Here is a 144179-nt window from a genome sequence, read left to right as displayed (position 1 = left end):
TTCTATAGGATCGAGTTTGAGTTCCGCGGTGCGGTCGTGAAAAAAGGCTGCGATATATGAATGGGTGCGTTCTCCTACCCCTAGGCTGGAGAGGGTGTCAAGGATTGAGTCATGTTGTATATTATCAAATGTTTTAGTGAGGTCCAGAGCCAGTGCTCTCGTGCGGTTTCGATGCTACAGATTTGAAGCATGATGTCTTGTGTGGATAAGTGGCTTCTGAATCCCAGCATCGTGTGTGGGAAGAGATTGCGAGTATACACCTAGTTGTGCAATCTGTTAAGGATTACATGCTAGAAAAGGTTGCCCATGCATGATGTAAGAGAGATTGGTCGGAGGTTGGTTATGTCTAGTGGTTTGCCTGGTTTGGACATGAAGGTGACTCACGCTTGTCCATCCCGGGGGGAGAGTACCTGCCTTCCGGGGCTTGTTGAACAAGTCTGTCACGGCTTGGACCGAATGGTCACCGAGGTTGCGCAGAGCTTTGTTTATTATCCCATCTACTCCCGGGGCGGACATAGTGCGGAGTTTATGCATCGCTGCTGTAACCTCCCATGTCGCTATGTCTGCATCGAGATCGGGATTGGGCTTGCCTGTTTGCCCGTGTATGAAGGGAGTATAGTTCGGGGCGTGGTCGTGAGGTATTAAGCTTTTAGGGTTTGTACTAAAATGCTATCATCCATCTTTAGGCTGTGGATGAGGCGAGTTACGTTACGGTGTTGTGAGCCTTTTTTGTGGTTATGTTCTAGAAGGCACCTGAGTAGCTTTCACTTGTGTCGAAGTTCGAGGTTGCCTTCCATGCGGTCGCACACCTGTCCCCACTGTTGTCTGGTTAGTTGCGCTGCATGTGACTCTATGTCCTTAATCAAGGCTCAAAATCCTTCTTTTCAGGGATCGGTTATGCTTGTTTTTGAGCCATCGCTTTTGCAAGCTGTTGTGTGCCTCCCACATATGTAGAAGGCGTCTATCGGTGACGTCCGACTCTTTGGTGTTCGGGACCTCCGACGTAGCCGTGGCTATGTCGTGGGTTAGGTCCTTGACTCAATTTATGAGGTTATCTACTTGAGTGGGGCATCCTTTCGGATGTTTCAGAGCTTGTCCCGGTTTGTTATCTTAAGGCGCTTTTTGAAATATGGCGTGATTGATCTTAGCGAGAAGGAAGTTTGGGTAATGTAGTGGTCGCTGCCTAATGATGTCTGCGTGTTCGACCACTGGCATTGTATGAGATTTTTTGTTTGTGTAAGATCAGATGTAATGTTTCGCTGCACACTGTTGCCAATACGCGCGCTGTAACCCAAAACCAACTGTATAAGGACCTGCTTGATGTAATGATGCCTGTGCCGTTATATCGATCATTACACTGTGGAGGGAAAGGTAATGATGTCCTAAAAAGAGTGAAAAAGATGCCAGCATGGTCATCAGCAAAAGGTTTTCTTTCTATTACACAGTGGTACATTACCTGTTAAACCGTGGTAGAGGGAAAAAGGTATCTGTTCCGTGGTCGGTGGACTGCTTGATTTGTCATAAGCCAGAAATCACAGAGCATATTTTTATTGACTGCTGTGATGCAGTCTTTCTGTGGGATATCTTGCAGAAGACTTTCAAAAAGACTTGCCAATTACACCCTGTGGTATACGGTTCCTGCCGGTCCATGATCAAGGGGGTGTGCCATGTGACTTATTCATGTTGCTTTGCCTTCATAGTGTATAAAAGCGATAGTGGCTGTGAGACACGCGGACGTGGATGCTCGTTCAGCGAGGGAGTATTTGTTTGAGAGTGTCAACAACCTGACCGCCTTCTATAATATCTAAACTGAGAAACTGAGAACTGGCCAACCTAAAGCGCCCCAGGTCGTGAAACGCTCTTCATAATTCCGCTTGTCTACTGTGAGGATGATAGCGGAATTCCGCGAGTGACAGATACTGCGTTTGGCGTGCCATTTGAAAGTAGCAAAGACTAAAATAATTAGGACACTCAATTAGGGTGACTTCAAGAATGTGACGTCCCCAATCGGCCGTCAGCTATGAGCACCAAGCGTTAACGAGTGCGCTCCAACGCCGCCGGACGGTGCCTCTTGCCTTCCGTGAATGACAGAAGCTGCGCCTTTCTTTTTGTGTAAACGAATTATAAAACGCCAGTGAACTTAGACGCGCTCCACATGCAAGCCAGGAAGAGTTTAGCTGCTCGCGAACGGCGCAGACGACTGAAGACATTAACTTCTTCAGATATCGAGGTCGCCGCTTTTGGCTACGCATATTCAGGTGTAGCAGAGCTAAGCCATGTTTAATTTTTCCACCATTTTCTTTTATTGCGAAGACAATACTACTTTCACATTTCAGCCCTTCGCGTAGCGAGGCGGTAGCTACCATTGACCTTTAGCGTGACCTTTGGCGCGCCGCCAAGCAGAGCTGCGCAAAAACAGGGGCCCCAACTCGCGCCGTCAACTCGCGAGGCGGTAGCTGCCAACCTCGGCCTAACTCCCGCTCCTACCGCAGCTACCGCCGGGGGTGCAACGTTGGATAATATAGGAGGTGGCCTAGCAGCAGGTGGAACCAACGCAGTCCCCAGGGATGCTTTTATTTCTGCTGGCGTAAAGAATGCCGTTGCAGCCGGTGCTGGAGCGGCAGTTGTACATTCTGCCTTAACCTCACCTACAACCAAGTATATCGTTGCAGCCACGACACTCCTTGCCTCGCTACTAGTTATACATAGAATAACCAGGTAGCACCCCGCAATAAACAACAGTTGAACCATATGCCGTGGCCAGAGTGAATCACTGCATAACCATAAGCATAACCACAAACACCACAACCAGCTACACCACCAGCTGAACCTGGGCGTAGCCATGGTTATTGCTTTCGCAATTTCCAGGCTCAACCAAGCTAGGCCACTACCAATTTTTCTTTCTTTCTGCTCTATTTTTCTTTCTGTCAACACGACGCCGCGGAGGTGGCTGAGCTACAGAGCCATGCAGTAACAGGCTCATGCATTTTCTTTTCCTTCTTCTTACAGTCGCAGCAACAACAGTGACTACGCTTTTTCGACAGAAGATTCGTTTCGCGTGAAAGTGCACCTGGTGCACCTACATTGCTGTTGATGCTGCTGTAGCAATAATGAAAAGAAAATGCACGGGCTTTGTACTGGCTCTGTAGCTGAACCACCTCCGCTGCCTCATGCGGACAGAAGAGAAAAGAGAGAATAAAGAAAACGAATAGAGAGAGAGAAAGACGCGCGTCGCAACAGCCGTCGTCCACCGCCAAACCGGAGGGGGGGGGGTGCAATGTCGACCTACAACTTATAAAAGTTCGGTGGCAGGCTATCCCGTGCCGCCAGTGGCGTTGACCGACCAGTCATAGCCCGCATGGCCAGGAACAGCCACCCCAGTATGAGTGTCAGCTACATTGATGCCGGTTTTTTCTTCGCGTTTTGCGGCATTTTATTGCCACGCCCGACATTTCTTTCCGGATTTAGACATCTCAGCGAACGGAGCAGTAGAGTCAATGGGACGTTTAATTCTTCCGTTGGTGCCTGCAGATGTGCAGGCGAAGGGCGGATTCGATTTCATGGTTATCATTCACAGCACCGTTTCTGACAGGGCATTTACGTGACTTTATGTGGCTGTTGTAATAGCGGGGGGGGGGGGGAGGGGTTGTCTACACTAGACCGGCTGCAACGATGGGACGTTGTGCGGACAGAGCAGTGCCCCAACTGCCCACTAGAAGAATCTAATCGTCACATCGCTCATCAATACGTCGTGCTCGTGACTTTTGAAGGGCACTTCATACCGGTTTCAGAAGTCTTGTCATCAATCGATTTCAGATAAATTGTAGATATCCTCGCGGTCGCTTTGCACCATTGCTGATTGTAGCTGGCGCTTTTGCGGTATGGCTCAATTGTTGTGAGGCTCTCGCCTCAAGCCAGCGCCGTCGTGCGCTTTTCCCGGTCCTAGCGCGTCTGCGAAAAGAGATAGTAAACTTTCGGGCTGAGAAACTTTTCTACCTTGGGGAGCGCGAGTTCCTTCACCAGTGGCCTTGCCCTTTTGTTTTAGGGCCGGATGGACGTGTCCGGGTGGTTTTCAGTCCACCTTGGTACTTGTAATATAATGTAAATACCTTTGTTATTTCCCAGCTGTATACACCCCAAACACATAGGTAATACACACTGAGCATGCGATTGCTGTATATGTTTGTACCTATGTTTATTTGTCAAAGTATTGTACACTGTGTATACTTTGATTTACATGGCCTTTCAAAGTTTTATATATCATCATTACTAGCAGCCATTTTTTTTCCGGAATGTAAATAGAAAATTTCGATGTATTTCCTCGACATGAGGTATTTTATGTGCACTGTCTCCTATTCTTAACCGTGTACGTTTTCAGTTTTGGTCCTTTGTCCACACGCATGTAAATGTATAATATCTAATAAAACATTTTCTAAACACATTGATATTTTGCAGCTAACAAAAAAAAATGACCTATTGTGTGTCAGTGTGCCATTTTATAACAAAGTGAATGTACATGGTGTGCCAACAGAAATGCCCCTGCAGCTGTGAAACGCCTTCACAGAAGTGCATCGTAGTTTTTACAGTAGCTCAAATATATAGGATGTTTCTTTGAGAAAGCCCGACATTTTTAGAGAAAGGTAACTGGCTTTAAATTTATTTTACCTATGTGGTTAAATTGTGGGCTGCGACGAACACTAGGCAAAAGGCAAACTGCTTGAGTCAGTTCGCTAATTAAATATTACATTAATAAACTTTGCAATTCTCATTTTAGGGAATACCAGAAGTGAACGTAGTCCTGCAAATACTGCAGATGTGAGAAAACATTCTTCAAAAAAAGAAATATGGCCTAGGCTAAAAGGCCCTAAAATCCCACTCTGATAGACAGTTTCACAGACTGCACAAAGCTTGTGATTTAGACCGCTTCAACCAGAGATTTCGTCAGTTTGCTTCTGTCCCCGAGAGCCATACGCGCGCACGCCGAACGCGCCACCGGCGCTGTGTTAATAGGTGAAACCACCTATAAGGGTAATATTTGAGGGCCTTGTAACGCCTGCTGCAAATGTTTAATGAAAATCTTTTCTCGCGGCCATACAAGCTGCAATTGGGCGAATACAAGTACTATCTAAAACTTATCAGGGGCACATAAGTTCCGCCTTAAAGAGTATGACACGATAGCGCAGGCCACCACGCTGCATATAAAGCCCCGCTTGAACAAAGCCAAATGAACGTGCCTGCGTGGCCTCACGCCACCGCTTGCATTCACCTTACCCCATAAGTGGCATCGTTAATGCAAAGGTCCAGGCATGCTGATTCTAGCTAATATCAGCGTTTCATATGAAAAGAAAAGCCAGAGTTGGCAGCTCCTGCCAAACGTAATGTGAGGCAACCATATACGTGTTATTAGTGCCCGACCATGTCGGCGGTTACATACCACGCAGCGCAATATTCGTGATTTGTCGTTCATAACGCCAACTCCGGCGCCGGATTCTCAGTGGAATAGACACAGACACCACATTTTTCTTATTCAAAATAACTGTATAACTAACTTTCTAGCAACCTTCCATGTTCTCTGTTATGAAAATTCTCGGAGTAAGCAGAAAAACATATCGAATGCTTCGCCATATGAGAAAGCCCGGCTGTTCTTGACCCTTGTGTGCACTATCAAAATGTACGGAAAATTATATTTGTTGAACATTAGTAGTTCTCTAAATCTGGCGGTTTTTCGATTTTATTTATTTCAAACAAATAGCTCATCACAGCAGCGCTCTTGCTGACAACTACGGAATGCAGAAAGAAGCTGATATAGCACTCAGCCTGGCAATTCCATCTCCCGTATGAGCTGAAAAAGTGCAGAACTACTCTACATGCATGAACAAAAATATTTATGAGAACAAGAAACCGGCACGACCTGAAATATTCGAACGGGAAAGTTTGTTTCGAAATCAGCATCGCTTGGTGTAGGCACGCTGGGCAATATGTGTTTTTCCTTACACCTAACATCGTTGCCGACCTTAGCACTCCCTTTGTTTACAAACTGCTAGAGCGCTTGTCTGTGTATCCAAACTGCCGCATCTGCCTCCTTGAATGTCAAGCAGCCTGCTTGGTGGACGTTGAATAATACGTGGTGTAGTGAAGCTCTCGATTCAAAAACTTTATTTATTTATTCAAGTTACCCCTGAAGGCCCTCCATAGCGGAGGGGGGGGGGATACAATTGTAAAAAACACTATGCAATTAGCAAAAATTACAGTAAGAAACATTCAATATACCATCAAAAGAGGAAAGAAATACAACAGCAAAATATTCTACACATTTCCGTCACAGCGAAGTAGCTCTTGGAATTTTTTTATGTTAGTTTCATTAGCGATGTGCTATGGCAAGTTATTCCATTCAATTATAGTGCGTAGGTATAAATAATTGGCATTAGATGATAAATGACACTTTGCGTGTTTAACTTTGAAGGCATGACCAAGTCATGGAAAAATGACATCAGGTGACAGAAACAAATGACCGTGCAGTAGTGGATGGTCATAAAGCTTATGAAAAAGTGTTAACCGAGCGTGTTTACGACGACATGATAAGTCTTCCAGTTCAGCTCGTTGTTTTAATGCTCTGGCGCTAGTGAAGGGGGAGTAGTCTGTAAAAATAAAACGCACAGCACGGTTCTGCAAGTATTCGATGTTGGTGATAACATAGGCTTGATCAAGGTCCCAAATAACCGCGGCATATTCAATGTACCTGAAATTTAAAATAGACAATGTGATGATGCGAAGGAGGCGATCATAATTCGGCCCTATCTTGTACAACATCACGTGTTTCGCTATATCGTGCGTTCGAATCCAAAAACATCCTTCTGAGATTGGAGATTTACTGAATTAAGCTGCTGCTTCTGTTATTGCTCCCTTGACGTCACTTCATAAACATAAGTGTGTAAATATATACCCTCGGAGAACACTGTCGAATTCTCATCAACAGCACCGCGTGTGCCACTGGATGTCCTGTTCTCTACAGAATCCCTACAGAATTCACTATGCTCTAGGAGCAATACTGTGAACGAGATAGCACTATGCAAACCACGGCGGCAGGCGACAGAGCGAACGATAGCGAAGATGTGCATTCGTTCCGGGTTTTTCTGCACTCGGGCTGAGTACACTGTCAAATAATGAGCACTGTATTCTTTTCGAGCTTTGGGGTAGATTTCTGCACTGTAAACGTACGGAATGCTATAGTATTGGCAAAAGGCGCATTACCATCTCAATAGCAATAATATGATATAGCTATTAATCGGAGAAGACATTTAACCGCGGCACTAATGGTCGGCGTGGTAAGCAATCAGATGGGATTGCAACCTCCAATAAATTCCTTGCAAATAGGAGAGTTTCGCATGTTTTCGAGTGGGAATCTGCTTACACCGCATACCCTAGGTGTTCCGCATATTTATTAATGAAATGTATGCCAGGCCATGAGCATTGTACCATTCATCTGACAGGGTGTTCAGAACTCCCTGATAGGCTTAATAGCGCGCAAGCCTTCTGCGTTCGCAAAACCTGCCCGCAAAACCTTTCATCAAAATGTGTCGACGGATATGATATAATTGTCTGGTCCTCATATCGATTCAGTAGTCATTAATCGCAGTGATTGTCGACATACAATATAGTTATAAAATGATAAAAATAATGATTACTTTCTTTCTTACTTTTGTCTTTATTGTAAACAATGCGATACAAATTCACACAGGAGGCCATACCAAAAGGCTCGAAATGAGCCTGACTAGGTTATGCCACTCTGTTAGCGTTGGCACCACATTATAGTTAATAATATAGATAATTATTATTAGACAGTGATCAAATATTTAGTGATAACCTACTTATAAGATGTGATAGGTGGCTAGTAAAACGTTTCTAAATGCAGTTTCTGCAGTGACTTCTAAGCTTTTCATCTAGAGCGTAATAAAGATTTCATTCGAACTAATGGTAAATCAGCAATTAAAGTTATGCACCAGCAGCCAACATCCTCCGTAATAAATGTTTCATTCGACCTAATGTTTAGTCAACAAATAAATTTATATAGCAGCAAACGTCCTCCATCTGAAGAGGGAGAGGGAGGAGGTGGTGAAGGGTGGTAGTTTCCGGACCTACGGGGCTGGGACAGTAGGCCAACGCCGCTTGCGGCGGGGGCTAGCCAGCCACCGAGTTTTATCTGTTGTAGATCGTCATTGCATCCGCCACTGCTTCGGTGGTGGACGACGGCTGTCGCGGCGCGCGTCTTTCTCTCCCTCTTCGTTTCCTTTCTTCTCTATTTTCTCTTCTGTCCGCACGAGGCAGCGAAGGTGGCTCAGATACAGAGCTAGTAGCAGGCCCGTGCAGATTCTTTTCCTTCTTCCTACAGCCACAACAACAACCATCTGAACAGGAGGAGGTGGCGAAGGGTGGCTCTTCTTGCGCCTACGGGGCTGGGACTGGTAGGTCAACGCCGCTTTCGGCGGCGGCTAGCCTGCCACCGAATGTTTATCTGTTGTAGGCCGTCATCGCACCCGCCACCGCTTAGGGGGTGGAAGACGGCCGTTGAGGCGCGCGTCTTTCTCTCCCTCTTCCATTCCTTTCTTCTCTACTTTCCCTCTTCTGTCCGCAAGAGGCAGCGGAGGGGGCTCAGCTACAGAGCCAGTAGCAGGCCCGTGCATTTTCTTTTCCTTCTTCCTACAGCCACAACAACAGCAACAACATCTGAACATGTAACCTGTCTAGCCTACAAAACGGGATGGTAAGTACGTAGATGAATTCTGCAGACCGCCGCGAGATTGTTCTGACTGTTGGTGCCTGCTGGTGGCGGGTTGCGGCAAGGAACCTGAGTCAGTTCTGGTCTTCTGTTGCGTGCGTGCGTCGGTCTTCTCGCGCTGAGCAGGGTGTCTTTCCCTTATACCCAAGCTCCGTCACTTTTACGCGAGAGCTTATACAAGTCATTTGGTCGAGAAGCCATCGGCGTGGTAGTGGTAGAAGTAATCGGCACGGCGTGTCGGAAATAATAGGGAGCTGAAGAAATCCTGCTAATTTGTGTTTATAGTGATTAAAGATTGATTGATGTGTGATAGGGAATGAAGAGTTAGTGAAATTCTTGTAATTAATTTATTACTTGGAAAAAAACAATTATATAAGGAAAATGAAAACGGAATCACAAAGGAGGGACTCAGAGATGTCAAAAGGCTTAGAACGGTAAGTCATTGCTTGAAGACACCATTTAAGAAATTGTAGAATGTGAAAGCTGGTAATTGTTTGCCATATTTGAAAGGAAATGAAATTAGTTCAAATTGATCAGACTTCTCAGAACGCAAAGCCAATATCGCGTGATGCTATATATATGGTTATAAAAATTAAAAGAAAAAAAAATGAAAATGAAAGAACATTGTCCGTGTGTGTGAAACTACGTCGCGTCATAACCTTAGCGGTGGAGCTTAAGCCTCCTCCCAATTTTTTTTTTCGATCATGGAGCAGCCGAGCTGCGGGAACAAAATGCAACGTTTCTAAGATAAATTTTGAGCCCAGTGTTTTGGGCAGAACGTGGACGGTAGAGTAGAATGGAAATATGCTTCAAAGCGTGCCGCGACGCTCGTTATTAGCAAACGACGCCATGGCCTAGAAATTTGTCGAATTCTCCGTTAGCGTATCAAATACATCAAAAACAAGAGAGGAACCCGCTGAAAGGCAACGCATGGAACCGAAGAAATCGGAGAGCGTCGAACTTTATGTGAAGTGTAAAAAGAAGGTAGCATGCGCTCCTCGTCGACTATACGTGCTGAGGCCGGCAATATGATAGTGGCTAAAGGGGAATCTTATTGTAGCTCACCAAATGCAGTGATCTTAGCATTCGCTAGGTTTTTCTAAGAACCTGCACTTTCCTACAAGCGTTGGGGCTTTCACCGACTCTTAAGTGGACGCACTCGAGAGTGTGGTCTTTCTCCAGTAAAACCACCAAAGAGATCTGCAGCCAGCTGTAGTTCATTACAGCACATGCTGCGTCAGTGGTAGACATGACCAGATCTGATTTATGTCGCAACGGTGCTTTTGGGATGCCATATGCATCTGCCTTGCTGCTTCTCCGGAGGCTGCGAAGGTCGACGAAATTGATGACAAAATGAAGGTGGGAGTAATGATAACGGGCAGAGTTTTTATTGCGAAAGCAATATACTCCCATTTTCAGCCCTTCGCGTAGCCACGGTCGGTAGGCACGTTTAACTTTTAATGACCCCAGATTGCTGTGACGCCATACGAGCTGCGATAGATGGGCCACCAAGTCGAGTCGTTGGGTGGCGGCGGTCGGTAGGCACGGCGTGCTGCAGCTGGAGTCGCGATGCTACCGAGTGGAGGCGCTGCTGTCACTCTTCTCTGGCACGTGTAAAAAGTGATAAGCGAGTTTTAGTTGGAGCCTTCTCAGGGATGAAAATGAGCGCAGTGATGAAAGAGAGTAAAAATAGGCTGTTGAAAAATTCCGCAGAGTGCAGTAGCTGATAGTAGCCGTGGGGCTGGACGATGTCCTAAATGGTGACGCCGCAGGAGTGGTGGAAAATTTAGCTAAGGGAGTAGACCATATCAAGACGATAACACAGCAAGCGCAGATAGTTGTATGCACAGTACCGGAGATGCTAGGAACGAACGGAAAGCTTCAGAAGGACCTGGTGACAGTTAATCAGGACATTAGAAAGTTAGGCCTGGAGGCGCGTTTTTTAGTTGTTCAGGTAAACAGGGAGGTTCATAGAACAGGTTTTGGCAGGGTTTCTCAGCGAGATGACATCCATTTAACAGAAGGGTGGGAGCTGCGATCAGCTGGCGCCTGGCAGGCAGGGCTGAAGCTTTTTTAGGGGGTCCGCGAGGGCTTCGTGTGTAGGGGCATTTATAAGTGAAGCAGAAGAAAGCGTAATAAGGGCGGCTGCGCCCCAAAAAATGGCAAGGAGGAGGTCGAGAAAGGAAAGTGCAAAAAGGTATTTCACACTAGGATCACCTACATAAACATGCAAGGAAGTAGCAAAAGAGCGAAATAGCTAGAGATAGAATAGCAGATGAAGGATGACAAAAAAGGTGTGCAAGGGATCTAGAAGATCCGCCGTTTATAGAAGGCTACGTTTGGGAAGGGTGCAACAGGACGAGAACGGAAAAAAAGGGTGGAGGGGTAGGTGTGTTGATACACCGAGCAACAAATTGGCAAAGAATTAAATCATCTTGCAAAGAACATATCTGGGTATAAGGAACAATTACCGACATAAGGACATGGCTAGGTGTAGTTTATTTAGGAGCAGGACACCAATGCAGGCAAGAAAACAAGGATCTCTTTGAATGTCTCAGTGACGATATAAGCCAGTTTGGAAACGGGGCCAATATTATTCTACTGGGGGACATGAACGGCCACATCGAAGATCTGGGTGGATACACGAATTGTAACGGGAAGTTAATGCTAGATTTCTGTGAGCGACACGATCTAGTTATAGTAAATAGAGAAACAAAATGTGAAGGCCAAATCACGTGGGAATTCCGCAACAGGCGGAAGACCATTGACTATTGTCTAATGTCGCAGGAAATTTATAGCAAGGTCAGAAAAATGGAAATAGACGAAGAAGGGGAGTGTAGTCCAGGAAGTGATCGTAAACGTATTAGTCTGCAGATGGCGTCCTTGATAAAAAGAGAAATGGAACTTAGACAAAAAGTAAACACAAAATTAAACGACGACCAAATAGCGCAGATAGCAGCAGACATAGAGGAAGCAATAGGGAAAAGCCCCATGGAAGACTGGGATTATGAACAGGTAGAACTACTCATAAGGAGGAAAATTCAGGAGGTTAAAGTAGCAAAGCGCTGGAATTGAAAGAGGAAGCCACGGAGCTGGTGGAATAAGCAAATCAGGGAAGCCATCGAACAACGACGGGCAGCTTCAAAGGAACACCGAGAGGCAAGGAAAGCACAGGTATCTCAAGAGGAAATAGACCAAAAATGGGAATAATATCTGCAAAAGAAACTTGATGTACAGGCCCTCGTCCAAAGTAAAATAAAGCCGTCCACCGATCGCTCCATGGCTATGCATACACGATGTCACTAGAGGCGGATCAAGAAAATTCTGGACCCATACAAGCTGGCTAGATAAAATGAATCAAAGAGAGCAGGACCAGATTCAAGATACCGAGGGAAATTGTTTAAAGGGAGACAACGCAAAAAGCGAGCACTTAGAATAATCTCGTTTTCCGACTACTCCAGACCCTGCAATTGAGCCGCCATTTATTAAACTACGCGTGCTGCCTTTTGACCTGCTTTTTCAGATAAACACTGCTGAATGCATACAAAAAATAATAAGTCACAACCTCCCCTTTGATATATATATATATATATATATATATATATATATATATATATATATATATATATATATATATATATATATATATATATATATATATATATATATATATATATATATATATATATATATATATATATATATATATATATATATATATTTAACATCCCGTCAAGTGCAACCCGAGGCCACACTTACGGAAATTTTAATTTACCCATAAAAAGAAACGTTTATGGTGAGCGTATGCTGCAGTTTACGGGCGTTAAAATCTCGTATTCTCTACCCTATGACATAAAGCTTGCCAAGAACTTTTCCACTGCAATAAAAGATCACTACATTAAAATGAATGAAACACTTTGAGTCCAAACTTGCATTTGCGTACTGTAGCTTTACATTGTTCAACTAGTATTACCCATGTAACCCTACATATACCTGTATTTTATCTGATGCGATATTTCTTTGCGACATTTGACATTATGTATTGTTATAGTGTGGTGACATTATGCATTCTTCTTTAGTTGCTTTAATTCTTGTATAAGTTCTACGCACTTTTGTTTGATTTGCGATGTTTTAGTTTATGTTTTCTTCTCTTCATTGTTAGTTTTGCGAATGAATAAGCGATAACTAACTTTATTCACGTTTATTGCAGAGTTCCTTCTTCTGATGTCTCTAACTTTGACGAATGGGAGCCTGCAACTTGTGTACTTTTTCCATTGGACCCTTTACTAGCCGCTGGCGATTGATCCAATCAGTTTCTGCCTATCTTCCTGTAGCGCACCAAACAACCATAAAAAAACTACATCACATCAGTTGCAGCCGAGTCATTTAAGAGTGACGATAGGGTCATCATCATCATCAGCCTGACTATACCCGCTGCAGGGCGGAGGCCTCTCCCATATTTCTCCACTTAACCCGGTTCTATGCTAGCTGCATTCACTTGACCCCGCGGACTTCTTAACCTCATCCGCCCACATAACTTTCTGCCGCCTCCTGCTATATTTTCCTTCTCTTGGAATCCAGTTTGTTACCCTAAGCGACCATCGGTTATCCTCTCTTCGCAGTACATGTCCTACCCGTGCCCATTTCTTCTTCTTAATTTCCACTAGAATGTCGGTAACTTCAGTTATTTCTCTGACCCACTCTGCACGCTTCCTATCTAAGAAGAAATTGGGCATAGGCAAAAACCAGATGTATGCGATAAGGGACAAGGCGGGCAACGTCACCACAAATATGGACAAGATAGTCAAAGTAGCCGAGAAGTTCTATACAGATCTCTACAGCAGCCAAAGTAGTCAGGACAGTAACGAGATTGGAGCCAGGGAAAAACAGTCAGACGTTCCACCAGTGACAAAGGACGAGGTCAAGAAAGCATTAGAAACTATGAAAAGGGGGAAATCAGCTGGAGAGGATCACTACAGGTATGCTAAAAGAGGGGGGGGGGATATCGTGCTAGAAAAACTGGCCACCCTGTATACACAGTGCCTGGTGTCATCGATGGTACCAGAACCATGGAATAACGCAAACATTATCCTCATTCATAAGAGAGAGGACTCTAAGGACCCTAAAAATTACAGACCAATCACCTTACTGTCTGTTACGTATAAGGTATTTACTAAGGTAATCGCTAATAGAATCAGGACAACCTCAGGCTGCAATCAAGCAAAGGATCAAGCAGGTTTTCGGAAACAGTACTCTACTATCGATCATATCCACACCATCAATCAGGTGATAGAAAAATGCTCGGAATATAACCAGCCCTTATACATAGCATTCATTGATTACGAAAAAGCATTTGACTCAGTTGAAACATCGTAGGTGATGCAGGCATTCCGAAATCAGGGAGAGACGAGCCGTACGTGAAAGTGCTGGAAGCTATATATAGTGGCTGCACAGCAACCATAGTTCTGCATAAAGAAAGTAACAAAATTCTCATAAAGAAAGGTGTTAGGCAAGGAGACGCGATCTCCCCAGTACTATTCACAGCTTGCTTAGAGGAAGTATTCAGAGATTTGGAATGGGAGCAGTTAAGGATAAGGGTAGATGGAGAATACCTAAGTAATCTGCGATTTGCTGATGACATTGCCTTGCTAAGCAACTCGGGGGATGAACTGCAAATAATGATTGATGACCTAGACAGAAAAAGTAGAAAGGTAGGCTTGAAAATCAATATGTAGAAGACTAGGGTAATGTTCAACAGCCTCGGGAAGGAACAGCAGTTTACATTAGGTAGTGAAGTACTGGAAGTAGTAGGCGATTATGGCTACTTAGGACAGGTAGTAACCGCAGATCCGGACCATGTAAAGGAAATAATAAGAAGAATAAGATTGGGATGGAGCGCATTTGGCAAGGATTCGTAGATTATGACTAGCAGCTTACCGGTATCTCTCAAGAGGAAAGTATACAACAGTTGCAACTTAGCTGTACTCACCTATGGGGCTGAAACGTGGAGGCTAACCAAGAGAGTTCTACTTAGGTTGAAGACAAACCAGAGGGCTATGGAACGAAAAATGGTAGGGGTAACATTAAGAGATAGGACGATAGGGTAATCTCCGCAAATCAGGAAGCAACACAAGATAACAGAATGCAAAGCAGCTTAGAACTGACCAATCTAAACTGGAAAAAGGCAGAAGAGACGATCCTAAAATCACATCTACAGGAATATATGGAACTCCAATCAAGCTAATTAATGAACTTGGTCCAAGAAGTAAGGAAACATTGTTAAAAGCTTTGGAAATAGTCAAAACGAATAAGCAAATTCCGGACAACTGGCGGAAGAGTAAAATTAATTTAATTTATAAAGAGAAAGGAGAAACGATGCGCATAAACTCCTACAGGTTGATTACCATAGCATCTGTTATATACAAGCTGGACATGCAGGCGGTGAAATTAAAGATGCAAGCATGGGTAGAAATTAACAAGAGGCTCGGCGAACTTCAGAAGAGCTTTAGGAATGGTAGGCGCTTAGATGATAGCCTGTTCGTGCTTACCCAATGCATCGAAATATGTAGAGTGGAAAATAGACCTTAGTATTTGGCCTTCCTGAATTTAAACGGGGCTTACGATAACGTAAACAGGGAACTCCTGTGGAACGCCCGTGACCGACGTCACCTACGAAGTTGAATCAGTGGTTCCGAAGTCCCCATCCACAGCTCCAACCTCCGAAATAGTGCATGTGTCCCGTCTAAAGCCCTATTATCAACGTTCTATTTCGCTAACATAGACCGCACCGGGATTGTGCTTTTCCCGCGGGGTGGTAGTGTTACTTAGCTGTATTCGCTGTTCGTAATGAGGATGAAGAAGTGCAACAGACTCGCAGAAAGCGACGACGCTGAGTGTTGTGAATTCGGTGCCCTCATCAACGATAGTTGTGCGGACAGCTTTGGGACTGTAAATCTTCCACGTAACAATATTAAAAGAAGGTATCGGTCATGAGATAACAGAGTTCCTACTGGAAATATACCGGAATAACAAAGTATGAACTACATGGAAAGGGATAAGAAGTACGGAAGCTGTCAAGGTATGCAAAGAATTAAGACGAGGTAGTCCTCTATCACCGCTCCTGTTCATGCTTTATACGATAAATATGAAACAGAGGATTCAAGAAAGTAACCTAGGTTGTAACCTAAGTAACCTGTCATGTAGATTAGGCGGAATGGCGGCAGAGCAGTGCCTTCCCGGTTTAATGTATGCACACGATGTTGTGCTGCTAGCAGAAAGTCAGGAAGAATTGAAAACTCTATTTAAATATTGCGGAGACGAAGGGGACGCTCTAGGCTTCAGTTTTAGCGCAGTCAAGTTGGGTCTGATAATTTTCAGTAGCTCAACTGATCAGGGTCTTAAAATTCAAGGCCATGGAATACTGAGAGTGGCAGAATATAAATATCTCGGGGTATGGGTAAACGAATGATTGGCATACATTGGCAATCACTTGAGGCAAAAGGACGAAGAAATGCCGGGATAATGAAGCATAGGGCATTTTAGGGATACAATAGGTATGGGGTTTTTAGGGTTATTTGGAAAGGAATTATAGTGCCCGTTCTTACTTTCGGAAATGCGGTTTTGTGCCTAAAATCAGACGTACAAATGACATTAGAAATAAATCAGAGAGCCGTCAGACGATTAGCAATGGGTGCCCACGTCAAAACAACAAATGAGGCGGTACAGAGAGATATGGGCTGGACATCTTTCGAAGTACGAGAAGCTCAGAGTAAAATATTATCGAAGAAACGCCTAAGGAAATTGGACAGTAACAGATGGGTAGCTAAAGTATTTAAATACTTATACCTAAAAAGCGTTGACTCACAATGGAGGAAAAGTACTAGGAAACTAACCAGTAAGTATGCTGGTCACAAGGACGACGAAATAAAGAGGGTACTGAAAGGTACTAGAAAGGTACTGACAAACGTTTTCAATGTGCGGAACAAGTGCTTCCTAGCATTCGTCCATAATAAAACTAATCGAAAAAATACAGCGATTTATTAATAATTTTTAAAACAGCATTTTTTTTACATTCGCGGGCTGCGCTATTTCCGCGTGGCGCCGAGATTTGGAACTATTCTGCCGTGATTGCCTACGTCACAAGATCCGAGAGTGACAGGCCACGACAGGCTGCTATTGGCTGCAGCCGCGACGGCTACTACGTCACGGACACACTTCCGGTAGCTGCGAAAGTCGTCTGCTCGAGTGCTGCATGCATGCACTTCATGCGTGAACCCGAGCTTGGCACCTCGATTCGCGGCGTTAACTGAAAAGGTGGTGGCGTCCGACTGAAAGTGTGCGTCGGTGCAGGAGCGCGAAAAGAGCACCAGCTGGCCAGATTCAACACCGTACCGATTATAGGCAGCATCAACCTTCATGTACCGACCGATGGCGCAGAAGCGTACTGCAGTCCCGTGTCCCGTCTCGTCTTTGCCGCATCGACCATTTGTGCGGCGTGTTGATAAATAAATGGACAGTGCGTCAAAAAAGGTCAGTCCTCAGCTTCATCGCGAAGGTACACAAATTCGCACCGCTTAAGTGCAGCATCGGACGCCGTCAGAGTACCGCAGAGATGCCGTCCGCGGGTGAAATGTGGGATTGACGAGCAATGTTTCGCGGCTTTAAAAAAAGAAACCTGGGCACAAGGACGACTTCCAGTAACATTGGACTTCAGTGTTTGGCATAAGGAAGGCAACAAATTTTGAAACATGATACCAAAGCCTGTAATGGCTTTATGTTTTGAAACCAGTACGCAATATTCGCTGCTGGATACCTAGGCATGTATTGGCGCGTATAACAGTTGCAAGCTAAGGCACGAGAACTATAACTTCCGGCCACCAACTTCAATAACTTCTCTGTAATAGTTGTACACATTGTGTTTCGAAAAATAGAGCCGGCACCAATTGGAACTAAATAAATAAGAGCGAACAGCTGGCCTCGGTTTTTAACGAGGAGTATTTATTGTAAAGCACCACAAAGTTTAAGGTTAAATTGGCCTTCATAAAATGATGCTGTGCGCGCCTGCGCACGTTTACGAGCGCCATGCTCTTGTCTTGTCGTCGATGGCGCGGTGTTGTGGTGTGCCTGTTGTAGGCTGGGGGGAGAGGTGGTGAAGGGTGGAAGTTCCTAGCCCTACGGGGCTGGGACGTAGGCCAACGCCGCTTATGGCGGGGTCTAGCCAGCCAGTAATTTGTATCTGTTGTAGGCCGTCATTGCACCCGCCACCGCTTCGGTGGTGGTGTACGATGGCTGTTGTTGCGGCGCGCTTCTTTCTCTCCCTCTTCTTTTGTTGTCTATTTTCTCTTCTATCTACACGAGGCATCGGAGGTGGCTCAGCTACAGAGCCAGTAGCAGGCCCGTGCATTTTTGTTTCCTTCTTGCCCCAGCCACAACAACAACAACAAATATGTTCGCTCCTGCCCGTGGACGGGTACACTACGAGCAGCCACGCTCCGCGCCGCCAACCTCGTAAGTACACCCACGGCCAAATTGAGGAAGAGTGCGCGCGCTCTCCGTCAAGACCGGCCTTGGCACCCTATCTTATTCCAACAGCATGCGCTGAGTACTAAGGTGTCTTAAGGCGAAAGCTTTTTATGGCTCATAACTCGCCAGCGTGTCTGTCCGTACGTCCGCGATAAGTATCCCACTCTTCGCGAGATTCCGCGTGATACCGCGCAATTGCATCTGTAAATCGTACTGATGATGTCACCTGAAAAATAAAAATCCTGTTTCCACCGGTTCTTGTTGTGGCTGTAGGAAAAAGGAAAAGAAAATGCACGGGCCTGCTACTGGCTCTGTAGCTGAGCCACCTAACTAAATGATTTATTTATAGGAAGGGAAAGGTGCGGTAAATGTCTCACTTGTTTTCTGTGGACACCGCAACCGCGCCATAAGGGAAGGGAGGCAGATGGGAGTGAAAGTGGAAAGAGAGAAAGAGGAGCCGTAGTGGAGGGCTAGGTCTAGCCTGCACATTCGGTGGCAGGCTAGCCCTAGCCGCGGTCATCTATCTGCCCCATTCCCCTGCGTCCATCGGGAAGCGCTAAGGTCGAAATCGTGAAACGCACATCATAATTCTCCTTGTCTACCACCAGAATGATAGTACCGGGAGTCTGCGAATGATAGATACTGCGCATTTCTTTTCCTGTAAACCAATTATAAAAACGGGGAAATTTGATGCGTTCAACGAAACGCGGTTGTGTGCGACAAGGGGCGCGCAATTTACAGTGTGCAGCAGCACCGCTCAGGCCTTCGCATTTCTGCCCTACAGGTTCTGCAGCGCTCTCGGAATTTTTTGTCTATCAAAACTTACTAAAAAGAGTGCTGCGTGAAAGTGCGTTGGCAGCCCAAAACGTAAGTCTTTGTACCAGGATTGCTACAGCATCCAGGGCAGCAGAATCAGGCGCTGTGTACGCGTAGTGCACCACTGTTGACGCTGCACAGAAAAGGGCAATGGACGAGTGCAGGGCGTTCAGTTCACCACGCCGTCATGTCACTGCGCATCCAAACGGGCCTTTTTAGGGCCGCCCCAATGTTTCCTCAGGAAATCGTGCAATTTACCACATCAAATTGAACGATTGGTAAAAGCTATTTTTCGTCTCAGGGGCTCAAACACTCACAAGTGAACAGAGCCGATATAAAAGCAACAAACGAGAGTCGAGAACAAGCAAGGATAAGCCTGCAGTTGCGCGCTGCCAAAATCAGCTCTTCATAATTAGTGTTCACCAAAATTTCATTACCGTAAAAGCAACGGATGGCTAGAAGTAGTTTGGCTGATCGCATTTCAGAATGTCTGAAGTGTTAGCAGGCTTCGCTTTAAAATGCGCGCGCTCCACCGATTTCCTCTAGGTGTGTGTTCTAGGTGTGTCCTCTAGGTGTGCAAGGTGTTTCATCTAAGGTTTTATATTATACTGAAGCATAGACGTGATGGCTGTTTCCTTCGGCATCCGAATACAGGTAAGATATTTAAGCTAGCTAAATGGCTAACTAGCACTGAAAAGCTTTTTAAATATTATTCTTTGGTGTTTTATCGTCAGCATTCTTGAAGGCCACCATAATCAAAACGCACGCCACAATTTAGACTTTTGAAACAGCCGTTGTCGTCACCACTCCAGACTGACGAATTTTGAGACCGTGAGGCGGCGAGATTGAATATCACTGGCCAGTGTGTGGAGCAGCCGATACAATAATCTCACTTTCGAAAATATAAAAACCGGTACGAATATTACTTGCGGTTGCCATCAGCTTAAGAAATTAAAGGCATAAAATAATAGGTCAAAAGTTTCCTTTTCATATTAGTTCTTCAGCCTGGTGGTTAACACAACTAAAAGAAAGCTCTCGTCTATCTCAGAAATCCTTTTTCCTAAATATCGAGAAAGGTATTGGTGAACGCCTAGTATAGGCAGGAATTGATGCACCGGTGTGATGTAACCTCATGAAGACGACAATGTGCACTGAACAACGCGACATTGCATTGCAGTGGTAACTCGATGAAGACGGCGATGTTTGCTGCACAGCGGGAGACTGTGTTGGAGGCTTACGCGAGGCGTGATTGACTCCGGAGCTAGTGTAGTGTCTCTATTTAAAACGTCACCTCCTGGGCCTCCACAGTGCAGCGTTCTGTACAGACGGGCTGGCATTAAAAACATCAAATGAATCTTTGTACAATTTCCTTTTGTTAACGAAAGACAAGTACTCCATAGGAAGTCGCGCTGTTACTGTGCAGTATGGCACAACATCATGCAAAATACCAGTGACTCTACAATTCACTGCATCACTGATGGTAACAATGAAATCAGGCAAAGCTTTTCCCAGGCGGTCATGAAACATTGCACGGTAAAAAACATCACCTTTGGTCTCGTAAGAAAAGAAGCGTGACACAATGTGTCTAACAAATTTGACAGTCAAAGTCCACCATCGTGTACAGATGTAAATAGATTTGTGCGACTAACCCTTTCCTAGCTGAACCCCAAATAAACATCGCAAAGGCTCTGTGCGTTTTTTGCACATTCGTACGTATGTACGTTTTAAAAAGAGACAAAAGGATGCCTGTAACAGCTTCTGTAAGAACCTTTGTCTTCAAGCTTCATACTAACACCCTTCCATTCGAAACATGGCGCCAGAAAAAGGAATTTTAGATCGCAGCTCTTTGGCGTCCGTTCCTGGGTTTCGCGTCGGCGTCGTCGTCGGCCTCGTAACCAGCTCCGCCCCCTTTCATCCCCCCAGCGCTAGCAGCGACCGACTGATACCGCTGGATGCCGCTGACGCCGCTAGAGAGTCAAGATAACGTGACTGCATAGAACACCGTCGCCACCATGCAGAAAGAGGAGGGGAGGGTCCCCCCCCCCTGTTCCTGTGTGGCGGATAGGGTGCTCTTCAGTTGCCGACGCGCCGGTTATTTCACGTAGGCCCCGGCCCGTCGACGAATACGTGACCACCTTCCCACGGCTAGACCTGGTTCTTGGCGCTGCGGAAGCGAGGGTATCATATTGTTTTCGTCGGCATCGGCGGCGTTGTCCCTGAGACCAACTCCGCAGCTGGGGTTGACTCACTATCGGCGTCAGCAGCATCAGTCAGTCGCTGCTATCTCTTCCCTCTTCCCTTTATCGCGTTGTCCGCTTGCTGCGCGCGCTTCTGCCCCCATCGTTTGCCGCTGGGTGTACACGCCACCCCCCTCCCCCCTCTTCCTGCGTGTCTCCGGTTGTCAAAGCGCCGGCTCGAACTTAATTCCTTTCTTCGCTCCTCCTCCAATGCAACCCCTGTGCGGTGGCAATCAGAGAGCCAGATCGGTGGCGGTGGATCTGTATATGTGCACCGCTCGAGCCGAAATTGCCGCTGCCGTTCGCCACTGCGAAATTATCTGCCAGTTCTTTCTGAGCCATGAGCGAGACAACCGGTGGAAGTCTTCCGACTGCTGCTGCTGCTGCTGCTGCTGCTGCTGCTGCTGCTAAACGAGCTGCCAGAGCAGAGGCCCAGCGCCGTCGCCGCCAGAGTCCAGAGCAGTAAGTGAGGCTTAAGCAGAAGCTCATCGCCGCTGTCGAGAAGACCCTGCCGTTCGCACCGCCGAAGCGGAGGCTCATCGCCACCGTCGAGAGCAACCAGGTGTAAGCGAGGCTGAAGCAGAAGCTCATCGCCGCCGCCGAGAAGAGAGTCTTTGTTAAAGGAATACGTGTGAAAAATAAAAAAACAAATTCTGTGATAGAGCATACATGTGTTGCTCGATTTCTTTGCCTCAATCTATCGAAAAGGTGAAACAGCTTATTTGCTTCGCTCAAATTTTGCACTAGGAAGTAACGTAATCGTCGGTAATTTTTTTTTGTACCCTGGACAGTTAGCTGCCTTCTGTGCAAAGAAAAATATACATACTATTTAACATGTGCTTATTTAATCCTGGGAGCCGATCGTTTCCAGGGTCATTTTACAACGAACGCTTAAAAAGGAACTACCAATTACCCCTACAGAAATAAGGTTTTTAACTGTAAGAGAACGAAGATGACACACCGCATAATATTGTTACGGGGTAGTTCAGCTTGGAGCAAAGGGTGGACACGCAAGACGAGGCTTTCAAACAGACGTTTTCTGCAGGCACCAGCCGACTCTGTTGAACGTCTTCTCTAAAAACACACGAGAGTCTTCTTCTTTCTTTATGCGTATGCACCGCCTAATGTGACACTACCCGGCCGGCTGAAAAGCCCCTTCCCGGTGCGTACTAGCGTCCAAACCAGGGTCTGTGTAGTACGGCTTTAGGCGTGCAACATGGACCGTCTCGATGCGTGGTGTAGAGGTATGGCGTGCGGGATGCAAGGGCGCAATTTCGTATGTCACTGGTGTCATTTGTCGTAAAATATGGTAGGGTCCTGTATAACGGTGCAAAGGTTTTTCCGAGAGGCCAACGGGGCGAGCTGGGTCCAAAGCAACACGAGAGAGCCGCAAGAATACTGGGTCTTGCGATGACAGGAATCATAGCGACGTTTCTGGGAGTGCTGGGAGGCTGCGAGTCGGCTGCGAGCAACAACGCGGGCAGCACCAGCTCGGGCTATGGCGTCACGAGCATGAGCAGGCAGTGGCGGCTGAAGGGAGCAGGCTGTCAAACGGAAGCAGAGGTTCACGGCCGTATTAAAGATAGAAGGGGGAGTAGCAGGTAGTGACGTGACGCGACGAATTTTATGCGAATGTCACAAACGGCAGTGTTATGTCCCAGTCACGGTAGTCATCAGAAACGTACGTAGACAACATGTCAGTCAGAGTCCGGTTAAGGCTTTCGGTAAGCCCGTTCGTCTGTGGATGGTAGGCAGTCTTGAAAGAATGACGAACGTTACACAACCGTAGGATCTCGTCGAATATACGAGCCAGAAAGCAACGGCCACGGTCGGTGAGCTGTTGGCGGGGAGCTCCATGGACGAGTATAACGTCGTTGAGGAGGAAAGCATCGACATCAGTTGCACAACTGGTTGGTATTGCTGGTGTGACCGCGTAGCGTGTGGTGTAATCAGTGGCCACCGCAATCCATTTGTTCCCCGATGCGGACAGTGGAAAAGACCCTAGAAGATCCAGACCCACCCGAGAAAATGGGTCTATGGGGATGTCGATTGGCTGCAGAAGTCCAGCTGGTGATGGCTTTTTCCGGCGTTGACAGTGGTCACAAGCAGCTACGTAGCGGCGGACTGCGCGATATAGGCCTGGCCAAAAGAACCGACGGCGCACACTGTCGTATGTGCGAGAGACGCCTAGACGACCCGCTGTAGGAACGTCGTGAAGTTGTTGAAGGACGACTGAGCGTAGGTGCTGAGCGACTACTAGTAGAAGGTCGGGGCCATCAGGTCGCATATTGTGCCGGTATAAGGTGCCATCGTGGAGCACAAACAAACGAAGGGAAAGGTCATGGCGGTCGGCGCTGAGGCGATTGATAATTTCGCGAAGCTTAGGGTCCTGGCGTTGCTCACGGCGAGTGTTGGAAAAATCAGAAATAGAGAGCACGCAAGCGTCATTGTCGCATTCAGGTTGACTTGACGGGTCGACTGGATGACAGGACAGGCAATCGGCGTCTTGATGCAATTGGCCAGACTTATAAACTACTGAAAAATTGTCTCCTGAAGGCGCAAGGCCCAACATCCAAGGCGGCCAGTAGGGTCTTTGAGTGTAGAAAGCCAACACAGTGCGTGGTGGTCAGTGGCTACTGTGAATGGCCGTCCATACAAGTAAGGGCGGAACTTTGTAGTGGCGCAAACTAGGGCTAAGCACTCACGTTCAGTGATGGAATAATTCTGTTCGGCCGCAGAGAGGCGTCGGCTGGCATAGGCGATGACGCGAGGTAAACCGAGTTGTTGTTGTGCGAGAACGGCGCCAATTCCATGGCCACTTGCGTCGGTACGTACTTCTGTGGGCGCTGACGGATTGAAGTGAGCTAACACTGGCGGACCGGTGAGGTGGGCAATAAGAGCGACGAAGGCGGCCGATTGTTCGTGGCCCCAGGAAAAGGAGACTTCTGTTTACAGAAGCTGCGTGAGCGGACGGGCTATTTCTGCGAAGTTTTGTACAAATCGCCGGAAATATGAGTGAAGTCCGAGGAAGCTACGCACGTCGCTGCTAGATTTTGGTATAGCGAAATCCCTTACAGCACGAATTTTGTCGGGGTCCGGCTGGATGCCATGGGTGTTGACTAAATGTCCTAGGACCTTGAGTTCCCGGCGACCAAAGGTACACTTCTTGGAGTTCAACTGAAGGCCAGCTCGTCGGAAGACGCCAAGAACAGCCGAAACACAATGGAGGTGGCCTTCAAAGGTTGATGAAAATACCATGACGTCATCGAGGTAGCACAGAAATGTGGTCCATTTGAGCCCGCGTAATTGAGAGTCCATCATACGCTCGAATGTCGCAGGGGCATTACAAAAGCCGAAAGGCATCACCTTGAATTGGTAGAGGCCATCAAGGGGTTACAAAAGCCGTCTTTTCACGACCTCTTTCGTCAACAGAGATCTGCCAATATCTAGAACGGAGGTCGATGGAGGAGAAGTAGTTGGTACCATGCATGCAGTCGAGAGCGTTCCTTGGAAGAGGGTGCACGTCTTTCTTTGCTATCTTGTTTAGGTGTCGATAATCAACGCAAAACCTCCAGCTGTAGTCTTTATTTTTGATGAGTACTACCGGAGACGCCCAGGGGCTGCTCGACGGCTCAATAATGTTGCTTGCCAACATTTTCTCTATTTCCTGGGTTTGGAAAGAGTAACTCTGTAAGGCCGTCGATGAATAGGTCGAGCATCTCCAGTATCAATACAATGTGTGACGACGGACGTTTGGCCCAGGGATCCATGACCGAAATAAAAAATGTCGCTGTATGACCGCAGAAGGCCGGCAAGAGCACTGGCATATTCGGGACGCAGGTCAGAGGTAACCATGGCTGAGATGCGGTCCTCCGGACTATGTGACGGGACAGGTTGTGCAGGTACTTCGGCGTGACGGTCGGACAGCACTGCAGAAATACTAAAGCTGGACAAAGGCGGCAGCTCGGCAAGGAAAATGCCCTCTGGGAGAACTTGCGAAGACATGCTGAAGTTGAGTACGGGAATGTAGGTGAGGTTATTCTCGACGTGTACAATGTTATGAGGTGGGACGATGTTGCGCTGTAGAGTGACGTCGCTGATGGGGTTGACAACTTAGTCGCCGTCAGGGAGGGAGAGAAAAGGTGACATGGGGCACATATACTGCCACCTCGGGAGGTAGGCGAGTAAATGTACTGGAGCGGAGGCGAGCCTGGGAGTGGTCAGCACTGGGGTCGTGAACACAATAGGGCAGGGCTAGGCGCAAAAGTCCGGAGGAACAGTCAATGAGAGTGGAATGGGCTGCTAAAAAGTCTAGGCCTAAAATCACATCTTGAGGACAAGTAGTAAGGACGGCGAAGAGCACAGGGACGTGGTGGCCGGCGATGCTAAAGCGCGCAGTGCACATTCCGATGATGGCAGCAGTGTTTCCATCAGCAACACGAACTGTAGAGATATTCGCGGGCGTAAGAACTTTTTTGATGCGCTGGCGGAACGACGAACTAAGAACTGAAATATGGGCTCCAGTGTCAATGAGAGCGGGCACAGGAACTCGATCTACGAAGACATTGATCAGGTTGTGGCGTGGTGCGATGGTCGAAACACAATTGACTGTCCGAGTTGGTAACGCAGCGTCCCGTCCGGGCGCTGCGTTGCCAGTTTCCCGAGTAGGGGTCTTGGTACTTTGGGGACAAGCTGCGGCGACGAGTAGGTGATCGGGAATGGTGGGCTTGAGGGGATGGGGTACGAAGATGTGCTGGGTTGACAGAAACGCGTCGTGTTGCATAATAGTTATGGCGGACAAGGCTGTAATAGGGGCGAGAGCGGGGAGTCGGACGGCTGCGGCAATAGCGGGACGTATGGCCAGCTCGAAAGCAGACGAAGTAAATAGGCCTATCATCAGATGTGCGCCACTCCGCTGGATTGCGGGTAGAGTAGCGCGGTGTGTAGGGCGGGGTTGTGGCAGCAGTGGCAACCACTGGGATTGGCTGTGGTGCAGGGGGTGGTGTGGTAGAATTTGAAACGAGGCCCCCATTAGCGAATTCTTGGCGGACAACAGCCTGTATTATAGCTATTGTTGCCTGTGCAGGAGGTGACAAAGTGTAACAGGAGTCAAGGCCTCGATTTCCCTGCGGACGATGGTAGTGAGGTTATTCTGACTTGAAGGCTGCTGTAACGTGGGCACGTCGTCACATGAGGATGTAGTCCGCCGTGTTGGGAAGACGCTGAAACCGATGGAAAATGCGGCGCTGCTTCGCCTGTTCGAAACGGCGACAGACTTGCAGGATTGAGTCCACCGTAGAGCAGTCTTTGCAAAGAAGTATATTGAATGCGTCATCAGCGATACCCTTAAGTATATGGCCCACTTTATCACCTTCGGTCATGGAGGTATTCACCTTTCGACAAAGGGCGAGAACGTCCTGTATGTAGGCCAGGTATGACTCGGTTGACGATTGAGCACGAGTAGCCAGGTATTTTTTGGCTGCTAGAGCTCACCCAATTGGTTTGCCGAATAAGTCCTGGAGTTTTTGTTTGCAGATGTCCCACGTAGGCATCTCCTGTTCGTGGTTGGTAAAATAGGTCTTCGCCGTTCCCGCTAGATAGAAGATTATGTTTGCAAGCATTATGCTAGCATCCCACCGGTTATTCTTGCTGCACCTTTCATATTCGTCGAGCCAATCTTCAGCATCCTTGTTGTCTTCGCCGTTAAAGATAGGCGGATGACGGATTTTGGTTAAAACTATGGGGGTAGCTGGAGTTTCCGTAGCGGGTGATGCGTCCTGGGATGCAATGCTTACTGTGGTAGTCGGTGGGGTGAGCTCGGGGAGATGGCGTCCACTGCGCAAATCCAGGTTTCTGGCGCGAAAGTACGAGGAGCTGTGGCGAGGGGAATCGAAAGTACCTCCACTAAGGTATACGGGGTAGTTCAGCTTGGAGCAGAGGGCGGACACGGAAGACAAGGCTTTCAAACAGACGCTTTCTGCAGGCACCAGCCGACTCGTTGAACGTCGTCTTCTCTAAAAACTCACGAGAGTCTTCTTCTTCTTTCCTTACGCGTATGCACCGCCTAATGTGACAATATGTTCATTCTCCTAGACCTCCACAGTTTGTGACAAAGATGGCAGTGAGTCATGCCGACATCATTGTTCGTTCTGTTCGTGAAAATTCTTTTGAGAGTGTAACATGTCTTGCAGAGGTGCATCTCGCAGAAACGGAGCAACCGCAATGGACGGCGGTTCTTGTATATTCAGTTAGATTGAAAAAAATTTAACCCCGCCAGGCTTGCCTGTACTGGCGGGTTTCAGCAGTGTCTGTAATGTTTGAATTGTTGTCTGAGAAGGCAATAAAGAAACAAAAGGTGGCGTTAGAGTAGTGCTCTCCAGCCTGGGCCCGGGAAGCTAATGTGTTGGTTCCGGAGCAGGTTCACAATCCATTGGCGACAATGGTTTTCTTCATTGACGCAGACCCTCTCCCCAAATCTCGTTCGCACCACGCATGAGCCAAGAAATGATTTTGCATTGAAACACTGCTTGCTTCATTTTTTTTATGTCACGCTGCGAACACTAGCGTGCTTTCCTTTCCCGTTTGTTTTTACTGCTTTTAGACTGGTGCTTGCTGATGGTACCTCTTTTAATTCTTTTCATAACGTTCTTTTATATTTATGCGGATCTTCATTTTGAACTCTTATACACTATTTATTTTATAATATTCAGGATTGCCTGTTTTCCACATGTCCTCTCATATATTGCACAGGCCAGGCTACCAGCAAAGAAAGCCACTTAGCAAAGAACAAAACATATAGGAGACAGGAATGAAAGAGTATAAAATAGAATAGAACAGCTGTCGATGTCATACACAGTGGAAAAGAACCTACGTAACAAGGCATCAGCCCTAAGCCTCTCAAAAATCTGAGCGTCCTGAGCCGATGGTACTATAAGCTAGCTCCAAGCGCTTAGCTAGCATATGTGCTCTCCTAATCCGCAACGGCGTGTCGGAGATGACAGGCCGGTTTCTGAAAATTTGTAATTACGAAAATGAATTATAAAAATACTTCTTTTCAGCACGATCCTTGTTGAAGAATTTTGTGATTTTTGTGCTTTTGTGTGTTTAGCAGATACTGAATAGCGAGGTAGTTTTGACGTGCATGCCAGTCCAACGACCTTTTCAAAGTAAGAAAGCATTACGCGTGGGATGAAGGTAAGGATGGTTCGACGACGTCTGTCGGGAGCCTCCAGATTAATGTGTGCATAAGGTGAATGCAGAAAATCTACCAGTGGCTCTTGTCATTATAACTGAGCTTGTCATGGCAATCTAAAAATGAATAAGACTGACGGAAGGAATTTCTAGTGACCTAAACAATTTTATTAATGATGTTTAAGAAAATGATATGACATTATGATTAAGCAGGACTTTTTAAAAACTGATGTTTATCAAATATCGCTCGGCAAAATTAAAGATGATTAAGAATGACTCAAAAACAAAAAGGTGACTAAAATGAATGAGCAGAATTAAAGGTATACCTTAGAATCCCTCTGAAAGTTAGCGGAAAATGCTTCCTTGAGATGGCACTGCTTCTATACAATTATGCGAGTCGCAACAGATCAGTGTAAAAGTGCTGAAAGTTTGTTTTACGTGCTTCTCGTTGCTGCACAGTTCGAATCGGAAAAGATTTTCCATTTTCATCGCGTCATATTAAGTGTCCGTGAATCATACATTCTTACTTGATATTGAATTTAAAAAATGACTTTGCCCTGTACTTTTATGGTTTACTTCGGTTCGAACCAAATATATACACCAAGGTATTTTTGCTCTTTCGTACTACGTTTAGAAAAACTAACCCTTGAAGTATCCGTACACGTCCTCCACTTCTGTTCTGTCTCTGTTTGAAATTAACCATGGAAAAAAGAAAAGGCTGTTTGTGAGCGTCTTAGTCATCGGATTTTTCTTCGCTTTGATAAAGGACAGCAAAGGTCAGAAGAATGACCAGCTTGTCATGGAACGCTTCTGGTGCTTATTTCAAGCAATGCCGCTGCAGGGGTAGAGAACAGTGTTGAGACGCTGGTTTTTTTCACTCGAGACATTGTGTGTCAAATATTTCAGGTGACGATCAAAAAGCACTTGTCACTCACTTTCGCTCAGTTTACTAAGCCATTGCCATGGCCTTCTATAAATATCTTATACTTGAAAAAGATTTTACTTTCTCCTCAACTTACACGACGATTTAAGGGGACCATGCTAAAATTATTAGAAAGCGTGCACGAAGAATATATATTCCATTAGACGTCTCTACAGAAGAGACATTTGTAAGCTAGCTACATTTGCATTCAAGATTTCGTCGTCGACTAAAAACGGTGCTCATCCTCTCCGCCATATAAACAGCACAAGCCGATGCGCAAGAAAAAAAAATATAAACAGCTTGCGCCAGCACCTATTTTAACGCATCAGTGAGCTCTCGAGGCAGTACTGACACCAGCGTAATGGGATGTGGCTGAACGCCTTGACCGTCCGTGCTAATGCCAGCCTGCGATACTATCTGCTTCAGAGAGAAATCCAATATTGACCGCAGGTGTGTCACCCTCGCCATTGTGGTCTTCGTTTCCCCGTTCCGTTTTACCGAGCTGTGACCCGCCACTATAAACATCTCTGATTTTATTCGCCGAAAAACCTCACTTAATTAATTGCTTGGACATTGCAGTTTCAAGAGCTTTAATTCACTCTGAGGCAAGAGTTTAGGAATTACCAGAACGATGCGAATGGCTTGTGTCATCACCCTTTGCAGCCGTTTCACACTGATGGCAGCTACTTTCCGTGCCCTAAATCAGCTTGATTTCTTCATTTCACAATTTTGCCGACAAACAGTGACTAGCAGCATGACTATAGAATATACCAGTTGAGCCTGTTGTTTACAACACAACGTGGAATTGAATGACAGTATGAAATATTTCACAGGCCTATACAAATAAGGAAGGACGGTATGAGCAGTTGATGCTGGTTTCTCTTTTTGGCAGCACAGGTCTTGAGAAACCCTGTCTCTGACGCAGATTTAAAACTCTCGGAAGAGTTGCTGAAATGATATTTGTTAGAACTAACGCTTAACATTATACATACCTATTGATATGGAATAAAAATACTCATTAAAAGCTTAATGCGTAAATAGTTGTACATTGCAATTATCAAGTTAAACGCATTTTAAAATAATTTACTTACCCATTTACATATAGCCCAGACACATAATAAATGAAGACAGTCCCAAGGATGAACCTTGGGAGTCTCCATGGCATATTTTCTGTAATCTTCAATACTTACCATCTGTTTTTACTGGCTTCAAGTAGTTTGTGAAATAACCTCTTAGCCTTTATTTCCAGAAACTATATAATCAAGCCCAAACAATAAATGATTTCTATTTTGTTTTGTGAAACACCTTAGTGAAGCCAAGCAATACCGTCAATACAATTCCATGTTGATCCTTTTTATACAATATTAAAAGGGTGATACATTGAAACTGAAATGGCACTGCAGCCTGTCTTAAATGCCAATAAGTTCCGCTAATATATCGAGTGTCTTTTTTATTAGAAAATTTGTCATCACAGCATGCATATATATTTCGTTGTGCGTGAGTGCACAGAGGGAATTGCACAACACCTACACATACTAGTATCTTCGTAAGTATGCTTAATGTAAAATAAGAGCATACGCGTAAGTACAGGCAGGATACGATTATCGCACAGCTATGACCCTCCTTTCTTGAACACGTTTCACTTCACACTCATAGTAATACAGAACGTCTTAACGCCCGACCAGGTGGGACAGGGTGGTGCTGATGAACACTGAAATTTGGCCGAGACGTATAGCGCCACTAGCCAGGAAAGAAGATCAGACGGTCGCTATTGTGCATTACTTGTGAAAGCATGGGGCACGATTGGGGCGTCATTGCTGCAAAATACGTGCCAAACAAACCTTTCCATTATACTTTACTTGCCGAGCCAGCACGTCCAACAGCCTCCTTTTCAAGCCGTTTTATGCAGTTCTTCTGTTTTCTGAACGCGTCGCTGCCGCCTTGTTGCATTCCAAAGTTCTTGACTTCTGCGTAACCACGTCGACAAAGAGTCTTCATTGTTCAAACAGTCCATTACAGTGTCGTTTTGTTCCTCTTCCTCTCAACTTTGAGAGAAGAGGTGACAGCAGCGCCTCTACTTGGTAGGAGCTCGGCTCCAGCTGCAGCGCGCCATGCCTACCGACCGCCGCGACCACCCGACGACTCGACTTGGTAGCCCATCTCTCGCAGTTGGTATGACGTCACAGCCATCACATGACTACGCCGAGGCTACGCGAAGGGCTGGAAATTGGAGTAGTTTTGCTTTCGCAATAAAAATGTAAAATATCAATGAGTTTTCAAATTGGCTAAACATTCTCCCAGTTGTAGTTATACATCCATACGTGCCGTATGGAATGATACGGGCACTTGCACAATTTTATCAGGGCAGGGCCCTTGATCACACTGAGGGGAAAACGAATTTAAATAGTGAGTTGCAACTGAGCAAGATGAATTTAAATGAATTTTTAAACAAGTTTCTTTGGGACCAAACCGTGAAGGTTTGATTGTGTCAACGCGGTACAGCATGATGATAATTCAGGTGAGATCCTATCGCACAACACATTAACTTTTATTGCTTTGAGATGAATGTACAGATGCTTCTTGAGAATGTTAAATGTTTCTCCTTAGTAGATCAAAAAATGTAAATGTTTTGGCAAGAACTAAATATTGAGTACAAGAACGGGGAGGATAAACATTTATTTCATGGCTTCGAAGATCACTGTAGTGGTAGCAAAAAAGCAAGATGCGACTACTGGGGGTATGCATATAACAGCTTAAGCTTGCTGCTAAAAACAGGTAATATTCATTTTTCGTTCATGGCCTCGCCTGTAGAAATGTGGCCTATTTGAATTTCCCTGGCTTCAACCAGAGCCGTGCAGCATTACTGTCAAGCAACACAAACAGCCTGAAATCTCCAAAAAGCCATGTTATACAAGCCTAAAATCAGTGGAGTGCTTCCAGGTACTCCACAATATGTTTGTCAAGTGACAATTCATGCAGTTGCGTTAACATGTACCTAATTGACAATATTGGACTGAAAGAAAGGTTAGTGATCCTCACGACTCCAGAAAACAGCACCTTACAGCATGTTATATGTGTCCTCTCACAGCAATGTACTGCTGTTTCCCTGTTGAACTGACTGGCCTGTTTCTATAATGCCCTTTAAATGAAGCTGTCACTGTATACACACATTGCAAGGACCCCTTTGTAGTGCAAATTCCACAGAGATTGTCTCCACATGCAGCACTGCACAAGTATGAAGTGAGACTACAGTACAAAGCTGCATACGTGAAGAAAGCAGAATTGCAATAAGAATAGTGCTTTGCCAACAGATCTCCTAATTAAATTTGTGATAGAGAAAAGAACCCGACAATATGGTCATCTACACTGCTCAAAGGGGAAACAGCATTGTCTGTTAGTTTACAAGGTATGAATATCACTGCTACTTTTTTAATGTCGCGACCACCCACTGAAAGTTAAACGCATATCATGCCACACTTCTTTTGCAAACTCTTTCATACCTCGTGCTATCGTCAAGGTTATTTGTTATTTTGTTTTGTTTCAGCGGTCATATTAAGCCTCTAATGCACTTTCTGTTCTCTTTTTGTGTGAATTATAATGTATATAACAGGTTGTGTTTCTACTTGAGTTTTGTTCTGTATTTATGTTTTGCACCTTGGTGCTTACACATTCTTGATTTGTATTCTTATGTGTCAATGCTTCCCCCTATGTAAAACGCTCGACTAAGGGCCCCTTAGGGGTTTTTGAATAAATAAGTAAATAAATAAATAAATGCTGTACTTATCACTGTTGCATTAAAGCAGCAACTTTCCCCCTCCCCCCACCCTTCGGCTACTTGGGGACTATGCAGTAAACCAGACAGGTTCTGCCAAGTGTGAACCTGCATGTACTAGTGTCTATTCAGTTTTAAGGGAAACGAAAAGCAAGGCGCACAAGCAGCAGTAGTGCTGGCCAATGTTATTTGAAACAGCCCAAAGGCCTGTAGAGGGAATGAAATGAAACGACAAGTACAAAAGTAACAATGGCAGAGAAGGAAATGAACACACTACAGCACAGGCTGGAACGCATCCACAAAGCTTCACATGAATTTGTGCATGAGCCTTGAAACTCCTTAAAAGAAGTTTCGAAACACAGGTGAAAGAACAAGAACAGTAGAATACAATCAGGAATGCATATAAAAACCTACACGCATCGAGAACGTGACAGAGTGACGCATCATACAGCATGACTCTATACGCGAGCGGAATCTGGTGGGGTGATCTAAACCCAGAGCTGTTGAGCCAGGCGCAAACTAGAACCTTCCAGTGGCAGTGAAGTGAGAGCACTATTACGCATTCAAGAAATGGTAACCCAGCATAAGATGACCAATAAACCGCACTAGAGCACGATCACAGGAAAACAAGAGGGATTGTTTACTGTAATCGTGTCATTGCGCCGTTCCGTTCGTCAGTATGAACCAACTAGCCCTACTGCAAGTACTTCTACAACCATAAGATGGTCAACACGTGTAGCATCCAGCGGTATGTTCACATTGCAAGGAAGGTGCTACTTTAGTTGCTAAATTGCACACAAGGATTAGTTGCAAATGGATATTGCATATGCATGCGTCCTCTGGCTGCAGTTATGCAAAACCTCACTGGCCTATACATTTACATTCAATGCTCTGTAGAGACCGACTCCCTTACGAAGGATCCTGCAGTGGTTGGCCAAAGCACGAAATGTGTTCTTTAGGATTCACCTGCAGTTTGGTGATATTATAAAATAACCCAGATGCCTCCAGGTGCCTATAAATACACAAATTCCAGTGAGAATGAGCAGTTAAAAACACAAAGCTACAAGAGATAGATATTTAAGCATAGGTGGCATTGAGAAAAAAAGCACTGCCAGTTTCAGTTTATTAAGGGAATAACTAAAAAATAGGCGTAAGTACAAAATGCAACCGTAATTTCGAACGGTTCAATGGTAGACATCGCTAGCATTTTTTTTAATCAGTCTCAAACAGGTCAGGTGATTGTAAACAGTCATAAGCCTTTTTCTTGAATTGAAAAGATTATCCAGCGGCTCATTATATGCAATAATAATGTTGACCTAGTAAACTTCTTGCAGTTCAATGCTGCTTTATTTGCCTCTCCGTCTTATTGTAGCAATCGTTACTTCTTATACCAGCCACCGAGTAAAAAACGCCGGGGCTTGCAAGCCTCCCATGGCATGGACTCCTAACATCCACACACGCTTGCTTTCTTCCATTTCCTTTCTATTCGACAGTTCACAGTTTCAAGCAGTTTTCTTTCTCAGAGGACGTTTAATACTCGGTGGTGGTAGTGGTTGATTTATTTTTTTTAAATAATCAAGAAGAAGGAAAAGAGTATTGCCGGCCGCGGCAACTGCTATCTAAAAAACTGAAGCACCTGAGCTGCGGCCGGCGGGAAGGAAAAGGGGATAGGGAGAAGATAGCGAGGGGAAGTAGAGAGGGGAGTGATAGCAAGAAAGTACAGGGGGAGCTTTGTACATTATTTACAAAGTAAAGATGGTCAACGAGTTCGCATCGCTCGCGCGCAAGTGTCCGAGCACTGTCCACAAATACCTGCGCGCGAGCGGCCACTGCAATTGTTTGCAATATATATCTGTATACATATACAATACCATTGATGTATATACATAGTCGCGCGCACATAGCGTCCTGTCGCAGACAGACCGCGCGCGTGACACAATGCACTAGCTGCCGGGGTGGGGCGCCCGGCAGCATACGTCCAAAGTAGCACACACGGAGCGTGCAGGTCACGCACGCACTACCTGGCGAAGAGCAAGCGAGGCTTCAAGCCCGCCCGCTCGATGAACGCACAGAGGCTCACCATTGTCCTGTCACGGGGGTGCGCACTTTCTCGCGGCCATAGGAGCGTCTCGATGCTGTCCGAGATGATTCCGAGCGCTCTATAAGCCGCGCGCATCTCGCAACGTGGCTCTGCGGATGCGGTACAGCGAAGCAGCATGTGCTCCAATGTCTCCACTGCACCGCGGTCACCACACACGTCGCTCGATGAAAGTCCGTGGCGCACCCGTCTTACCCCGGCCCACACGCAGCCGACGAGCACTCGTATGAACATTGCACGCTGTAGGCGTGACAATGAGCGCGCGCCGACAGTAGGGATGCGCTCTCCTCGCGCGATGCGTGGGTCCGGGTGTTGCTGACGGAGGTGGTCATAGACTACCGCACACACGTCCTCCAAAGCGAGAAGTTCGTCGCTGGGAGGGAGTTGATGTGCGGCGGTGACGAGTTCATCGGCTTGCTCATTGCCGTTTATGCCACAGTGGCCGGGCACCCACTGCGCGCGAATGCTGCACTTTCGCTCTGCGAGGTGCTCGAGGCGCTCGCGTATCGCGCACAGCAGCGGTGTGCCACGGCCGGGAGTCTGCAGGCGGCTGAGAGCGGCGCGGGAGTCAGACGGCAGTGCACACCTGGGTGGTGGTGGAGCAATGGTGAGCAATAGGTCCAGGCCCAGGCGAAGACCCAGTAGTTCCGCCGTGGTCGAAGAGCCCAGGTGTCTCACTCTTTGCTGGCAGTGCAACTGCAGGGCAGAGATGGTGGCCGCTGCGGCGAGCGAGCAGCTTTCTCTCGCCACGGAGCCGTCAGTGAAAACAAGCAGGTGGTCGCTTAGTTGCTCGTGTATGACGGCTCTGGCTAGCTGTTGCACCGCACAGAGTGGTGTGCTGCGTTTTCCCGCGATGCCGATGATCTCGCGCTGTACCTCCGTCGTGAGGGGCCAGGGGGAGCAGCGGCTGTAGGGGGGCGTGGCATGCGTCAGCTGAATCGCGCCCATTCTAGAGCGTAGGAAATTCCTAAGGCGCTGCAGGAGTTCGCCGCCGTCTGGAGCGCGGTGAAAGCGGTCGATGTGGTGCAGCGCTCGCTGTGTGGCCTGTAGCTGCAGTGGCCACGCGACTGCCTCGGCGAATGCCGCATCGCAATGAGAGTTACCCGGCAGGTCAAGGCAGGTCCTCAGCGCTTTGCGATGCTGCACCTCCAGTGCCCTCCACGAAGGTTTGCGCACCGTCACGAGTGGCAGTGCGTAGAGAATCGCTCCCACGGCTGCTGCTTTGAAGAGGCGCAGCGCAGCCTTCTGGGATATCCCCTGGCCCCGGGCAGTGAGCTTGCGCACGGCGGCGGTGGTCCTCTTCATCTGCTGGCATGCCCTGGTCGCCGCGGGGCGGAAGGAAAGGCGCTGGTCGATATCTAGGCCCAGGTACAGCACGGAGCTTTTCCACGGCAGAGGCATCCCAGCCAACGTTAGCGTTGAAAGGCGGGCGCCCCTGCGAGCGCCGCAGGCCATGGCCGCGGACTTGCCCGGGCAGAGCGCCAGACCGAGATCCCGCAACCGGGCGTCTATCGCGCAAAGGGCTCCCTGAAGGCACTCTCTGACGCGGGAAGCCTCGCTCGGCGGCCCCAGGCCCCACAGTGCGATGTCGTCCGCGTACATGGAGATGTACACACGGTGCCGGTTGACTGCGGGAAGACAGCCCGGCACCGCCGACATCGCCACATTGAATAGAAACGGCGACAACACCGATCTTTGCGGAACGCCTAGATCCACCGGACGGGGTCGCGAGACAGCCCCTCCTATACACACGCGAACATTGCGCGTTGAGGAAGCCTTGCACATAGCGCGACAAGCGCCCGTTCACGCCTGCCTCTTCCAGCCTCGCGAGGATCACCGCACGGTGGACGTTGTCAAACGCACTCGACACGTCGAGCAGCAACAGCAGTGCGACCTGCCGCGCTGCTACGGCGTGCTCGAGCGCAGAAACCACGTCTGCGATTGAGTCCGCCGTGCAGCGCATCCTTCGAATGCCTGTCTGACGCTCATCGAACAAGTCCACCCCCGCGGCCCGCGTGTGTAACCGCTGAAGCGCCATATGCTCCATCACCCTACAGGCCGCCGCCGTCAGCGCCACAGGGCGATATCCGCTGAGCTCCGTAGGTGAGCGACCTGGCTTCGGTAGCGGGCAGACGACCGCTGTGCGCCACTCCTCCGGTAGCTCCCCGCGTTCCCACACCAGGTTCAGTTGCCGCAGGACTTGACGTTGCTCCGCGTCCAGGTTGCGCAGCATCTGGTATGTCCCCCCGTCGGGCCCGGGCGCTGAGCGGCGGGTGCAGCGGCGCAGGGCGTCATTCAGTTCCACCGCTGTGAAGAGCGCGTTGCACGGGCCGTCGTCCGGGGCGGAGGAAAGGACATTGGCATCGGGACTCGGGCTGGGTGTAGGCGCTGCGATGGCAGCGGTACTCACGGGGCGTTGCGGCGCAAACCGGTCAGCGAACCGCTCAGCTAGCTGTTGGGTTGTTTGGCCGCTTGAGACGGCGAGAGCGGCGAGGGGCTGAGGGTTCGCCTGAGGTGTAGTGATGCGCCGCAGGGTGGTGAAGAGCCGCCGGGAGCTGCGATCCTTCTCCATTGTATTGCACAGAGAAGCCCACTGCCGGCGGTAGAACTTGTTAGCGTGCCGCCTTGCTGCCGCGTCCAGCCAATTGTAAACCATCCAGCCTTCCGGTCTGTCCGTCCGTCGCGCCCTGTGTTTTGCCGTGCCTTTCTTGTCACGCAGACCGAGCAGTTTCTTGTCGGGTGTTGGCTGACCAGCTCGCACTTCTGCGTAACACGTGGCTGCGAGAGCGCTCCGGACGAGACTGGTGAAGAAATCGGCACCGGATGCAGCGGCGGCATCTACCTCGCGGCGAAAGCGGCCCCAGTATACTATTGAGTACATAAGCATGGGGCGCGCTTCTTTAGCAGTGGGCTCTATGGTGATGGAGAAGTGGTCCGAGCCCCAAAGAGAGGGTGCACATGCCAGGTCGCCTCGATGCCGCTGGACGCGAACGCTATGTCGATGCAGGAGCCGGGCGAACCGCGTCGTCGGAAGGTGGGCTGGCCAGTGTTCAGGGCGGCGAGTCCCAGCTGTGTTGCCGTGTTGTGCAAGTCGTCACCGCGCCGATCATTGCGCGCACTTCCCCACGCACAATGATGAGCATTGAAGTCCCCAACGATTAGTTGGCGTGGGGCACAACACGATGACACTCCACGGAAACACAACACGTTCCAGGCCACAGCTGGGCGCACATAAACACTTGCCACTGATGCGTCAACACTTCCGACGCGCACTGTCACTGCCACTGCCACGCACTCCTGGGCGTTGCTCGTCGCCGCCGCTGTGTCGACGAGAGCGTGAGGAACGTCGCGCCGCACATAACGGGATTGCCGTACAGTCACTTCCTCACAATTTGTTGGTGAATGGTAGCCAACGTATCCGAGCAGCCGCATTTCGGGCTCCCCTTCCCATAGACGGACGTACATCGCCTGTAGCGCGATTACCTCTGGTTGCTTTGATGCTATGCGCGAGTCGGGATATCGCGCCGCGAGGGAAAGCACGTTCCACTGCAGGACTGAGGGAATGCGGGGGGCTGCCCGGCGACTAGCCATGGTGTTGACTGTTTAGTGTAGGAGGGCCTGTCGCTTCCTCGCAGATGCGGCGACCCTCAGGTGCGCAATTAGGGCATCACGCGCATCCGGAGGGCCGCCAAAGGAGGTGTGGAAGCGGGCCTTGCGTGGGTAAGGGGCTGCTGCTGTTGCTGCTGCTGGGGCCGCCGTCGCTGTTGCTGCTGCTGGGGCCGCCGTCGCTGCTGCTGCTGCTGCTGCTCCTACTGCTGCTGAGGCTCGCAACATGCGCGTAGCTGCGCTTGCTTCCTTGTTGCAGGGCTGGCGAGACCGTTTGTTCCAGAACAACAGCGCGCACGGCCCGCCGCGAGAGAGGCACTTCTGACGTATCCAATATAGTAGCGACATGCCTCTCTCGCTGCCAGTGAGGACATACCGGGTCTGTGGCCGCATGGCGGCCGCCGCAGTTTGAGCAGCGTGGTTTCCCACTAGTGCACGCGCCGATGTCGCGTGGTCCACCGCAGCGGGTACAGCGCGCGGCAGCTGAGCAGGCCTCGGTGGCATGTCCCAGGCTGGAGCAGCGGCAACACTGCAGTTGCCGCAGGCGGCAGGGACGGACGGGGAGACGCCGCCTGTATATCGATACATGTGACGGCGGCGTCGGCGCCGCAAACCGGAGAAGCAGCGTGCTTCCAGACAGCGACGCCAACGTCACAGCCACTGTCGACTCCGTAGCGGCAAGCAGCTGATGTGCCGAGCGGCGCGCGTCAACGCCGAATACGAGTCCGATGGACTGATTGCGAGGGGCTGGTTTCTTAGCGCGCACTGCCAGGCCACGGATCACAGTTGTGGCGAGCAGCGAGCCAAATGTGATCTCACACCCAACGTCCACTGCTACCACGTTCCGGCGCGTGTTAACGCGAACCGCCAGTACACCCGGGCGTGGGCTCAGCTCCCCAGCAATTCCCCATCCCTGTTCCTTTGTGATGGCAGCGCCGGGGTCCGCCGGCCGGAACAGCACTGTCCAGTGAAGCCCCTCGTGAGATGGCATAGCAACAGCAGCTTTCTGGAGGGCAGCCCTGCGTCTCGTTGGGCTCGGGTTGAAACCTGGCGCCAGGGAATCAGGCCGGTGGCCTCCAGTGAGCACGCGGATGCCATCGAGGGGGTGGCTCTCTTTACTGTCAAGCGGGCGTACGAACGGACGGCCGTTCGTCTGGTCCCGCGTTGGGCTCAAGCTCTGGCTGCAGCACACTCACGGGCGCCGTCCGTTGGCGCCTGCTGCTCCTCGCCTGCGTCCTCGCCATCAGCTGATCATCCATAGTGCTGGTTCTCCTTCCTTCGAGCGCGGAGGGAAGACGGCAGGCAGTTGTGAGAGGGGAGGCACTCGATCCATCTCACCAAAAGCGGTGACACATCGCAAGACCCGTCGCGGCGGGCGCTGTGCGAGCGAAATCCACCTTGGTGTATTTTCGCCTGCTTTCACAGCCCGCGGCGGCGGGTTTCTTGGGAGGGCTTCATAGCCGGGGCCCTCGGGAGGTGATTATCCCAGGTCAAGGCCAGGGGTGTGCGAGACGATCGGGCGCGAGGTGGGAGCCCAACACGAGGTGCCGAAGCGCGCGGCCAGTCCAGTCCGAAGTCGAGGGAGCATGAAAAACACGCTCTGCTCCGTCGGAGGTCGGCGAGAGTCTCCACGTTTAATACTCAGATACTATTTTTTACTTGATACCACAAAGCGCCGTTTTGTTATGACTCTTTTGGAGAACTGGACTGTGCGTTACATGCAACTATAACTCTCTTCTTTGAATTCTATTGAGGATGTATGTATTCACTCCACGATGAACTTGATGTATCGGCTTGCAGTATATTTATGTAAACAAAGCAAAGGACTCGGGTAGATAAGTACACAAGTCATAGAGGTATAGTTTGTTTCACACTCACAGTCAAATTAAAATTTCATTGTCTGCATACTGGCCTGGCAACTAAATTACATGCCATTACACTTGGTCACTGTTTCACAATTAGCCCCTAGTCAGTTTACCACTAGATGTGGAAGGCCTTAGCTGGAAGGCCATGCAGTGTCGTAAGTTTTGAGTGCTTACTCTTAGCTGGATTGTTTTTAATTATGAAAAACACTGAAATAAAACTACATCAGTAGAATAAGAACTCATTCCACACAGAACATAAAATATCTACATAGTTGTACTTAGAATAGTCAATGCATATCATGCAATGTTTCGAAAATTTCATGGACTCTTCCTCGGAAGCAGCCCAGTTGTGCCACACTTCTTGTTTATTTGTGCTAAACACTAATAGTACAAATATTTCACTTAAAATTTGGCTAGTAGAGGCTGTCTCAATTGGTGACAATTCTTTTGAGTACATGACGCAGCTGAGCAGCTTGAGCTGTGTTGGATACTAACATTCAATCGCCAGATTTCATTTGCAACTTTTAGTCTTTGAAATGATAAAAGCAGTGCACGCACATGAAACCTAGGAAGACCAAGTAGCATAGGCAGAGAAAAGAAAGTTTAAACTGCACTTGGCATGAAGGCACTCATTAATACATAGAGAAAGTGAGTACTATGTACTGGGGGCAGGCAGATTGTAGTTTTTACAACCCAACTGATTATGAATAGCACAGTATTGTTTGCAGCTGAATCAACCATGAAAAGTACGGAAAACCAAACTGAATACAAATAAAATATTTGAGCAGCTATCTTAAATATCTTTGGTGAAGTAAACGTATTCAATTTTACTGATATCTTGAGCATACACTATTAAATCATTTGCTATGGTGTTCACTTTTGGAGATTTGTTACTGTTAAGAACCTCGACACATTTTCTCCGTGCAAATGCGTCCGATATGCAACACCGCTGCTTGTAGGTGGCAGCCAGAAATGAGGATTACGTGGCGAAATGTACGCTACTATGAGACTGCTACCACCGGGGAGAACCGCACTGCCAATAGTACTTCAGTACATGTTACAAATGGTGCGCATGTTTGCTTATGCTTTGTAGTCTATTTCGTCACAGTAAAACAGACTTGTTATATAATGCGTTTAGACTTTAATGTCGGGTGAAAACATTAAATGACCCGCTCCTGCGTCTTTGCCGCGAGTGCTATCTCAAAGTGAACTCGCGAACACAGGCAGGGGAGATATGAATATATACACTTTCACTTTCAATGTATACATCCAGGAGCACTTGAAAACTTCTTGCCGGCTTCTCCTCAGTGCTAACGCAAGCACAAAGTAGACGCCGAAAGCAGACGCTGGTGGCGCGTACGTAGTACGTATGCTAGGCGATTGCACTACCGGCGACTTAATCGCTCTACTAATGGTCAATTTATACTGCTTGTGTTGTATATGCAGTTGCTCAAGAACTCTAAAGCTGGGGTACAAATTATTTTGATAACCGATGAGAGCCACGTGCAGAGCAAAAACTTCCTCAAACCGGTTCCGCAGCCGCCATATGCAGTTTCGACGTTCGATGCAGCGCACGCCAGGCGTGCCAATCAGAACGTTGTGTTATCTTGTATTTATATTGACCTCTGCTCTGTACCTATGTTTGTTTGCGCTCCCCCGTTATGTAATACCAAAACAGGGGCCCTTAAGGGTTAATAAATGATGAAAATGATGATGAGTCGTCCGCTTCCGTTGCATGCACCAAAAGCGACTCTATGCTCCCCCCGTTCCCGAACTCATCCGTACAGCGGCAAACGTACAGCGGCCTTTAACTGGCGCTCTGCTTCAACAGCGTTCCCTCTCTATTCTCCCCCCCTATGATCTCACCTCTGATTGTTCGGACGCAGAGCAATGTATTGCACATTTGGTGGCGAGGTGTTGGGCTCCACTTGCCTTGAATTTGGACAGTTGTCGCCGAACAAACTGAATTATGGGAAGAGCGGCCGGTTGCTGCAGGACAGAGTGTGTGCGCGTGTTTACAAGCCGCCATCCCTTTCGGAGAAGTGTTTCGGTCGCGCGCACGAGTTGCCGGCGACGGTCCGTTGCCCCTTTTGTTGCGGTCCAGACGCCGCCTGCGCAACACCCTGCGGTCAGAAGCGGCAGGCGCCACTTTTGCGGTTGCGCAATTCTTTAAATTGTATGCCGCAGGGTTTATTTTTCTACGTATCTCCTCTGAAAGGTTACCTATGTGTTTTCTCTTTATTTCTGTCCTAATCCATTAAGAACATAAAGTACTAGACTGCTAAAAGAGTATATAGCGAAGTATACACTTCATTAAAGGAAACATTTTTTATTTTTCATTTCGATCTTTCTCAAGAGTGAATCTTCTTGGATCGTGTTGCCGTTTTTAAGCGTTTGGACACAGACCCCACCTGGGTAGGAAAACAAAACGTGAGAGACAGACGAAAGAGACAGATGCAGTAGGGAAGGATGATGTCCAGGTGTGCCATCCCAAGCGCAGCTCTGAGCTCGACAGGCCTGTCGAATTGCGCTGACAAAAAAAAAAAAAGGGGGGGGGGATGGAGGTGGATAAGGAAGGGTGTTAGCTTAGAAAAAAGTCGGAAGCAAGCGAAAGAAAACAGAAAGGGGGGAGGGCGGTAGGAGGTAAGTGGCCTTGACAAGACAAGAACAGGCAAACACTTCGGCATTCAAAAAAGGTGATGACCTCAGGCGACTTGGCTAGGTGTGCTTTGTGCATTACAGTTGGAATTTTCCTGTGTTCGTGACATCGGAAGAGAGGACAGGGCGCTGTGGTTTTCGTTTAAGCCCTGTTGTAGAGTATTAAATTTAAAAATGAAATATTTTTTTTTTATTTCCAAATACTGCAGACAGCAGCGCTGCCCAAGCAGGAGAGGGGTTCTCGTTGTTCGCGCTCACGAGTCTTTTTGAAGCCACTCTGTAATATTGTGACCTTAAGATTATCGAACTCATGTCCTTCCTTGCGAAGGTGCTTCGAAAGGGGGAGGTTGGGAAGGGTTTGAGCGTGCGAGCGGTGGTTATTAAATCTCAATCGGAAGGAATTATCTGTTTGGCCAATGTACTGCATACCAAAGTCACCACACTCGAGCATGTAAACAACGTTGCTAGAATCGCAATTTAAATCTCATCGTATAAAATATTTGAAATTTGAATGGGTGCTTTTAGCCAGTGCTGTGGACTGCATGTGTTTACAGATTTGACATCGGCTTTTTCCGCATGATGTGCAACCCAAAGGTCTCGGTTTATTGACAGTTGAGTGGACAACGTGGTTTTGTAAATTCTTTGGTCTTCTGTATGTTACCTGAGGAGCCGTCGAGAATATTTTGGAGAGTCGTTGACTTTGTTCTATGATGTTGAAATGTTTTTTAAGGATTTTGTTAATATTCGGGATATTGTCTGCGAAGGTTAGAATGAGATTACAGTGTTGTGGTGTTGGCTGTGATTCCGCAAGGATGTGATGACGATTACTTATTTCAGCACTTTTTATGGCATCTTCGATGATAGAGGGCGGGTATTGTTGTTTCTCTAGAGTTACTCGCATGCGATTAGCATATTCTTGAAAATCTACTGATTTTGAGCAAATGCGTTTGAATTTGATAGCCGGCGAGTATGGGATTGAAGTCTTGCATTGGCGTGAATGGCAGCTTTTGAAGTGAAGGTATTGTTGTCTGTCTGTGGGTTTTTTGTAAACGCTAGTGATTAATGCGCCCCCTTCAACTCGAACCAGAACATCTAGAAAGTTGATTTTACTAGTTGAGTAGGTGTGTGTGAATCGAGATGTTAGGGTGTATGTTGTTGAAGGAGGCGATAAACTTAACGAGTTCGTCCTCTTTTTCGGTCCAAATCATGAATATGTCATCCAGAAAGCGTTTGTAAAAAATTGGTTTGATTGCACATGAGGACAGAAAGTCGGACTCAATTTTGCTCATAAATATGTTTGCGTAATTTGGAGTCATTTTGGTGCCCATATCTGTACCACTAGTTTGAAGGTAGAATGAGTTGTTGAATTCAAAAGTGTTAAGTTTAAGGACCAGATTGGCTAGTGTCTCGATGGTACTTGGACTAGGAGAGTCTAAAATTTTACATTTCTCGTATGCTCCGATCATGGTCTGGATTCCGTCGTCATGTGGGATGTTAGTGTAAAGTGACACCACGTCAAGGGTGACTAGGAAAACGCCATGAGGGAAGGTAACATTGGATAATTCTCCCAGGAAATGATTGGTGTCGCGTATGTAAGATGGATGTTTCGGAAGTATGTTTTTGATTAGGGAATCGATATAATCTGAAATTGGCTCTGTGAGTGTGCGGATACCGGAAACAATAGGTCGCCCTGGACAATTCTCTTTGTGTATTTTCGGGAGCATGTAGAAGCGCCCCGCTGAGGCATTTTTTGGCGTCAGTGCTTTACTTACACGTAGGGGTAATTCACCTTCATCGGTTAGTTTAGTAAGAGTCTTTCCTATGATGCTCCGGTGTTCAGCGGTGGGGTCCGATGAGAGTTTCTTATAGAATTTTGGGTTATTGAGTTGACGGTTGCCCTCCTGAATGTAATTGTCTTTGTCTAAAATGACTGTACCTCCACCTTTGTCGGCGGGCTTAATAACAATGTCAGTTCGTTTGCCGAGTGAGCCTAATGCATTACGTTCTTTCCTTGTAAGGTTAGCTGGGCCAGATCTGCGTGTCCCAAAGGCCTGAAGAACATCCCCTTGTACTGCTTTTATATACATGTCCAGATATTTCTCCCTACCGGGTTTGGGCGTCCACGGTTCCTGAGGTTGAGGGAAGTGCGGATTACTCGAGTTTGGCCTATCGAAAAAATATTCACGTAGTCTAAGATTTCGAGAAAAGTTATCCAGATCTTGGAATAATTGAAATATATATATATATATATATATATATATATATATATATATATATATATATATATATATATATATATATATATATATATATATATATATATATATATATGCTTAATTGATCTGCTTGTAGCTTACGGGGGTCTCGGTTCTGGCAGTCTTGAAGCCATAGGTAGCGTAAGAGGGTTCTAGCATAGCTTTCGCCCTCGCTATTGATCACGTTCTACGTGACGCTGGCGGTAACAAAAAGGACGTTCTACGTCCGCCGCTATGGCTGAGGGTGGCGCTGGTGAACACTCTCAAGGTTCGTATACAGACAACATAAATACCCAAGAAAGTAGGAGAGGGGACAGCGGCCAATGTAGCTCAGTTGGAAGAGCACCGGACGCGTTATTCGGAGGTCGTGGGTTCGGTTCCCACCATCGGCACGTTGTTTTTTCTTCTACTTTGTGTTTAATTATCTTTCTCCTAAACACTGCATTACTAATTTCTGTGATTATCCAAGTAAACAATTAAGAAAAAAAAAGAAAAGACATAAAGTACCATCCCCAACGCTTTCCTTGGCCTCGCCGACTGTTGGCTTCTTTCCTTCATGTATTATAACGAGCACCCTCATTTCCCCTTAATTGATCAGCTTGTAGCTTACGGGGGTCTCGGTTCTGGCAGTCTTGAAGCCATAGGTAGCGTAAGAGGATTCTAGCACAGCTTTCGCCCTCGCTCTTGATCACGTTCTACGTGACGCTGGCGGTAACAAAAAGGACGTTCTACGTCCGCCGCTATGGCTGAGGGTGGCGCTGGTGAACACTCTCAAGGTTCGTATACAGACAACATAAATACCCAAGAAAGTAGCAGAGGGGACAGCGGCCGATGTAGCTCAGTTGCAAGAGCACCGGACGCGTTATTCGGAGGTCGTGGGTTCGGTTCCCACCATCGGCACGTTGTTTTTGTTCTACTTTGTGTTTAATTATCTTTCTCCTAAACACTGCATTACTAATTTCTGTGATTATCCAAGTGAACAATTAGGAAAAAAAAAAGAAAAGACATAAAGTACCATCCCCAATGCTTTCCTTGGCCTCGCCGACTGTTGGGTTCTTTCCTTCATGTATTATAACGAGCACCCTCATTTCCCCTTAATTGATCAGCTTGTAGCTTACGGGGGTCTCGGTTCTGACAGTCTTGAAGCCATAGGTAGCGTAAGAGAGTTCTAGCACAGCTTTCGCCCTCGCTCTTGATCACGTTCTACGTGACGCTGGCGGTAACAAAAAGGACGTTCTACGTCCGCCGCTATGGCTGAGGGTGGCGCTGGTGTACACTCTCAAGGTTCGTATACAGACAACATAAATACCCAAGAAAGTAGCAGAGGGGACAGCGGCCGATGTAGCTCAGTTGGAAGAGCACCGGACGCGTTATTCGGAGGTCGTGGGTTCGGTTCCCACCATCGGCACGTTGTTTTTGTTCTACTTTGTGTTTAATTATCTTTCTCCTAAACACTGCATTACTAATTTCTGTGATTATCCAAGTAAACAATTAAGAAAAAAAAAAGAAAAGACATAAAGTACCATCCCCAACGCTTTCCTTGGCCTCGCCGACTGTTGGCTTCTTTCCTTCATGTATTATAACGAGCACCCTCATTTCCCCTTAATTGATCTGCTTGTAGCTTACGGGGGTCTCGGTTCTGGCAGTCTTGAAGCCATAGGTAGCGTAAGAGGGTTCTAGCACAGCTTTCGCCCTCGCTCTTGATCACGTTCTACGTGACGCTGGCGGTAACAAAAAGGACGTTCTACGTCCGCCGCTATGGCTGAGGGTGGCGCTGGTGAACACTCTCAAGGTTCGTATACAGACAACATAAATACCCAAGAAAGTAGCAGAGGGGACAGCGGCCGATGTAGCTCAGTTGGAAGAGCACCGGACGCGTTGTTCGGAGGTCGTGGGTTCGGTTCCCACCATCGGCACGTTGTTTTTTTCTACTTTGTGTTTAATTATCTTTCTCCTAAACACTACATTACTAATTTCTGTGATTATCCAAGTGAACAATTAGGAAAAAAAAAAGAAAAGACATAAAGTACCATCCCCAACGCTTTCCTTGGCCTCGCCGACTGTTGGGTTCTTTCCTTCATGTATTATAACGAGCACCCTCATTTCCCCTTAATTGATCAGCTTGTAGCTTACGGGGGTCTCGGTTCTGGCAGTCTTGAAGCCATAGGTAGCGTAAGAGGATTCTAGCACAGCTTTCGCCCTCGCTCTTGATCACGTTCTACGTGACGCTGGCGGTAACAAAAAGGACGTTCTACGTCCGCCGCTATGGTTGAGGGTGGCGCTGGTGAACACTCTCAAGGTTCGTATACAGACAACATAAATACTCAAGAAAGTAGCAGGGGGGACAGCGGCCGATGTAGCTCAGTTGGAAGAGCACCGGACGCGTTATTCGGAGGTCGTGGGTTCGGTTCCCACCATCGGCACGTTGTTTTTTTTCTACTTTGTGTTTAATTATCTTTCTCCTAAACACTGCATTACTAATTTCTGTGATTATCCAAGTAAAGAATTAAGAAAAAAAAAGAAAAGACATAAAGTACCATCCCCAACGCTTTCCTTGGCCTCGCCGACTGTTGGCTTCTTTCCTTCATGTATTATAACGCGCACCCTCATTTCCCCTTAATTGATCTGCTTGTAGCTTACGGGGGTCTCGGTTCTGGCAGTCTTGAAGCCATAGGTAGCGTAAGAGGGTTCTAACACAGCTTTCGCCCTCGCTCTTGATCACGTTCTACGTGACGCTGGCGGTAACAAAAAGGACGTTCTACGTCCGCCGCTATGGCTGAGGGTGGCGCTGGTGAACACTCTCAAGGTTCGTATACAGACAACATAAATACCCAAGAAAGTAGCAGAGGGGACAGCGGCCGATGTAGCTCAGTTGCAAGAGCACCGGACGCGTTATTCGGAGGTCGTGGGTTCGGTTCCCACCATCGGCACGTTGTTTTTGTTCTACTTTGTGTTTAATTATCTTTCTCCTAAACACTGCATTACTAATTTCTGTGATTATCCAAGTGAACAATTAGGAAAAAAAAAGAAAAGACATAAAGTACCATCCCCAATGCTTTCCTTGGCCTCGCCGACTGTTGGGTTCTTTCCTTCATGTATTATAACGAGCACCCTCATTTCCCCTTAATTGATCAGCTTGTAGCTTACGGGGGTCTCGGTTCTGACAGTCTTGAAGCCATAGGTAGCGTAAGAGAGTTCTAGCACAGCTTTCGCCCTCGCTCTTGATCACGTTCTACGTGACGCTGGCGGTAACAAAAAGGACGTTCTACGTCCGCCGCTATGGCTGAGGGTGGCGCTGGTGTACACTCTCAAGGTTCGTATACAGACAACATAAATACCCAAGAAAGTAGCAGAGGGGACAGCGGCCGATGTAGCTCAGTTGGAAGAGCACCGGACGCGTTATTCGGAGGTCGTGGGTTCGGTTCCCACCATCGGCACGTTGTTTTTGTTCTACTTTGTGTTTAATTATCTTTCTCCTAAACACTGCATTACTAATTTCTGTGATTATCCAAGTAAACAATTAAGAAAAAAAAAAGAAAAGACATAAAGTACCATCCCCAACGCTTTCCTTGGCCTCGCCGACTGTTGGCTTCTTTCCTTCATGTATTATAACGAGCACCCTCAATTCCCCTTAATTGATCTGCTTGTAGCTTACGGGGGTCTCGGTTCTGGCAGTCTTGAAGCCATAGGTAGCGTAAGAGGGTTCTAGCACAGCTTTCGCCCTCGCTCTTGATCACGTTCTACGTGACGCTGGCGGTAACAAAAAGGACGTTCTACGTCCGCCGCTATGGCTGAGGGTGGCGCTGGTGAACACTCTCAAGGTTCGTATACAGACAACATAAATACCCAAGAAAGTAGCAGAGGGGACAGCGGCCGATGTAGCTCAGTTGGAAGAGCACCGGACGCGTTGTTCGGAGGTCGTGGGTTCGGTTCCCACCATCGGCACGTTGTTTTTTTCTACTTTGTGTTTAATTATCTTTCTCCTAAACACTGCATTACTAATTTCTGTGATTATCCAAGTGAACAATTAGGAAAAAAAAAAGAAAAGACATAAAGTACCATCCCCAACGCTTTCCTTGGCCTCGCCGACTGTTGGGTTCTTTCCTTCATGTATTATAACGAGCACCCTCATTTCCCCTTAATTGATCAGCTTGTAGCTTACGGGGGTCTCGGTTCTGGCAGTCTTGAAGCCATAGGTAGCGTAAGAGGATTCTAGCACAGCTTTCGCCCTCGCTCTTGATCACGTTCTACGTGACGCTGGCGGTAACAAAAAGGACGTTCTACGTCCGCCGCTATGGTTGAGGGTGGCGCTGGTGAACACTCTCAAGGTTCGTATACAGACAACATAAATACTCAAGAAAGTAGCAGGGGGGACAGCGGCCGATGTAGCTCAGTTGGAAGAGCACCGGACGCGTTATTCGGAGGTCGTGGGTTCGGTTTCCACCATCGGCACGTTGTTTTTTTTTCTACTTTGTGTTTAATTATCTTTCTCCTAAACACTGCATTACTAATTTCTGTGATTATCCAAGTAAAGAATTAAGAAAAAAAAAGAAAAGACATAAAGTACCATCCCCAACGCTTTCCTTGGCCTCGCCGACTGTTGGCTTCTTTCCTTCATGTATTATAACGCGCACCCTCATTTCCCCTTAATTGATCTGCTTGTAGCTTACGGGGGTCTCGGTTCTGGCAGTCTTGAAGCCATAGGTAGCGTAAGAGGGTTCTAACACAGCTTTCGCCCTCGCTCTTGATCACGTTCTACGTGACGCTGGCGGTAACAAAAAGGACGTTCTACGTCCGCCGCTATGGCTGAGGGTGGCGCTGGTGAACACTCTCAAGGTTCGTATACAGACAACATAAATACCCAAGAAAGTAGCAGAGGGGACAGCGGCTGATGTAGCTCAGTTGGAAGAGCACCGGACGCGTTATTCGGAGGTCGTGGGTTCGGTTCCCACCATCGGCACGTTGTTTTTTTCTTCTACTTTGTGTTTAATTATCTTTCTCCTAAACACTGCATTACTAATTTCTGTGATTATCCAAGTAAACAATTAAGAAAAAAAAAAGAAAAGACATAAAGTACCATCCCCAACGCTTTCCTTGGCCTCGCCGACTGTTGGCTTCTTTCCTTCATATATATATATATATATATATATATATATATATTCTTTTCGAAACATGCGTTCCAATTATGTACGTAATCGTTTAGAGCTGATTTCCTTTTCTTTTCTCTCTAATCTTTTCCTTGAATCCTTTGTTTTTCTTCTCAGGTACACTTTATTTCTCTCTTTTGTTTCTGGCTGCCTTATTATTTGTTACGCATTTTTGACCTGTTTCCTGTTGTGGCGTGCACGCTGCTGCTGCCAACCAGTCCATCCTTGACTCTACAAGCACCAGTGGATTTCCGTTAGATCCGTACTGTACTTGAGACTGGGGATGAGGGACTCCTCGGAGTCTCCTGCCGACCCCCAACCACGCTCTGTACAGAGGAGGAAGATTGCTCTTCCTTTCAGCCTGTCTGATTCGGACACGCACTTGCATGGAGGCGCCTATGGCGGTAGTGAGCAGGTCACTTATGCCTACTGGTTCATGCTGAAGTGTCCATTTGTATCTCGTCGTGGCGTGCCCTTCGATGCCGCCAACTCTCCATCTTGGTTTTTACAAGCACCAGCGCACGACCTGCTGATCCTGTGCTTGAGCCTGACGGTGGTCGGGGCGAGGGTCTCGTCGGAGGGTCCTGAAGACCCCCTACCACGCTCTGCCTAGGGGAGGGCTCCGTGCTCCTGTGTTAAGCAGAGTGCTTAAGGCATGCCTTTCAGTTTTCCTGGATGTGCCCGTGACTGCAGGCGCTCTTGCCTAGAGAGCCAGGTCCGTATGGGGAGCATGCATACTGCTATGAAATGAGTGGAGTTATTTTTTTTTCTTATTCCTCTGTGATATGTGACACTTTACTTATTTTGCCTTTTCTGCTGCGGTTGTCACACGAGTCCGGCATAGTGGTGCAGTAGTTCTTTTTTTATGTATCTTCCTCCATCGTTTCTCTTACCCGTGCATTTTGCGGTTAATATAATCTGGTTTAGTGACGAACGTCTTTTCGCATCAGACTAGATTTAATAGTTTTTTTTTCTCTCTTAATGTTTTGTCTAGGTTTTGTAATTCTTTCTCATCCCCTACCTCTTGTCTGTGGTGTCGGCACTTAACGTTTTTCTTTTGCTTGATTCTTCTGTTCCTAAAGTCAGTATTTTTTCTCTCTTTAATTTGTGGACCCACGATTAATATGCCGTAGGAGGCTGCAATTCTCTATTGTTCACCCGATTTTTATTTCTTTGTTTGGGACTGTCCTGTTTACTTTTCTACCCCAGTCTCTCTTTTTTTATGCTTTGGGTTTCGTCCGTCTGCCTCTTTCTCTCCGTATTGTTATTTGTCATTTTGTGTGACGGTGATTTTGCTGCTGTTCTCTTCTTTTCTGGTTCTGGTTCCTGTTTTGTTTTATTTACAGGTCTGGATGCTCCCTTCTGGGTTTTTCCTTTTATTCTTCTTAAACCAGCGTGTACCACCTTGCGAATGGACCTTGTTTGTTTTTTTTTTGTTTTTTAATACCTTCTATTCATTAAATTTTTTTTTATCTCGAGCTTCTGCTCTTTTTTATTTATTTTTAATTGGTTTTAAGCCTGGCAAAGCTTTTGCTGGTCCGGGCTCCCTCATTTTTTTTTTTTGCTCAGTTTGTTCGAGCGGACGAATAAAATGGTAAAATGGTCGCGCAATCGCCGGCGCCCGCTTCGGTCAGGCGACACTGCTCGTGGACCTCTGCCTTGGTAAACGGCGGCTGCGTCAAAAGAAGTGGGGCGACAGAACCGGGGATCCGCAGGTTCATAAAACAACAATCGGTGGAGACGCGGCCGCTTGGACGCTCAAGCTCGCGCAAGGCTGACAGCGGAAGAGCATAGATCATATTCGTCGGCACCGAAGAATTCCCATTCCAAGGAGGGATGATACATCAATCGACCAGCGCCGTGGTGGGAGGACAAGCGAGAGTGTGAAAGCACCGCCGTATCGTGGACGGGTTTTCGTCAACGAATGTGATTGATTCATTAGGAAACAGCAATATTTCTCCTCGCAGTTCGGAATACTTGAAATGTGACCTCAAGGAATTCTTGAATCATCTTGATCCGCAATCTTGATCCTGACGCGTAAATATGTAAATAAATTGTGTCTATCTAGTCTAACTGCAGTGAACCGGCTGCATTTTATTTTGAACTTCATCAGGGAACCGAGAAACTTCGGAGACCATCACGAAGTACGAACCATTCACATCCTAATTGAGTTTAATATCAAAGCAAAGCCCAGCATAACAAAGTGCAAAATGCATAGAAGGTATAGCAAGAAAAACGGTGCTATGCACCTACTTCGCATTTGATTAACTAATAAAATCGTGCGTAATTTTTTCTTTGCAGTGCACACCTTAGCAATTAACGCGAATGCGTACATCGACCCACGCACCGCGCCGAAAACAACCTTCGCTCGTCATAATCTCGTTGCCCACGTGTCGCTAACCCGAAAACACCAGTTTTTCCAACTCAATCCAATTGATTTCGCACACGCATCAGTCGGCATTCCTTTGTGGTGTACACGCTCGGACACTAGTTCGCACGAAAAAAGAGCCCTCGTTATGTCTGGATGCGACGGACGCATGCATTAGCTGCGACTCATCTACGTTCAGGAATAATAACTAAGTACGATTGTCTCTTCACTTGCTTCTTATTCGTTGTGCGCTTTCAATGCTCACTATGGTCTGTAGTCAAATCTGGTACACCATTCGTTGAGCTCTCTTGAGACTGCCAGTCAGGTAGCTGCTAAACCAAGCTCCAGTTACTTTGGGTGAGTTTCAGACTTTGCGGCTATAAAAGACAAGGGAAGGAGTTTGCCGCATTATGTTGCTGTAGGTGTTTACAGAATAACTGTGTTGCTTTTTACCTTTGAATGAATAAGCGAGTTGAACATAATCGATTGCGGTGAGGCAATTTTCTGATTTAGACTAGCCTGCGCCGCTTCACCCTGCAAAAGTATTGAGATGTGAAAGCCGATTTAGAAAGCTATAAAACCTAACCTATCAACCTACCGCTCAGTAGGTTTATAATTGCTGGTAAAAAGAATAATTTTCTACTTAGCGGCGCAGCGCTAGTTATTTAGTAATAAATATTGAGTATGTATATTTAGTTCTTTTCCTCAAATGCCCTGAGCAAAGCACTTTTCATAAAGAAAGGGACACATGAGTGGCATGAATACGGCTTCGATCGAATTTTTGAAAATAACGGGGCTCATATGTTGTACAGAGTTGAGGGGAATTAGGATCAAGAAATTTTCGATTTTTCATGAGCCTAGGTAACGTGACTTTGACATACGTAAGCAAAAAAAAACCTATTATTTAAATAACAACATTTTGATGAGGCGGTCAGCATAATGGTTCTCGCTTTAATTTTTGACAAGTTATACTGGTGAGTATCATATTCTGCAGACACGTATTTTAATTAAGGACGGCCGACGTTAGATAAGCTAATAATTTCATGCATACCATAGAAAATCTCACATTACGTCGGGCAACAATAAGGGTCCTGTTAGCTTCATCATGAACACTCATGATATGAAACGACAATGTGAGATTGTGCGCCACAGTTTTTGTCACATACTTACAGGAAGAAACGGATGATACTGCCGTACGACGCCAGCTTTCTCGAATACTCTTTAAGTGAGGTACGACTTTGCGATATTGTACAATACAGGATGCGCATGTTGATGGGGATGGTCTAAGCTTCCGATGCTTCACGAAACTTTGCTTTTAAAAGGCTTGATGCGCTTACATTGAGACTGACATAAGAGAGCAGTAGAGTTGAGCCTTTGAAAATAACTGCGAGGTAGCTGCAGAATATTATAATATGATTTTATGAACATATTGATAGAAGCAGTCGCGTCCTCAGATGTGTGGAAAGATTCAGTCCTGATGTTTGTTTTTCATTCACAATGAGAATTCAGAATGCAGACTGCAGGATGAAGCCAGTGGGGATCGTGTTTGGAAAACAAAAACAAAAGATCCCCGGGTGGTCCAAATTACTCCATAGCCCTTCACTATGGCTCCTCTTTCTCTCTTTACACTTTAACTTCCACCTTCCTTCCTTCCCTTACGGCGCGGTTCAAGTGTCCACAGACACAAGTGTGGCAGATACAGCGCTTTCCCTTCCTGTGAACCAACCAACCAACCAACCAACCAACCAACCAACCAACCAACCAACCAACCAACCAACCAACCAACCAACCAACCAACCAACCAACCAACCAACCAACCAACCAACCAACCAACCAACCAACCAACCAACCAACCAACCAACCAACCAACCAACCAACCAACCAACCAACCAACCAACCAACCAACCAACCAACCAACCAACCAACCAACCAACCAAACAACCGACCGACCGACCGACCGACCGACCGACCGACCGACCGACCGACCGACCGACCGACCGACCGACCGACCGACCGACCGACCGACCGACCGACCGACCGACCGACCGACCGACCGACCGACCGACCGACCGACCGACCGACCGACCGACCGACCGACCGACCGACCGACCGACCGACCGACCGACCGACCGACCGACCGACCGACCGACCGACCGACCGACCGACCGACCGACCGACCGACCGACCGACCGACCGACCGACCGACCGACCGACCGACCGACCGACCGACCGACCGACCGACCGACCGACCGACCGACCGACCGACCGACCGACCGACCGACCGACCGACCGACCGACCGACCAACCAACCAACCAACCAACCAACCAACCAACCAACCAACCAACCAACCAACCAACCAACCAACCAACCAACCAACCAACCAACCAACCAAATCAACCAAACCTGTTGAAAGAAAGAGAGAGAAATGAGATTTAAAGGAAAACAGAGAATTTAGCCAGCATTTTAAATACGTTGATATGCAACTCTGCGTAAGAAAGGGAATTATGGAGGGAAACACAGAATGAGAGAGGAGTGGAAGTAAGCAAAATAAAAACGAGGAGGTAGGATGCGGCCATTGGAATCAAACTAGGATGCATTGACAATTAACTTAATAACATGAAGTGATGAGATCACGTTCGAACAAATAGGCTCATAAGGTTCACAGCGTGGAGAATCCGTGAGGATGACATGCAAGGTGAAAAAAGAGTTTGTAGAGACGCCGAATGTCTTAAATACGAAAACAGAAAGCTCATTGCATGTCTATGCTGCCTAGGCCACTTTATTGTTAAAGGCACTGGAGAGAGGTTCACCATGCAGCGTTCTTTTTAAGCGCGCTCGTCAGCATCTGCAGAGCACTCAAGAAAGATGTGTTGAAGAGTTTCGATCAAGCTGCAGTTGTCACAGTGCTGATTGCTACTTTGACCAAAACGGTATCGCAAGCCGTTTGTAAATGCAGAGGTCAGGCCAAGTCGGTTATAATGATGATCTGAGGGTAATTGAATGTTATTGCGCCAGTTATACAATATGTGACAAAAATGACATTCGAAAAGTTTCCCACTGAGTTTGCTAAATATTTTATAACGCGAGAAAACTTCTTTGGAAGGATTTTGTGATTGCACGGGATGCAGAGATATCTAACATGTTTTGGGAATACTCACCGACCATTGCTTGCACCCGATTTTATTGCGGGTAAATTATTGGTAAATGATATCATAGTCGGCATTGTTAGATATTGGATGCGAAATAACAAAAATATGTTCCAAGAACTGAATATTAGAGGTAGTACTGACAGAAATATAATACTGTGTACTGGAAAGATCAAATTCAAGAGCATTGTGCTTAGGGTAACACAAGTAATCACACTAGACAAAAAACAAATCTGCAAATGCTTCCTTTCTTGATTTGAAACGTATTTTAAAAGAATATGAAAGTATATTATTCAGCGATTGGGCTTTATTCATTTAGTCACGGAATGACTTTACAACTTATTGTTATGATATATGTTTTTTACCTTTTCGTCTAATAGAAAGCAATGTGTCTGCGTTGACAAATAGTTTTTGAACACTAAGCATTTGTTAGCTCAGAAAATGATATTAAATGGCATTTTATTATTGCGTAATTAGGGTGTAGGCGCGTAGTTTGACCTTTCATACAGTTACTTTTAGAAGGATTTTCTAAAATCAAGAAAAAAAACATTGGTAGATCTGTTTTGGTCAAGGTTAAAACTGAGGTCGTTCAATATGAGCTCCAAACGGGAGTCGCGGGTAAGCTTCTCATGAAGCCTAGGTTATTAGGGTGAAAAAAGCGAAGATTGGACTAGAAAATAAATTGGACAAATTGCAGCCCCACTACAGGTCCCATACAACTGACGGACTGAATAGGAAGCTACACTTTCACTACGGTCGCACTCAGGCATCCAATCGAGGAACTGCTGTATGTCCCTTTACGCGCCCTCTTTGATCTTTAAAAGCATGCAGTGGAAACATAGCTGCAAGTTGGCCGCAATTTTGTTTGGATTTCGCAGCGGCATTGAACATACTAGCGGAGAAGGTCACTGACTGAGATCAGCACACTGTCGCTGCAGCCGGACAACAGACTTATTTAACTGCCACTCTATCCTGGAATGCACAGCATTTTGGTTTTATTAACTGTTATCTGTGCGCGCTTGCTCAGGGCACACCGCTATAGCACTGATTCTTTCAGTTATATCTATTTAACCAATCTTTGCTTAAATCCTCATCCTGAAAAAATTTTGCTTCAAACTGAAGGTGAACTGAAACGTGACGTGCGTTCGGACATATTTCGCGCTTGATCAAGTAACAAATCGGGCAGCGATTTTTGCTGATCACGCTTGCACATGCTCCGCGAAGGTGCCTTATGACAATTTCTGCTCATTTTCTAGTGTAGCTTATCTTTCGTATTCATTGCTTGATTTCAATACTTCGAAAGACCTTATCAAATATATTTATTTACTACATAATTTGAACGAATCCAGTGGTACAATGCATTATTGATGTATTCGAAATACCATCTTAATCGTATTGAACTGAAGCCAATAAATTGAAGAAAAATAATTAGAAAAAAAGAACTCAAAGCGAGCAGAAAAATTTGTTTTTAAATTGTTTTTCTTTGGGTTTAAACTTTAGCCTCCAATCAACCTTGCACCATTCCGGTCACAATCTTTGATGTGGAATACTCATTACCATCGGCTGGATTCGTGAAGGAAGCAGAGGTTCAAGTTTTAACCGTTTACGCAAGTTGCAGGCATTTTGTTTGAAGTCAGGGCGCAGTGTAGCATTGGCGTTGCTTTTGAATCTTTGCTGATTTTTTGGTGTTTGGTTTTCTTGCCGCCTCTCCCACCCCACTTGGTGGGATCATTATTAATTTATTGTATTGTGTAAATCGGAGATCAACCACTCAGCTCTAAATTTAAAGTTGCCCCTTGGATTTTTCGTCAATGCAATTTTATTAACTACTACTTGACTATACATAAAGTACGCAGTTCACGACAGATTACGTCTCCATGTCTGATACCCATTCTGGTAGGTTGTTTCTCAGTGTCGTGTGGAAGTAGGATAAACGAGGCCTTTATGAAATCAGTGCAGCTTTAATATTTTGTTTATGATACCGCGTATCCTTCGAAATTGTGCAAAGGCAGCGTTGAGCGTCGAAATGAACAAAGAAAGATACGATGGCAGTCGTAAGCAGGAGCGGCTCTGAGTCCAAATGGGGCAAAGTGTCGACGGAAAGATTGTTCCTGTCCCGGGGCGAATTTTGCAACTAATGGAAAGAGATTAGCAGTAGGCTGCGCTTCTGCGCTGGGATAGAGTTCACGGCTTTGGAATTAGAAGGGCTGCTTGGAAGTGGTGAGTTTCTAATATGATTAGAAGATGGTGAAAAGGCGCAGCCTAAAAATACGATGCCTCAGCTCAAGGTTCGTAAAAAAAAAAAAAAAAAGAAAACTGGGGTTTATATGTGATGAATCGCGCAAGCTTGAATTTAAGTGACCGCGCTTTATGAAAGCATTTCCTCACATATTACCTGCTTCCTTCTAAAGACGAAGTATATTGACATCATTTTATGTGTTTCCAACAATGGTAGCATCTTGCCAAAGTAGATGAATACCAGGCTATGAAGCTTAGGAGCAGCAGAAAATTTTCAAAACTATATGCACGTTATTCCTATGGTATTTCTGCTTCTCATCGCGGACGCCGTCCGTGACATAAAACACATATATCAGTGGCATGAAATAGAGTCAGTAATAGAAGTCTACAGAACCTTATGAGCACAACGACTGCCGCGTCGTTCTGGCGTTGTTTCATGGCACCAGTGAATGTGACTATAATAGAGATGCAGTGGTTTTATAAACACGAAAAACATAATTTGTAGCACTGCGGTGTTTCAAAAACACTATCAAACAAAAAATGCACATGACACATATCCCAGATTCAACTAACCTTTTTGTGGGCCGAAAGGGCTATTTATGGTAGCACCCCGGCAAGGAGAATGGTGGCGTCAGTAGTATCTTTGCTTTTCTAAAATATATGTTGAAAGGTGGCCGGCAAAGGTTAAATTATAAATGAACAGCAGTTTATTGAAGTAGCAAAATAAATGCTCTTCTGAGATGATACGAAGAATAGTAATTATTGCATGGGATATTCATAAAATAAGAATCTTCGCCCCGCCTGTGTGCCATTTTAACCGCAACAAGGAACCATCTTGACATTTCCTTCCACTGAGAGCTCACTTTCTTTTCCACTGCAATTGCTGCATAAGCTACACGGTTTACTCTCGTTATTATTATCAAATCATTAGATTTATTCGAATATGTCAATGTTTGTATATTTACCATTGACAGTTGAAGCTAACACCTCCCTTTCAAGCGTGGCCTACAATATGCTGATGTCTGGAATTAGGCAAATGCTTTCTGTTACTTACTAAAGAATTTTATATCAAGCTTGATATGTTTTCTGCATTTGTTCAGTAAATGATTGGCAATATTCTCATATTTATCGTAGCGTACCCTTTTAGAACATCATTTGGAACGTTCAGTTTTTTTTAGGTATTATGTTGCTTTGCAGTACAGCATATTTATTGTCACGTACACGATGATTAAGGATACCAAGGATAGCAGGGGGTAGCCGAGACACAACGGCAGCAAGCAGCAGAGACGTAAATGCGCAAGCGACACTTCGTCACCCTTTCAACTTCCTCTTCCTTCACTCAGCCATGCGCCACCTGGCAACGCTAGGTGGCGTTACTCCCCCCCCCTCCCCCCCCCCTTCCGAAAAGAAAATTGAAAAAAAAATCAAGATGGCCGGTAAGAACGGCGTGAAAAGTAAGAGAATGGTCACAGGGGGTGGCCTTACGTTATCGTTGGTAGTATGGCTTCGGCCGCACAATGTGCACAATGTCGGAGCTGGGCTTTCTACGTTTTGGAAGTGCGGCGGCGTCAGGAATGACCTCATAACTGAGGTCACTCACACGACGCAACACTTTGTACGGCCCGAAGTAGCGGGTAAGGAGCTTCTCTTACAAGCCTGGATGGCAAACTGGTGTCCACACCCTGACTTGGTCCCCAGGTTTGTAGTCAACCTGGCGGTGCCTGAGGTTGTAGCGGTGCTCGTCAGAGGTCTGCTGCCGCCCGATGTGCACACGGGCGAGCTGGCGGGCTTCCTCAGCGCGGATTGCATATTGCTGGGCCCCTCAGGAAAGCTGGTCATCATCTGGGCACGGGAGCATGGAATCGAGCATGCTCTGAACTTCACGTCCCTACACAAGTCGAAACGGTGTGAAGCGCGTTGTTTCTTGTAAGGCTGTATTATACGCACATGTGACGTACGGCAGCACCTCTTCCCAGGTCTTGTGCTGCACATCGACGTACATTGGCAACATGTCCGCAATCGTCTTATTCAACCTTTCGGTAAGACCATTGCTCTGCGGGTGGTACGCTGTGGTCTTGCGGTGGATCGTGTAACTCAGCTCAAATATGTGGTCGATGACCTGTGAAGTGAAAGCTGTCCCCTGTCGGTAATGACGTACGAAGGGGCGCCATGCCGCAAGACTATGTTGTGCATGAAAAACTCGCCTACTTCGGAAGCTGTGGCATGGGGGATTGAATTTGTCTCAGCGTATCGAGTCAAGTAGTCAGTAGCGACTACTATCCATTTGTTTCCCGCCTGCGACAAAGGGAAAGGGCCAAGGAGATTCATGCCGATTTGGTCGAACGGAATACGGGGTGCTCTAACGGGCTGGAGAAATCCGGCTGGCTTCAGGGGCGGTGTTTTACGGCTCTGGCATTCGCGAGAGCTGGAGAAATCCGGCTGGCTTCAGGGGCGGTGTTTTACGGCTCTGGCATTCGCGAGAGCTTCATTCATAGCGTTTCGCAGTTGCGGAGAGTCCTGGCGAGTAATACATGTTGCGCACTCCAGCAAGCGTCCGTGAAAATCCCAAATGACCAGATGCGGTTCTTCGAGGCAAGCAAGGAGAATATCCGCACGGCGCTCGCATGGCACAACAAGAAGGTAAGCTCTTTCTTGGCCTTGGGAGTTCCTTTTATACAAGACGCCTTGCTGCATACAGAAGGATTCAAGTTGCCGAGATAGGTGTCGAGGGAGGGTCGTATCACGCCCTTCCAGATAATCGATGAGTGGAAGGATGTCTGGATCAGCTCTATGTCGATCCCTGAGCTCAGATGCACTGAGCTCCTAGAAAGCCGCTGTTGTCATCGACTGCAGCACCGACAGTGCCAACGGGTGCTCGTGACAGCGTGTTAGCGTCTTCGTGTTTGCGGCCTGACTTATAAACAATAGTTATGTCAAACTAAGATGTAAACTCCAGCGTGCAAGTCGTCCAGATGGGTCTCGCAGATTTGCCAACCAGCACAAACAATGACGACTTGAAATGGTCGGCCGTAAAGATAAAGGCGGAACTTCATAGTGGCGCACACGACCGCCTGGCATTCCTTTTCCGAGGTGGAGCAGTTCGTTTTAGGCACGAGAAAGAGTGCGGCTAGCATAGGCTATTACTCGCTCAATCCCGTCTTGATGTTAACAAGGACCGCGCCAAGACCGATACTACTGGCGTCAGGGTGCACCTCTGTGTCAGCTGCTTCATCGAAGTGAGCTAGAACAAGGGATGTTTGAAGGCGCTCACGAAGCAAAGATAAAGCCGTCTGCTGCTCAGAGTTCCACACAAAGAAGGTTTCCTTCCTTGTGAGGCGCGTCAGAGGTTCCGCAATCTGCGAAACGTCCGCAATGAACCGCCGATAATATGCGCACAGGCCGAGAAAGCGCTGAACAGCCCTCTTGTTAGGTAGAACGGGAAACCGTGCGACGGCAGCAGTCTTATCGGGATCCGGGCGCACCCCATCAGCGCTCACAACATGTCCAAGGAACTTGAGTTCTGTATACCCGAAGTGGCATTTCTGGGGCTTCGGCATGAGATCAGCAAAACGGAGGGCTTCCAGTACAGCTCGAAGGCGTTCGAGGTGTTGGTCAAATGTTTCGGAAAAAACAACTACGTCGTCCAAGTACACAAGCCAGATCTGCCACTTGGGGCCAGTGAGGACGGTGTCCATCACTTTTTGGAATGTAGCTGGGGCAGAGCACAATCCAAATGGGAGTACTTTGACTTCATATATGCCATATGGAGTACAAATGTGGTTTTTTCTCGGTCTCTTTCGTCTATTTCGATTTGCCAATAACAGCATTTAAATGAATAGATGAAAATACTTAGTACGTTGCAATCTGTTCAGTGAGTCATCGATGCGCAGCAACGGGTATAAATCTTTCTTTTTCACATTAATTCCCGATAGTCGACGCAAAATTGGAGAGTGCCGTCCTTCTTCTTGACCAGGACTATTGGTGAAGACCACGGACTTTGGGAAGGCTGCACAACACCATCATCCAGCATCTCCTGAACTTGCGTCTGGATTACTTCCCGCTCTTTGGCAGACACACAATAAGGCTGCTGTCGTATAGGGTGAGCGTCGTCATAAGTAATGATGCGATGTTGTGTTATGGGGCGTTTGACGAAACTTCAAGGAAGAAGCAAAACAGAACTTGAAGTCCAGCAACAGTTGCTCTAAGGCCCGCCGTTTCTCCTTCGACAAGAGGCAGTTAATGTCGATGTTGTGAAACGATGGCTGGTTATTTTCGGCTGCCGTGGATACTAAACAGACTGAATCGTGCGTAACAGGGTCAGCGAAAGCGATAGGAGTTCCTGGAAACAAGTGCCGGTACTCATTAGAAACATTCCTGACAAGGAGTGCAGCCCGACCATTGTGAAGCGACAATAAACTTCAAGCTGTGCAGATGCCTTGAGCAAGCAGGAGTTAATAGTTCGCTTCCGCTACGGCATCGCCGACACGGAAATCGTCACAAGTAACTTCCACAAGAGCACTGCTTCGCGGCGGCAGCGAGACGCTTTCGGCGGAAATTCGAAGTGCGGCATTGCAAGGACTGCTACTATCTTGTTCGGCAGATTGTCCCATCGAAAATGTGACGCGTCTAATTCACAGGTCGATAATTGCTCCGTGCTCTCGCAGAAAGTCAATGCCGAGGATAAGGTCACGGGAGCAGTCACTCAAAACGACGCAACTAGCGACGAACGTACATCCGTAAACCTGAAGGCGAGCCGTGCACATTCCCTTTGGAGTAACTATATAACCGCAGGTGGTTCGAATGTACCCACCTGGCCAAGCAGGGAGCCCTTTCCTCAAAACAGTCGCTATGCAGGCACTCAAAATCGAATAATAAGCACCGGTGTCCACTAATACATTGACTGTAGTACGACCGTCTAAAATTACAGGAATGTCCACAGAAACGGTGTCACGAAATCGGCGCCCATTTTCATCAAGCCGGTACGGCGCGAGGCCCGCACGGCGTCGCGTGGAAGGCATGGAGAGCAAAGCCCCCTTCCCCGCGCGGGAGAGCGCGTAGCTTTGTATGCGTAGCTTTGTACGCGTTGTTGTCACCCTCTTTCCCCTTGCCCGGGGAAGACGGTGGTTCATCGGCCTGGAATGCGCCAGAAAAATCGAGCATCTTCTATGAGACCTAGCCAATGACGACGCGCGGCTCGACGGGAGGAGAAGAGGGAGCTATAACCAGCGAAGCTATGTGTGTGTGCGCGCAAGCTTTGGCGCGTGTTAACAAACAGACGCGGCACGCCCTATTTAAAGCGACCGCGCCGCTTGTTGAGTCAGTCAGTCAATTCGTCAGTGTTTTGCGACGTGCTCGCCTCTGCTTCGGCTGGACTCCCGGGGATCACCCGCTGCTGGCAAGCCCACGGACTTTCAAGGGAGCGGCGCTCGTCTCGTATGGCGGCCACATCGTGACTCTTGAGGCGTCGGATTGCAACAGTGCCCGGTGAACAATTTGGTGTTTGTTTATGTAACTCTCTCGTGTTTGATCTATTGTAAAGCCTCTGAGTTATTGAATCATACTATAGTTGCATGCTTAGCGTTTGTATTCTGTAAACATCTCGTCTGTTGTATTTCAAGTGACCTTGTGTATTCCTTTGTATCGTCTCTTGCTGGGCATAAATTGTGTTTTGTTTGTTACTTCTGACTCCGATCCTTACTCTGGTTTGAACCGGCGACCGCTGGGCACCAAACGACCACCCCCTTCTGTCACTACAAGGTAGTCGAATCCCGGCTGAGATTTGCCACGAAAGTCGAGGGCATCTCCTTTGCGACCGGGACAGCTACCCCCACTCACTCTAAGGGTGTCTGGGAGTGTGCGCACCGTTAAGGGCGCATCGTTAATAATACTCCCTTAATTATTAACGGGTGACAATTATTCTGGCGTCCGCGACAGGACGTTTGGTACACTCAAGCTCAGAGGACGGAGAAAGAGTTAGAAGAACTTACAAAGAGCTCGTAAACTGTGTAGCAGCAGAGCGATAGCGAGAGGTTGTGCCGTGCGGAAGCGTTTAGGCGAGGTTCGCTAAGCAAACTTAAAGCTACACCCAAACAGTTCGCGCTTCAGATATGAATCTGAAAGAGTTGATTGAGGCTGGCACCCAGCTGGGGTTGTCCGGTGCCGAACTGCGCAAATGGGTTAGCCAGAGAGAAAAAGAAGAAAGAGAGAGAGAAGAAAAGGAACGAGAGAGGGCTCGAAAGAAAGCCGAGGAAGAAAGAGAGAGAGCAGAAAAAGAACGAGAGAGGGCTCGAAAGGAAGCCGAGGAGGAACGAGAGAGGGCTCGAAAGGAAGCCGAGAAAGAACGAGAGAGGGCTCGAAAAGAAGCCGAGGAAGAAAGAGAGAAGGCTCGAAAGGAGCGTGAAGAGGAATTTCAGCGAGAAAAGGAATTACTATGAAACTTCAGCTCCAAAACTCAGGGAACAACAACGGTTTAACTGAAGTGCATAGCTCCAGTGAAGGACATAGCAGCTTGCGGATAGACGCAAGCAAATTGATCCCGAAATACGACGAGAGAAGAGACGATCTCGACGCGTTCCTCTTGCGTTTTGAAAGGGTCGCCATAAATGCAAATTGGACAGACAGTGAATGTGCTACCATCTTGAGCACTTGCCTTAGCGGCGAAGCATTAAGTGTGTTTGGAAGACTCCCTCCTGAGGATGCAGGCAGCTATAACAAAGTGAAAGCTGCATTACTTAAAAGGTTTAGATTTACGACGGATGGGTTTCGTGAGAAGTTCGGGACTGGAAAGCCTTTGGACGGTGAAACGGCAACACAGTATGTTGCGCGACTGAGTCATTATTTCGACCGCTGGACTGAACTCTCAAAAATTAAACTAGAGTATGGCGCACTTCGCGAACTCCTAATTAAGGAGCAATTCCTGGGCAGCTGTCACCCTGGTCTGTCGCTTTATTTAAAAGAAAGAAAAGCGAATAACCTGAAAGAAATGATGGAACTGGCAGACCAGTATTTGGAAGCCCAGGGAGGCGAAAATTTGAGCAAAATTGTAAATTCTGAAACCCCTCGAAAGCCCGAATTTCGGCAGACAAAACCTAGCGTAAAGTCACCCCCGAGGTGCTATCTCTGCGGACAACTAGGCCATTATGCACCTAACTGCCGCAAACTCGCAACCAACAATCCATCCTCGTGTTGGAAATGCGGACAGAAGGGCCACAAAGCAATGTCGTGTCCCGACGCTGACAAGGCAGCACCGCAGGCGGCATGCGCGAGGACTCCGACAGAGTCGGAATATCGCCTGGAGGAAGAAGATGCCGATGGCTTTGTTGAGCTTAAGAACGGCAGGAAAGTCCGCGTGGTGCACGGCCAAGAGGAGGAGGAAAAGAATCGGAATGACAAGAAAATCCGGGTGGTGAACGCCGTAGTGCATGCACAACCTGGATCTGCGGTGAATCGGATGCCGGTTTCGAGGGGAAAGATAAAAGGAAAATCCGTTTCTGTGCTACGAGATACAGGTAGCAGTGCCGTAATTATTAAACGCAGTTTGATTCATGAGAATGATCTGACTGGCGAGAAATGCCCTGTGAGGCTAATTGACGGCTCAATCTAATTACTCCCTGAGGCAAAATTGGAAGTACAGACACAATACTATTCTGGAAAATTGACAGCGCTGTGCATGGAAGTTAAGTTAAATTGGTTCACAGGAAGGGAAAGGCGCAGTAACTGTCACACTTGCTCTGTGGACACCCGAACCGCGCCGTAAGGGAAGGGAGGAAGGTGGGAATGAAAGTGGAAAGAGAGAAAGAGGAGCCGTAGTGGAGGGCTACGGAGTAATTTCGACCACCTGGGGATCTTTAACAACGCCCTATCTACGATTTCGTGTTGGGAAATATCAAGGGCGCAAAATTTCCCGAGAATCCTGAACAAAGTCCCGCGCCTGTGCGCTGCAAGGAATCTAAAAAGAAAAAGGCAAGGCGAGGAAAGCAAGGCCATGAGAAGCCGGAAGAAAAGACTCGAGACATGAAGAAACAAAAGGAAGCTTCTCGGGAGGAAACCGAAAAGAAAGGGACGGCTCAGAAACTTAAGTCAGGAATGCCTAGGCCGTCGTTGATGCAGGTAGCCCAAGTGTTTGTCCTACTTATGGGGGCGTTACTTGGGATATTTCACCTTGAGCGGAAGGAATACCGGTGCCCAGGAAAGAACACTATTACAGTGATTCTTTTTGTTGGTCTGTGCGCATTGGCACAGGTTCCCGTGTATCCGTCGGCGCTACTGGTTGTAGGGGCAATTATCGGCGCACATTGGTTGTGTGATTTGCAAGAGGATAAGTCATGCCTCTGGGAATTTTCAGTAGCCCGATCGGGGAACATAGAAGTGTCTCAAATGCGAGAGCCTAGAGCGAAGGCAGAATCTCTGGCGGACAGAAGCGTGTCACGCACTGATCGCGGGCTGTAATTACGCTCAGAATTTAGGTTCGTGCCCTTCGCATTTGAAAAGCGGTGTGTTGTTGATTCCTATGTGTATCTGACGACAGCGTGGTGCTATGTTTGTGAACATCATGGCATTGATGTGTGAATTTTGTAATGGGTTACTACAGTTTGTGAAATTTGTGCAATGTGTGTAATATGGTCATTTGCCCGATATATTTGTGAGCGCATGCATGTGCGCGCGATGTTCGTGGTCGTTGTGAATATTGTGGGACAATATTCTTTAAGGGAGGGGCAGTGTCACGAAATCGGCGCCCATTTTCATCAAGCCGGTACGGCGCGAGGCCCGCACGGCGTCGCGTGGAAGGCTTGGAGAGCAAAGCCCCCTTCCCCGCGCGGGAGAGCGCGTAGCTTTGTATGCGTAGCTTTGTACGCGTTGTTGTCACCCTCTTTCCCCTTGCCCGGGAAAGACGGTGGTTCATCGGCCTGGAATGCGCCAGAAAAATCGAGCATCTTCTATGGGACCTAGCCAATGACGACGCGCGGCTCGACGGGAGGAGAAGAGCGAGCTATAACCAGCGAAGCTATGTGTGTGTGCGCGCTAGCTTTGGCGCGTGTTAACAAACAGACGCGGCGCGCCCTATTTAAAACGACCGCGCCGTTTGTTGAGTCAGTCAGTCAATTCGTCAGTGTTTTGCGACGTGCTCGCCTCTGCTTCGGCTGGACTCCCGGGGATCACCCGCTGCTGGCAAGCCCACGGACTTTCAAGGGAGCGGCGCTCGTCTCGTATGGTGGCCACATCGTGACTCTTGAGGCGTCGGACTGCAACAGTGCCCGGTGAACAATTTGGTGTTTGTTTATGTAACTCTCTCGTGTTTGATCTATTGTAAAGCCTCTGAGTTATTGAATCATACTATAGTTGTATGCTTAGCGTTTGTATTCTGTAAACCTCTCGTCTGTTGTATTTCAAGTGACCTTGTGTATTCCTTTGTATCGTCTCTTGCTGGGCATAAATTGTGTTTTGTTTGTTACTTCTGACTCCGATCCTTACTCTGGTTTGAACTGGCGACCGCTGGGCACCAAACGACCACCCCCTTCTGTCACTACAAGGTAGTCGAATCCCGGCTGAGATTTGCCACGAAAGTCGAGGGCATCTCCTTTGCGACCGGGACAGCTACCCCCACTCACTCTAAGGGTGTCTGGGAGTGTGCGCACCGTTAAGGGCGCATCGTTAATAATACTCCCTTAATCATTAACGGGTGACAAACGGGTATGGCTTCCCTAGGCGACGGTACCAGCAGCTCTCGGTCAGATCGAAGCGGCGACGATGGGAGATCAACTTAGCGACTACCAGCGGCCTCGCCCCCGAAGGTCGCTGTTTTTAGTTTTCCCGACGAGGGCTAGACGAGCGGCCTTGCCCCTCTCGCGAGGAACCGTGGGTGGGCATCAAGGAGCGCCTTGGCGAAGGGGAACGGGACTGACGCTGCGAACTAGATGAAGAACGCTGCTCCGCCATGTACTCTTCAATATCTCGGGGTCGTTAACGAAACCGGAAAGGAGGCGAGTCAATGCGGAAGCCGTGAAGACCGAGGCGTCGATACGGACAATCCCGGTAGAGATGACCTGGTTCACCGCAGAGGAAGCAGATCGGAGGGCGGCCAGGCGTGCGCCAAATGTCGGCTTTGCGTCGGGGCAGGGGACGATCGTCGAATACTGCACTGACTGCATCGAGGGCAGCGGAACTGTAGGCGGCGCGACAATGGACGGCGGTGAAGGGGGAGCTTGACTCTGCAGAACGTCCGCATATGTGGGACGGTTGTCGGTCCCCGACAGCAATGACGGGCTCGTAACTACAGCGGAAGAGGGTTCTTGAGCGCCTGTCGCACCTCCTCCCACACTATAGCAGAAACGGAAGCTGGTGATGGCTGCAGAGGGTTGCAGACCTTGCTGAGTTCTTCCTGCACGACGCTGCGAATCAGTTCGCTCAAAGAATCAGGATGCCGCTCGGAAGATGTAAATGATTACGCTATTGTGCCAGTATGAAAAGGTCTGTCATAAACCACGGCACGTTGTTGTAGCACCCTTTCCATTGTGGTGGCCTCCGCAAGGAATCCGTTTGCAGTCGACGGTGGGTTGCGAACAAGGCCTGCGAACAGCTGCTCTTTCAAACCCCGCATCAAGTGCCTGACCTTTTTGTCCTTGGGCATGGCGGGATCGGCTCATCTGAAGAGGCGAGTCATGTCCTCGACGTACGCTTGGACACTCTCATTTGGCCTCGAGCAGTTGACGACGGAATTCTCGCCACGATGTTAGCACTTGCTCTCGGTTCTCGAACCAGGTACGGGCGACATCCTGAAGGATGACGTAGACGTTCCTTAGTTTGGCAGCATCGTCTTACTGGTTAAAAGCAGCCCATTCACACTGAAGGAACCAGTCCTCCACATCCTCAAAAAGGTCCCCATGGAAAGACTTCGGTACCCGAGGGGCCTGCAAGGTGTAGTTACAGGCCGGTGCGACGCCCGTTACTTGCTGAGCAGAAGCACTGGATGTCATGGCAGCAGCTAATGGTTGCAGCTCCGGAGACAGTCCCTGGAGCCGTCGACTGGAGCGATGTACTGGGCTATCCAATGGCACAGCGCTGGCGTCACGTGTTTCAGATGGAGACTCTTGCATAGGTGATCGTTTCACCCAGCACCTCCACCAGAATGTCACGTATACGGCGATTAAGAATACCAAGGATAGCAGGGGGTAGCCCAGACACAACGGCAGCAGGCAGCACAGACGTAAATGCGCAAGCGACACGTCGTCGTCTTTTCAACTTTCTCTTCCTTAACTCAGTCATGCGCCACCTGGCAACGCTATGTGGCACTATTATACAGTATTATTCATGGATTTTATGGTCAGCTGTGAGTTGGCTGCCAAGCACTGAACTTTAGAACAGGTAGTAAAAAAAGCTTTGTTTCTAGGCAGCAAGTCACTAATAGCGCATGTAATCACAAAGTAAAAGTACCAGCACCCTGCGTTGTGCCCTTGCAAGGGGACTCTCCTTTACTGGCAGGGTAAAAAAGATGGCTACAAAGACCTAACCGCGAGTTTGCGGTTGTCAGTATAACACTTGGCTTATATTATGTTGTATTCACATTTTTAAATAAGTTTGGCGGAGAATAGGAGCATCTATGATGTATGGATAAACAGAAAAATGCTGCAATGTCTTAAATATGAAGCGGAAAGAAATCTTTACGGAAGAAAATATTGACTATCGCTGCGACCGCACTTGATGTGGAATTATAAGCTTTTGACTGTTCAGAGCACCCAGCTCCTAACAAAATAATTATTGCTGCTGCAGTAATAAGTGGTCTAATTTTAAACACCGACGAGCCTTGGACATAATTCAGTGACAGCTGTACGCAGCTGCTCACTAGTAATGAAATGAAAAATAGATTGTACCTACATTTTCTCTGCTGTTCTCGCAGTATACAAGGATACAAGTATACAATGGAGCTCCCGACGGCTGCTGTGGTTGCAGTGGTGGCCGGCATGCTTTTGGTTGTTCTGGCAAGGCTGCTTTCTGCCTTGCAGCAGGGTTTCGAGAGCAAAAAGCAACGAAATATTCCGAAAGGAAAGCGGTTGCCTCCAGGACCTCCTGGCTTACCTTTCATCGGAGACCTCCCAACCCTACTTGGTGGGCTGAGCCCCCAAACGGCTTTCGCTTGGTCCCGAACTTATGGACCCGTGATAAGGTAAATGAGTTCTGATAATAGAGGACAAGGTTGAAAAAAAATCACTCTCCGCCGAAGCTCCCAGAAATGTTGTTATTTAAATCAAATTAAACAAACACTTTTCTTAATGGATGATAAGGTGCTGAGCAGAAAACTGTGGATATCTTCTACAAAGCGTAGTATATCCGCTGCTAAAATGTCATGCAAATTCGATGCATTTCAAAACTTAATGTTTATTAAAATGTGTAAAATGCAACCGTGTCTACAGAAGAATACAGAAAGGTGTACCAAAGCTGATCATTGGTAATAGGACCTCTCCATCATATAACGCAGATGATAGAAATATAGAGCAACCCATGTATCAATACCGCAACGATAGTTGTGCTTAAATGCAGTGAATCACAGGTGAACAAGAAGCTCTAATTAGCAAAATTTCCCAAGGCAGTGCAAGAACCAGGTAGATATCATGAATAGATGAGTGCAATTGAAATTGAAAAGAAGTCACAGATGATACTATTTTGAAAGTATACAGGTAGATCGTTGCGTAATTGGAGTACAGAGAAAGAACCTTACTATTTCCTTAGATATTTCGAATTTCGTATTGAGAGAAAACACTGCGCGATAGAAACCTCGTGGGGATTAAGTTACACAGTACTTGGATGCATATGCACTGAAAAAGGTTAGCGTATTGAAAAATGCAAGCGAAAATGCTAAGATTGTATTTTGTGAGGAGGGATAATCGAAGCATGCTAAGTTGAATGTACAGCCGAGAAATGGAGGCATCTATTTGAAACATTTATTACACAAATTTTTTTGTTCTAGATAACGTGATGTGCGCAGAAGTAAGGATGGTATGTGCGGCCCTAAAAAGTGGTACAGTAATTCAATGACAATATATGAAGCCATAGTGAATTGTAATTAACCTTATGAAACAGAAATAAACTCAGAAACACGAAAATAACCAATAAGCCGGCGGGTCATTATTACCTGCAGGAGAGAGTAAGTTCATGACGAGAGAGTATATAATCGCGTCTATTTCTGTAGCATTCCTATTGAGTATTTTCGGACATGGCCACACGATAGGATTGCCGATTGTTTGCTGTGGTAGTAACTTTTCTTGTCTCTTGCCTTCTCAAGAGGCACATCCGAGCCTAATTCGACTGGATCCACTAGCGGTCTTCTTTGAAGTGTTTTGTTGACTTGTACACTATGTAAACAACTTAAACTGAGCATTTTGGCGGTTGTTATATTGTGTGCTCAGAATCAAGGCTGGCTGGTCTGAAAATATAATCCTCAACGACCTCGAATCTGCCAAAAGATTCCTAAACCACAAGGATATTATGTTTCGTTCCCGATCATGGATCTTCAGCGACGAAGTTGATATAGGTAAGTCCTGACTCTCGACAAATTCATCAACAATTACGATACTCCCCAACAGCCGAAAAATGCAGACCTTCGCTCTTCCGCTCATGGAGCTCCTTGCTGCCACTCCGCAGTAGAGAGACGATGACGTGCTCAACGGCGTGCTAGAACTCTTCAACCATGGCCTGAATAAATGACACCGTATCAATTGTATTTATGGCACGTCAGAGTCACTGGAGTATCGCATTCCTTCTCCGCGCGACACCAGCCCGCGAACTAGATGAAACTGGTCCCGTAATATCGCATCGTCATATTCTGGTCTCTTTTAAGGCAAGTTGGTTTTATTTTTGCTCGTAAAACTCGCCACACAAGAAATTCCAAGGCAACATGCCTAGCTGCAGCGCCTTTGGAGGTAGCAACAAGTCTTATTAAAAAAAGACCGTTTTCCCACGTTTGCGAAGCAAGTATTGTGAGCATTGCAAGGATATTCTCCTTTCACGTGTACATACCATCGTCCTCATCCTGCGGCTCCACCGGTGGCACGCGCCTCGGTTGTCCATCTGAATGTACGCCAGACATGCCATCTCTTGCCTTGACATCTCGACCTGGCCTGGCCTTTACGTCCGATGGACAACCGAGGCACGTGCCACCGGTGTAGCTGCAGGATGATGACGATGGTAAGTACACGTGAAAGGAGAATATCCTTGCAATGCTCACAATATTTCCTTCGCAAACGAGGGAAAACGGTCTTTTTTTAATAAGACTTGTTGCTACCTCCAAAGGCGCTGGAGCTAGGCTTGTTGCCTTGGAATTTCTTGTGTGGCGAGTTTCTCGGTCTTTTCTTTGATTTCACTAAAGCCTTCGATTGCCTAAATCACGATATTCTTTTTCCAAAACTAGAGAACTATGGCATACGCGGGCATGCTCTCAGCCTAATCAAATCTCATCTCAATTCACGGTCTCAGTATGTGGTGATTAATCATTCCTCTTTAAAGATTCTAGGAATTTCGAATGGCGTCCCTCAAGGCAGCATTTTAGGGCCCCTCCTGTTCAATATATATATAAATGACATCCCTAATATCAATAACCATGTAAAATACATTATATATGCAGATGACACCAGCCTATTTTTTCCTTCCAATGACGTACAAAGCCTAGCAGACACCGCAAACCGCACGCTCTTATTACTTGCCACATGGTCATCAGCCAACTCATTAAAGATAAACAAAGAAAAAACTAAAGCATACTCTTCTTTCTTAAAGGAAAACAAGTACTTTACCGCCCCTCGTTATACCTCAATTGCAGTGTAATTGAGTACGTGGACACATTAAAATCATTAGGTGTAACGTTTAGCAGTACGATGACATGGAATGCCCACGTCAATAATATTGTGTTAACGCTTTCTAGAATTGTCGAAATTACTTCACGTAACAGATATATTCTGCCTATAAAAACTAAAATTACTTTATAGTATGCATTTTTTTATTCCCACCTTAGCTATGGCCTCCTTGTCTGGGGCAATACAACGGTATCCAATGTCATTAAACTGCAAACATTACAAAAGAAAATGCTTCGCGCAATTGTGAACGGGATGTATGATTCGCCTACTAGACACATTTACCTACATTATAATATTATACCTTTCAACAAATTATTTGACTACAGATTTGCATGTCTCTATAAATCAACGATAAAAAAGGGTGATTCATTTTGTTTCTGAAATTGTTCCTATTACATGTCGCCACTCATCATACGACATCAGATTGCAGAGTAGGTTTGCATTACCAAAGTGCAGAACTAACTATGGGTTTTGTATGTTGAGATTTATTGTGCCAAAGTTCCTAAATACCCCTCTGAGTGACCAGGTGAATATTATGTCTTTTTCTTCCATTCGTAAAAGCTTTATTCAGCAATCTATGCTACAGCGATGTCATTTGTATTTGAACGTACTGTGCCACTCTGTGTTATAGCCTCACGGTCTTCTGCGTCTATTATTGCTGTCAGTTATAAGACATGTTCGGTCAACCTTGTTCTATAGATGCACTGTATTCATTTTTTTACCAGTGGTTGTTTTCGCCTTGTGCCTACTGCTGACTTGTAGGGGTGGTGAGGTCTGTCAACTGGTATATAATTCACTGCTTTTTTCTCACCATCCCCAGTTTGCATTTAAAAACTAAAATAAAGATTGATTGATTTTTCCTCAAGTGGTGGAGGTAAGACTTGATCCCCTTGCTGTCTTGTGCCCTGCCTGTCACCAGGGCTACAATACGGTCGCTGTTTACCACCTGCCACCGTCGTTATGTCTACCGAGAGTACCTACGAACCGGCAGGACCCTCTACCTCGGCTGCACCACCCCCTCAGACTGTGCCCACACGACAACGCAACCCGCCGCTGTTCGTTGCTCGTCGCGATGAAGACGTCGATGACTGGCTAGACACTTATGAACGCTGCAGTGCCTACAATCGGTAGTACGATGCTCTAAAGTTTCTTAATGTTTCTTCTGCCTCATTGAGGTCACCAGAACCTGGTTAATTAACCGCGAACCTCACACCACTAACTGGACCACATTCAAGCAGCAGTTCAGCAAATACTTCGCGGACCCGGCAGGTTGTTCTTGGCAGGCGAAGAACAAGCTCGCTTCCCGCCTCCACGCTCCTGATTAGTCATATGCGTCTTACATAAAGGCCATACTAGCACTTTGGCGGCGTATAATTCCTATCATGCCGGAACCTCAACGTCTTGAAATCAATTAATTTTGGGGCTTATAGCAACCCTAATTGCCCAGAGTCCTTTAACGTTTGATGCCATTATTACGACCTGTCAAGGCCTCCACCAGCTATAGTACTGCCGATTGCAGCCCGGCATCGCTACTGGCCCGACCTCAGCTGGCCTCGATGTGCGGGCACTGATTCGAGCCATCATCCGAGAGGAGCTTCAAGCCCTCAAGCGTGCCTGTCGACGCGGGTGCGATCATTTTTCCGTAACTTCTGATGACGCCGGTCTCCACAGCATCATTAAAGAAGAGCTGGCAACAATCACCCAACCTATGGCATCCGGACCTTCTGCACCCCGCCTATCACTGACTTACGCGCACGTTGCGCAGCACCCCCCACTCCTTTTGTTGCGCCGCCCCGACTGGCATTGCCCTACAATAACATCAATGCAATGACGACGGCTCAATCTGCATCACCCTAACACGCACCTTGGCGCCCCTCCCGATCAGTCTGCTACTACTGTGGCATTAGAGGACATATATCCCGCTTCTGTCGTCGCCGCCTTCAGAACGAGCGCCGTGGTTACGACGCCTTCGAAATTGATCTGCCTTCAGGTTCATATTATCAACTCTGGTCTAATCCCAGCCCACCTCGTAGGTCCTCTCCGCCTCCAGTGTCGTCGTCTGAGCCTAGTGGCGCCCATGTATCTCGACGCCGCTCTCCATCCCCATACCGCCGCTCAGTTTCTCCTCTCCGTCCCGCAACAACTCTTCCTCTACGCCATTCGGAAAATTAAGTGATGCAGTTGCCGGAGGTCAAACTGCACTCTGTAAACTTACTAAACGTCCTCCTGATCGCCCGTAAAATATGATTTCTGTTTTCGCTGAAGGATTACTGCTCAAAGCTTTGATTGATACAGAGGCTGCAATTTCACTTATTCACGCTAATTTGTGCTACCGTTTACGAAAAGTGACGTCACCATATGATAGACCTGAACTACTTGGAGCCAATGACGTTCCTCTGCGCCCTTCAGCAAAGTGCACTGTGCGAGTTGTTATCGAGGGCGTCCGCCACCATGTTCAGTTAGGTGGGCTCTCAACTTCCGCGCATCTGAACATTTTTGCATGGGAGGTTTTGTCAACTGCTTCAGCGTTAATTTCCTATGGCGACATTGTCATCCATATGACAGACAGTGATTTTGCATCTGACGTTTCTGAACGACATTATCCCCCGATTGCCGCAGCTGATAATGTTTTGCCTCCTCAGTGCGGAAAACTACTTACCATTTTTTCTAACCACGTCACTGACAGAGACGTACTCATCGCACCATCTCATCGTCATCTTGCACGCGGCATCGCCTTCCCGTCAAGTCTTGTCCGATTCGGCAATGTCTCAGCGACAGTAGCGGCCACTAACGCTTCACGTGAAACCCTCGTGCTCCCAAAAGGAACTTCTCTGTTTTGCATGGTGGGTGTCCAACCTTTGTCCCTCATGGTGCTCACCGCCCCTCTGCCTCGCAGCGAGTTTCGACAGACGTATCTCTTCGTATTCTCTCAAAGGCTAATAATCCGAAACTCACGCCTAATCAACGCCAAGAACTGCTGACATTGCTTCGACATCACCAAGTCATTTCTGATGCCACTTCCCCACCACCGCATATTTACTGAAGGTAACCCTATTGTTCGCCGACGGCCTTATCGGGTTTCTCTCTCTGAAAGAAAAGTTATTAAGGAAATATAAATGGCATGTTTCGTCGCAATATTATTCGTTTCTCAACAAGCCCATGGTCTTCTCCAGCAGTATTAGTTAAGAAAAAAAGGACGCGTCGGTACGCTTTTGTGTTGACTAACGTACACTCAACAAAATTACCCGCAAAGATGTATGCCCGATGCCGCGAATTGATGACGCCCTTCACTATCTCCAAGGCGCTGAATATTTCTCGACCTTGGGCCTCCGTTCTGGTTATTGGCAAATACCTATGCAACAAGACGACAAAGAAAAAACCGCTGTCGCAACTCCCGATGGACTTTACGAATTTATTGTTATTCCCATCGTCTCTTGTAACGCATCAACGACATTTGAAAGAATGATCGATGCCGCACTTAGTGGACTAAAATTGAGAACCTGTTTATGTTACTTGGACGACATTGTTATCTTTCGTCAACTTTTAACGACCCTCTTACACGCGGAAATCAAGTTCTCACATGTCTCGCTTCAACAGGCCTTCAACTCAACACCAAGATGTGCGCTTTCCACAGAATGAAATTAAAATATTGGGACATCTAGTTAGTCATGACGGCATTCATCCAGACCCTGAAAATTTATTGCGGTCCTCAATTTTGCTTGTCCTCGACGGACTGCAGATTGTCGCAGTTTTCGCGGCCTGGCAGCCTTTTTCCGCCGTTTTATTAGACATTTTGCAACTATTGCTGCTCCCCTTCATGAACTACCTAAAGCGCGCAACGCTTTGGTGTGGACTGCACAATGCGAAACTGCATTCAAGAGCCTCAAGCACGCCCTAACATCGGATCCTGTTCTTGGCCACTTTAGCGACATCGCTCCAACCATCCTGCACTCTGATGCCAGTGGCCATGGTCTCGGCACTACTTGTACAGCGCGACGTAACTTCCCGTGAGAAAGTGATTGCCTTCGCCAGCCAGACCATGACTCCAGCTGAGCAAAATTATACCATTACCGAGCAGGAATGTCTTGCCACCGTCTGAGCGGTTAAGAAATTTCGTCTTTATTTATATAGTAACGACTTCACAGTTGTGACTGATCATCATGCTATTTACTGCTTGTCTTCGCTGAAAATTTTCAGAGATAAACTTAGTCGTTGGATTCTACGCCTACAAAATTACCAGTTCGACGTCGTTTATAAATTGCGTTGCCACCACCAAGAACCCAACGCACTTTGTCGCTGCCCAATTTCGTCATCAACCTGCAGTTTTTCTACGCAATGTATTTCCTCCTCTGACCAGAGCCAATTCTCTCTGCCTCCGACGCATATCACAGCAGTTTCGTTTGACGCCTCTGACAACAAACACGCTCTTCGTTCGCAGCAACTAGCCAGCGCCTACTGCCATCCTATCATCGACCGCCTTAATGGCGCTTTGAACCCACCCAATGCTATGCTTTGCCGACAGTTACGCTACTTAAAGCGCAAAGATGGCATCCTACTCCGCTACGTGTTATTTCTCTGAGAGAACCCGCTGCATCCCAGTCCACCCGAGTGTGCTTCGCCAAGTATCCTAGCGGCTCTATACGATGGAGCTGCGGCAGGTGACCTAAGTTTTCACAAAACCTACGACCGCGTGAAGAGATGGTTCTTCTGGCCTGGCCTGTCCTCTAGTGTAGTTAAATATGTCACTTCCTGCCCCCTGTGCCGACGTCGTAAACGACCGACTTCTCCACCTGCTAGCCTCCTACAACCCCTTTCCTGTCTTGCCACACCATTCGAAGTAGTCGGCATTGACTTATATGGTCTCCTGCCTCTTTCTGATCGTGGCAATCATTGGACCATGATGGCTGTGGATCACATTGTGCGCTGCGCGGAGACAGCACCTGTGCCCACTGGCTCGGCTCAAGAGGTTGCAAATTTCTTTTTGCGATATATTGTATTACGGCATGGCTCTCCACGGTTGCTCCTAAGTGGCCGCGGAACGACCTTCTTATCGACAGTCGTTGCCGAAGTTCCCCGCTCATCATCCGCCCTTCACAAGACCACGTCAAGCTACCATTCTCAGACTAACGGTCTGACAGCGATTTCATCGCACTTTATCGGATATGATCTCCATGTACATCACACCGGATCATCGAAATTGAGACACTCGAAAAATCGAAAAATCCGTCACATTCGCCTATAATACAGCAGTACAACGGGCTACCGGTTACTCTCCATTTATCCCCATTTATGACCGCCCTCCCAACACAATTCTCGACAGTTCATTCATCTCCACGTCCGACTATTCCTCCACATCAGTACCTGCCAAGTTCGTATCCCGTGTGGCCAGATGCCGTCACCTTGCTCGCCTCAACACAGAAGCCTGTCCGGAAGATCTCAAGAGTCGTTACGATTCTACTCATGGTTAGGTCTCCTTCCGTCCTGGTGACGAAGTGCTATTTTACACACCCTTCCGCGCCCCTAGCCTTAGTGATAAATTTCACCACCGCTACCTTGGTCCATACACGGTCATCGCCCAAACGTTCCAGTGAACTACAAAGTGACACCTATTCACCCCCAGCCAAACGACGTCACCGTGGCACTGAGGTAGTTCATGTGTCTCGTTTGAAGCCATTTGCGCGCCGCGATGCAGCAGTTGTTTAGGAGAGGATAGGCTGGGCGCTTTCGGCCCCCCGGAAAAATTGTGTGAGCCTTCCAAGGACCTTTTTCTTTCACGTGCACATACCATCATCATCTTTATCATCCCGCGGCGCCACCGGTAGCACGCGCCTCGGTTGTCCATCTGAATAAACGTCAGTCATGGCATTGCGATGGGATAGACGAGAGGCTGCAAACTTATAAGGAAATTTTAGAACACTACAGACTTAGCAGAATGTCCCTGCCACCACCGGACCGAACGTTAAGTAACCAGGAGGCCGTCGCTTGGCGGCGCCTGCAAGCTGGGAATTTCCCAAGTCCCATCTGGCTTTTCCACACGCAAGTGGAGGAAAAGGCGGACGAAAAATGCGAAACCTGCGGAGAAAGGGGTACTCTGGATCACATAATCTGGCATTGCCTTGATTTCCCTGGCGTCAAGGAAAATATAAATAGTAGAGAAGCCTGGGAACTCCTACTGCGGAGCGAGTCCCCCGCCAACCAGCAGCAGGCTATCCGCCTGACGGCAAAGCCGCGAAGAAACACTGTCGCTTCGCCTGTCTTTAGTCGCGGAGGCCCCAGCCTCCGTCCCATAGGCCTGCGTGCCGGGGGCGGGGAGTAGCGGGCCTCCTACATCGGTGGAAAAATAGTTCATAACAACAACAACCCTTGCCTTGCCGTCTCGACTTTGCCGTCTCGAACTGGCCTTCTTCCAGAGTATCTAAAATGACGGTGAATGTGAACTCGTGCAATTAGCAGACAAAACATCCCGCCATCAAAGAACTCCTGTTTGTGCAGGGTAACCTGGTTCACAAGTCGGGCATTGTTCCTGTTGGGCCATAAAAGAAGCGCAGTAAGCAGACAATGTCCACATGATGTGCGGGATTGTGCCCATCATTGTAAAAGGTATTTATCTTACAAGGCATATGCCACAAGCGTGCGGGAACCCTACGCATCCATATTGCTTCTGGGACTTAGCAATGGGTACCCTGAGATCAAGATAGATGTGTAGCCGCAATATAATGGATGCGCCTTTATTTTGATTCACTGGTGAGCAGCTATTTATACTTTGCACATCTGTACGTTTGGGATCGCTGCCGTGTTCGAATATGTGCCCGTGCCCGTGCCCGTTATGATTAGGATTTTTATGTGAACTTTTTTCGCACAATCTTCATACTATTTCTTTCTATTATGTTGGACTGCACATGAAAGCGCGATATTCACAGCAGCAAGGTGACCGCGATAATTTCGCAATCCTACCATTTTTTTTTTCGTCATAAAAAGAAACCAGAGAGGCGCGTTACTCTTCGTAGTCCAATTACGTCCATTAAAGAAAATGCGCTTGAGTAATGCAGCGCAGTCGAAGTTCATGTTCATCTTAAGTCTTTGAGGATCCAGGGCAGACTAAGAGAAAGGACATGGCTACACGGTATACAAGAGCACCCCCTCTATCGTTGTTCAGCGCTATTTCATACTGTGCAGCTATTTTCTTTTTTTTTTCGTTTCATCCCACATCCTCAATAACGAAAGATGACGACAAAACAGGGTAAGCTTCCTGTCTATACCCTGATGCACGTCGGGTTTATCGGCAATAATGAGTACTACTATATTCACAATCACTTCTCTTCTGGAGAAGACGCACACATTACCAGCGTACGTATGCATAAAGTGATTCACACCTGCCGCTTCGCCTCGTGTGCAATTCACAGACTGGCCCGCTTTTAGGGCATCTGTGGCAACTTCCAGCATGGACCTCCAGTCACCATCTCAAATAGAGGTACTGATACTTCCTCTCTCATTGAGACATGTTTGTGGGCTGGCGTTAGTGTCCAGCATCGATGTGGAATTCGAGCGGCTTCACGCGATCCATCGGCGGGCTGAAAGCAAGTACAGAAGAACAAAATCCGCCTGCGATCTCGCACTTCCTCGCCGAGCCAAAAAAAAAAAAAAACGTCAAGTTTTGCGCCTCCTGGAGAAGTTAAGACGACAACGTTTAAAACAGTTCTGCTCATCACTGGATCCCCGTAATCCACGGTCGCGTATCTGGCACGTTTTGCGAAGCTTGCGCACACCTCCGCAAGAAAGCACCCTTTTCGCGCCCTGGCCCTTTATCAACGCCGTAATGAAGTTGACGTAGCTGAAGAGGTTTGTAAAATGATTATGGGAACAAACCAGGCACAGTCACCGATTTCAGAGGTTTTGCGCCCCCTTTGCCGAAGGATGAATACGAGTTGCCCTTTTCAATAGCTGAATTATACGCCGCTCATACTTCTTGTCGGCATTCATCTGAACCAGGTCCTGATGGAATTACTTATTTAACCTTATCAAACCTAGCCAAGGATGGTTGAACTGCGCTATTTAATTAGTTCAGTGACATATGGGCTTCTAGTACTGTTCCTGAACACTGGAAGATTAGCCACCTGGTTGCTCTTTTGTAGCCTGGAAAGCCCCTTCTCGAACTTACCTCATACCGGCCAGCTGCCCTAGCAAGCTTTGTCGGAAATGTTATGGAACTGCCAACTAACATCTACATCATTGCTATGCTGACGACATCTGCACCTGGGCTTCGGGTTCGACGCGTCAACAACTACGGGAAAGATTGCAACAAGCTGTATCATCGACATCTACGTACCTACGGCGTAAAGGTTTGCTTTTAGCGGCAGAAAAGTATGCAGCGATTGCATTTATGGGAAAATGCGTTAGCCGCTACCCGATTACTGTTCATGGCGTCGTAATACTGTGCATCTCCAGGCACAGATTTTTGGGAGTAATTATTGATCACCGACTATCTTGGTCGAAACATATTTATATGGCGAAAACATGCGCTAATCAATGTTTGCCATGTACTTTGTTTCATAGCTGGTATTAAATGGGGCCCAGCTGAGCGCTCCTTACTACGGCTTTACGAGTCTGTGTTTGTTGGCTCCATCCGGTATAGTCTCCCAATACTCTCTAATGTGAGCATTTACTGCTTGCAGATACGGAGCGTGCAAGCGCAGGCACTGAAAATGTGCTTTGGACTGCCCAGATGCACCTCTAACAAAGGCACAATTGATGAGGCACATGCTCGCCCAATATCCATATACTTATCAAACGAACCACCTTGTTTCGATTTACGAGCACTTACAAGACACCGTTTTCATCCACTGAGCTAGATTCTGGATGAGCAGCCGGGCTGAAGTTTTACAAGTGCACTCCGCTGCCACCAGTCGCAAGTAACAACAAGATATGTCCTCCCATATCGTCCCGCCCAACCACCATGGGTGATGGTAAACCTTTGGTGCATCGTCATGTCCCCGGAATACTAAAAAATCAATGGTGCCACTTAGTGGTCTCAAAGAACTTACTCTGGCGCACATCTGGTCAGAATATCCTAATTATATTCCGGTATACACAGGCGAGAAGATGGTGAGAGCCCGGAAAGCGCGGCATGATATGGTCCATAGGGTCACGAAGAGCCAGACATGACTGAACGACTGAACTGAACTGAACAACAGTCATCTGAACAACAACCGAACAGCAGAGGCATCTGCTGAAGATGTGGTCATATCAGTTCAGAAAACGACTCTACATTTCCTATTGGGACATACTTCTACATCAACCGCTGCTGAACTTGTAGACATTCGATAATCTATTCGCTACATATGGGGGGACCAGCTCGAAAATGGTGCATATTCATGCACTCAAAGACTGCATTGCAAACTATGGAAAATTTCGTACGCCACACTGCCTACCAGTTCCTGGCCTAAACATTATGGCGCTCCTCACAGCTACCAACCTGCAAGGCCACAGGATAATGTTTCAGTGAATCTCTACTCATTGCACGCTCCATGGAATTGTACAGGCCGATGATGGAGCGAAAAGCGCGCTCAGCATTGGCCTCCAAACAGATGTGCCTTTTCCAACGAACAGTATGAAGAGCGCTACGGCAGCTTACTGGACCCAGCCAGAGGTTCGACACATTCGTCCACAACGGCTCGATGGTACATTGAAATTTTATGTTCAGCGTGATATTCCGCTTCATCATGCATGCTTGCTACGTAAACTTCGTTTAAACGTGGCTTTTACTTGGACAGGCGGACTCCCCTGAATGTTCAAATTGGGGCATCCCCGAGACTGTGGACCATATATAGTGGACGCGTATGAAAGAAATGGGCTAGCCGCTTCCTTGAAGTGTTTGGACAAGAGGCCTTTGTCGGAAGAACTGCTGCTGGGTGCTTTGCAGGACAAGGGGAAGGGTGTCCAGGCAGTGCGGGCTTTTTGCCGTTTTTTGTGTGCCACCGGACTCTATTCGCACTTGTAAAGCAAGCTGGTGTGCCTGTATGTATATTACATATGTTTTCCCCCACAACGTCACCCATCATAGTCTTCTTTCTTCTCCCCTTCCCCTTTACCAGTGCCGAAGGCCCGAATTTAATCATTCCGGCCAACCTCTCTGCCTTTTCTTTCAAAACATTACGAGGGAAGTTAGCGACAAAACTGGTGAAAGGCGAAACCCTGTCTCTTCTTGTCTAGCGTTCCTGCCATCTGCAATCCCACACTTGACCGCGCGCCAAGGAACGCCACGCGACAGACCGACAGCTTACTGTTGAAACGCACACTTTTCGGAGAAAGTGTGCGTTTCTGCAACTTTATCGAACCCCGTATGAAAAATCCTCCTGCCTCAAAGGGAGGTTCATTTGCGCTGAAACTGTGCACACAGCCTGCGAGTTGTTCTACCCTATTTTACGAGGTAAGTTTCACCATGTTGCTTACTTGATTTGGCTGCGCATGATCAGAAACCAGAACCGTCTGCGACGAGACTAGGAGCAAGAAACGCCAGCGCAAGTTTCTAGCAAAAGGCAGCTGTGGCGTCATCTGGCGTCGCTGGAGGAAAGCGCTACGGTTCAAAAGCGCCAAGGCAAATATGGCACGTTCCTTTAATGGTGCTAGATAACACCACTGCTGCTTTTCGGCGGAGAATGTACGTTTGCGTCTTTCGCTCCTCAGTCTCATCGGCGATGGTTCTGGTTTCTCATCATGCGCGGCCAAACCAAGTAAGCACCATGGTCAAACTTACCTCGTAAAGAAGGAAACAAGGCGCAAGCTTCTGCGCAGTTTCAGTGCAAATGAGCCTCCGGTTGAGGCGGGAAAAGTTTTCAAACGGGGGTTCGATAAAGTTGCAGAACACTGTTCCGTTCCTTTCCTTCTAGCCTTCCTGCCATCTGCAATGAACGCACGCTAAGAAACGCCACGCGACAGGAGCGATGGTGTACCATCCAAACGCACACTTTTCGGAGGAAGTGTGACAAATACTATGCCTTTTCTCCTGAAGTCTCTTGTCTAGCGTTCCCGCCATTTGCAATCCCACACCTGAACGCGCGCAAAGGAACGCCACGCGACAGCCGCCGCAAAGTTCGGTGCCAAGCTAGCACCCGCCGCAAGCGGCGTTGATCTACCAGTCCCAGCCCCGTAGGGCCAGGAAAAGCCACCTTTCACAGACCGCGCGTTCAAGTGTTGCATTGTAGATGGCAGAGACGCATGCCGCCTCGGCCAATTAGAACGCATCCCGCCTCGTCCAATCAGAACGCCTCAAAAGCGAGACACACTTTGTCCACGACAGCATGAGCCATTAAAGGCTATCACCTCAATAAATTTATCTATCTATTACATTAGGTTGCGAAGCGGCGTCAAGGCTGATGACATAAGAATCATAGCCACAGCACGACGGCACATAACCCACTTCATCATTCACTGCGGTACTAAAGACTTGAAACATAACACCGGAGAACAGACCATCCATGCCATGGAAACGCTTGTAAACGACGTTCATGCCAACAAACCAGACGCGAAACACACGCTCACTACCATCCTGCCTAGGCTCAAAAATGCCAAAAGCCATGTTCCAGTCACGAACCCTAGCAGCACACGCAGAGAACACATTTAAAGTTAACCACTTTTTGCTGGACATGGAACCTATAGTCATGAACATGTCGAACTCCTCCACTACGCAGAACTCCGACATGACCCTGAGGCACACCTGGCTAGAGATGGACTACATCCCAACTTAACGTTCGAGCCGTCCGACTAATGGCCGATACAGTCAAGTGTAGAATGAAGATTGTATTGAGGTGGAGGCTACCATGTGAACCTATCGCACGCACCTTTCTGGCCAGCACGGAACTGACCGCAGACGAAAGGGACAACTAACCGTAACTCCCACGACCTGCTATTGGCAGGACCCACGACATGTGCACAGAAATGCAGGCCGTGGACAAACCCCTTACAAAAATGGATATTGAATTTCTGTTACCCACGTAATGTGTTTTTGATGAGTCATCAACCACTCAAAGGAGATTCAAGATTAGATGTGTTTTAACATCATATCCGCAGCAGACTTTCCTTTGAGATCACACATGAAGTTTTGTGCTTGGAAAACGCAACGGTATTTTTGGGTAGGATCTAATGTGGAAATACATTGACTTTATCAAATGAGGAAATGTATACATCACTAAGTGAATATATAGTATTTCTTTGTTAACTGCACACTTTCAGAGCCCTATGTTTTCATTTCTGATTAGCATATGTAGGATGTTGCCTAAGAAAAATTTTTATGTGTTTTAACATGAGATCCGCAACAGACTTTCATTTGAGATTACGCAAGAAGTTTTGTACTTGGAAAACAAAACAGTATTTTTGTATAGGAGCTAATGTGGAAATACATTGACTTTCTCAAATGAGGGAAATTATACATCACTAAGCGAATGTATATTCTTTACTATGTTTTCATTTCTGTTTAGCATGCACTGTAAAAACAAAAACAACTTTTTCGACATTTGTTTCATTCAAAACACGCTTACACCCTGCGTCTTGGGTGTTTGTGCCACTGCAAATCACTTCTTGCCAAGCGAATGGGTGCTGTGGTTGGACAATATGCTTGAGGGTGTTACGGGCAAGGATATTGTTGTGTACGCGAACCAACGCACTGCCACACCGCCTCCAAGCTAACGGACGCAAGGCCGCTCCATTTCCAATGCCTCCTTGCACCTGCGAGCAGGCCGTTTTGGAGAGACCAGCAGGGGTACCCCGGCCTGCGCCGACGACGACGCGCGGACGTAACCCGAGCCGTCCGTTGACTCGGAACTGGACCGTCCTGGGAGCATGTGCGCGACCAGGGCACGAGAAGCAATGCCTTGTTTATAACGCATGATATTTTGCGTGTTTCTTAAGCTTTCGAGCTCCTTCTTGCTCTGCGTATAGATTAGCCGAGCCTCATCGCAACGCTTCCCGAAATGTTTAGATACAAATAAGATTTAGTTACCAGTAAAATAGTGTTGGCGCTGCTGCGCTTGCCGGTATTGAAGCTTGCTCGCACTTTTTTTCCTTAAAGGTTCGTGCTACAGCTCCGTGTTCAGCGAAAATTACGCCCAAGGTAGCAACCCCCGAAGAGCCAGCGCTGATAAATTTGCCAGCGATGCCAAACTCGACATGTTAAAATGACTGCAGTGGACAAAATAGTGCGCATAGGTATCTAGAACATTAGATGCAAGTTCTAATGGTCAGGAAGTTGTAATTGTTAGAGCAGCCGCAATGGCCTGTACACTTCGAAACATGCTTCGAAACATTATGTCCCAATCTTATGAATGCAGTCCAGACATAAGAAGCAAATACGTTACCGACATTACCAGTTCCCCGGGTGGCCGAGTGGTTAGCGTAGAAAGCTACGGAGTAAGAGGTACCGAGTTTCAATCGCGCCACAGGTGCAGTTTTTTTTTTCGCTTAGTTTTATTTTTTTTTTTAGCTTTTTTTAATGTAGTTGATGTGCTTCGCTACGTTTTAGCTTTTACTTTTTATCCAAAAGTGCTCATTGGTCAACACTCATGAACAACACACAAGAAATGCACACATTAGGTACCAACCAGAAACACGGTGGCCAACTTTCTTGTGAAACTCATCAAAAATGCATCAAGAAAATGTATAGAAATGTTAATGTGCATGATGAGGAATGTAATTATCATTTAATCAGAAACTCATTAAGCTTTTTTGTAAGGGACACCAGCGAACACGCGCTCACACACGCGAAAACAGACCGCAGGACCTTCACACAGACGCCCTCACATTCTATGAGGGATACCAGCTGTCAGGCGGACGCCGACGTGGGCTCCACCACGAGCACTAGCCCTGAGTCAGCCACCTTTCAACACGCAACGCATATCAGGAAGTCCACTCGGAACAAAACGAAATTACAGAACTAGAACCGAAATCTCACAGCAAAAAGATTTGTCCCTTTCTTGTGGCTATAAAATTAGTCTCGAAATCCACTACAAATATATCGCATTTGCATTGTTATAAATAATATTTAAAGAAAGAAATGATGCCAAAAACGACTCAACATTGATGGAAAATGCGCTCTCGACGCGCTTCGTCCTGAACTATTCATCCGCTGGAAAACACTTTGAGATGACGCTGACTAGGTTTGATAGCGAATATAATGCAACACTGTCAAGAACAAGGAGATGTACTTACCGACCAAATGGATCAAATAGCATTAAGCGTGAACAAATATCAAGAACTAAATAAATTTCTGATAATGAAAGAACAAAAGCTTTCTTAAGAAACAACGTAAATTCATTACATGTAAGCTACCGCAAGATAATGATACATCTAGGAAGCCAGGCATATCTCCTACAGTTTCACAACAGCGACGTGTTTCACCTACGAGACAAGACGTAGATGATAGCAACGTAATTTATATTTCTAAGTCCATAAACTATAGTGATAAAGAGATTCTAAGACGAGGCCTTACCTTCTGCACAAAGAAAATAGCTTTAATGATTATGAACTTCACCGCGATATAAGTGAATTCTTGAGGAGAATGCGTATCAAGGAATTCTTCGCTGTACACCCAAATAATATACTGAAAGTCTGTAACCTGCTCACAGCCTCCAGCACATGGTTTCATGATGCAGAGCGCAACTGATCTATATAATAAATCCGTCTCAAAAGGAATTATTGAAGAAGCAGAGATAACTCGAAACCCCAAAGCCATTCTACAACTTAAATTGGCACTCTCGACAACCTAACTTCTAGGACTGGCGAAGTTATCAAGCCTGCAGACAAATTCGGCATCATAGTTACTCTGCAAGTCAAAAAGTATAAAAAATGAGGCCTATAGATATATAACAACTTTGCCACTATGAAAAGGTAAATACCGTTGCGACAGAACAGTTCAGTGCAGTAAACCTGAGTAAAATAGGAGACCTGTCGCCAGGGAACCGAAATTGATTACAAATTTTTCAAGAACAAAACTACAAGCCGGTCGATTTTAACTACAGCGGCAATATCCACAAGGTTTCTGCAGAAGCATTTTTTACCACATACGTATCAAGAAGGCCAATTGTTTTTACCAATGACAATAAATAATACTATAAATAATAATAAAGAGGTGGCAACGATGTCACAATGAGGAGAGAAACAATAAATGTTCATTCAAAGCGAATATTTCTAATCGTGCTCGTGTAACATGGCCGTTTTCACCCCCTATGACGGTTCAGTACTCTACCCATAGTAAGTAAAATGACAAATGTACACCATACTATGATATTTTTTATCTAAGTTTGAACACTAATGAAAGCCGCATTATTTTATAGGCTCGACTTAAAGTTGACGCCTATCTAGAGCTAATTCCTTGAAATATTTTATGGAGTCTCACCCTATATTAGCACTCTCCCTCGGATTGAATATGTTTTAATTTGAGCACCAAGAGAACATTTGCTCCATGTTGAAAGTATCTGCTATTAAAAGAGTGAGAGAGTGCTCTGAATGATTACGATTCATGCTTCTTCTCTGGTACTAATTTGACAATTTAGGACGGGATGTTGAATTACGCTTTCATTCATGCACAGCATAAGCGATGAGTCGCAATGGAACCATTTCAAGCAATGAGTCCGGGTTGAGCACGTTATATATATATATATATATATATATATATATATATATATCTATATATCTATATATATATATATATATATATATATATATATGAAGGAAAGAAGCCAACAGTCGGCGAGGCCAAGGAAAGCATTGGGCATGGTACTTTGTCGTTTTTTTAATGTTTACTTCGGTAATCACATAAGTTAGTAATGTAATATATTTAGAGGACAAATATTTAAACACAAAGTGGAAGAAAAAACAACGTGCTGATGGTGGAAACCGAACCCCCGACCTCCGAATATCGCGTACGGTGCTCTTCCAACTTCTACTTCCTTTGGTATTAATGTTGCCTGTATACGACCCTTGAGAGTACGTATATATATATATATATATATATATATATATACCCAGGTAGCACAAAGTGGGCTATGAAGGGTGGGCCCCGGTGGGCCCGATGTAGGCAATGCAGGACAGCCCCGGTGGGCTCAATGTGGGTGCTGCAAGAGGGGCCGACGTAGGCCCGAAGCGGGCTGTCGACAAAGCCCCAATTGGCCCCACTAGGGGCCGATGCAGGCAGCCCTTGCGGGGCTGCCCACATTATTCCGGCATTGTTAAAAGGGCACATCCCGCCAACTCCCCGCGATGGTCCTACTTTGGACCGATTTGGGCAGCCGCTTTGGAGAAACATTTTTTTTTATTTCAGTTAGCCCCTCAGAAAATGACATAGGACCAATGCGGGTTCTATAGCGCTAGTCACACTTGGGCTTGCCCACATTATTCTCATAGGGGTCCGACGTAGGAAATTGATGGAAAGCCCTATTCCAAGTTTTCCCAATCAATATTTAGGCACATAATTAAGTAATTACTTTATACATGTCTGCACTTTCTAAACAGCTACAATATTAAAATTTACAATAACTCATAGCATTCATCTAGCCGAAATGACTTCATGTACATCTTGTTCAGGCTATGGAGATGTGTGTTCTGAACAGTAATATCGTACTGCGAGTTGCAGGCTGTCCAAAGCAACCACATAAGAGGCAACAGTTAGCAATCAGTTTGTTTTAGTATATGTAGCGCAATTTGCACGAGCGCGAGAACTAAAGCCATGTAAATTTCTAATCGACTAAACATGGCCACAACTGTTATACAAATCATCTATAACAGTAATTTAGGGCAACATCTAATGCAAATAAAAGTTGGAAACAATGATTACGCAATTGCACGCACGCCTTCTAGCCCCATTACGGCCGATGTGGGACCTACAGCGGTTTTGTGTGGGCAGCCCCAATTGGGCTGGGTGTTGGTTTTGAACCTAAAGCCCACTTGCTATTGCAGGTGCCTTCAAATTCCCCACAAGGGACCAATTTTGGTATCATGCGGGCCCTCCCGTCTTCCAGCCCCATTACGGCCCATGTGGGATATAAAGCAGTTTTATGTGGGCAGCCCCAATTGGGCTGGACGTTGTTTTTGAACCTAGAGCCCACCTGCTGTTGCACGCGCCTTCAAAGCCCCCACAAAGGACCTATTTTGGTATCATACGGGCACGCCCGCGTTCCAGCCCCATTACAGCCTATGTGGGACCTAAAGCGGTTTAGCTAAGGCTGCCTCATTTGGGCTTCACGAGGGCTTGCACAAATTGAGCCCTTATTCATATTTCACCTGCCCTCAAGTAACCTACAAGGGGCCGATTTGGGCATCATGTGGGTATGTCCGTTTTCTTGCCCCACTACGGCCGATGTTGGTCCCACAAAGATTTAATGTGGGCGGCCTCACTTCGGATCTATGAGGGCTTTCCCATAAAAAGCCCACATTTAGGTTGGATTGCCCTCAAATATCCGGCAAGGGACCCTTGTGGTCTGGATGCAGGAATGTGCTCTGCATTAGCCCAAGAAACGCCGCTATGGGACCCATGCAGGAGGAGCAGGGGCAAGCCCAAATGGGGCTTGCCCACATTTGCCCCATCGGGGACCGATGCAGGTTTTATGACGGTTGCCCCAGCCCCACTTGCCTACATCGGACCTACTGGGGCCCCACATTCTGTGCTACCTGGGTATATATCAATATATATATATATATATATATATATATATATATATATATATATATATTGATATATATATATATATATTTTTTTGTGTGCTTTGTACGCACGGGGGGTTTATTTACATGAATCGAGAAGCGTACAAACGTCCCTCTGCCCTTGCTCTTCTTTCTTCTTCACCGATCTACCCGACCGCTCTTCTTCATCTTCTGCCGACGTTCTACGAAGGCGCGTGACATTTCCCTCCTCGCAGACGAAGCCCGTCGGGCGAGTTAGAGAACCTCTGGAATGAAATCGCTTGAGGCGGGCTACATGCACCACCTGACACTGCCGCGACCGTCGACCATTCGCAGTTATGCGCGCTATGACGTACTTCAGGTCACTGATGCGGTCTGACACAGCAAACGATCCGGTGTAGTGTGACAGCAGTTTTTGGCAAAGGCCACGCTTACGTAGAGGTGTCCGCAACCACACATAGTCACCAGGAACATAAGAAACGTGTTGGTGTCGGGTGTAGTAGCGGTTCTTAGAACGTTCTTGTGAAGATAAAATACGAACTCTGGCCAGCTGGCGGGCTTCTTCAACTCTGCAGAGTGTGGTAGCAAGAGAAGGTTCGTCATGAATGAAAAATAGCAGTATGGTGTCGAGGCCACAGCGAGGCGTGCGAGCATAGAGAAGGTAGAAGGAACTGTAACCTGTTGTCTCGTGTTGCGCTGTGTTATATGCATGAGAAATGAATGATAGAACGCCATCCGAGTTCTTATGATCTGCAGCGACGTACAGAGCCAACATGGTGGTGAGCGTTCTATTAGTTCGTTCTACCACACCGTTCGTTTGGGGATGATATGGCGTGGAGTGGCGAAACCTGTAGGCGCTGAGGCGAAGAAGTTCTTCGACAATGTCCGCTGTGAATTGGCGTCCACGGTCACTAATGATGACTGCAGGAGGGTCGTGCCGAAGAATGACGAATCGAAGTAAGAAATTAGATACTTCAGACGCAGTAGCGGATGGTATCGCGGCTGTCTCACATTAGCGGGTTAAATAATCAACGCACAAAAGAATCCATCGGTTTCCTTTAGAGGACCGCGGGAAAGGTCCAAGAAGGTCAATGCCAACTTGCTCAAACGGGGCTGTTGGAGGTGTCACTGGCTGCAGTTTTCCATGTGGGCTTGAAGTCGACAGCTTAAAGCGCTGGAATTGCACACAGCTGGCTACATATCGCTCGATCGTTGAACGCATCTTCGGCCAGTAAAATCACTGCTGTGTGCGGTGGAGTGTTCGGGCCACTCCCAGGTGACCAGATGTGGCGTCATCATGCATCATTTCTAGAACTGTGATGCGTAGGCTTTCGGGAACGACAAGAAGCATACGTGCTTCCCCAGAGGCGAAATTGTTCTTGTAAAGCACTCCTTCGCGAATGCTAAATGTGTTTTTATAGGATCGTTGGCGGAATCAAACAGAGAGGTTAATTTTTTTGTCTTTGCGTTGCTAGTTCGGAAAACTCGGAGATCGGGGAAGGTTTGTGAAAGTGGAGCTAAATATTCATCGAAATTGTCCGAGTCGTTATCTGTCGTTTGAAGCGCCAAACGCGAAAGACAGTCAGCATCTGAGTGTTTATGGCCGCTTTCATGCACCACAGTAAAACTAAACTGTTGTAGGCGTAAAGCCCATCAAGCGAGCCGCCCACAGGGGTCACGAAGACTCACGAGCCAGCAAAGGGAATGGGGGTCGGTTACAGTCGTGAAAGTATTCCCGTACAGATAGGAACGAAAGCGCTGCAGAGCGAAAACAACGGCGAGACATTCTTGCTCCGTAACCCTGTAATTACTTTCACAATTACTCAACGAGCGGCTGGCATACGCTATCACGTGCTGATCGCGTCCATGGAGTTGTATAAGTACATCGCCGATACCTATACCACTTGCGTCAATTTCTACTTCAATTGGAGCTGATGGGCAGAAGTGGCGGAGGATTGGGCCCGAGATTAAATGAAACTTCAGATGACGGAAAGCTGAGTTACATTCGTTTGTCCAATTGAATGGTGCATTTTTATGCAGTAGACACGTGAGTGGGTAAGCGATGTCTGCAAAACTTGGTATAAAGCGTCGAAAGTATGAGCATAGCCCCAAAAAGCTCTGCAGCTCTTTTACTGATTTGGGCAAGGTAGTAAAACTTTTGACAGCTTCAGTTTTCTTGGGATCTGGTCGAACACCTTCTTTGTCAACTAAGTGACCGAGGACAATTGTTTCACGATCGCCAAAATGACTTTTATTTGCATTCAGTATAAGACCAGCTTGTTCCATGCAATCAAGTACGATATCCAGACGGCCGTTGTGCCCACTAAATGTTTTGCCAAAAATTACGTCGTCCAAATAACATAAACAAATTTGCCACTTTAGTCCACGAAGAATTGTATCCATGAATCGCTCGAATGTGGAAGGTGCATTACATAATCCAAAAGGCATAACATTAAATTCATAAAGTACATCTGGTGTTACGAATGCTGTTTTTTCTTTATCTGCAATGTGCATGGGGATTTGCCAGTAACCGGATCACAAGTCAATAGAAGAAAAGCGTGAAGCTGAGTGCAGACAGTCACTTGCACCATCTATACGTGGAAGCGGGTAGACACCTTTCTTCGTGACTGTATTTAAATGGCAGTAGTCAAATACAAAACCTCCATATGCCATCTTTCTTTCTAACAAGGATAACTGGATCTGCCCAAGGACTACAGGACTCTCGAATAATGCCGCGCTTTAGCATGTCTTGAACTTGCTCATCTATTACCTTACGTTCAGTTGCTCAGACTCGATAGGGCTTCTGACGTATTGATCGTGTGATGAATACGACTGGTAGGCAGTGACACTGAGTCATCCTTAGCAAAGTCGAACACTGTCACGTGTTTCAGTAGTAGTTCCACTAGAATACGACGCTCAGTTGTAGAAAGGGACTTACTAATCATAGCCGTAACTTGGGTCTCCATGTCTGCTCGCACCTGCTGTTCAGTGACAGAGCTGTTTAACGCCGCGACAGAACCGGATATGCCTTCCTCAAAATGGGCGAGTTTTAGGCCCCGAGGCAACACACTTGGCTCTTCGGAGTGGTTCACTGTCCACAGCTCAGTGCGGCCTCTAGCCACGGGAACGACGCAACGAGGCACAAGGATACTCTTCATAGAGCAGGTGAATCTCGTAGGTTCTACTATAGCTTCAAAAGATTCGCACTGTTTGCGAATAGAGAAAACCCGCACGAATGCTGCATATAACGCTGGCCCAATTGTGTCTTCTTAAACAGCAAATACTCCAAAACCAAGTGTCGAGTCGTCCACAAGAACCGAAAGTAGTGAAGGATTCAAAGCAATCTCTCCCGTACCACAGTCTAAACTTGCACCAACCTCTCGTGGAAAATGGATCTCAAGACTCACATCATGCGTTGACCGAGGCAGCACTGCAAATTCTACTCTAAACTTGAGGCCGCCAATATCAACATCCGAAGCACACACACCAAGAGGAACTAGAGGTTCACCACCGACACCACGGAATAACACTGCACGGTCACCATTGAACATTACTTTTCTATCTAAACGGTTCTTAAAACTCAAACTCATAACAGATACTGTAGCACCAGTGTCCACAAGAGCCATTGTTTTCACACCATCAACAAAAAAAATGTGTTCTTTAGCATAAACACGGGTAGAGGTATGGACGTCATCGACTCGCCGGCGGCCTCACCTCCATCGGCCGCGCCTCCTATTTTCCCTGAGGAGTAGGGGAAGAACGACGTCGAGGGGAAGGTGACCTGCGCGGGCGCTCGGGTGGCGGCGTCACACTACGATCAGAGGCAGGAGATGAATTCCGCAATAATGTCGAATGGTATGAGTCCCACTTAGACATAGTAAGGGATCACTGTTGTTCGTTGTGCAGCCCTCCGTGAATGTTCGCGTGGGGTCGGTAGTCTTGGACAGTTGGAAAACGGCGGCGGCAATATCTAGCGATATGTCCCGCAATGCCACACCTGTAGCGCACAGGTTGAGGGCGCCAGCGATCAGCATAAGAGCCCTCACTAACAAAGTTGGTTGTAGGGAGGCTCTCGCTGCTGACGAACCACGTTTTCAGAGTAGGCGGGCTTCCTTTCCGTCGGCTGGCGGTCATAACGTTGAGTACCGCTGCGCTGATCGTCCATATGCGAAGCGCCGCTAGGTTGAACCCACGGAGTGGACAGGGCGGTAACATTTGCCTGCGGTGCACAACTGTGCCGCATATATTATTCACCACAGACGGTGTCCCTGGATCTTGATAATTCCTCGCTTACAATCTCTCGTATCACATCAGCCATTGAAACTGAACGACAGGCTTCAACACTGGCTACAGAGGTGACATTGACCAGTCTTCCGAATTTAGGTGTAATTCGTCGCAGCTTGAGAGCCTCAAATGTTCTACAATGCTTTATAACATCAGCGGTGGTTCTCAGGTTCTCTTTGCTAATAAGAAAATTATAAACATCTTCCGCTATTCCTTTCAGGAGGTGGCCGACTTTGTCTTCTTCAAGCGTAGTGGGGTTGACGAGCTTGCATAGCTTTAAGATGGCTTCGATATACGCAGTACAAGTTTCTCCGGGTACTTGCGACCGGTGAAGCAAAGTTTGTTCAGCTCGCTTCCTCTTTGCAGGTTCATCCCCAAAATTTTTCTTGATTTCGCTTGTAAAGATAGCCCATGTACTTAATGCATCCTCGTGATTATCGAACTAGTCTAAGGCAGGGGCGGCAAGGAAGAACACCACGTTGGCCAGCTTAGTAGCGGCGTTCCAGCAATTGTATTTACTCACTTTCGTAGAGTTTCATTCACTCATTAACATCCTCCTCAGGTTTTTTTTTCCAGAGAATGTACGTGGCCCTCGATAATGGGGCCAGTTGTTCGCCGTGGATGATCCTGGCTGCTCGGTACTGCCGTCTTCAGTCATGTCTGATGGCATTGGTGGTAAGCCAGCAAGTCTACGGCTTCTTCAGCAGATGAAACGCTGCGTGGTCGTACCCAGCACCTCCACCAAGATGTTACGTTCTTTGTACGTACGGGGGGTTTATTTACAGTGATCAGTCTAAACAGGACTGCGGCGAAGCGTACAAACGTTCCTCTGCCCTTCTTCTTTCTTCTTTACCGATCTACCCGACCGTTCTTCACCTTCCGCCGACGTTCTGCGAAGGCGCCTGACATTATATATATATATATATATATATATATATATATATATATATATATATATATATATATATATATATATATATATATATATATATATATATATATATATATATATATATATATATATATATATATATATATATATATTTATATATATATATATATATATATATAAATATATACATACATACATACATACATACATACATACATACATACATACATACATACATACATACATACATACATACATACATACTTGTATATCACGTGCTAAACCCGGACCCATTGCTTGAAATGATTCCATTGCGGCTCATCGCTTATCCTGTGCATGAAAGTGTAGTTAAACATCCCGTCTTAAATTTTCGTTATATATATATATATATATATATATATATATATATATATATATATATATATATATAGATATATATATATATATATATATATATATATTTGTGGCCCAGGCCAGAATTACAAAACTAAATACCTTAATTAAAAGTGACAATGGCTACACTTCTAGTAGCCACGAAAGTGAAATCTAACGCTTATGTTACATAAAGAACGATGGCAGCCATGTTCTTGCGCACTAGTGACAAATAGACCTACCCATATGCAGGTTTTGCGAGGTACGGCGGAAAACTCTGGGCGGACAATCGCCGCTTCTCTGTCAAAGCTCTTCGCAACTTGGGATTTGGGAAAACTGCCATGTATGAAGCCTTCGCTGTGAGTATCGTAGTGTTACTGCCGTGCCTAATACATTTGTGCGCTGGATGTCGTGGAGGTCCCCACGTTTGCAACTTTGTTCAGAGTTAGATTGCACTTGCACCGTCATTTGCTTCCGGCCAAATATCTTCTTATTGGAATTCGTGCGCATGCCTCAAAAATTATTCGCTTAATAAAACGCAGTAGGTATTTGCGAATGACAATGGGAGACATGAATAGTGCCTGCTCCTGCAAAATCGTTGCCTAAATATCGTAGTTTCGCGGTGCGTGCCGAGAAAAAGGTGTCCAGGATATAGATAAGCAAAGCCAGAAGGGATAAAAAGGAATCGCTGGCCTGGGTTGAATGCGAACAGAAGCTTGTATTTCAACCGAAAGCAAACACTGACAAAAAAGAACAAGTCCACGGCTTTTGGTATGACCTCAAGAGAGTACACCTACAACAGTTTTTCGCATTTTCGAGCACCGGAAAAAACCAAATCTATTACTCAGGTTTTTAAGCGCGATAAAAAATTATAGATATAATGAACCACGTTAGCCTTTTCTGCATCTGTTCGGGCAGTGGTTGATGGCTTACACTGTTTGATTTGCCAAACCAATTCAGGCATTGAGGGGAGTCGCTGTGGAGAGCTCTGGATAATTTCGACCACCTTGTATTCCTTAACGTGCACCGGAAATGTACATTGAGCAGGCTACTTACTCTTCGCTTTTTCTTATCAAAATGTGACCGCCACGGCCTATATCCAACCCCGGTTCTCGTGATCGGGTTCAAGGGTCATGCCTCCTAACAATTCAGCCATGGCCGCAATGCGTTCAGGGAACGGATTTCGTTGATAACTAAGCAGCCCCACTTTCCTGCAGTGTTGCCAAAATTGTTTTCTAATATGAAAGCACTGACGTAACATCAAACCTGTAGTTTTCTCCGCCGCATTCACTATGTAACGAAGCGCGAACTCTAAAACGTTTGTCTCAACATGTGCAGTTACGTGAGCGCAAAGTTGGTTTTTAGCCGTTATAATTCTCTCATTTAGCGCGAATCACCCAGCAGGCGAAAAACAGGAACTCGCAATGTGAAATTCGGCAGCTACTCACAGGTGATCTGCAGCGAAAAGGTGAAAGATAATTAACTTTTCGCTCATATGCCCGAGTACCACCTTCGAAGGAAACTGAGATGCGGAAACGCTGGAAGTTAACAGATATTAGTTGCGAATTAAACTTTATGTCTTTATCACACAGCGCAAGGGATGGAAAAACAAAAAACAAAAACCCTCCAATGTTTTGAAGAGCGATTATTTTTAAATTTTGGCCTAGCATTCTTGCGCAATCGAAACGCATTTTGTACAATATGCATCGAAGCAATGATCAACAACGTTCGTGCTTTCATTATTAACAATATAACTTGCCTGCTCCCAGAGTAAGGCAACGTGGTAATTACGTAAGTCAGCGAACATTTCTTTGTTTCGATAAATAAGCTGTGAGGATAGTGCCCATGCAGCCTCCACTGTTCTTCTTTTTGTCGGGTCTATGGTTTGCTCTGAGTGAGAATAATATGATGGTGTTGACAAAATACTCTATATTTCGTGACTCAGGGCAGAACGGGATAAAATGGCTACAGAGTTGAAAGAGCACTGAACAAGATTAAAGGAGAAGCCTCAGTTTGCTAGCCGAGCCAACGTTTCGACAGAGGGACTTGTATTCTGGGCGGTCATTCTGAACAAATAGCACTTCTTGCTTGTATTGATTTTTTATGCACAAGCGCCAAGCATAGAATCATGAGAGCTGCCATTATTTGTGCGGTATTCTAAATGTGTGAAAGTGGGAAAGCACCAAGAAGACAATCGTACATTCTGATTGTACAGTCGTCAGGACTGATAACAGCAACGCAAATGAATTTAACGAAGAGGCATATAAAAAGCACAATGGCATGAAGATTATGAGCTTCGTGTGTACGGTCCATGCATAAAGAATAATGTTCTAAAGAAGTTTGTTTTCACACCTCTTTTAGCTCGAACGCTTGTGCCCAGTCATCTAATGCCATCAGAGACGCCTTAGTTATATGTACTAGGGATCGTTTTCCACCTGCATCAGTAGCATGTCATAGTACCTGAAAGAATCTGAGTTAGCATGATGGAGGGTAGAAACTGAGTACGTCCCTAGGTGGCTGACAAAATAGCAAGAAATCATTTTCTTTTCAAAACTTTCTACATTTGACGTGGGCGAATTCTAATTTAATTCTCATATTTATACTTATATAACTTGAAACAAAACCTGTAAACCATTATTTTTTAGTGTAAGTCACCACCAAAACGCAAAATTTCTGCTGCCGCATTAGTTATGAGCAAATACAACGATGAGCATTGAAATAGAATCTCCAGAACCCCTCTTCTTATCGGAAATCCAGATGACTGGTTTCTGCACTGTGTAAGAAAGAAGCTGCTCGGAAAGCAGAACTGAAAAAGACGAGTTGTTGCAAATATTTAAATTTGTGGGTCAGCATCCGTGGCCTTTTTTTTCCTCTGTAAATAGCATATGGTTTATGAAAGGCGTCTGAAGAATCTGAGCGCCTTGTCGGTCATAACTCTGACATAAAAATGCACAGCGACTTTGCTGTGCCACGTATGTTTTTAAGAGCTGATATTTTGGCCAGCGGCGGGTAGTGATTAATAGATGACAAGTATTGTTTTCTAGAAGGGATGCATTGCCTGGTTTTCTAAAGATGCGCCTGTAGAGATCAGTTTGCGGGAAGGCTGACATCGATTGCAATCATCCTATCAGAGGCCACTACAAATTATATCTTTTTGATGTACTGGAAGTTGGGGTTTCATCGATCGTAGGCCTGCATTGCCACAGAACCACGCTATCTTGTTGCGAATGTTGGTGAGCTGCAAACGGAAGAAATTGAGGGTAAAAATAAACAGTTTTCCACCTAGTGCTTTATTTTCGCAATTTTTATAGCTCAAGTATCTCCAGCGCCGCGGGTGAAGACCGGGCAGGCACGCCGCAGCTCCCGCAGCAGATGTGATGCTCCTTTGACAAAGGAACCGATGTTGCGTGCTTGGCTCCTTTTTGCTGATACACGTATACGAGACTCAAACAGGCGTCGTCTTTTTCCCCAAGCAATAAATAAAAGAAGAGCGTGCCATTTATTTTCTAAGAGGAAAAAAGTGAAAGAGGGAAAGAAACTTCCCATCGGAGAATCGAACCTCGGTCTCCTGCAAGACAGGCAGGAATGCAGGCCACTATAGTAACAAGGAATGTTTTTGCTTCTATGTCTTTAGCTCAGAAAAATACCGACTGACCTAACAGTCAAAACGTGAGCTAGCAAACAGGCAACAGATGTCACTATAAAACGGTTTAAATTGAGCACATCGTCTATACACTGATAAGTTCCCGTACACAAGTCTGAGTGTTCAAAACATCAATTATATGTCAGACAGATTCCCCAAAATTCTCTCGGGGAGCTCTGACATGAAGATCAACGTGGGGGACAGCCATTCGGCATTTCGACGTGCTGTCTCTAATAGCTTTGTAATATCATGGTACAAAAGTATTTTCCAAGCGTTAGTATGGGGGGCGTGGGAAGTTCAGCGCGTGAAGATTATGTACTAACAAGGAAATCCACAGAGCACCGCCAGTCCACGTAAAGCTGACGGCACAACTCAAGTTTTGCATGTCATTAACATTCGAGCTACTGAAAACGAAGCAAAAATGGGGAGAAGTGGTGGCTAGGCTTTGCAGCTGCTTTGACCGAAAACAATGACGGGGATGGCTATAAACATGTATAAGGAGCTATGACATCAGCGTCACTTCAGTAGTCTTCTGCCAGAGGTGGGCAGGAGGACACAAAACTGAAAGGGAAGGTGTCAACAGCTTCTAATGCCATTTCTTGGCAAATAAATACCGACGCCACGAAGACCTATGAGTAAGGCTTCTACAGAATAGCATTTATTTAGGATGCGGGGACTACAGATTATTTCCCGCTATAAGCACTCATCGATTGTGAATATGGGCGTCCGCATGCGTATTGAGCACTTCAATGTACTGAGCTCCGCGCTAGGTGTGTCGGTAAAGTGCCTTATAAACCGAAATGAAAGAGGCCGATACGGATATAGCGGTAGCCTTTATTCCTAGCTCCTTATAGAAAGAAATCCCTTTGAATAACAGGTGGCGTAGGAAAAACAAGTGCACAACATATATGCCGTCGCAGGAAGGATGTGAACGGCTCGTCCATCGGATCGCTCTGGCAAAAGGGAAACCTATCGAACTGGGCGAGCTCCTACTCGCCAGTGCATCGGACAACGTGGGCCTCTTTATCTTCGGCCGGCGCTACTCGTTCGGCAATGTCGAGCATAGCAGCCTGCATGAAGCCCTGCTGGAGGAGTTCACGGCCAGTCGCGACACAAGTGCACTGGATTCGCTACCCGCTTTTGCCACGACGCTAGCCAGGTGGCTGCCGTTTACCCGAGCGGCTACCCTGCTGGTGGCCGTCAAGGGGATTCAGAAGTTTGTCAGGTAACAGCGTATATAAGTAGGCACAAATAAAAGCCTACTGGACAAACGATTTGTAAAATGAACGAAAGCGAACGAGAATCCGCAAAGTGTGCTGGCGAACGGGAGCCATTAACACTATCGCATCAAACCTTTAAAGGAGGTGCTTAAGTATACCCCCAATGTTTTAGTGGCTGGCTCAAGTTAAGCTGAAACAACCTGTATATGCTTGCGCCGAGTACAAGTGTCATTATTTTCTTGTTACTCAAGGGAATGCATGTTTCTTTGCTTTCTAGTCGCCATCTTCCTGATCACCTGGAAACATTTACAGACGGAGAAGATCGCGATTTCATGGACGCCTACCTGAAAAAATGCTGCGAGGCAGAAGAGGCCCCTAATAATACAATCTACACAAGTGAGCCATATATACCTATAACGATGTTCAGTGCAGTTTTTATTCCTTTCACCTTTTAGATTTTGCAAGAAGATCTTTGGTGACGGCAGCATAACGAAGAGATTTTCCCAAAAAGAGCCCCGCTTTCGTGACCGTGAACAGAGGAATCGCAGAGTCCCTTTATAGAATGATAACAGCCAAGAGCCACACGGTTCCGTTTTGCAGAAACGGGAAAGTGGTTGCGCCAGTATTAGGTGCGTCCTCTGAAATGAATACAGCTCGAAGGTGTCCAATAATTTTATTAAGTATATTGCGAAACTGCTCGGCGCTATCTGTGCACGTATGACTGTTGTTCAGCTAATAATACCGCTCGGCCAAATTTGGCCTCGCCTGCAACAAAATGTATGTTATTGCTAAACTGTCTGCCTGTTTGCGGCCACCAATGAAGTGTAGTCGATAATAGCGAAGGGTAGATGCAAATAACTAGTTATAACTGTGTGCCCGACTCTAACACGCTAACCCCTCTTCTTACCCTTCGAACCGCTTATAGAAACCTGAGGCCAAAAATGCAGGTATAACATAAGCCCACACTCGTGTAACTTCAAACATAATGGCTACTATTCGCAAGCTAACCGCTTCAGGAGAAATGCGTTGTAGTAAACCAAACTTTTGAGGAAACGTTCTACTAATGTGCACAATATCCTGTACGAAGCATTAGTGAAACTCCTGAGCCCACAAGTGAGCTTTCTGCCATAATCTTTGCGAATCGCTCGAGGAAATCAAAGTAGAGATGAAAAAGGTTGTTGACCAAATTTTATGGGTGTATTTCACAGTGCATCAAACTTAAACAACATTTAAAATAAACGTTTAATAACCTCGAATAAAGTGAACCGCTCGAATTCACTGCCAGCCGCAAGCCGCTTCATAGAAAAACCTGTGAAACGGCGTAATAGAACAGCGCTCACGACACCCTTTACTGTAGACGTCGCCTCTTCGGAAAGAACGTTGCTAATTTGGCAAACACGTGACAATAGGATGGAATCAAGGCTCTATTCCGGTAGTCTTGACTGCCATCGATCAATGGTAGCGTGGAAGCTAGTCCGAGATTGTTTACCCCTTTGAATGCTGTGTAGGAAACCCAAATTTTTGGCGTCATTGAATTGGCAATTGTGACTAAATATACGCAGTTCTTTCACGTGATAGATTGCTGCCCTCTAATGATGAGCTGAAAGTAAAACTCCTCTCTTCAGATACTATCGCTAGCACATTGTTGGACAAATTAACTGCAAATAAGTTGGAACTGTCCTGGAGCAGTGGTCACATAATAAATGATGTAATTGGAACACAGGCACAAGAAAAGGAAGACAAGAGATGCCAAAAACGTGACTTCTATTATAAATATTTCAGACGTAGTCATCATCACTAGCCTGATTACATCATCTAGAGGTCAAAGGTCTCTTCCTTATCCCTGCAATTAACCAGGTCTTGTGTCAGCTGTATTCACTAGATCCCTGCGAGCTTTCAGTCTGACTCGTGCACATATATGCCACCGCCGCTAACGGTTGCTTTCGGTATTCACTCCGTCACCCCTGCTGAGGTAGTATTGCTAATAAAAGGTCTGTGTTGGGTTGCCCGATTACTGAAAAGAAAACGAATGCTGCGCTGTGAGTACAAGATCTCTACTCTACATACACACTAATAATCTATCGCTGAAAGGATGGAAATAGGTATTTTGGCTCTGTGATCTTAACTATAATGTTGCCGTCTGAGGGGTTTACAAGAACTTATCGGACGATGATTACGACGCACTGCAATGAAAAATTTGAGAGCTGCTTTTTAAGTCAAAGGATGCATGGATTAAAACTGATTGCGGGGCTAGTTGGTCCTGTGTGTCTATTTGTGCCTATTTGTGAGTGTCTCGTTGAGCTATTAACCTTTCCTTTATGTTACGATGCATGGATTCTTTGTCGTCAGTGGCTTGGGCGAGGAGCACGCATCACCTCTTCTGACAATGGTACAATCCCTGTTCTCTAGCCCCTACTGTGCAAATTTTTATGTAGACGAATTCTATACCTACTTTCACAGCGTTCGGCCGAGCTGCGACAGCCTGCGGCAAGTCAGTAAAATTTGATGTCAACGAATGCGAGAGGAATGGAACGCGCTGCCTCTCGAAGGCTTTGTGGTGGAATGTATCAGCGCTGTGTTTTTGATCGGGGACTGGAGTATAGTTCGAAGCCACCTTTTTTGTTCTTCTTATTCTCGAATGCATTCAAGATGCATTCAAAATTGCGAGTGCATTCAGGATTTGCCTTTAGGGTCCCTTAAATTCTCAACGCTGCGAATCATCGTACTGTCCGAGATGCCTTTACTCCTGATGACTATAACGGGTTGCGGGTGGTCAACGAGAATGGTGTGCTCTACGATTTCAAGCGCCAGCTGTGATAGCGAGGCTTTGTGGGTCACCACATAACTACCCACTAGTTACGACGCAGCTACCACAAAAAGAACGGGCACCCACGGTTGTAAATACTACGAGGTCACTTATTGATCTCTATGCGACGACAGAGTGTTAGTATTGATATTTCGTGCTCGGAGAGCTAATGCCACCAAATAGTGGGTTAATCGTCAGAACTGGTTAGCATTGGATGACTTGACCTCCACCTTCCATTGTAACCACCCACACCAGCCCCACTTTTCTGTTTCACCCTTCTCTCCCCTACAGATGTGGAGAGTGCAAGTTATTCCTAGAGTACAGTTAGTGTCGATTGCCCGCACACCTCTCAGCCACCCCTCCAATAAGTGTCTTCTCTGAATACAGTATACTACTTACAGGAACCTTCGCTTATCCTCCCTTCCCATTACATGTCTTGTTGATGCCCATTTCTTCTTCTTGACTTTGACTACAATAGTATCAAATCGCGTTTGTATTCTCATCCCTCCTGCTATTTTTCCCTCGTGATTACACTTATCATCTTGAGATCCGCATGATTTTTGTAACTCTCTTCGCTCTCTTCTACCTCAGTTCAAGCATTTCCGTAATCATCCGTGTTCCTACACAATTGTTGTACACCGGCCAAATTTAGTTATGATATACTTTTCTCCTGAGCCCTATCGCTACTCTTCCATTGAAGATCTGAGGGAACCTAGCACATGCAGGTCATAGCAATCCTATTCATCTAGTTAATAACTTTCGTTGCCCGCATCTGCGGTTTCCACCTGCTTTAGGTCTTTTTGATATCTTACTACTTCACGTCTTTATTTCCTTTGAAAAGGAGGAGTACGGGGCTTGACGAGGTACCGACCCCTTACAAGTCAGCAAACAGCAAGATGAAGGCCAGTCATACATCAAATTTACAAAAATAGATAAGCAGCAAAAAGCATAAAACAATACACACTGCAAGGGGCATGGCAAACATAAGAAATACAAATAAATGAAAATAATAATAATAATAAAATAGATGTCTATAAGAACGCGCAAGAAATATAATCCAATATTTTAGTTCAGCAAAAAAGCAGGTTGGCAAAAGATTTGACAATAGCCTTTTGGTGATAGGTAGGATGAAACTCTCGCCGGTTTAGTAAGTTAGCAGCCAGGGTAGCGTGTAGGACAAAGATTGATCATCGTAAGATGTGCTAGGGATGAGCGCGAGCCACATTTCTTTGTATCTGGTTTGACGAGCGCTTGCATTCACTTGCTTTTTAGCAAGACGAATTGCATAATCCCTGTGACATTTAACAAACTCTTTATAATGTACCATCAACCTATAATTGTACAAGCAAAATGCAGGAAAAATATCATATTTTGGAAAAAGAGGCTTCTTGGAGAAAGTACAATAAACATCAACAACATAACGCACGGCTCTTTTCCGCAGTAAATGTAACCTGCACAAATTGGTCACACCAGTTGTACCCCGCACCATGCTGCAGTACTGCATGACCGATAACAATAAAGCACTGTAAAGACTGTTTTTCACATTGGCAGCGAGAGTGCGCCGCACAAGAGCAATGACATTGATGGCAGATGAAAGTTTCCATTGGAGATAGTCAACGTGTTCATTCCAGGCAAGATGCTTTGAAAAATGCACTCCAAGACTATTACAGTCCCCCACCTCCAATGGTTGGGAGCCAAGAAACAGTCCTTCACTGCCTCTTGTAAACTAGGGGTCCCTTCTGAGGCTGTTGAACGTTATTTTTCTTCTCCGCACAATAATCAATAATCCCCGCTTTTCGGCTTTGCTTAGTTAAGTCTTCAATTAGGCAATGAAATGCGTCCCCTGAGTTAGCAATATAGTATTAAAATCCACTCGCTGATTGCCAGGATATTTCCACATTAAGTTGTATCCTCGGATTTCCCCAGTCACAATCTCTAAATTCTCCTTGTAATCCTTGAATTCTCCTACGAGAGGTACTGGGATCGTTTCTCAGCACCTCCACCAAATGTTAAGGGAAACGTACACAGCGGCTAACGCCAGTTAACTGTCCGAAGCACACACCACCAGAGCGAACCCAGCTTCGCCTGAGCGTCGTTTTCTTCACAACACCACACCAGCGCGTCGTCGTCATTTCGATATTGCGCACCGTAATAGTATGCGGGGAATAATCCCTGAGAATGTCGCGATCCAATGATTCATTCTGTAAATTTGACCGGAATCTCAGGAATGGTCAATGGGCTCCTCAGTTTGCTAACATCGTAATCCTCAGCACAAAAAGACTATTGTTACCATATAAAACTTTAGAAACAATCATATTCACAATAACACTAACAATATCATAAACATTTATCCATTACATGCACTAATAAAGATATCAAATGTAAGGACAAATATGTCAGGTATGTACAGTATCGTACATTTTAGTTTGAACACAGTCGCTGTGTGCGGTTGCATAGAAGTGAGACAAGTACACGGGGACCTGGAGGTGGTGCTTCTCATGGCCTATCAGACATGTACGTAGGTTTCAATGGCGCATACAAGACAGCGAGCGACTGTAATCAAATCAGCATTCGCAACCCTGTATCTTGGCTAAACAGGAGTTCTATTTTTTGTCGACTTTTGTTCACGATGAAATGAACATCTAACATAAGTTTGCTGGTATAAATGAGGGCTTATGTCGGGTGCTGCCTTCGTGTCCAGTGTTCCTCTCCTATAACAACATGAACAAATGCCACCCAAATTTCACTCTTAATGCACTAATTGATTATATCCGTCTCGAAAGCTGTGCACAGAATAGTATTTTATGTGCGACCCTTCAAGTGCTTATTACCTCAAAGTAATAGGTGCTTGCTGAAAATGTCGACCCCAGTAAATGGCATGCCACTTTCAAAAAAGATTGAAGCTGGCCCGGTAAAATGAGACAATTTTTTTTCAAGAAAAAAGAGTTCGCATGATGAAGACGGCAAAGAATGGCAACGATGGCTGTTCAAAGCTCTACTCTGTTCATATGTGCATTCCCAGTGAGTAATCGCGATTGGAACACAACGTGCGAAACAAAGCCTCTGTGAGGCAAAGGTCGAAATCTAGAAGGTAATCTGCGCGGCAGCTTTACGCTTGGAGCTCAAGCTCTATCGGCTTGTAACGACTTCCTGCTTACGTTCTCGTTCTCTGTTGTTCTACGTCATCACTTTTGAGACACCGAAGCGATGTTGTACATTACATACGCTGAGATAATTTAGTCCGTATGGGGTTGACAGTACAGAGCCAAAGGCACAGGAAGTGAATGCTTCAGGAGTTTCTCCTGCTCCTGCTAGAAAATTCTCTACATGCATTGCGAAATCAGGGGTAGACGAGCCGTACGTGAAAGTGCTGGAAGATATATATAGTGGCTGCACAGCAACCATAGTTCTGCATTAAGAAAGTAACAAAATTCCCACAAAGAAGGGTGTTAGGCAAGGAGACACAATCTCCCCAGTACTATTCACAGCTTGCTTAGAGGAAGTATTCAGAGGATTGGAATGGGAGCAGTTAGGGATAAGGCTAGATGTTGATTACCACAGTAATCTACGATTTGCTGATGACATCGCCTTGCTAATCAACTCGGGGGATAAACTGCAAATACATAAGTTCATGTAGTAGTCAACAGCACTTGTTGCAGCTTCTAAAGGGTTCTATGCTAATGCTTTTGTTTTCAGAAGCAATAGCATGGAACCGCGTCATAAATTCAACTTTAGTTGGCAAAATGTCAATAACGACAGCACTAAGCTACAATGCACACCCTAAAGCTGCTTTCGTGGGTTCCTTTCACAGTGTCTTCTCTTGTGGGCAACGCGGGAAGCTTCATGCTGGCTGGCTCGAACACGGTGTCTCCTGTTCTTATGCGGCTGCTTCTGGTGCTGGCCGACAACGCGGACACCGTCCAAGCCCGCATTCATCGCGAGATCGACGCCGTGATGGGCAGGGAGCGCCAGCCGAACTGGAAGGACCGTCATTCGACGCCGTACACGATGGCCACCATATGGGAGACTCACCGCTGGCATCCACTGTTACCCTTTGCAGTGCCTAGGCGGTAACGTTCACCCTTAATCAAACCGATTTGGACAAAACCTCAGCTTTTTAATCATGTCAGCCAGGAAACTCTGCTTCGAAGCGTAACTAGTGTTAGCAGGCATTTTGGGGTACTTTTGGATTGTGCCGCTATCGAGAAACGGTCAATAAATGCTAGCTGAGATTGTCGTCAGGGCCTTCTGAAACTCGCTCTTTTTCTTTCTTCTTCTTCGTAATTATCTGTAAAGCTGTTGCGTCAAATAATGGTTCTACTCGACCCCTCCAACGTATCTTATTTGCAAAGTGGTTCTGCATTGCTTTAAACGCAATCTTAACGTTTGCACCTTAGACACAGTTTAATTTATTAGCGCAGGCACCGCCGCTGTCAGTAAACAGCATATTTTGACCAATCGGAATCGTATTTTTATACATGGGATCATGGAAAATTTCGGAAGTGTCAGTATTAAAGAGCTCTGGTACATACGTGCCATTCCAAATATCTGCGGTGGTCGAATCGAGGCTTCCTATTCGTTCCAATACACATTTGTGGTAAACCCGGCAGATATGTCACGATACAGTGTCCTTACCTGTCATTTCATCTAGCTGCCTGATCTCCGGTTTCAGGCTAGATACCGGCGATCAGACAGCTAGATGGCTCTAGGAAAGCTTAGTTTCAAACCGTATCTCACTGCATTTGTCAGTTGGTGACACATACCAGCACTCTGAGTCAGCGGTAAAACGATTTCCGGAAAAATTGTTTCTGGCTATGCAGCCAAGGTTACGGGGCGGAGCTTACGTTATGATTTTAGTACATGATGTAGTTCTGGCATATCTGACATCATTTACGGTTACGGTTGCAGTTCAACCTTCTTGAAATAATAATTTACAAACCGCCAATGAGGCAGGGATGACTTTCTTTTCAGTATGTAAGGCGTCTAAGTGAATGTAATTCGCGCTAAAAGAATATCACGCACTACGTACGTTAACGAAACAAGGACATTGTGAAATCGTACAGAAAACGGTAATTAGACGCAGCAGAAGGAGTCGATGTAATTTTCAGGGGATTAACGACCGATGGCGCAACCATCCTCTTCGCTCAGAGTACTGTACTGATTTGAATATGCACTACACACTGTTGCACATGGTCGTTTTTCAGCCCAATCGTGATATAACAATACACGTTAATATTTCCGTAATAGTGCCTTATTCCAGCGCCGGATACACGCAATTTACGAAGGGACTATATTCTGCTGCGCAGTGAGCTGATGTGGTTCGGTTCTTTACTTTGGTCGCATAGCCAGAAAATCTAGGCAGTATAGGCCGCCTAGGGACTATGACATCGGGCTCCACATCCAGGACTGAATCTAAACAGCTACATTGAAACAAGCGTGGCCGAGCAAGACATCTGCTCCGGATTGCCGCTTGGAATGCGCCATTAGAAGTCAATCATAACTAATGGCGCCATCTTCCGGAAACTTGTTTACACCACTCCGCAGAACGACCGAAGCTAATGCCATGGCTCATAAGCTAGCCCTAGTTTGCATAGCTGCTCACGAAAGGCGCAACAAAAGCCATGCCAAAAATGCTACGAAGCACATCGCGAGCACTTTTTTTATGCTTTTCGCACAGACTGGCCAACTTTCTTTATTCCCTTGCACAGGTTGTCTTGTGCTTCTTCTCAAAGAATTCAAAATACTTTTACCGGACTAAACACATCTTGGCCAATGTGGTGGGTGTTTTATGAAGATTTTAAAGAAGGTATACAATTTAGCTGCATTACATTTGCTGAGCTCATTGCAGGAGCGAATCCACCATGCCATGGTAAGCTCTCTCTGCATAGCAGGTACCGCCAGCCTTTTCTGTCTCATAAGATCAGTGCAAGAAAGTTGAAGCAAAATAAGCAAGCTAGGTGAGAGAGAAACATTCAGAGACTGTCCCGCCTGCGAAAGGAGATGTAAGCGCAAAATGTTTTGCAAAAAATGTGACGTACGTGATCATATTTTAAAGCAAAACCAATTACCGTGATACAATAGGTATTGTGAACCTGCCACTCGTTCTCTCTGCCTATGGACATCTCATGCTGAATAATTATCGAACTTATTCCACTCGCAAGCCTTATACACTCGCTGGCACTGATAACCTCGCTATATTTGTCGACCATCCCGCACATTCCTGCTTAATGACGTTCGCTGTTTTGTATATTTTCGTCATGTATGTACATCCTTTCGTAGCACGCCAAAAATCATAAAAAAGTGCGTTCGAACATATGTGAAAAGGCAGCAACGTTTTCAGTGCTGTCATATGAGTAGAAGTACTTACCAGTTGCTTTAGCGTATTTTATTGGCATGTAGAATTGTGCGCTCTTCCTTCTTATTGTAGTAGCGCTCAGCGCACACAAGTTGCTAAGCATACAATTTACGTAAACGTTCTAGATTTCAATAGCAATAACTACAAGTATGAATTGTGCTGTTGTATTCTGGATGAAATATTCTAGAATGGGATTAGTTAAGAGAGATAGCGTTCAAAATTCAAAGGCTATGTGGATAAATGAGGAAGGTTGAAATTGCGTGAAATCAATCAGGCACCATATAATTCGACTCTACTTACAAAAAATGAGCCTAAAATGGTTTCACTTCGACAATATTTAGATAAAAAGTTATGCCATTGTACTTCTCTCATTAAAATGATTTGGGGACATTACCTTGATGAGTAGAATTCTATAAAAGAAACCGCCATCATGGTAATAGAAATGCAGTCATAGAAGTCGATAACGTCTCGTAAACGAACTAATCCTTGAATATTACGAGAGTTAGCTAGGTCACGTGCCTTATTGCAAGATTGCAATTTAAGGTGATATGCCGCAAATAGTTCTCGTGATGGTTAATAAAGTATTACCTAGACCAGATATTGAGGAGTGATGCTGGTACTATTTTCTTGAGCAAAATGACTGATTAAAGGGACACTGCAGCACCTTTTGCAAAAGTTAGGTTTTCAGCACAAAGCCATAGTTATTCATGCTGCGAGTTCGAATGTCAAATTAAAATTAGGCAGAAGAAAGCAGAAATACGAAGCCCGAGCGTCGGGGCCCACCGCGGGTCGCGCCGCCGCCCGTGATTGACCAAGACGTCGCATGACGAGATTTTGAGATTTCTCCCTCCGCTTTCCTTCTCTGTAGCTGTGGCGCGGGGCACGAAAAATTTGAATCGCGCGCTTTCATTCGACGATTGCGCAGATTTTTAATGCATAATAAAAACAAATACCTGCACAGGCATGATCAACAAATAATCTACTTCAAAAGTATATAGTATTGGTACATTTGAATACCGCGGCAGTGTCCCTTTAAGGATAGCGGGACCACAACTCAGCAGCATATAGTAGCCGTTAGCAAATAATCCCCAAAGTACTTTAAATATACCTAAAATCGTATGACCGGCTTTAAACATTGGTACTCCCGGAGGCCAGTGGTTGAATATTTAAGAAGGTTTCTTGATGTCTTAATTGTTTCCAGTTAAACCGTACACTTCGATGTTGTTCTCAAGCTAACTGCCTCTGTTGTGAATAAGGCACTATCTTGAGGTCAATAAAATTCATGGTACTGAAGTTTTTTACAGAAAGGTCTGGCATTTAATGTAGCGCTCTTACTAGGAAAACTGTTGCACTGCGCTTTAGTGTTCGGCAGAAACATTCAGCACTTCATAGCAAACGTATTGACACTGCGATCAACTGATGCACCAGCAAAGATAATTTAAGATGCGGCGGCGTTTTTGAGGGTACGGTTGTATCTAGCCGTACAAGCCATGGCTCAATTTGCACTCATTCATGGTTTAGTGAGTACTGAAAGCTTCATAGATGTTGAGGCGAACGCTAGCATTGCGATTTGTACGAATAATATCTGATTTATTTGAAACAATTCCACGCTGTGGGAACCACAAAAGTCACCCACACGTACAAATCCCTCCTTTTTGCATGAATAAAGCTCCCCTGTGTGAAAGCCGGCGTTGCACTCATTTGGTATCTTCTGTTGTGGTGGACGTCAGCAGCAGGGAACAAGCTTGGTTTAATCTATTGGCCACGAGACATACCGCAAGATGATGTGACGAGAAGACGTATGGTGTAATTATACAGTTAGAACATTTGGTTTCACAGAATATGGTCACATGTAGAGTAGAGTTAGCACGCTATGGCTGCCTGAAAAACATCGCTGAAATTTACTAGAAAACATTAACTGCCTCGGTGGAGGTTTAGCAACACGACATAAAGGAAGAAGAGCAATGCGAAAAGGAAATCAAGTTGCATTTGGCCAATATTTCACTGGGTGCCCTGCAGCCTATCAATGAAGCGGGCACAAGAGTGAATATGGTTTACTGATTTCTTTTGTAGTGCCTGCCAAGACGTCGTTATAGGGGAATACTTCATCCCTCGAGACACCACTGTCATCGCCAACGTTTGGGGTGTTCACCACAGCCCCGATTATTGGAACGAACCGGAAAATTTTAACCCAAGCCGGTTCCTAAACGGAGACGGTACGCTGGCGGGGGAAAAAGCCCAAAGAATTATCCCGTTTTCAGTAGGTTAGTGTTTTGAATGAAATTTGAAAATCTTAATGCCTTTCTGCGCTTTTGGCTTATTTCAGATGTCCATGAAGGGTGAGCCTGAGTTGTATGTGTCAATAAAAACAATTTTTTAACAATGTTTCGAGATACAAACTAGGGTAATGAATAAAAATTTATATCCAAAGTTCAAAATTGCTTAAATCAACTTTATCTCTTTATCTCAAGATAAATATTTATTTTGGATGGGACACTCTTCTCCTTTATGTACGTGCGTAACTGAGAAGCGTTGCACCGCTTCTGATCCTTTGGGGACTTCCTCAAAGTATTTAGGATCGGAAAAACACCCAGGGTAATTATATGTGAATTTGTTTCATGTTTTCTGCTTCTCGCACGCATTTGTATTATGCTGTAAGCAGTCAAAGTTATTTTATTTGCCATAGCCACTTTCACCCAGCGTTTATTTTAAAGAATAATTCTGCAGTGTTCAACTTTGTCGAAACCGTTCTGAAAAAATCTCCCGCCTATACCGAATGATCATTTCAGCTGAAACAACGTACAACGCTTTCGCGTTGTGGACATTTTTATTACATAGCAAGCTCGACCACTGTAGTTACATCGTTCGGCCGCGCGTGATAAAATCCAGAACCGCCTGTGACGACACTGAGCAGCAAAAGACGCCAACGCAGAATTCCTGCACAATGCAGTTGTGACGCCATCTGGAATAACTGAAAAAAAAAAACGGCGCGATTTTAGAACGCTCAGCAAAGTGTGGCATGTTTTCCTAATGATGATAGATAGCGCCATCATTACCCTTCGCCGGAAAATTGGCGTTCGCGTCTTTCGTTTGTTCAGTGTCATCCCAGACGGCTCTGGCTTCTCGTCATGCGGGGCCAAGGAAAATAAGCACGACTGTACGACGTACTACACAACAAAAGGAACATCAATGCGGTAGCTTTCTGTGTGGTTACAGTGCTGTGCTAGAGGCGGAAGAATTCTTCAAAATGGCGCCGATAAAGTTGCAGAATATTGTACAGTAACGGTCTTGCATTGTCCATAGTATATAGTGTTTTTCCGAACGCGAGACATTTGCAGCCTTAAAATGGCTGCGGGGGCATGCAGTGATAAGCTTATCTTGTTGGGTTTTTTTTCTTCTCACAGGAAAGAGAATGTGTCCCGCTGAAAACTTCGCTTCGGTTGAGATCTACCTTTACTTGACTTCCATCTTACAAAAGTTTATTGTGCTTCCGGAAGAAGGTCAAAGGGCGGACTCCAGCATCAGGGACAGATTCCTCATGCGACGGGGCATTCATAAGCTCCGCTGCATTCCTAGAGCGCCGTTAGTGGGCTGATGAAGCAACGAAAAATAAATATCAAGATTAAACCAAGTGACCAGTGCTTTGCATTATTATTAGCTGGCAATGAGCGAAAACAACCAGCTGTTAAAGTGGCACCTGTTTTACCTCCATTTCCAAGTAAAGATCTACGACAAAATGACCTCAGTAACATCGCTCATGAGGGGTCCAACTGGGCTGAGGGACTCTATCACACTCGGAAGGCTTGGTACATCACGGCTAGCACTCAGAAAAGATTCATGGGGACTCCTGCGAAGCATGTCATTAATATTCTTTTCACCTTTACGCGAAGCGTATGCAGCTCGTTTTGCCGAAAAGCCGGCGACGTCGATGTAACCAAATATTAGGAAAAATTGTGTCGCAGAAAATACACACAGCGGTTTGCATACAATTTGCGTAGAATTGAGGGTATTATGATGCCATTCCGCTTCTGATTTAGCGTTCATATTTAGCCGAGGTGGAGACTAGGTTGCGATAGGGATTCGAAGCAACAGTATATGCACTGTGAAAAGTGCAGGTGACCACCTTCGTTTTCCAAAAACGAACTTTAAGAAAAATATAAACGTATTCGCGGAATAAAAAGGCAGTGTTAAAGTTGCTTCGCGTCTACTTTTACAGGAAAGCTTGAGCGACCCCCTAAGTTTACGCTCGGCTCGGACACTCCATCTCATCACAAAGGGCACCAACATCGACTTACAGAAGAAAGAACCAGATATTCGTCGCCACTGTTTTGTTTCGTGTCCAAACGTATGTCATACAGTAAGGAAGAATTTTTGAGAACGTATCTGATGACTTCTGGTGCTGCATTGTCTATCAAATACACAAGAGATCGCACGCGGTATGTGCCAGAGATAGAAAAAGGCCTCGACCGCGACAGGAATTATTGATTGATATGCACAATCGTGGTTACTAGCGTAGCAAATGGTGCTGTCCAAACAACTGATGCTCCAAATCGTTTTAGAATAACGAGCACGTTCCCACTAGCTGTCTTCTGAGCCTCGTGTCACATTCTTGTTCGTCGCATTACACTGGGGTTATAAAATTAGGTTAAGAAGTTTGCAGGAGTCAAGTGGATGCAGTTAGCACAAAACCGGGTTAATTGAAAAAATATGGGAGAGGCCTTCGCCCTGCAGTGGGTATAGTCAGGCTAATGATGATAATAAAATTAAGTAGTGTCTATCTTTCTTGTTGCCAGGGCAAGTTCAGGGATTAAATACATGCAACTTTTTATTTTCGTTGCTACTTACGATGACACAAAGAGAGGTTTTTATCATGCCGTAGTCGCTTTTTTTCACTGTGAAAAAGGCTCACCGCCGAAGAATTGACGCGTTTGAATTGTGGTGCTGGCGGAGACTTCAGAGTTCTTTGGACTGCCAGAAGATGAAATCAGTCGATATTGTCGACCATAAACCCTGACTGCTCATTGGAGGGTCAAATTCTAAAGTTAAAGCTCAGCTACTTTGGTCATCTGATGAGAAGAGAGGAGTCGCTGGAAAAAGATTTGATGTTGGGAAAGGTTGAGGGTCGCCGGAGAAGGGGTAGGCAGCGAGCGCGATGGTTAGATGGCATCCTCGAGGCACTGCAGATGAACTTATGTGATGTTAGGAAGATAGTAAGAGACCGGAAAGCGTGGCGTGACATGGTCCATAGGGTCACGAAGAGTCGGACACGACTGAACGACTGAATTGAACTGAAGTCGCTTTTTGCTGCAAACTTGGGAAAGCGTTTATGTTGCACAAGACAGTAACTCAGCCTATTCAGCTTTTTTAAATATTTTCAAAACTTTATATAATGAACATTTCCCACTAAAGAAATTTGCAACGACAACTAAGGCGCGGAAACCTTGGCTAACTACCCAGCTTCCTGATATGATTAACCAAAACCTTCCCTTGTATGCACGATTTGTGAAAACTCGAAATGGAGCACTGCTTGCGGAGTATAAAAAATTTAGGAATACTCTGCCAAATAAGCTTATGGCAGCAAAAGATTCTTATTTTTTAGGTATATTTAGTGTCCCTGACAATTAAAGAACCAGTGATGTAATCTGGCACAAATTTAATGCACTGCTGCATCCCACCTCCAATTCAGCTATTCCAGATATTTTGTACCATGATGGAAAGCAACTTTGCAATTCGACAAGGGTTTAATGAAGTTCTCACCATGAAACCCGACGAGTATGACGATCTCAGCCTGAACAACTACTTGCAGTTTCTGCCAGTAAATAGGAATGCGGCATCGCTTTTCCTTGCTCCAACAAGTTCTCCAGAAGTTTTTTCCTGTATGAGTACCACAAAAAACAGCGAATCACTGGATGCCGACGGTATCCGAATTCGCCCTATAAAGTACGGGATCGATATTATCAGCCCTGTTCTTGCTCATATTTACAACATAATATTATCTACAGGTATATTTCCCAAGAAAATGCAGATTGCCCGCGTTGTTTCCTTCTATAAACACGGTGATAAGACTTGCCTAACTAATTATAGGCCTATTTCAATCATTCTGGTATTTTCAAAAGGTAACGAGAAAATAATGCAAGATAGATTACTATCATTTTTTGATCGCCACAGCCTGCGCCATGACTTTCAACATGGTTTTAGAAAGCACCGTTCTACCAAAACAGCCCTCCCCACTCAAAAAGAAATTATCATAGATGAATTCAGTCGTAAACACAGGACAATAGGTATTTACATCGATTTCTCCAAGGCATTTGATTTGATTATTCATATTATCCTTCTCAACAAATTATAAAAATTGGTGTGCGTGGAACAGCCCATACGTTTTTTAAATCTTATCTTTCTTTTAGAGTGCAATTTGTAGATGCCAATAATTCCACTTCCGCAATGAAGCCGGTTATTGTGGGTGTACCGCAAGGAAGCATTTTAGGGCCACCTTTATTTTTGATCTATGTAAATGACATTGTACATTGCACAGATAATTCTTCCGTTATTTCGTACGCAGATGATACCACAGTCTTTATTACTGGCAGATTGTACAAAGATATTGAAAGTAAGGCTAACAAGACACTAGCTGATTTAAAGGCCTGGGCTGGGGTACATTGTTTGAAAATAAACCCCATTAAAATGAAGGTCATTCTGTACATGGCTAGAGGTAAATTGTTGACAGAACAGATGAGTAAGTTCCTTGGCTCCCAATCGTTAGATATGGTGGACTCTGTAAGTAGTCTTGGAGTACATTTTTCAAAGCATCTTGCCTGGAATGAACACACTATCTCCAATCGAAGTTGTCATCTGCCACCGGTGCCATTGCTCGTGTGCGGCGCATTCTCCCTGTCAAAGTGAAAATCATTCTTTACTATGCTTTAGTGTTATCGCTCATGCAGTACTGCATAATGGCGTGGGGCACAACTGGTGTGACAAATTTGCGCAGGCTATATTTGCTGCAGAAAATATTTTCTTAAGTTTCACAGGGATTATGCAATTCGTCTTGCAAAACTACAGGTGAACGCAAGCGATCGCCAGACCAGATATAAAGAAATGTGGCTCGTGCCCACACATGTTATGATCAACAATCTTTATCTTACACGCTACCCTCGCTGATAAACTTACTAAACCGGCAGGAGTTTTACCCTACCTGTCACCAAAAGGGTATCATCAAATGTTTTTGCCAACTTGCTTTTTTGCAGGACTAAAATAATGGATTCCATTTTCTGCGCATTCTAATCGACAGCTTCTATTTTATTGTTAAAATTATTTGTGCCGGCATTTTCGTGTATTTGGTTTTCTTGTGTTTGCCACTTGCAGTGTGATTGTTCCATGCTCTTTGCTATTTGCCTTTTTTTGTAAAATTGATGTATGACTGGCCGTCATCTTGCTGTTTGCTGACTTGTAAGGGGTCGGGACACCGTCAAGCTTTCCGAGCATTTAGTCCCGTACTCCTCCTTTTCAAAGGAAATAAAGACGTGATTGATTGACTGATTGATTGATTGATTGAATCGGTGAACTGCAGTATTGAACACCGGTTCTTGCCAATGACAGGGCAGAAGAGGAATACTTTTTCCTTTTTTTTGTTTGGCATTACGGCACCTCTCCGCTACTAAGATCTTCTGACTGATAGATCAAAAGAGCCATGCGCAGAAAGCGTACGCTATTAATAATAATTTTAGCCAAGCGTTAAAAAGGCTTATACAAGTGCTGTCATTGTCAGCATGTCTCGCGTCGGCCCATGTCTCCATCTCGCACACTGAACCCACTGATGAGATGTGCTGTTTTTGTTCCCTGCTTCGTCTTTTAGCGTTCAAATATTTCACTTGTATTAGTGCGTCACTGATCTGCTGCACCATGATTTTTAAGGCACAGAAATACTACAGCGTTTGGTGGGTGTTATATAGCTCATGAAGACTACCTGAAAAAGTCCTTAAAATGAGGTCGCGGTGTTTCATGTTCAAAAACCCTGGAAACCAAAGCAGAAGTATTATTCTGATGTTGTGTGGGGCACTGATTATTAATTATTGTCTTTTATTTTGGGGAAGGGTCATGTGCGTTGGGAGTACACCCCGCTGGCACAGAAGGAGCTTTTAACTTATGAGTCTGCGCACTCTAAAATTGTGAAGAGGTCTGTCGCGAGCCTTTGTCTGGGATCTGCACTCACGAAGCCGTGCCCGCATGCTACGCGGTCTAGCTTTAATTACCAGGTTTACCGGTCACTTACGGCCGGGTACCCTTGCTCGCTCAGTGTATCCGTAACAGAGGCCTTTCTTCTAAAAACGAAGCAAGCCATGGTTAGGAAAGCGAGCTCGCAGGAAAAGAATACGGTCTAACCAGATGCCGATCTTTATGTGCACAAGGTTGCCCATCATGTGAAAAAAGTGGCAAGCCGGCATGGTGTTCGACTTGTGTATTGTGCACCAAAGAAGCCCTCTCAACTTTGCTTACGCATTTCATGTGCTGAAAAAGAGAGCGGCTGCAAAAAGAGGAACTGCTAACAGTTTGTTAACTGCTGTTCCAGAGTCATATGAGATTCCATTGGCATGCGGGCAAGCCTACATCGGTCAGACTGGGCATTGTGTGATTGACCGCGCAGGGGATCATTTGCGGGCGATAAGGGATGTAGCCACAAATTTGGCTGAGCTTGTGCCAACTGCAGAGGGTGCGAGCCACGGCTGATTGAGATCAAGATTCTGGGTAATGTCCGTGGCAAGACGGCACGTGAACTGTTAGAAGTCATTCATATAAAAAGGAGAGTGCAAGCGTGTGTCCGCAATACATCGGCAAAGTATTTGGGGGCAGAGGGCAAGTATCTTGAACGTGTTTTGTGAACCGCCGTTGGGTTTGGTGTCACTTCTGTTACTGCACATGTTTTCACCTTCGTATATATTTGCTTGCGTGACTGCAAATAAAACAGGTGAGAGCGCCTGTCTCGTCTTTTTCTTCGTTCCGTATGTGTCTTTTGAGCGCTTGTTCTCCTTATCAATCGTTAAGCACCATCTTGCCCGCTCGCCCAAGTTCAAGTTATCTTAGATTAATGATAGGAAGTGTATCTCTTCCTGAATGGTCACGGTGACAATTAAAGCATGCTTTGTGTAACTGTCACATGGTTATCTGCCATAAATCAGAGCAGTGCGTCCGAAAAGATTTATCACGGAAATTGCCGTAGACTCTGAGAGAATACAAATTGCCAAATATGTTTCTGTCAAGAAGACAAAGGTGTCTGATGGGCACTGAAGATTGACGCGACCGCGCATACGAGGTAAACACACTGAAATGCTTGAGACCGACTATAGATATTCTTCTGGTATGTGCATACAATATCGCTTGATTAACAGTACGAGTTTTCATGCTTGCCCAGCCATTTACCTTTAGAGCGTCCATGTAGGTGTTAGAATAAATCTGCTCCTCTTTCAGGCCATTTCGCTGGGAAATTCCTCTGGATGCTGATTTGCATTTTGGCTGCATTTTGCAGCAGTTGTGATACTTGCTCATTTGCCCCATATAGTATTGTGAACCAGTACCTCCACAAATTACCTATGCCGTAGCATGATTGTTTCCTTTCTTTTCGTGGGCGATTTCATTTGCCTCTGTGCTTCTAAAAACAACAGAAAGTCAGAAAGCAGTGTGAATGACATAACCATGTCGACGAGATAAAACGGTCACGTTACTGCGCTTGGGTAACAAATAAAAACTTCTGACATTTTCCAGGGGTAGGAGCATTGCGTCGAAGAAAGCCTAAATTTCATGTAAGTTCCATGTTTCGCATCATTTGTGTCGTGGACTGCTAAAACACGGTTATGGTATCAGTAATTCCATTCAAACTATAAGATTGCAATAATAGCCTTCCACATATTATTCTCCGTTCGATTCGAGAAGCTGACCTCTCTTGGCAAGCATCTTGGCAACGGGCTAACCTGGCTTCTCGTTGTTGGATGGTCTCTGTGTCCTGTGTGGCATGGCTTCAATAACTGCCTTCAGCGAGAAATGTTTTCTCTAAGCCACCCAATTCCATTGTGTCCCGTTGGCTGGTATCGTACGCTCACGTACCTCGCTTCTACTCACCTATATGGTGCATATGTACGGCGTATTGCCCTAGGTTAAACGAAGGAGCGGCGCCGATGAAACTTCATGAAGAAGACGGTGTTGATTTCAGAGCGGGAGAGTGTTTTGCAGCTGGAGCGTGGAACTCCTCAGAGCTCAGGATAAAACGTTTAGAGCCAGATGAACTTCAGATTTGCTATGGGAAAAGCAGGGTTCCAGCTCTTAAATCTTCATGACCCCAGTGTCGAGCTTCCGAGAGCAGTAAAAGAAGTGCTTGTAGTCAATTTGTAGATTTGTCTGTTTAAATACGGCCGTTTTTATAAAAAAAAAAAACACTTCCTTACGCCAAATAGAAAACAGAAGCGTTGTCTTCACAGTGTGCTGTTTATGTGCACAGAGTAGTTAATCTTGCAGTTCTTGCCTATATTATTTTTACTGAAATGTTTTATGTTTTATGTTTACAGAAATGTTATACAACATTCCTTTAGCAGTACAGTAATGATGCAACAATATCGTGTAAACGTAGAAGTTTAACGTTGTTGCAATTATGTACGCTAACGTTAGCAGAACGTTATCTTTAAAAGAATATTATCATTGCTGTAGGAATATTACAATGAAAAGTTCATGCAACGTTTCTGCAACATTTTGTGCGATCTTCCAGTACTAGCTGGCTCAGCTTCATTGCCCAGATCATGCAGAGCTGTTAAGCGGTATCATTATGGAGACAATTTCAATCAGCCGAATAAGGCATTATATAGACGTTTGTTAATCCTCCTTACCGTTAAAAAGAAGGCAAATATTGTTCGAAAGCGCAGTCTCCAGGCCGATGTTTCCGAGGGAGTTTTTGTGCACTGAAAGCCTTCTGTTAGTCAAAAGCCATTAGTCCCAGGGGACGAAGTTTGAAGGTCGAGTGCTCACAGTTACCCTGTCAGAAGGCATTCTGTGCAACGTTTGTGAGATCTGTGTATTGCTGCCGCTTAGAATAAAAATGCACATATTTAGAACATTCAAACATCAGTTTTTTTTCTTCTCTTCGTGAGGTCAGCGTTTCTAGAGGTCCATGTTTTCTCACGTGGACCTTACTAGATGTGCATAGCACGCATTCACTTCCCTAGACGCTCTGCGTGCTGTCAGTATTAGTTAAAATAGCGACTTCGAACAACTTGGCATGTTAAGCCTGTACCATATCAGGTGTTACAGGCCCAACATCTGAAATGGTCCTACCGATTTTACACATATATTCAAAGAATTGTTTGAAAATTATATATAATGAATATTTGCATCCCTTGTTGCTTATAAAAAAATTAATGTAACCAATATTTTTCATCAGTACTGCCTTGAAGCCAGTGAAAACAGCTTAAATATTGAGGAGTGATCAAAACGGCAAATAACAAAAAGTTGAGAGGAATTATAACACACATACTGAGAACAGCACAGGATTAAATAACAAGTAGGTATCGGTTCCTTTTTACCAAGGTTTGTGAAATGAATAATCTGCATGACAGGTTCTGTGGCAAAGCTGGGACCAATAGGCGGAAAAAAAATTTTCAGAGGAAATTTATATGAAAGAAGAACATAGCCATAGTGACCGTATAATCAAGTGGGTTGTTGTGCGCAAAATATACCTATGCAAATAGGTTGATAATACCTAGATGCGGGATAATTATTCACAGAAAAATCATGCACATTCGGCTTTCACGGGACTTGACTGATGAATATGAAAAGGTATTTGACTAGTGGCAACTGAATATGAAAGAATGTTTGGTGAATCTATACAGATAAACAAGTCAGCTAATCGATAAAAGCCTCCATCCCAAATAGAGACACGTCTCAGCTGTTCCAAGAAAAACCAGTTAACTACTAAGATAGAAAAATATATAGTCTAAACAAAAACATTGCTCTCAGTACCTACACCACGACGTCGCCCACCAAATGGGCCATATAGTTGATACATGATTTGCCCACATAACGGCCCGATACTTGGCGCATGTTGCTGTTTATGTCAACGAACTCTTCTTGCTGGTCATTGGACTGATGCCAAATCCGCAGTGAAGTGCTATCAATATATCCCCAGCGCCGCTTCAACGGGCGTCGTTCTGATGCACAACCTGCAAAGCAAATGTAGGCAGAATAAAATATTAGTACCGCTTAGGTCTTTGCAATCAAAAACAACCACATGTAATAAAATGTTTTGAAAGCACATTGCCACCTCGGAGGACCTGCCTAGGCGGTTATTATTCACCTAAATGTCTCTGGTGATATCTGTCACTAGGTGCACAAGGTAACACTCAAAGAGAGCGAGGACTTTTGCCGTTGGTTTCGAGATGACAGAGGCGTGGCGTCCGAAGATGTGCTTTAGGTTGGACAGGCGATTAGCAAAAAGCCAGACGACGCCGAGCGCCCTGTGTTCGGCCGCCATCATTCTCTAAGCACTTAGCATCTTAGCATTATTTACAAGATTGAGAACGCTTCAACGCTGTAAAAACAATTTCGATGAAAAACGTTTTTTCACAATTACAAGTTTTTTTTATCGGAGGCAAGTTTGGATGCTTACACTTACGATGAAACCTTTTTGCGATCTCTCATGCAAATGCGTTCAATGGCGCCGGCCACCTAAACTCAGAGCGTTGAGCCATTTTGGATGAAGATGGAGCAGTACGACGGCAGACTAAAAGCAAAGTGAAGGCTGTCACCCCGCAATAAACTCTCATGAACGAGCACACAACGCAAAAGATTGTGTAGATGGATTGGATTGAGTTTAAAACCATCCATTATAGAGAAGCACTTCAGAAATTAGCAATGGCCCTTCGAAAATGTTTAGAAAGCAAACGCGCGAAACGAAAGTGTGCAAAAGTTTAGTGCGAAGTCACGAATGTTGCAACCGTGTACTTATTACATAAGCTTTTTTTTTAAATAAGGAGAGAAATGTAGTACTATGCTACTTCACGACAAAAGATTGGACAGTGCAGCGTTCACCACTCTACTGCGAAAAGGCGACAAGGCTACTATGCGGCAATTCCCAGTATTGCCACACGGTAGCGGATTGGCAGCTGAGGCTCTAAGGGAGCACTTCAGGTGAGGCTCAAGGGAAGTACCTTTGCAAGACAAACTGGACCACCTTTGCAGGCTGCGAGGTTCGAAACTGGGTTTGGGCACACTGCGGAGGAGGGGCGCGCAGCGGGGTTTACGGAGCTTCTACCGAACGCACACCCCTAGAAAAGCCGAGCGCCAGGCCGGGGGAGGCTTGTACCCATTTTTACAGGTAGGTGTCCGGCGGTGGGTTACGAACTTACCACCTCCCGCAGCCGAGACGGCCGCTCTAACCACTAGGCTGGCGAAGAATCTTGAGAGTTCCTTGGACGGCCAGAAGATCAAATCAGTCGATATTGTTGACCATAAACCCTGACTGCTCATTGGAGGGTCAAATTCTAAAGTTAAAGCTCAGCTACTTTGGTCATCTGATGAGAAGAGGAGTCGCTGGAGAAAGCTTTGATGTTGGGAAAGGCTGAGGGTCACCGGAGAAGGGGTAGGCAGTGAACGCGATGGTTAGATGGCATCCTCGTGGCGCTTCAGATGAAGTTGTGTGATGTCAGGAAGATAGTGATAGACCGGAAAGCGCGGCGTGATATGGTCCATAGGGCCACGAAGAGTCGGACACGACTGAACGACTAAACTGAACTGAGCGGATTGTGACGTGTCATTGGGCGTATCTTTCTGCATGGAGCTATTCAGGCTTTGACGATTGCAAAGCCTTTATAAGACCATTGGATGTAGAAAAATGCACACCTCCTAATGGAAATGAAGTCAAAAGGATACGTGCACCTTAGAACTCTAACGAGAAACAAGTTGCGGAGTGCTGTAATTGCTTTAGGTATGCAGCGAAAATTGCAAGCACAGACCGCATAAGCCTCCAAGCATGCTAACCTATCCTAAGCAGTTCCATTCGACAAAGGGAGATGGATGGAAATATCAGAAAAGTAGAGCAGAATGTAGATGACTATAAAAAGCGCCGAGACTTACTTTACAATCATTTTATCTTAAAAGTACTACAGATCCACGTTTTTCGCTCCCTCTACAAATGTGTCTAACAAGAACCGAACCCGAATCCTAAACTTGAAACAGTGCCGAAATTCCGCTCGGAGCCGAAACTGAACTGAACCCATATATTTTAGGCCATCTTGGGACTGAACCTGAACCGTACCTTTGGGAATACGCCAAGGCCAATAAAGCGGGAGAAAATAGTCGCGTCAAATTAAGCGCCGATAAATTAGTTGTAGATGGCAAGATGTTTAGGTGGGACAAAAAGAAAAAAGACGTTGTCCCATTAATCAAAAGTAAATGACCCAGACACGGGAAAAGAGGACAGGACAAATTTGATTTGACTGCGATAACAGTCAATTGTAGAAGCGTCGTAAACAAAGTTGACAACCTGGCTGCTCTTATGAGTTCTGTACAAGCCGATTTAGTCTTTGGGACCGAATCGTGGCTGAATTTTTCAATCAAAGACAATGAAGTGTTTCAGCGTGACTTCGTTGCTTATCGGAAAGATAGGTTTCGTATGGATGGTGGCGTCTTTCTCTTAGCCGCTCTTTAAACTCGCCTGAACTAGATATAGGCCACGGCGATATAGAATCCGTGTGGTGCAAAGTGACAATGCCGGACTATTGATCATTTGCCGCCGGAGTGTTCTACCGGCCCCCAAACTCGTCTATCACTACGCTGAATATTTTACAAGAAATGATTTCCGGAGCCTCTTGTCATACTTTACTGCTAGCCGGCGACAATAATTTGCCTGACTTGCAATGGCGGGACGAAGCTTGTGAGTATGCAGCTGGTGGAAGCTTAAACTTGGAAATGAAAAGTATTGTAGATTCATTCGGATTAATGCAGTATGTGACTCAACCTACTCGCGGAACTAATATATTGGACCTATTTTTATGTAACTCGCCAAATATGGTAAAGCATGTGAATGTCATTTCCGAAATAAGTGACCACCGGGCCGTAGTCGTATATTAAAACCACAAATAGCAAACAGACAAAACATGTGACCAGAAAAGTGTGCCTATATGATAAAGGGGATTATGCCAGTATGTCAAGGAAGCTTCTTGATTATTTACCGGTCTTTGAATGCCTCTCTGATGATTGGGACGTTCATGAATTATGGAATAATTTTAAAGAAGAACTAAAAGAACTTAGCATTGTCTACATTCTCAGCGTCGAACATACCGGAAAACCGCATATGAAACCATAGATGACTCTGCGTGTCTTAAGAATTGTTAGGAAACGAAGGCGCATATTTAAAAATTATCAGAAAGTACAAGCATTCATCAGTTTGAAAATTCGCGTGCTGCAACTTTTGAGTGCAAACAGAATATAAAGCACTCAAGGAGACGCCATTTTGAAAAACTTGGCAGTGAAATAAAATTGAATGCCAAAGCATTCTGGAAGTACATGAAAGGATACGAAACAGGTCAAACGGGCATCAGGGAAATAATTTTTTATAGTGAGGCATTATTAGATGGTACTGAAAAGGCTACTTGCTTGAATACCTACTTCCGGTCGGTATACTTACCAAAACACAGCTGCAGTCCCTTACATCAAATAAGTGCTGTTCGGACTATGAAACCAGTAGGGCTATCTTTGAAGGAATAAGAGCACTAATAAATAAAATAAACGATAACAAGGCAAGTGAACCAAACGGCATTTCTCCTCGAATTCTAAAACCATGCGTTGAACCGTTCTCTTTATCTCTATGTAACCTAAAACAAGTTATCTTGCGCTGTCCTTCCAGACGACTGGAAAATTGCGCACATTGTTCCCATTCATAAGGGGGGGGGGGTCAAAAAAAGAAGTCGCTAACTATAGACCTATTTCACTGACATCCATACCGTCCAAAGTAATAGAACACATTATATATAAAGAGATAATGACATACTTATCGGCAAACAACTTACTGTCTTCAGAACAACTTGGGTTCCGCAAGGGCTAATCTTGCTCGACACGACTTATTGAATTTTATCATTATCTTGTATTTACTCTTGACAACGGCAGACAAATCGATTGCATTTTCCTCGATTTTCACAGGGCGTTTGATACTGTTTCGCACCCTTCGATTTTTAAGAAAACTTACTGCACTAAATAATAATCCTACAATACTTGCCTGGATCGAAAGCTATCTATCTTCCCGCCGAGAATGCGTGGTATTAAATGGAATGAAATCTAGTTTTGTAGATATAACATCAGGCTACGCTTACATAAGCGAAGACAAGTCTTACTGCCGAAACCTATGGGCGCGTTTAAGCGCTCCAGAACTCTGCCGTCCTTGTCTACATGTATGCCTGTGTATGTATGTATGTATGTATGTATGTATGTATGTATGTATGTATGTATGTATGTATGTATGTATGTATGTATGTATGTATGTATGTATGTATGTATGTATGTATGTATGTATGTATGTATGTATGTATGTATGTATGTATGTATGTATGTATGTATGTATGTATGTATGTATGTATGTATGTATGTATGTATGTATGTATGTATGTATGTATGTATGTATGTATGTATGTATGTATGTATGTATGTATGTATGTATGTATGTATGTATGTATGTATGTATGTATGTATGTATGTATGTATGTATGTATGTATGTATGTATGTGCGCCGCCTCTGTGAATTGTAGTTGATACAGCTCTGTGTTTCATCATGTCAGAAGACCAGCTTGCTGAACGTTCTACTGTATTATTGACTTTAGAAAAAGCTGGCAAATGGCGACTTTACACCACCCGGCTAAAGGTTCTCAGAATTTTCTAAAGAAAAATATCCGGTTGCGATGGGCAGGGATCCTGTCAAGGAAATGCAGAGAAGCTCTTATTTGAACACCACCTTTTATATGTCGCAGTTCGTGTAGGCTCTCGTTACACAAAGCGTGAAGCTTGCCGCGCGTCATTTGGTAGTGGCTAAGGCCTAGCGTATAGCCCAATGACTCTGTACTTCGTGACAGCATATGCCAACACAACAGCCGCAACAAGAGCATGGTCGCAGGCCTGAAGCTGACCGCACGGATGGCACTGGTCGTGTGATAAAGAGTTAACTCGACGGTCTACACTATGAACACGCTAAGGAAACCTCTGTATAAACAATTTCAGTGCAAAACGTTATGATACTGCACTTTCAAACAGTGTCCTAACCACCGGCGACAAAACAAAATTAGTTTTTTGATAACTTATACTCAACTCATCGGGCATTTGCACAGCCTTTTGCCGGTGTCCATGCATATCTGTAATAGTTGTCTTCAACATCTTTCATTCGTTCGTCTTGCAGCGCGAACGTTTTCTGTTGCCTCAGAAGACCGGGCAAATGCTAGTAAGAGTCAAATAGCAAAGGCAGCGAGCGACGCCGAGTATGTTGTCAAGCGCTAAAAAAGTAACTTCGGTTGTACATGGCGGAACGTAAAGCACCAAAATCGGTAAATAAATACGAGCATGGTGTCCTCTAGGCATTTCATCATCCGCAAAAGTACCTACGCAACCACGCGCTTCTTTATGTGCACAGGTGAAGCAGGACAGGGGTCACTTTCATTGCTTCAACGGCCTGGTTAAAGCATTCTAGCATATGTAAGCCTTTCTAGATGCGATGCTCTTCATGCTTTAATATTCACTCGACGAGGAGGTAACACATCGAAGGCCTAACGCCTCAGGAGCGAAGGAGCAAGACTGCGGTTGATTAGCACCAGAACAAGACTGCCTGCAGAGGCTGCATGAATCACGGCCAGGTGTCATGTTTTATTTTCTTCGCCGGGCGGGGCGTGATATCCGGTTCCCGGCGTCACCCAAGAGGGCACTACAATATAATGTTTTGTTTTTTTTTCATCTATGAAGGCAATGTGAGGGACGACAGTCCATCGTTTTGAGAATTCTCAGCGTGAATCAGATTCGCAATAAGGGAGAGCAGCCACGCGGCTAAAAATGAAAGTTATGCAGCTTTACCGAAACTTCGTATTTAAAAAAATTCGACCTCGCATGGGGCTGACCACTCCAAGCTCGGAGTCGTTGCCTGGCCAACTAAGCAAACAAACTTTTAATAACTAGCAACTTTCTATGAAAGACATTCACTCTTCATTGTAAGCGTATGGCCGCCCTTAGGTGAAGGGTAATGATTAATCGCTTCCTTATTACTGTGTGAGCGATTTCTGTATGTTGATAATATTAGTCACATTATTTATGGTGCGAAGCTGAACTGTTGACGACTATCGTTCCTAGAAACCCTCCTAAATTATTATAGCTGCCGGAAGTCTAAGGTTTCGTTGATTATTTTTGTAATAACTGGAGTCAATAGATTTTAGGACGAGACAATATATAAGCTAATCGGAAAATGTTTGTGTAATTCATAAACGCGATTGTTTCAGTTGTACAGTGTAGCTTAGCATATATCCGTGCTTCCACAAACTTGATGTCTCGCGGCTTGTCTGCAGCGATATCACCATCGTTATGCCCTTTAATTTCAGAGAAATATCTTATCGCATCTCTGCTTTTTCTTTTCATTACAATTAAGTGCATTACAATTTTGATGTTTTGATGTTTGTACGCTTCTGGTGTTATCCTTTTTAACAAGTTGTACTGATGCGTAATCTTATACTTTGTTCTTGAAAGCATTCTTTTACCGATCTGGTTAATCTGCTGTGTGATTCACTTAGTTGAGTTTATGACCAAGGGCGTTTCAAGTATGTTTTCCGAAACACTGACCTGTATAACATCTGTACTGTTCCACTTGTCTGGTCTTTCGAGACTGCTGCATATTTCGAATAAATAAATAATAAAAAACACGAATGAAAGCTGTATTGTTTTGAAAATACTGACGTTTTTGTTCTATTTTACAATGTATTGATTATCTTAGCAGCTTCAGCAAAGATCTTGAAACACGTGTTGGTGTTTCGACATGCGTAGAAATATGGCGTGCTTAAAAAAAATAAGCAAACAAAATGTCATGGTCTCCCTGAAATTTTAAGACATGTAATAATATATTAAACCAAAACATTTTTACGTTTCTTTTAATGTGGGGCTCTAGGAAACGATTATATTATTTGCCACGGACAGAAAGTTGGTAACTTCAAATACTTCGCATAGGACTGATTTACTTTTTCAGCTTGCCAACATAGGTTATGGAATAAGCATCGACAATGATAATTAGGACTCGACCCCACCCTCTAATAAGAACATTTTGTTTCGGTCCTCCCTCTATTCGGACCTCTTTTAGGAGGTGTCAACTGGTTCGACGCGTTTTGTACCGGAATAGAATCTTGCTGTGAAGCCGGTCCATGAACCGAACCCTCAGAAATTTCGGTTCGCTACCCTCCTTTCAATATCACGAAAGTGTTTGATGCTGTATGATGCTGTTCTTAAAGCCGGTGCTCGAGATGGAAGCAGGTGCTTGGAAATAAATGCCATTTTATTGTTTTTGCTAGTATTACTTGTTGTCTTCGATGATCATAGCGCTTGCTTTATGTCCCATCATCATAGCGGGGAAGTTGAGGCTGCCTGTCGGAAGGTAAGGCATCGATGATGCATCGACAACGCGAAGCTTCTTCACGCCACCAAGAACTCTGCAAAAAAATGTAAGAGAATAAATCACTGCTCTCGTTTTGTTGTCGGTAATCTAGAAACATTTGCGCGTTGATTCTGCCGCACTCTCTGCACTCTGTTATGCCAGCTGCTCTCTTTTTCTCTTTAGTCTCGCTTACAAGAAATGGAAACGAAAGCGTTGCTTTTGTTTCAAAGCGAACAATGTATTTTATGACTCCTATTCCACAACTTCATAAACAGAATGAAAGGAAGTAAAACTGAGTTGGGGGGGGGGGGAGGTTTGACGTCCCAAAGCGATTGACTCAGGCTATGAGAGACACCGTAGTAGAGGGCTCCGGGAATTTCGACCACCTGGGGTTCTTTAACGTGCACTGACATCGCACAGCACATGGGCGCCTTGCTTTTTGCCTCCAGCGAAAAGCGACCGCCGAGGCCGGGATTCGATCCCGCATTCTTGGGAACAGTAGTCGAGCACCGTAACCACTGCGCCAGCCTGGCGGGGTGGAAGTAAAACTAAGTGTGAAGTTTGCATATTCATGGAAAGAAATTGGTTTTTAAACGCTTCCATGACGATTGGCATTGTATCATCTTTATTTCACAACTTGAACTTCCTTTAGTTGAGGCATTATAACAAGAGTTGGAGAGTAGGTTGACAATACCAATTAGCAGTATACATGAGGAGTTTTAGGAAGTTGGTCGATCTTTCTTAAAGAGGCGTTTTGAAATCTGAAGACGGATTCTATGGCACAGTGGGGCAGTGTGCCGACGGAAACAAAGAAAACACAAGAGAATAAGAAAAGAAAATCGCGAAACTTTCTAATACGAGCATGTGAAACTGAACGTTTTCGCAGTGGTACATGAATGTAAAAAAAAAGACCAGACGAGCGCAACCGTAATATACTAACAGGGATCATCATAACACAAATCAAAACACATATATGTGAAGTGAGTAAATAAACCGAAAAGAACCGCTGTATAGTATTAAATTCTTCAGGTCTGGTCTTGCCCTATTACTTAACTGCATCACGTGCAGTGACAATCGAATCTAGTAATTGGTTTCATGGTGCAAATGGTGCTCGAAGGAAATGACCTATAAAAAGCTTTAGTAAGGTAATTTAGTGGTTGAGAAACCAGGGAAGAACAAGAAGAAAAAGGTGGCCACACATTATAAAAAAGAACTGAGTTATCTATAAGTTCTCTTTCATACAGATGCCGACCACTGAATGAGCCACAATTGCGCCACGCGTGACGTCAGCAATTGTATAAGCAATTAACTCTGCGTCTTATTGCCACCGAAGCGGTGGCGGGTGCAATTACGGCCTTTAACAGATAAAAATTCGGTGGCAGGCTAGCCCCCGCCGCAGATTGCGGTGACCTATCTGTCCTAGTCCCATCAGGGCCAAGATCAGCCACGTACCTTTCACCACCTCAAACATACCCGCAAAAATCTTCTTCGCGACAGATGGTTTATAAGTTTTTTTCTTATTATTACAATCCTCCAGCGTCACAATGCCATTAAAATGGCGGTTACAAATCATCATATTGCCACCTAGCGTTGCCAGGTGGCGCATGACTGAGTGAAGGACGACGAAGTGTCGCTTGCGGGTTTTGCGTCTGTGCTGCTCACCGCTGTTGTATCGGAGCTAACCCTTTGCTATTCTTGATATCCTCAATCACCTTCTACGTGACATTCTGGTGGAGGTGCTGGGTAGATCACCTATGCAAGAGTCTCTATCTGAAAGACGTCGCGCTAGCCCTGTGCCATTGGACACCCCCGTGCATCGCTGCAGTCGACGGCTCCAGGGACTGTCTCCGGAGTTTCAGCCATCACCCGCCGCCATGACATCTAGTGCTTCTGCTCAGCAAGTAACGGGCGTCGCACCGGCCTGTAACTACACCTTGCAGGCCCCTCGGGTACAGAAGTCTTTCCATGGTGACCTATTTGAGGATGTGGAGGACTGGTTCCTTCAATTTGAACGTGTGGCTCCTTTTAACCAGTGGGACGATACTGCCAAACTAAGGAACGTCTACTTCAGCCTTGAGGATGGCGCCCGGATCTGGTTCGAGAACCGAGGAAATGTTAACATCTTGGCGGGAATTTCGTCGTCAGCTTCACGAGGCCTACACTAGCGCGGATCGTCGCGAACATGCAGAACGTGCCATTCACTTCCGCATCCAGATGCCGAATGAAAGTGTCCAAGCGTACGTCGAGGACATGGCGCGCCTCTTCAGGCGAGCCGATCCCGCCATGTCCGAGGACAAAAAGGTCAGGCACTTGATGAAGGGTTTGAAAGAGCAACTGTTCGCAGGCCTTGTGCGCAACCCACCGTCGACTGTAAACGGATTCCTTGCGGAGGCCGTCACAATGGAAAGGGTGCTACAACAAAGTGCCGCGGCTTATAACCGACCTCTCCATACTGGCACAACTGCGGAGCCATTTGTATCTTCCGAGCGGCATCCTGATGCTTTGCGTGAACTAATTCGCAGTGTCGTGCGCGAAGAACTGAGAAAGTTCTGGAACCCCCCGCAGCAATCGCCAGCTTCCGTTTCTGCTATAGTGCAGGAGGAGGTACGACAGGCGCTCAAGAGCCCTCTTTCGCCTATAGTTACGAGCCCGCCATTGCTGTCGGGGACCGAAACCCGTCCCACATATGCGCAAGTTCTGCAGAGTCAGGCTCCCCCTTCACCACCACCCATTCCCGCGCCGCCTACAGTTCCGCTGCCCTCGGTGCAACCAGTGCAGTACTTCGACGAACGTCCCCTGCCCCGTCGCAAAGCCGACATTTGGCGCACGCCTGACCGCCGCCCACTCTGCTTCCACTGCGGTCAACCAGGCCATCTCTACCGGGATTGTCCTTATCGACGCCTCGGTCTTCACGGCTTCCGCATCGACTCGCCTCCTCCCCCGTTTGGTCAACGACCCCGAGTTATTGAAGAGTACCTGGCGGAACAGCGTTCATCTCTTTCGCAGCGTCAGTCCCGCTCCCCTTCACCAAGGCGCTCATCGACGTCCACCCAAGGTTCCTCGCGAGAGGGGCAAGGCCGCTCGTCTGACCTGGTCGGGAATACTGAAAACAGCGACCTTCGGGGGCGAGGCCGCTGGTAGTCGCTGCGTTGAAGACCTCCCGTCGTCGCCGCTTCGATCCGGCCGCGAGCTGCTGGTACCGTCGCCTAGGGAAGCCAAAAGCGTTTCTCTGGACACTCCTGTTATTTTAGACGGTCGTACTACAGTCAATGTATTAGTGGACACCGGTGCGGATTATTCGACTTTGAGTGGTCGCATGGCGACTGTTTTGAGGAAGGTGCTCACTGCTTGGCCAGGTGTGTACCTTCGAACCGCCGGCGGTCATATAGTTACCCCAAAGGGGATGTGCACGGCTCGTATTCAGATTAACAGACATACGTTCGTCGTTAGTTGCGTCGTTTTGAGTGACTGTTCCCGTGACCTTATCCTCGGCATTGACTTTCTGCGAGAATACGGAGCAGTTATCGACCTGCGAAATAGACGCGTCACATTTTCAATGGGCAATCTGCCGAACGAGATAGTAGCAGTCCTTGCAATTCCGCACTTCACGTTTCCGCCGAGATCGTCTCGCTGCCGCCGCGAAGCAGTTTTCTTGTGGAAGTTACCTGTGATGATTTCCGTGCCGGCGATGCTGTAGCGGAAGCGAACCATTCAGTCCTGCTTGCTCAAGGCATCTGCGCTGCTCGAAGTTTATTGTCGCTTCACACTGGCCGGGCTGCACTCCTTGTCACAATTTTTTCTGATGAGCACCGGCACTTGTTTCCGGGAACTAATATCGCTTTCGCTGACCCTGTTACGCACGATCCGGTCTGTTTTACATCCACGGCAGTCGAAACTAATGAGCCATCTCTTGACAACATCGACATTAACTGAAAATTGTCGAAGGAGAAACGGCGGGCCTTAGAGCTACTGTTGCTGGACTTCAAGCACTGTTTTGCTTCTTCCTAGAAGGTTCGTCAAACGCCCATCACACAACATCGCATCATTACTTATGAAGACGCTCGCCCTATACGACAGCAGCCTTATCGTGTGTCTGCCAAAGAACGAGAAGTGATCCAGACGCAGGTTCAGGAGATGCTGAATGAGGGTGTTGTGCAGCCTTCAAAAAGTCAGTGGTCTTCACCAGTGGTCCTGGTCAAGAAGAAAGACGGCACTATTCGATTTTGCGTCGACTATCGGAAATTGAATAATGTGACAAAGAAAGATGTATACCCGTTGCCGCGCATCGATGACTCACTGGACAGATTGCGACGTGCGAGTATTTTTCATCTATTGATTTGAAAAACGGCTATTGGCAAATCGAAGTAGATGAAAGAGACCGAGAAAAAACCACATTTCTCACTCCAGATGACCTATATGAATTCAAAGTACTCCCATTTGGATTGTGCTCTGCCCCAGCTACATTCCAAAGGATGATGGACACTGTCCTCACTGGCTTCAAGTGGCAGATCTGTCTTGTGTACTTGGACGACGTAGTTGTTCTTTCCGAAACATTTGACCAACACCTCGAACGCCTTCGAGCTGTACTGGAAGCGCTCCGTTCTGCTGATCTCACGCTGAAGCCCGAGAAATGCCACTTCGGGTATACAGAACTCAAGTTCCTTGGTCATGTTGTGAGCGCTGATGGGGTGCGGCCGGATTCCGATAAGAGTGAAGGACGACGAAGTGTCGCTTGCGGGTTTTGCGTCTGTGCTGCTCACCGCTGTTGTATCGGAGCTAACTCCTTGCTATTCTTGATATCCTCAATCACCTTGTACGTGACGATATAGTAACCACACATTGCTGTGGAAGGTAACGGCAAAGCAATTCTCTCTTTCCTCGTAACGCGACTTTGATACTCACCAAGCTAATATTCCATTAAATTTTGCCTGTATCATCTCATGCATACTGGCATAAAATCGAAAGCGGCGAAATTATCTTTACAGCACTGGCCAACATAGATATAAATCCCCTCCCCCCTCCTTTAAGCAAGCCGCAGGTAGGCAGGCGCGGCCTAGGAGTAGTGTGTACGACTCGATATTTAAGGCCCCGACGGATACAATCCATATTTCATCCTCCGATGATCCCAAAGGAGCTATCCGAGTTTGCAGCTCTAGTCAGCTCGGTAATGGCGCGTGGTCGAATCGCGCCATACAATCCGACGACTATATACCTGGCTTTGTCACTTTCCAACTACCGCATGCTAGTGATGTCTAGCTCACGGAAATTGGGCCAGGTATTTGTAATACTGAAACATTTGTGATGAGTTGGTTATTCGAAATATACCTATTGAAATTTTTTTTGCTATACCAGCGTGGACGGAATTATAGCTGCCAAAATGAAATAATTTTAAAGACACCACTGCTGTACGTAATTGACGTATTGGAGGGAAGCTCAGCGATGTAGAAGTTTGCAAATGCTGTATAAACACCTAGAGCGACGATTGCTGGGAACACTTGCGAAAACAGAGGCGTAATTTTGATAAATGGTCAGTACTGTCGTCTGTTACCTATGTAATATGTATAAGACTCATTCCTTAGTAGTCCGCTGAACAGTTGTGCTGTTTATTTAGTTCGAGTTGGTTCAGGTCACTCACATCGACTATGCTGCTTCATAGTGCGTTCAAAACGTGCTCAGCAATTTGCTTAAGTTAGAGAAAGCCTTGTACAAAGATTGCATTGGGAATGCTGTTTAAATTACTTAGAAACCGACCGCTTTTCATCTTCAGTTGTTGCAACCCCTAATCAACGATGGCAGCATCTTCACTTCTTCAGGGCAACAGCGCGTCACTGACTCAACTAATTGCCAAACTGTGACCTCGCTCCGGCAGGTCACCACAGACAACCTAACAAGGCCGCTACACGAATTTTTTTTCCAGCAGCGAACGTCACGACAGCAGATGATAAAGGGTCAGTCAATGAATATGAGCGCACGGGCTTGGGTTAAGTGGCGAGGGTACATCACATGACGCAACACAGATCTGCCCTCGAACCTTCATTTGCTGGCACTTAACCGCACATCTGCAGTCGTGATGTAGGCTTCTGAAATCGTTAGTCTTATGAAGATCTCGGTGGTGACGCACCAAATTCGCTCCGCACATTTGGATACTATTTTGGAGGTGTGAGATATCATAAGTGATCACAGAGAACTCACGCTGGCACAATACCCCACGCACTTATTACACCCTTGGTCATTTCGGGATCTTCTGTGTTGCGTGTTCTTATTAAATTCATATGTTCTTATTCACGGTAATATTGCATTAATTCACCTAATTTAACAACTCCACCCAAAAAACTATACAACAATTTATGTTGTCACTACGAAGTTTCTGTCTGGTTCTGGACAGTGAACCTGTTGTGAGTGCAGGTATTTCTGTTGTCGCATCAGCAATTTGTGTAGTTACAACAGAGAAGTGATACACTCAAGTTTCACTGAAGGACAGAACTGCAGCATAATTTGTCCCGTGTTTGACACAATTCTGGTTTTCTCAACTGGCGGTTGCGGTATTTTCGCAAGTGGCCTGTGGTGCATCTATTTTATAAGCAACGTGGATAAAGTCGCTTTTCTATCTTCAGCTGATTCAGCTAGAGTGATTCAGAAGAGCAGGTAGGTGGGGCCAATGTTACCTGAGTCGGGCGTCGATCACGGCTTCCGCATGTGTTCCCATGGGAGCAGTGCAGCACGGGTGCCATCCACTCATCGAAGTCTGACGCACAAAACAGCGCAGGTAGGAGTCGCTCCACAAGGGACCGGATGATTCACACGCAGGCAACGGTATGTCCCACACGGCCACGTTGGCCTTCTTCATCGCTTCGCCTCTCAAGACTTGCAGAGCGATCTTAGAGCCTGAAAAAGAGGAAATATTCAGCACGAATTGCGCGACGACAGAAGCCCAGAAAAGATACAAAACTTGAAAAAATTCGTAGCACAGCTGAGTGCAGAATATGTCCAGAAAGCCTGGTTTAGCATTGCTTTGATCTGCCGAGCGACGACATTACGATCCGTCTATTCGCTCTGTCACCGCTATCTTGCCCACTGTTCTTGTCGTCGTTCACGATGATACATCGCACATTCCGAATTAGCCCGGGTAGTATCTATGCTAACCAGAGAAAGCAGGCACAGCCTGTCAAGAAACCACTACGCAGTTCTATGATGTCATGCTGTCAAAGGCAGCTATGGGAACGGTATCTCCCGTGAAAAATCAGCGTCCACTTTTCGCGCCACCTCGAAGCAAGTTATGAAAATACAGCCGCACATTTAAAATGAATAGCAGCCAATATGGCCTTCCGAGCTACTGTTCCAGAGAAGATAAAGCCGATGAAGCCCGGCGAGTGAACGACTGGCAGTTTAGCACGAGGAGAAGCCGGCTACTGAGACGGAGCCGTTGCTAAACTTTCGAAAGCCATAGACGATTTGCCTGCTGTGTTTTATAACATCCTCAAAACGAGCTAACAACTATATATATATATATATATATATATATATATATATATATATATATATATATATATATATATATATATATATATATAGTATATATTGCCACGTGCCTAGCGCCGCGCGACAGCCGTGTTTGGTGCCGACGACGACGAAGCGGTTTGTTGTTGGCACGAGCGGCGCGCTGGTGCTGGACTCTGCGATCGGAACGACAAGCCGACCTTATTCTCTAGTCCTCGGCTACGTGTACCTTCACGGCTCTCTGTGACTTCAGTCGTGACAATATATATATATATGTATATATATATATATATATATATATATATAAACTTAAAGTAGGTGACACACGGTGGAAAAAACAACACTTTAATCCGACGTTTCGGCCGGGGTCCGGCCTTTGTCAAGGAATGATTCCTTTATGCCCTACCGGACCCATTCGAGCTTCAACCCCCTCCCTGTATAAATATATATATATATATCGCCTATGCTAACCTCCAGTATTTTTCTCGTTTATTACAGTTGATTTAATAATTAGTAAAGACTATATATATATATATATATATATATATATATATATATATATATATACTTTTTTGTGAACCCAATAATTGAGACATTGCCAACTAGTCTTTACTAATTAATCTTTCGCTTTATTTCATCGTGAAGCATGAAATCGTTGTTTTCGCATTGTTTTCCTTCGTTTTTTGAAGGATAAGATACTGTCACTTTATCTAGAGAGCTTCATCGCCTGCTGATACAATTTGAATGCACCGAGTAGAGTTGAAGAGTGTTTTCAGCAAATCGTGAAAGTTGGTCACGGTTCCCATTCCATATACCTGTTTACATCAGCCGGTTATTACCAGGTAATATTTGCAGATATTTGCTGGCTTAAAGCTATGCAAGGGTCATGAAAAAGTTACTATCTTCTCCCATATTGTAACTTCTTTCATCATTTGCACATTGCGTTAAGCGTCACCTCTGCCTAATCTGCCGCATGTAAAAGCCGCAAGTGTTGTCAAGCCATTTTTAGGCTCTCTCGCGTGCCACCTCAGCATCAAATTTGCGCAGTGGAAGTGAGATGCTGAGGATTAAAAAAAATTATTCCGTCGCTCCCCAAACCTGCCTCTAGAAATATATTTTTTTTGTGTCGTGATCACCGCAGCCTTGCATGTTAACCGATGGCCTAGCCGGCTAACCAACACCGATGCTAGCCTCTTTTGTGTCTCCTCCGTCATCGGTGTTTCAGAAATGTACGTGAAGAAGTGTTCCTTTTTGAGAAACTGGGATGATTTTGTGGCGTTTCCGAGAGTGGAGGGAAGCAATAATTGGAAATGATGTAACAAACCTTTTAGAAGTTTAAACTAGAACGTCACAGTAATATAATAACCGAGTTTGGTACGAAAAATTTTCGCAAAGAAAAAAAAAACACTGGCCAGTTACCGTCATGGAATGGACGTTTAGCACAAACGACTGAGTGAACTTCCTAGATCATGGCAGTGTAGTGTGTTGGTAAGGTTTTTGGCGAGCGAACATTTGCGTGTTTACCAGCTATGATTATTTGAATAGTTATCGGCTCTGACGATTTCATGGTTCTTGTAATTTCATAGTCGTCGTGACCCCATAGAAAGTGACGGTAACACTTTTTTTAGAGCTAGCTAGTTTATTAGGGTCTATTTCAAAGAAATGATACAAAGGGAGTGAACGTACTCATGTCCAAGCGGCAGTGGTCTGCGATTATTTTGAAGTGAAGAAAATGCGCCTAGTAATGTCCATAGCACAGATAGTACAAATTCCGTCTCTAGCAAGCAAAGGCAGGTAATTGTTTACTTCGGTGATAGGTAGAAAAATATTTTTTCAAGAAAACGGACTAAATGTTTACGGTCATTAAATGTAGAATCTGTTGCAATTGTTAGTATTGATTTTTGAGCTATCAAAATCCGAGACAGTTAACTGTTTGTTAGAAACTATGGAAAGCTAGGGAGTTAGAAATAAATACAATATTTGATGGTTCTTTTGTGATAAAGATCGGAATGTACGTACGTCCCTAATTATGTTAAATATTGCGCCTTACAAACCGCACCACCCTGGCAATCATGCTGGAAGTGCGTTAAGTCGACCAAAGCAAACGTGATGCGACGCGACGAGAAAACTGCGTGCAATTTACCTGAATCTACATACCTTCGATCAGAGCGTCCAGATCGCTGCTTTCCGAAAGGAATCGAGGCTGAATGACAGGGTATTTATCAGGATCCGTACTGTTCAGCCGAATATAGCCCGAAGAATTGGGACTTAAAAGTACAGGGACGATCATTATGACGTGGCTTCCTCTTTTCGACTTGTAGTAGCCATCAAACATCTGAAATACGTTTTTATCACGTGTTTAGAAACTCTCTTTGAGCGACTGTCTTCAAATTGCACCTGCTGTAGAGGAACAAGACAACAACACTGGGACATTGACAAGACGATGGCGGTTTTGTCTATGTCAGGTTGTGCGCTCTCTCTCTCTCTCTGTCCCGCCGTTCCTGTACTGCTTTGTTGATACTCGCGAATGCATACAAACTGTCCTGAATTTCATGTTTTATTCAAATCGCACCTTCCGCATTAAGAAGTCTGCACCTGAGGCAAGGAAATATTATTATGCCGAGTGCCCACACCCATGATTTCTAGCTGGCGTAAATATGTGAACCTAATAGACAGGAATATAATTATTGAACAACAAGTCCTGACTCACTGCACACATCGGTCTCGGGAAGTGGGTATACAGAAAAGTAAACGCGGCAAGATAGATGGAGTTCATCTTCAGATATTGCTCTTAGTGCACCCTCGTGCCCCTTCGGGCAAGGTTTGTGCCACCTGTCCTCACAGAAAGTGAAAAGGGTGAGAAAGTTTTACAGAAAGGCTAGTTTCCTCACAACAGCAATCTCACGATCGTTACCACCAGGCGGTGTTGAAAGGCACTATTAAGCGTATGACGCACCTCTCTTTAGCCACTGAAATGTTTTACAGCGTACTACAGTCCTCTTATTAACGATGCCTGCATTAGCCAGCTAGGACTGCCTTCATATATTCGTCTGTTAAAGCCCGGCTTCTCTCTCGTAATAACAGTCTGCTAAAATACGCCCTCTATCTCTTAGTCGTCAATAGACGAGAGCATGAGTTCATGCAATTCATGGTATATTCGGTAAAGTGCACTTCAGCACCAGGCGAGGACTCGTCTCGGGCACACACACGCTTCCTCAGTGCCGCTCAGGCGGCATGCTACATCTAGGACTACCCCAGTCCGTTGGCTACAACGTTCGCAATGAACTCCGCGTCGCATCGAAAGAAGACGCCGCGGCTGCGCACGATCATAGTGTCCCGCGTGCTTGCCCGTTGACTCGCGATTATCGCGCGGCTGCTTCGCCCGCTGTCATTGACGCATTCACTGTTCCAGTTGCAGCGCCGCATGTAGTTTCGTAAAAGGATTTCGCCACAGTTGGTTAAACATAGTACACCTCTGATCCTGCGACTTTCAAGCGTTAACGCTGCCTCGAGAAGGTTGGTCGTCCTCCAAATGATGGGAACCTGCTCAAGTACTCTGCTTCACGACGAAAACGCAGTGCCAACTATTTAGGGGTTGGAGGTTACCATATCAGACTCTGGGCTCGAGGCCCAAGAGACCCTCACTGACAGACGTGGCAGCCACTATAGTCCCCTATTAAATATCCCACTGACACAAACCCTCGCTTTCCCGCCGCGGCGACGCAGTGGTTACTCTACTACTGAACCCTAAGAAGCGGGATCGAACCCCGGCCACGGCAGCCGATTTTCGACGGAGGCGAAAAGCAATGCGTCCGTGTGCACAATAAGGTACCCCAAGTGATAAAAATTTCAACCTCCTTTCATAGCCTGAGTCGGTTTGGGACGTTAACTCCACCAATCAAACCGGGCCAAACAACCCCTCCCTGGTCTCACTATAACGTTTATCGTTCCTTCATTCGTCTCAATTCACCTCCGAGTTCTTCTTTCGATCCGCTTCCGATCTGGAGAAATTGGCAGGTGGGGCGCACAGACCAATGGAAGCCAGAAACATTTTCTTTTTGCGTTGGACAGCTACTGTGTCTCTTCGTGTTCGTAGCTTCATTACTGCCGCGAAATAGTTTTAAAATAGCAGTCAGTAAAAGCACACCTCAAGGTGTGATAGCTCACAAAGAAATCAGGACAGAATTGTAGTAGCTGTTATAAATGCAACTTGTTGATCATTCTGCGATATACTCGGCAACGTATAATAAAATAATGCTACCGCCACTGGAGTATAAGAAGAAAGATCGATTTTTGGGATACGCATGCATTTATAATCTCTCCGGCGCACACGGCGGCAACAGTGTGCATCCATTATCTTCATGGCTATTACTTTTCAAAATTTACGTGAAAACGAGCATCCGTTGGCGCCAGTCAACCGGAATTTCTTCCGCCTCTCTCATTGTCTCGTGGTGTATAGGGCTGGAAACGCTGCTACTTTGTCTAAGAGGTCTTACGCAAAAGGCGATTATTGCCAGTCGACAAATATTCTTTAGAATGTATGCACTGGCTATACTTACAATACAAAGTTGCTATGCTACCAAGTGAGCTACTCGCACTTAATGTTCAGTGCTTGGTATCCCACATTTTTGCGGGAATCGGAATATTTAGGATGTCTTTTCGTCAGACTGTTTAGTTCGCACATTCCATCGGCTGGAAACCAACAAGTTAATTTAAGGTTGCGGTGTAGGATATCAAGATTTCAACAGAAAGAACAATTCACCGAGATTCGTCTCTGTACACACAACACACATAAAGTTGGGCCCATTTGGTGCTGTGCCAACTTATTCATGCTAGGCTGCATTGATTGTTCTCCTTTTGTAAAGAACATTTACTGCTGAAGGGTTTTGCAAATGTAACAAATGAATTATCGTTATTGCATAGCAATTTCTCGACATTGTTTCCTGGCTACCGTCCTCAGCTTAGCACCACGGCAGTGTAGCATAATAGCCAAGCAGCCGTGTGTGCGAACGCAATAGCTGTGGTACTTGAAGAAATTCGCTTCAGCCTTCCGCATGACTACTGTGTATGCAGCGTTTCTGGCAGACAAGTGGTGCGATGATAGATTAAATTGTAAGACCGGATAGGCATACCCAGAACCCGCTGGCTGCCGTTTGCAAAGCTCGTTCTCAGAAAGCTGCGCTCGGTATCAGGAGAAGTGCCAGTACTGGTACATTCTTCATTTTTTTGTAAACAGCAAAAAGGCGGCCTTTTACCTTATTGCTTAATATCACGTACCAGGCTTTCGTCTTCTTTTTTTTTTCTGTAATCCTAGCTTTCAATGATTTGTTGTGCGTAGATGGCATCTTTTACATTGAAATGGCATCAGACTTCACTTGAATGGCGGCGCAAACTCGGCCTTGGAGCCGAGATCTGGTTACCCGCAAGATCTCAGTTCCGTTATTCATGCGTATTAGCTTTATCCCATAGGAAGGTAGTAGCACGTAGCTTTAGTAATATTCCCCGTTTTATCACGCAATAGCAACCAACTTTAATGAGTGAACCAGACATTCAATATCACATCCCCGCATCTCACACAGCTGAGGACGAGTCAGGACACGTGAGCACCCGCTCAACTTTTTTCTCGCACAATCAGGTTTGACACTAACCTCCTGCGATATGCCTATCTGACGAGCGATGTACTCCGCTTCAATGGTCGTCGGATTCAGAGTGACAAAAAGGAACTGAATGTTCGGAAGGGTGGGATCTGCGCCCGGCGTACTCAGGAACGCCACGCATTCCACACCATAGGCGTGAGTCAAAGGGCCTGAAAGAAAAATAAAGTACTCTCAGGCCCGTCGGTTATTGCTTTGCGGTGTATTCTTGCAATAAATACAATCCCTGCAGTTTATAAGCACTAAAGCCATCTCGAATGCATCCAGGCGCTTTGGCAGACAACCTGACCTGCTGACTTGATCATAACCTTCCGGATACTCCTGCTTTTAAACTGTGACATACCGGAAGTGCAGCATTTTAAAAGGATATAACTCCAAAGACGAGAAAAAGAGGACGTAAAGCATCGCTATCTAAACTTTAAATATCGACAGCTCTCGCTACATATCACTGCAATTGATTATATGTAAGGTATTCGCAAAAATGGCAGTCTCTGGTAAAGGACATTGCAGGAGTGGCCACAATGCGCAGCATGAATATGTGTCAGCAAATAACATGAAAAGGCAGTACACAGACAAAATCTTCGCTGAACAAGCAACGCAAATAGTCTTCAGGGCATATCATAAGTCAGGGGACATTGGAAAGGAAGGAAATTTGAAGCTCAAAAAATGACAAGAGATGTTCAGTTTCACAT

At 45.9% G+C, this 144179-nt stretch overlaps 1 protein-coding gene across 1 annotated transcript; it reads left to right on the top strand.

The window, feature by feature from the left end:
* The first annotated feature begins 70533 nt into the window (after positions 1–70533).
* Positions 70534–114292, top strand: LOC146200161 (cytochrome P450 2A3-like). Its single transcript, XM_084592278.1, has 8 exons — positions 70534–70778; positions 72019–72143; positions 96926–97032; positions 101237–101541; positions 101814–101932; positions 108154–108412; positions 112771–112961; positions 114102–114292. Exons 1-8 carry the CDS (start codon positions 70534–70536, stop codon positions 114290–114292), a joined length of 1542 nt encoding a protein of 513 aa, XP_084448404.1.
* Positions 114293–144179: the final 29887 nt, after the last annotated feature.

Source organism: Amblyomma maculatum, chromosome 2, assembly GCF_055883805.1.
Source record: "Amblyomma maculatum isolate TAMU_Amacu chromosome 2, ASM5588380v1, whole genome shotgun sequence".
In the NCBI taxonomy this organism is placed as follows: Eukaryota; Metazoa; Arthropoda; class Arachnida; order Ixodida; family Ixodidae; genus Amblyomma; species Amblyomma maculatum.
The sequence above is the reverse complement of the archived record's forward strand: the minus strand, read 5'-3'. Positions and strand labels throughout refer to the sequence as shown.

Excerpts from the sequence above, each read along its gene's own strand:
- LOC146200161 (XM_084592278.1), top strand. The coding sequence starts at position 70,534 with ATGGAGCTCCCGACGGCTGCTGTGGTTGCAGTGGTGGCCGGCATGCTT. Across the intron at positions 70,779-72,018 it reads ACTTATGGACCCGTGATAAG|AATCAAGGCTGGCTGGTCTG; the intron begins GTAAATGAGTTC and ends TTGTGTGCTCAG. Across the intron at positions 72,144-96,925 it reads CAGCGACGAAGTTGATATAG|GTTTTGCGAGGTACGGCGGA; the intron begins GTAAGTCCTGAC and ends ACCCATATGCAG.